The 135773-nt window shown below is 47.8% G+C and overlaps 2 protein-coding genes, 2 long non-coding RNA genes and 1 other non-coding gene across 6 annotated transcripts; 1 reads left to right on the forward strand and 4 right to left on the reverse strand.

The window, feature by feature from the left end:
• Positions 1 to 6019: 6019 nt before the first annotated feature.
• On the reverse strand, positions 6020 to 27321 carry LOC139235541 (zinc finger protein 271-like). The gene is made up of 2 exons (XM_070866601.1): positions 26498 to 27321; positions 6020 to 7251 (listed from the first exon to the last, which is right to left on the reverse strand). The coding sequence occupies exons 1-2, from the start codon at positions 27236 to 27238 to the stop codon at positions 6373 to 6375; spliced, it is 1620 nt and encodes a 539-aa protein (XP_070722702.1). The 5' UTR covers positions 27239 to 27321; the 3' UTR covers positions 6020 to 6372.
• Positions 27322 to 27377: 56 nt separating this feature from the next.
• On the reverse strand, positions 27378 to 70547 carry LOC139235663 (uncharacterized). Of its 2 annotated transcripts, XR_011588493.1 has the most exons (5): positions 70310 to 70547; positions 68158 to 68339; positions 65205 to 65287; positions 38435 to 38623; positions 27378 to 27699 (listed from the first exon to the last, which is right to left on the reverse strand). It is a non-coding gene; the product is annotated as an uncharacterized lncRNA (long non-coding RNA). The 2 variants fall into 2 exon arrangements; XR_011588492.1 differs by lacking the exon at positions 65205 to 65287.
• Positions 55437 to 55511, forward strand: trnad-guc (transfer RNA aspartic acid (anticodon GUC)). Its single transcript has one exon. It is a non-coding gene; the product is annotated as a tRNA-Asp (tRNA).
• A 1376-nt stretch (positions 70548 to 71923) lies between the features above and the next one.
• LOC139235664 (uncharacterized) lies at positions 71924 to 78830 on the reverse strand. The gene is made up of 2 exons (XR_011588494.1): positions 78653 to 78830; positions 71924 to 74114 (listed from the first exon to the last, which is right to left on the reverse strand). It is a non-coding gene; the product is annotated as an uncharacterized lncRNA (long non-coding RNA).
• A 12226-nt stretch (positions 78831 to 91056) lies between these two features.
• LOC139235375 (zinc finger protein 239-like) lies at positions 91057 to 98253 on the reverse strand. The gene is made up of 2 exons (XM_070866517.1): positions 98003 to 98253; positions 91057 to 91858 (listed from the first exon to the last, which is right to left on the reverse strand). The coding sequence occupies exon 2, from the start codon at positions 91747 to 91749 to the stop codon at positions 91216 to 91218; it is 534 nt and encodes a 177-aa protein (XP_070722618.1). The 5' UTR covers positions 91750 to 91858; positions 98003 to 98253; the 3' UTR covers positions 91057 to 91215.
• Between the last annotated feature and the right edge of the window lie 37520 nt (positions 98254 to 135773).

Raw genomic sequence — 135773 nt, forward strand, 5'->3', positions numbered from 1 at the left:
CTGGGTTCAGTTCTACACTCACTGGTTCCCCTCCCCTGAAGGTACTGACTCTGGCTGGGTTCAGTTCTACACTCACTGGTTCTCCTCCCCTGAAGGTGCTGACTCTGGCTGGGTTCAGTTCTACACTCACTGGTTCCCCTCCCCTGAAGGTGCTGACTCTGGCTGGGGTCAGTTCTACATTCACTGGTTCCCCTCCCCTGAAGGTACTGACTCTGGCTGGGTTCAGTTCTACACTCACTGGTTCCCCTCCCCTGAAGGTACTGACTCTGGCTGGGGTCAGTTCTACACTCACTGGTTCCCCTCCCCTGAAGGTACTGACTCTGGGTGTCTGTGCTCCCGTCACCTCTTTATACACTCTGACCCTCCCTATATATCTGTAATATCTCCCTGTTTTGGTGATGGGCTCTCCCTGACCACTCACTCCCTGACCACTCACTCCCTGACTCTCACCATTTCAGGGAATCATACGGCACAGAATGAGGCCATTCGGCCCATCGAGCCTGTCCGACTCACTGAAAGTCCCACTCCCTGCACCTGCCCCAAAACACCAGAAAATGTTCCCTTTGACCATTGCTGGTTTTGAAAGTTATTATTGATGTCCCAGAATTGAGGCCAACCCTCAATATCTGAGTGTAACTAGTGAGAGATAAAGGTTGACCAGAACTTGCTTGTTGTACTCTATACTGCTATTAATGCTGGAACAGATTGATCAGCGGACCCTGCCCCTCACAGCTTTGTGTTCACCTGCAAATTGCACCATTTGCTTTAGAATGTCTCCCATTTTTCCTCCTTCCCAAATCCCAGCTGGTGGCCGGTGACCCCGCTGACCCCGGGCCTGTCACCGCGGGTCAAGCCCGGGGTCAGCCTCTGGGCTGTGATTGGCCCTGGGCCCTACACCACGTGTTTATGACGCTCACCAGCCCCACGCGCGGCTCCAATTCCTGCCCCGCGCCGACAACCGACATCATCCGGGCTCCACCAACTGTCGCCGCCGCCGCCCGCACATGCTCAGTGCGGGAGATCCGGGCTCAGCCCCATCCCTCGCACACTCCGATTGGTTGGAGAACTCACCTCCAGCTCGGTCTTCCAGCTCCGCCCACTGTGGGGCCGCAAGCCCCGCCTCTCGCACACGCCGATTGGTTGGAGAACTCACCTCCAGCTCGGTCTTCCAGCTCCGCCCACTGTGGGGCCGCAAGCCCCGCCTCTCGCACACTCTGATTGGTTGGATGACCCACCGCCCGCTCGTCAATCACCCGGGCAGTGTGAACCGAGCATGCGCGGTGGGGCGGCTGTGTCTGAGAGATGGGCGGAGGGAGGGAGCGGGTTAATAAACCCCGGGGGACCCCGGGCTTCACACACACCGAGTGCGGGCCCAGGCCCCGCCCGCCCGAGAGACAACACTCCGCATTATCCGCTTCACACACACCCGCTGTGGGCCTCAGGCCCCGAACAACAACCTGCGGTTCCGGCCTTTCCCCGAGCGGGGCCCCCGGGGAGGTGGGCTCTGGGCCCGTGCGGGGCCCCCGGGGAGGTGGGCTCTGGGCCCGTGCGGGGACCCCGGGGAGGTGGGCTCTGGGCCCCCGGGGAGGTGGGCTCTGGGCTCGGGGCCCCCGGGGAGGTGGGCTCTGGGCCCGTGCGGGGCCCCCGGGGAGGTGGGCTCTGGGCTCTGGGCCCCCGGGGAGGTGGGCTCTGGGCCCGTGCGGGGCCCCCGGGGAGGTGGGTTCTGGGCCTGTGCGGGGCCCCCGGGGAGGTGGGTTCTGGGCTCTGGGCCCGTGCGGGGCCCCCGGGGAGGTGGGCTCTGGGCCCGTGCGGGGGCCCCGGGGAGGTGGGTTCTGGGCTCTGGGCCTGTGCGGGGCCCCCGGGGAGGTGGGCTCTGGGCCTGTGCGGGGCTCCTGGGGAGGTGGGTTCTGGGCTCTGGGCCTGTGCGGGGCCCCCGGGGAGGTGGGCTCTGGGCCTGTGCGGGGCTCCTGGGGAGGTGGGCTCTGGGCCCGTGCGGGGCCCCCGGGGAGGTGGGTTCTGGGCTCTGGGCCTGTGCGGGGCCCCCGGGGAGGTGGGCTCTGGGCCCGTGCGGGGACCCCGGGGAGGTGGGCTCTGGGCCCGTGCGGGGCCCCCGGGGAGGTGGGCTCTGGGCCTGTGCGGGGCCCCCGGGGAGGTGGGCTCTGGGCCCGTGCGGGGCCCCCGGGGAGGTGGGCTCTGGGCCCGTGCGGGGCTGTCCGGTGTTGTAATTTCCTCGACCCGGAGTTGGACTCAGACAATTAAGAACATAAGAATTAGGAACAGGAGGAGGCCATCGAGCCCCTCGAGCCTGCTCTGCCATTCAACAAGATCATGGCTGATCTGGCCGTGGACTCAGCTCCACTTACCCGCCCGCTCCCCATAACCCTCAATTCCCTTATTGGTTAAAAGTCTATCTATCTGTGATTTGAATACATTCAATGAGCTAGCCTCAACTGCTTCCTTGGGCAGAGAATTCCACAGATTCACAACCCTCTGGGAGAAGAAATTCCTTCTCAACTCGGTTTTAAATTGGCTCCCCCGTATTTTGATGCTGTGCCCCCTAGTTCTCGTCTCCCCGACCAGTGGAAACAACCTCTCTGCCTCTAGCTTGTCTATCCCTTTCATTATTTTAAATGTTTCTATAAGATCACCCCTCATCCTTCTGAACTCCAACGAGTAAAGACCCAGTCTACTCAATCTATCATCATAAGGTAACCCTCCCATCTCCGGAATTAGCCGAGTGAATCGTCTCTGTACCCCCTCCAAAGCTAGTATATCCTTCCTTAAGTAAGGTGACCAAAACTGCATGCAGTACTCCAAGTGCGGCCTCACCAATACCCGATACAGTTGCAGAAGGACCTCCCTGCTTTTGTACTCCATCCCTCTCGCAATGAAGGCCAACATTCCATTCGCCTTCCTCTCGCACTTTCTTCGCTTGTCGCACTCTCTTTATTTTTATTTTTTTTTTAATTCGTAGCCAATCTTTCCAATTCTTTGTCAAATCACAAACGCCAGAGGTCACCTTGCACACATCAAGGATCACTCTGCTCCAATGCTCTTAGCCAAAAGGCCGAGAGCCACTGCACCGTTCCTCGAAGTACTGCAATACCAGGTTCGTGCCATGGAGGTGGATGGGTCAGGCCCCCCACAAACCTCCGTGGAGGTGGATGGGTCAATCCTTCCCACCCACCTCCTATTTCCAAAAAGCATAGGAGAACCACCTTCCTGATCCAGGGAGAACCACTTTGGGGTCATGGTTACTCTCCTGTCAGGTCAGTTACGCATGATCTTAGCCAAAAGGCGAAAGGGGTAGCAGCTGCTCAATCACCGGATGAGCTGGTCACTCCCCCAACACAAGATATCGCACATATTTATACACACAAGTAAACAGGCTCCGTGTATTAAGTGTAATGAAATTAATGTCATGTTAGTTGCAGGAATAAGTCACATTGTTACAAAGTCTCACAGGATCTCAGGTTAGTTGATTAAGTTAAAAACAATAAATTCTTTACATATCGCAAGGCCATAGGTTTTAGATCTGCGCTTATCTCTGTCAGCCATAGTTGTCTGATTGCAGTTTCCCTTATTTTAGGTCATCCTGAGTCTGCCTTACAAACTGTCGTCCTTTATCTTCCCCTTTCTGACCTTTGTGCAACTATGTCACAGGATAACGATAAAACAGCATGTGGTTTCAACTGCTGATGCCTTGATTTAATTCTAGTTGCTGACAAAAGTTTTAGGTTTTTTTAAATTCTAAGTTGGCCAAGTCATATCCCAATCGAACCTTGTAACTATATTTTCACAAGGTGTAACTTTCCTGTTTTCCTCTTATATCCTCACTCATTTCCTCTCATTAAATTTTATACAGTGTTCACCATTTCATTCATGAGCCCGGAGGAACTTTACTGTCTAATACAATATTATCATTAAAGCAGGAATGGGGTACTGAAGTTGCATGTTCAGCCATGAACTAATTGAATGGCGGTGCAGGCTAGAAGGGCCGAATGGCCTACTCCTGCACCTATTTTCGAAGTTTATGTTTCTATGTATCATACTGTCTTTAAAACATCGATCAAACATTCCCACCAAGTTTTGACCCAGTTTCTTTGTTTAATTTTATTTAACCGAACCTCTTCTTGGACCTTTTATTCTCCAAAATATGCCAGAGAGCAATTCAGTCTACAAGAGGAAGGATGTTAGTTACCTTTAGCATAACAGTCACCCCCAAAATCTTATTTCTGAATACATCGTTTGGACAGAACCACAGAGACGGGACTTTTTCAAAAATAAAACTTAATTATCACAATTTTCAGCTAAATTTTCCTTCCCATGTGTTTGACCAGCGACGCTTAGCAATATATATATATATATATATTTAGAAAATGTTTTAATTTCACAAACTAATTATGCCCAGACTTTGTCATTTTACAAAGAAGACAAAAGTAACAATTGTGTTTGGATGCAAGTCATTTATCTTCCCCTTCGAGCAGTGTGACTTGGACAATAGGATTACATCGGATGTAGGACACAGAAACAGGCCATTCGGCCCAACCAGTCCATGCCGGCGTTTATGCTCCACTCGAGCCTCCTCCCTTCTTTCCTCATCTAACTATATCCATATAACCCTCGATTCCCTTCTCCCTCATATACTTGTCTAGCCTCCTCTTAAATGCATCGATACTATTCGCTTCAACCACTTCCTGTGGCAGTGAGTTCCACATTCTCACCACTCTCTGGGTAGAGGTTTCTTCTGAATTCCCTATTTGATTTCTTGGTGACTATCTTATGTTGATGACCTCGAATTATGCTGATCCCCACAAGTGGAAACACTGTATCTACTCTATCAAAACCTTTCATCATTTTAAAGACATAAGCTCACCCCTCAGCCTTCTTTTTTCAAGAGGAGAGAAACCCGGCCTGTCCATCCTTTCCCGATAGGTATACGCTCGCCTTTCTGGTATCATCCTTGTAAATCTTCTCTGCATCCTCTCCAGTGCCTCCATATCCTTTTTATAATATGGTGACCAGAATTGCACACACAAAGTCTTACCAAGGTTTGATACAAGTTTAGCCTAACTTCACCACTTTTCCATTCTATAACAATTCAATTCAATAACAATCAATCCCAATAATTTAACTCAATACTTTAAATACTTAAGTCCAACTTTGTCAGCATGCTGCGACATTCGATGTTTGCAGATAACTGGAGATAATTTTGTTTTAACTGCTGGATCTTTTGCTATGCCATCAACCTCTTATCCAACTGGAACTGGCATTGCCTGATATGGTCGTCTTTGGCTACGGTATAGTCCAGAGACACAAGTCTGCATTTTCTTCAACATACATCAACAATGTTAGAAGCACGTAAAATACTGGTCTTCCTGTGGCAAGCACAAACCACTAGTCTCTGAACTTTTCTTATTCTAACACAATATTTCTAATCTAAACATTCTATGATGAAAATATCCACGGCCAGTTGGTTGGAAACACCAACTGTTGCTCAGTGAAATTTCTCTCCAATGATAACAACCACATTTTCCCCGATATGGAATGAACTAAACATGAACACCTTTCAGAAGCTGAATTAACCGAGTTCCCGATGCCAACACCCCTCACATCTTCCATTCACTTCAACTGAAAGGAAAACTAGATTGCATCAGTTGGGATTTGAAAGATATTTACAACAGATGCTAGATATTTTTAGAGTTAGCATTGTTCTCTATTCTGTCTACTCGAGGAGTTTGATAACAGACTTTCTCCTGTGAATGTAGAGCTGGAATATTGGGCCGGGATGCATTTACTTGTTCATCTTGTTGACTCGAAAACATTGCCAATTATTTGATGTGATCTGTATTTTCTTAAATACATTTCCTGAGTGGATTCAAATTTAAATTGAACCCAGGTTTGCAGGCGTGATGCTCCATTCACACATCGAAGGTGAGAGAGATGCTGTGGGGCACACGCTAAGTCCAGTATCTGAAAGTGATTCACAGACTGGGTTTTGTGTTCAGGGCTCCCAGGCATGTTATCGACACCTTCCCACAATACCAAGGCTCGGAGAGGCACTCTGGAAGGTATGGGGAACTGGCACTTTTCCACGAGAGTAACCAAAGATATGAGAACTGAAATAATCCAGAGTTAGAAAGGAGGAAAGGCCCCAAAATGGTGCACACAATAACAGGACATCAATTAGTATCCTCTTATCTTGGAACATTAACTATCGACACACTCTTTTATTGAAACATCAAAATATTATATTCCAGCCCAGTTATAGGGGTTATTATCATCAGAAACAAACTTCAACTGTCGGAATGGACACGATTCAGTCGGGATGTGATTAACAGCAGCAATGATAGCAGAATCCAACCCCTGCAGTCACTTGTGAACTCGCTGGTGTTTCAGCAGGTTTGATGACCGAGCGAATCCCTTCCCACACTCAGAGCAGGTGAACGGCCTCTCCCCAGTGTGAACTCGCTGGTGACTCAGCAGGCTGGATGACACAGTGAATCCCTTCCCACACTCAGAACAGGTGAACGGCCTCTCCCCAGTGTGAACTCGCTGGTGTGCCAGCAGGTCGGATGACTGAGTGAATCCTTTCCCACAATCAGAGCAGGGGAACGGCCTCTCCCCAGTGTGAACTCGCTGGTGTTTCACCAGGCTGGATGGCTGAGTGAATCGCTTCCCACACTCTGAGCAGGTGAATGGCCTCTCCCTCGTGTGAACTCGGTCGTGTTGCAGCAGGTGAGATGACTGAGTGAATCCCTTCCCACACTTTGAGCAGGTGAATGGCCTCTCCCCAGTGTGAACTCGCTGGTGTTTGAGCAGGTTGGATGACCCAGTGAATCGCTTCCCACACACGGGGCAGGTGAACGACCTCTCCCCGGTGTGAACTCGCTGGTGTTTCCGCAGGTCGGATGACTGAATGAATCGCTTCCCACACACGGGGCAGGTGAACGGCCTCTCCCCTGTGTGAACTCGCTGGTGTTTCACCAGGCTGGATGGCTGAGTAAATCGCTTCCCACACTCTGAGCAGGTAAATGGCCTCTCCCCGGTGTGAACAAGCTGGTGTTTCAGCAGTTCGGATGACTGAATGAATGGCTTCCCACACACGGGGCAGGTGAACGGCCTCTCCCCAGTGTGAATGTGTTGATGAATTTCCAGTGCAGACTGGAAGCTGAATACCTTCCCACAGTCCCCACATTTCCACGGTTTCTCCGTGGTACGGGTGTGCTTCCGTCTCTCCAGGTTGGATGATCAGTTGAAGCCTCCTCCACACACAACACGTTTACAGTTTCTCCCCGCTGTGAATGATGCGTTGCTTTTTCAGGCTGTGAAACTGGTTAAAGCTCTTTCCACAATCAATGCACTGATACACTCTCACTCGGGTGTGTGGGTCTCTGCTTTTTCAGTCACATTGATGTTTGTAATCTTTCCCCACAGACAGAATAAACAAACATTTCTCCTTCCACATTCAAAGGCCGATGATATTCAAGTCCTGATGAATCGAGTGACTATCAGATCTTGACGTGAGGTTTAGTTTGAGTTTCCCTTCTTCAAATCCTCCCCTTCTAACACCCTGCAAAAGGAGTTTACAAAAGTCGTCACTGTAAGTACAGGATCGAAATACAGAAAAGACAATTCTAGTTTCTATGGAACATTCTTTCCTTCTGCTGTGTGGTTTTAAGTATTGACTTAATAAAAATAATAAAGAGGGAGAAGATAGATTGAGAGTAAACTGACAAGAAATATAAATACAGTCACAGCTTCTACAGATATATAAAAAGGAAGAGATAGCTAAAATAAACATCGGTCCCTTAGAGGATGAGACAGGGAATTAATAATGGGAAACAGGGAAATGGCAGAGACTTTAAACAAATATTTTGTGTGGTCTTCACGGTGGAAGACACTAAATGCATCCCAATAATAATAGATAATCAAGGGGTCACAGGGAGTGAGGAACTTAAAACAATCACTATCACTGGAGAAAAAGTACTGGACAAACTATTGGGACTAAAGGTGGACGTCCCCTGGACCTGATGGCCTGCATCCTGGGGTCTTAAAAGAAGTGGCTGCAGAGAAAGTGGATGGATTGGTTGTAATCTACTAAAATTCCCTGGATTATGGCAAGGTCCCAGTGGATTGGAAAACCTCAAATGTAACACCCCTATTCAACAAGGGAGGGAGGGAAAGAGAAAGCAGGAAACTATAGAGCAGTTAGCCGAACATTTATCATTTGGAAAATGCTGGAGTCCATTATTAAGGAAATAGCAGGACATTTAGAAAATCATAATCGTCAAGCAGAGACGGCATGGTTTTATGAAAAGGAAATCACGTTTGACAAATTTTCTCGAATTCTTTGAGGATGTAACGAGCAGGGTGGATGAAGAGGAACCAGTAGCAATTGTGTATTTACATTTCCAGAAGGTATTCGATAAGGTGCCAGATAAAAGGTTACTGCACAATATAAGAGCTCACAGGGTTGGGGGTAATATATTAGCATCGATGTAGGATTGGCTAACTAACAGAAAACAGAGAGTCAGGATAAATGGGTCATTTTCAGGTTGGCAAACTGTAACTAGTGGGGTGCCACAGGGATCAGTGCTGGGGCCTCAACTATTTACAATCTATATTAATGACTTGGATGAAGGGACGGAGTGCACTGCAGCCAAATATGCTGCTGATACAAAGATAGGTGGGAAAGCAAGTTGTGAGGAGGACACAAAGAATCAGCAAAGGGTTATGGACAGGCTCAGTGAGTGGGCCAAAATTTGGCAGATGGAGTATAATGTGGGAAAATGTGAGGTTATGCACTTTGGTAGGAAGAATAAAAAAGCAAACTATTATTAAATGGCGACTACAAAATGCTGCGGTACAGAGGGATCTGGGGGTCCTTGTGCATGAAACACAAAAAGTTAGCATGCAGGAACAGCAAGTAATCAGGAAGGCAAATGGAATGTTGGCCTTTATTGAAGGGGAATGGAGTATAAAAGTAGAGAAGTCCTGCTACAACTGTACAGGGTGTTTCTGAGACCACACCTGGAGTACTGCGTACAGTTTTGGTCTCCTTATTTAAGGAGGGATATACTTGCATTGGAAGCAGTTCAGAGAAGGCTCACGAGGTTGATTCCTGAGATGAAGGGGTTGTCTTGTGAAGTAAGCTTGAGCAGGTTGGGCCTGTACTCATTGGAGTTTCGAAGAAAGAGAGGTGATCTTATTGAAACGTGTAAGATTCTGAGGGGGCTTGACAGGGTAGAAGCAGAGAGGATGTTTCCCCTCGTGGGGGAATCTAGAACTAGGGTGCATAGTTTCAGAATAAGGGGTCGCCCATTTAAAATGGAGATGCGGAGGAATTTCTTCTCTGAGGGTGGTGAATCTTTGGAATTCTCTACCCCAGAGAGCTGTGGAGACTGAGTCAGTCAATATATTTAAAGGGGAGATAGACAGATTTTTGAAATATAGGGGAGTCAAGAGTTATGGGGAGCAGGCAGGAAAGTGGAGTTGAGGTCAAGATCAGATCAGCCATGATTTTATTGAATGTCAGAGCAGGCTCGAGGGATCCAATGGCCTACTCCTGCTCCTATTTCTTATTGTTAATCTGTGAACCTTGACCTGAACGTTCCAAAATGTTACTGATTTTGAGGAATAGACAAAATATCTAAGCATTGATTTGTAATGCATCATCTAACATCTCCAACTGAGCTAACCTGCTCTAACTATGTCAGTATTTGTGTCAGCTGTGACTCAGTGGGTAACACACTTGCCTCTGGATCACAAGGTTGTGGGTTGATGTCACACTCCAGAGACATGAACACAAAAATCTCGGCTGATGCTCCAGTGCAGTGCTGAGGGACTGCTGTACTGTCGGAGGTGCTGTCTTTTGGATAAGATGTTAAACCGAGGCCCCGTCTGCTCTCTCAGGTGGACGTAAAAGATCCCATTGCACTATTTCAAGCAGAACAGGGGAGTTATCCCCGATGTCCTGGCCAATATTTTCCCTTAACATCAGTAAAGCAGATTGTCTGGTCATTATAACATTGTAAATTGGTTGCTGCGTTTCCTACATTACGATAGTGACTACACTTCAAAAAGAACTTAATTGGCTGTAAAGGGCTTTGGGGCATCTGGTGGTGGTGAAAGGTGCGAAATAAATGCAAGTCTTTTTATTTTGTATATGTCTTTTATTACTCTCCCTTCTCCCATTGTGCCTCCTTTTGTCTGCTGTCAATTCCCCACCTCCTCTTCCCCACCCAACTTTACAGTTCATTTCTTGTGTACATGGTCTCTCTCTCTCTCTCCTTTCCCTCACTCTATCGCTCCCTATAAGCTGTCCATCTGCCACATCTCCCAGTTCTGATCAAATGCTCTCCCTGACCCATCACCATTTCTCCTTCCTTTCTAGACAACAACAACTTTCATTTATATAGCACCTTTAAGAACATAAGAGTTATGAGCAGGAGTAGGCCATACGGCCCCTCGAGCCTGCTCCACCATTCAATAACATCATGACTGATCATCAACCTCAACTCCACTTTCCCGCCCGATCTCCATATCCCTCGATTCCCCAAACACCAAAAATGTATCTATCTCAGCCTTGAAATAACTCTGTAAAATGGCCCCTGGTGCTTCACAGGAGCATTATCAGATAGAATTTGGCACCGATTGTCAAAGAGGCACATTTCAAAGAGTGTTAAAAAGGAAAAGAGTGGCTCAAGTAAATGTTGGTCCCCTGGAGGATGAGACTGGGGAATTAATAATGGAGCACAGGGAAATGGCAGAGACGTTGAACAAATATTTTGTAATGGTCTTCACGGTAGAAGACACTAAAAACATCCCAATAGTGGATAACCAAGGGGCTATAGGTAGGGAGGAACTTAATACAACCACTATCAGTAATGAAGTGGTATGAGGTAAAATAATGGGACTAAAGGCGGACAAGTCCCCTGGACCTGATGCCTTACATGCCAGGGTCTGAAGAGAAATGGCTGCAGAGATAGTTGAAGCATTGGTTGTAATCTACCAAAATTCCCTGGATTCTGGGGCGGTCCCAGCAGATTTGAAAACCACAAATGTAACGCCCCTATTTAAAAAAGGAGGCAGACCAAAAGCAGGAAACTATAGACCAGTTACCCTAACATCTGTCGTTGGGAAAATGTTGGAGTCCATTATTAAGGAAGCAGTAATGGGACATTTGGAAAATCATGATTCAATCAAGCAGAGTCAGCATGGTTTTATGAAAGGGAAATCAGGTTTGACAAATTTGCTGGAGTTCTTTGAGGATGTAATGAGCAGGATGGATGAGGGGGAACCAGTGGATGTGGTGTAATTGGATTTCCAGAAGGCATTCGATAAGGTGCCACATAAGAGGTTACTGCACAAGACAAAAGCTCACTGGGTTGGGGGTAATATATTAGCATGGATAGAGGATTGGCTAACTAACAGAAAACACAGAGTCAGGGTAAATGGGTCATTTTCCAGTTGACAAACAGTGATTAGTGGAGTGCCGCAGGGATCGGTGCTGGGTCCTCAACTATTTACAATCCATATTAATGACTTGGATGAAGGGACAGAGTGTAATGTAGCCAAGTTTGCTGATGATACAAAGATGGGTGGGAAAGCAAATTGTGAGGAGGACACAAAAAATTTGCAAAGGCTCAGTGAGTGGGCAAAAATTTGGCAGATGGAGTATAATGTGGGAAACTGTGAGGTTATCCACTTTTGGCTGAAATAATAGAAAAGCAAATTATAATTTAAATGAAGAAAAATTGCAAAGTGCTGCAGTACAGAGAGACCTGGGGGTCCTTGTGCATGGAACACAAAAAGTTAGTATGTTGGTACAGCAAGTAATCAGGAAGGCAAATGGAATGTTGGCCTTTATTGCAAGGGGGATAGAGTATAAAAGCAGAGAAGTCCTGCTACAACTGTACAGGGTATTGGTGAGGCCACACCTGGAGTATTGCGTACAGTTTTAGTCACCTTATTTAAGTAGGGATATACTTGCATTGGAGGCTGTCAGAGAAGGTTCGCTCGGTTGATTCCGGATATGAGGAGGTTGTCTTATGAAGATAGGTTGAATAGTTTGGGCCTATACTCATTGGAGTTCAGAAGAATGAGAGGTGATTTTATTGAAACATACAAGATAGTGAGGGGGCTCGATAAGGTGGATTCAGAGAGGATATTTGCACTCATAGGGGAAACTAAAAGTAAATGACATAGTCTTAGAATAAGGGGCCTTCCATTTAGCACTGAGATGAGGAGAAATTTCTTCTTTCAGAGGGTTGTAAATCTGTGAAATTCTCTGCCCCAGAGAGCTGTGGAGGCTGGGTCATTGAATATATTTAAGGTGGAGATAGACAGATTTTTGAACGATAAGGGAGTAAAGGGTTATGGGGAGCGGGCAGGGAAGTGGAGCTGAGTCCATGATCAGATCAGCCATAATCTTATGGAATGGCGGAGCAGGCTCGAGGGGCCAAATGGCCTACTCCCGCTCCTATTTCTTACGTTCTTAGGGTGTTAAAGGAGGAGGGAGGGAATTTTGGAGCTTAGGGCCTAGGCAGCTGAAGGCATGGCCAGCAATGGTGGTGTGATTAAAAGCAGGAATGTGCAGGAGGCCAGAGATCCTGGAGGGTTGTAGGGCTGGAGGAGGTTACAGAGATAGGGAGGGGCGAGGCCACAGAGGGATTTGAAAACAAGGATGAGAATTTTAAAATTGAAGCTTCGTGCCCAGTCACCATTTCTCCTTCCTTTACAGACGCTCCCTGACCACTCTCCATTTCTCCTTCCTTTACAGACGCTCCCTGACCAATCTCCATTTCTCCTTCCTTTACAGACGCTCCCTGAACACTCTCCATTTCTCCTTCCTTTACAGACGCTCCCTGACCACTCTCCATTTCTCCTTCCTTTACAGACGCTCCCTGACCACTCTCCATTTCTCCTTCCTTTACAGACGCACCCTGACCACTCTCCATTTCTGCTACATTTTTTGAAATATTGAAAGATTTTAAGAAATCTTTGAAGGTCACAGGACAGGTTAACAAAGCTGTTAATAAAACGTAAAGGATCCTGGCTTTATAAATCGAGGCACAGAGTAATAAAGTCGGGAAGTTATGCTAAAGCTATATAAAACACTCGCTCGAGCCCAGCTGGAGGATTGGGTCCAATTCTGCGCACACTTCAGGAAGGACACAAAGGCTTTGGAGAGGGGACAGAAGACATTTACTGGAATGGTGCCAGGGATGAGGAACTTCATTTATGTGGAGACTGGAGAAGCTGGGATTGTTCTCCTTGGGGCAGAGAAGGTTAAGACGAGAATTGATAGAGGTGTTAAAAATCATGAAGATGAGATAGAATAAATAGAGAAACTGTTTCTAACACTGATAACCAGAGGGCACAGATTTGAGGCGACTGGCAAAAACAGAGGTCACATGAGGAAAACCATTTTCCCACAAGGAGTGGTTAGGGTTTGGAATGCACTGCCTGACGGAGCGGTGGAGACAGAGTCAATAGTAGCCTTCAAAAGTGAATTGGACAAAGACTTGAAGCAGAATGATATTGCAGGGATTTAGGGAAAGAGCGGGGGAAGTGGGATAACCGGATTGCTCCCCGAAAGTATCGGCACAGACTCGATGGGCCGAATGGCCCCCTTCTGTGCTGCAATATTCTGTGATTCTAGAATTCTTTACAGACGCTCCCTGCTGAGTCACCATTGCTCCTTCATTTACAGACGCTCCCTGGTCCATTACTATTTCTCGTTGATTTACAGACGCTCCGAGAGTTTGAGGCAGACACAGCGCATGCACTGACCGCTCCTTCGGGCTGGAGCGGACCCAGGACCCGGCAGGCAGGGGGAGAATGTTCCCCGGTTTATATCACCCCTCCGGTGTGGGGAGAATGTTCCCCGGTTTATATCCCCCCCAGGTGTGGGGAGAATGTTCCCCGGTTTATATCCCCCCCCGGTGTGGGGAGAATGTTCCCCAGTTGAAATCCTCCCTCCCCCGCCCCCGCCGGTGTGGGAAGAATGTTCCCCGGTTTATATCCCCCCCCCCCCGGTGTGGGGAGAATGTTCCCCGGTTTATATCCCCCCTCCCGGTGTGGGGAGAATGTTCCCCGGTTTATATCACCACCTCCCCCCGGTGTGGGGAGAATGTTCCCCGGTTTATATCTTCCCCTCCGGTGTGGGGAGAATGTTCCCCGGTTTATATCTTCCCCTCCGGTGTGGGGAGAATGTTCCCCGGTTTATATCCCCCCCCTCCCCCCGGTGTGGGGAGAATGTTCCCCGGTTTATATCCCCCCCCGGTGTGGGGAGAATGTTCCCCGGTTTATATCCCCCCCCCGGTGTGGGGAGAATGTTCCCCGGTTTATATCACCCCCCGGTGTGGGGAGAATGTTCCCCGGTTTATATCCCCCCCCGGTGTGGGGAGAATGTTCCCCGGTTTATATCCCCACCCGGTGTGGGGAGAATGTTCCCCGGTTTATATCCCCCCCCCTCGGTGTGGGGAGAATGTTCCCCGGTTTATATCACCACCTCCCCCCGGTGTGGGGAGAATGTTCCCCGGTTTATATCTTCCCCTCCGGTGTGGGGAGAATGTTGCCCGGTTTATATCCCCCCCCCCGGTGTGGGGAGAATGTTCCCCGGTTTATATCCCCCCCCCCCGGTGTGGGGAGAATGTTCCCCGGTTTGTATCCCCCCCCTCCCCCCGGTGTGGGAAGAATGTTCCCCGGTTTGTATCCCGCCCCCCCCCGGTGTGGGGGGAATGTTCCCCGGTTTAAATCCCCCCCCCGGTGTGGGGAGAATGTTCCCCGGTTTATATCCCCCCCCCCGGTGTGGGGAGAATGTTCCCCGGTTTATATCCCCCCCCCGGTGTGGGGAGAATGTTCCCCGGTTTATATCCCCCCCCCCGGTGTGGGGAGAATGTTCCCCGGTTTATATCCCCCCCCCCGGTGTGGGGAGAATGTTCCCCGGTTTATATCCCCCCCCGGTGTGGGGAGAATGTTCCCCGGTTTATATCCCCCCCGGTGTGGGGAGAATGTTCCCCGGTTTATATCCGCCCCCCCCGGTGTGGGGAGAATGTTCCCCGGTTTATATCCCCCCCCCCGGTGTGGGGAGAATGTTCCCCGGTTTATATCCCCCCCCCATTGTGTGGGGAGAATGTTCCCCGGTTTATATCCCCCCCCCCGGTGTGGGGAGAATGTTCCCCGGTTGATATCCACTCCCCTCCCCCCGGTGTGGGGGAATGTTCCCCGGTTTAAATCCCCCCCCCGGTGTGGGGAGAATGTTCCCCGGTTTATATCCCCCCCCCATTGTGTGGGGAGAATGTTCCCCGGTTTATATCCCCCCCCCCGGTGTGGGGAGAATGTTCCCCGGTTTATATCCCCCCCCGGTGTGGGGAGAATGTTCCCCGGTTTATATCCCCCCCCGGTGTGGGGAGAATGTTCCCCGGTTTATATCCCCCCCCCCCGGTGTGGGGAGAATGTTCCCCGGTTTATATCCCCCCCCGGTGTGGGGAGAATGTTCCCCGGTTTATATCCCCCCCCCCCGGTGTGGGGAGAATGTTCCCCGGTTTATATCCCCCCCGGTGTGAGGAGAATGTTCCCCGGTTTATATCCCCCCCCCCCGGTGTGGGGAGAATGTTCCCCGGTTTATATCCCCCCCCGGTGTGGGGAGAATGTTCCCCGGTTTATATCCCCCCCCCGGTGTGGGGAGAATGTTCCCCGGTTTATATCTGGGCCCGGGGGCTGCACTCGGTGTTGTTGTCCCCAGTGTTTCTTTAACCCGCTCCCTGGATCTCGCTCACCTCCTGTGTCAGCGTCTGCCACCGCCGCCTGCACATGCTCAGCTCACACTGCCCGGGTGATTGACGGCAGCTCCCCACCAATAGGAAGAGTGGGGCGGGGCTGGAGGACCGAATGGGCGGTTGGTCCTCCAACCAATTGGAGTGTGTGAGGGGCGGGGCTTCCCGCAGGCTGTAACACGTGGGGTGCAGCAAGGATCAGTGCTGGGGCCTCAGCTATTTACAATCTATATTAATGACCTAGATAAAGGGACCCAGTGTAATATTTGCTGACGATACAAAGCTCGGTGAGACAGTAAGCTGTGAGCAGAACACAAGAGTGCAAAGATATATAGACAGACGATGTGAATGGGCAGTAAGGTGGCAGATTGAGTACAATGTCGGGAAATGTGAGGTTATTCACTTTGGTCGGAAGAATAGAAAAACAGAATATCTTTTAAATGGTGAGAAACTTTAAATGTTGGTGTCGAGAGAGATTTGGGTGTCCTTGTGCAAGAAACACAGAAAGCGAGCATGCAGGTACAGCAAGCAGTAAGGGGGTGGAGTATAAGAGTAAGGATCTATTGCTACAATTGTACAGGGCCTTGGTGAGACCACACCTGGAGTACTGGGCAGTTTCAGTCTCCTTATCGAAGGAAAGATATACTTGCCTTGGAGATGGTGCAACAGAGGTTCACAAGATTGATTCCTGGGATGAGAGAGCTGTCTTCTGATGAGAGTTTGTGTAGAAGGGCCTATACTCTCTGGAGTTTAGACGAATGAGAGGTGATCTCATTGAAACACACTGGCACTGACATTTAGCGCTGCCAAACTCCCTTATTGTCTATGTTCTAGCCTTTGTTTCCTCTGCCTTCCAAACACTAGCAAAACCCCAGTGAGGATATTGTCCGGTCCTGTTGAGGTGCAACCTGTCCGGCTTGTACTGGTCCCACCTCCCCCAGAAATACTCCCAATGCCTCAGGAATCTAAAGTCCTCCCTCCTGCACCAAACTCCAGCCATGCATTCATCTGCTCTATCCTCTTATTTCTGTACTCACCAGCACGTGGCACCGGGAGTATTCCGGACATTACTACCTTTGAGGTCCTGTTTTTTAATCTCTTTCCTAGCTCCCTAAAATCTGCCTGCAGGATCTCATCCCTCTTTCTACCGATGTCATTGGTCCCGATGTGGACCACAACCTCTGGATGTTCATCCTCCCCCCTCAACAATGTCCTGCAGCCGCTCAGTGACATCCTTGACCCTGGCACCAGGGAGGCAACATACCATCCTGGAATCATGTCTGTGCCTGCAGAAGCGCTTGTTTGTTCCCCTATCAAATCCACCACCACTATTGCTCTTCCACTCTTCTTCCTCCCCGCCCTGTGCAGCTGAGCCACCCACGGTGTCGTGGACATGGCTCTGGCTGTACTCCCCAGAGAAACCATCGCCCTCATCAGTATCCAGAACTGAAAACCGGTTAGCGAGCGAAATGCACTCAGGGGACTCCTGTCCTACTCTTGCCCCATAACGCTGAAAGTTTTTTAAACTCATGTTTATCTCTTTCGAAAGTTACAAGTGAATCTGCTTCCACCACCCTAACAGGCAGTGCGTTCCAGGCCAGAACATCTCACTGCTTCATTAGTCCCTCATGTAGCATCTGGTTCATTTACCAATCACATTCAATCTGTGCCTCTGGTCACTGAACTTTCTGACACTGAAAATTGTTTCTCCTTATTAAGAGGATTGGCGGGCTGGAGGAGGTTACAGAGATAGGGAGGGGCGAGGCCTTGGAGGGATTTGAACAAGAGGATGAGAATTTTAAAGCCTGAAGCCACCAGCCCTCTCCCCCAGTGCAGAATGTGACTCACTGCTAACAGAAAGGATTTTTGTTTACTTACAAAAGATGCATAATGAAGGGAAATCAATCTCTGTATCTTTAACTAACAGCGACATGAGGGAAATGAATGACCTTTAAACACCTGGTCCACTTGGCACTGAAGTGTCTGAAACTCATAATAGGAACTCCAGGGAAACAAAATACTGACAAGTATTAAACTGTTTTGCTGACAAAAGAAATCTCGATTTAACTTTAAAACATGAATAGTTGAACAGGGGTTCACACAGACTCACCTGACAGGCCAACTCAGGATCCACCCCTCAAGCACCGCGATTGGTTGCAGAACACGCTGCTCCCTGGGCCCTCCGGCCTCTGACCTCTCTTCCTGTTGGTTCCCAGGACAATCAATCACCACTCGCCAACATTACGCTGCCAGATTAAGTTGAGAGGCTCAGAGGAAGAAATAAAATGGGGCCGTGAATCTGAGTTAAGAATTAAAATTAGAGAAGCATGATTCAATTTATAAACAAAACTATTTAAAGTCAAATCAAATGAATTGTTGCATTTAATACATCCTTCTGGGACAAGTGGGAAACAAGTGATGTGTGGGCTGTGCAGAGTGTCTGTGCCCGGTTACACAGCGTATCCCTGGCTCCCCGCTCCAAGTGCACATGTTTCAGCTCACATCCAACTGACTGGATAAACCTCGTCCGTCTAAACCCCATCACACAAATAGCAGCATTTGATGTTTAGTTCTGCTCAACCTTTATAAACACTGGGCACCACACTTTCAGAATGGTATCTACACCTTAGAGAGGGACAGAAGAGATTTACTAGAATGGTACGAAGGAGGAGGGACTTCAGTTATGTGGAGATACTGGAGAAGCTGCGGTAATTCTCCTTGGAATAGAAAAGGTTAAGAGGAGGTTTTATAGAGTGTTCAAAATCATGAACGGTTTTAATAGAATAAATAAGGAGAAACACTTTCCAGTGGCAGAAGGGTCGGTAACCAGAGGACACAGAGTTCAGGTGATTGGCAAAAGAAGCAGAGGCGACATGAGGAACCATTGTATAAGCAGCGAGTTGTTGCAATCTGGAATGCACTGCCTGATCGGGCGGTGGAAGCAGATTCAATAGTGGCTTTCAAAAGTGAATTGGATAATTACTAAAGGGACAATATTTGCAGAGCTATGGGGAAAGAGCAGGGGAGTGGAACTAACTGGATAGCTCTACCATAGAGCCAGCACAGGCAAGATGGGCCGAATGGCCTCCTGCCCTTTCATTCTATGAAAATGGCGGATGATCTTATCCAGAATGTTGTGACCACATATCCCCAGAAAACCAAGACCGCCTATTTCCACCTGTGTAATATCGACCGTCTCCATCCCTGCCTCAGCTCACCCTCTGCTGAAACCCTCGTCCATTCCTCGGTTACCTCTAGACTTGACTATTCCAACACACTCCTTGCTGGCTTCCTACATTCTACCCCACGTAATCTTCACCTCATCTAAAGCTCGGCTTCCCGTGTCCTAACTCGCACCAAGTCTCGTTCACCCATCACCCGCTGTGCTCGCTGACCGACACTGGCTCACGGTTAAGCAACGCTTCGATTTCAAAATTCTCATCCTTGTTTACAAATCCCTTCTTGGCCTCGCCCTTCTCTATCTCTGTAATCTCCTCCAGCCCCACAACCACCAGAGATGTCTGTGCTCCTCTCATTCTGCCCTCCTGAGCATCCCTGATTATAATCGCTCAACCATTGGTGGCCTTGTCTTCTGTTGCCGAGACCCCAAGCTCTGGAACTCCCTCCCTGAACCTCTGTGCCTCATCCCTGAAGGTGCTGACTCTGGCTGGGTTCAGTTCTACACTCCCTGGTTCCCCTCCCCTGAAGGTACTGACTCTGGCTGGGTTCAGTTGTACACTCGCTGGTTCCCCTCCCCTGAAGGTACTGACTCTGGCTGGGTTCAGTTCTACACTCACTGGTTCCCCTCCCCTGAAGGTACTGACTCTGGCTGGGTTCAGTTCGACACTCACTGGTTCCCCTGCCCTGAAGGTACTGACTCTGGCTGGGTTCAGTTCTACACTCACTGGTTCCCCTCCCCGGAAGGTACTGACTCTGGGTGTCTGTGCTCCCGTCACCTCTTTATACACTCTGACCCTCCCTATATATCTGTAATATCTCCCTGTTTTGGTGATGGGCTCTCCCTGACCACTCACTCCCTGACTCTCTCCATTTCAGGGAATCATACGGCACAGAATGAGGCCATTCGGCCCATCGAGCCTGTCCGACTCACTGAAAGATCCACTCCCTGCACCTGCCCCAAAATATCAGAAAATGTTCCCTTTGAACATTGCTGGTTTTGAAAGTTATTATTGATGTCCCAGAATTGAGGCCAACCCTCAATATCTGAGCGTAACTAGTGAGAGATAAAGGTTGACCAGAACTTGCTTGTTGTACTCTATACTGCTATTAATGCTGGAACAGATTGATCAGCGGACCCTGCCCCTCACAGCTTTGTGTTCACCTGAAAATTGCACCATTTCCTTTAGAATGTCTCCCATTTTTCCTCCTTCCCAAATCCCAGCTGGCGGCCGGTGACCCCGCTGACCCCGGGCCTGTCACCGCGGGTCAAGCCCGGGGTCAGCCTCTGGGCTGTGATTGGCCCTGGGCCCTACACCACGTGTTTATGACGCTAACCAGCCCCACGCGCGGCTCCAATTCCTGCCCCGCGCCAACAACCGACATCATCCGGGCTCCACCAACTGTCGCCGGCGCCGCCCGCACATGCTCAGTGCAGGAGATCCGGGCTCAGCCCCGCCTCTCGCACACTCCGATTGGTTGGAGGACCCGCCTCCCACTCGGTCCTTCGGCCCCGCCCCCGCTCTTCCTATTGGCCCGAAGCCGCCGTCAATCACCCGGGCAGTGTGAGCTGAGCATGCGCGGTGGGGCGGCTGTGTCTGAGGCAGCGGCTGAGATGGGCGGAGGGAGGGAGCGGGTTAATAAACCCCGGGGGACCGCGGGCTTCACACACACCGAGTGTGGGCCCAGGCCCCGCCCGCCCGCCCGAGACACAACACTCCGCATTATCCGCTTCACACACACCCGCTGTGGGTCTCAGGCCCCGAACAACAACCTGCGGCTCCGGCCTTTCCCCGAGCGGGGCCCCCGGGGAGGTGGGCTCTGGGCCCGTGCGGGGCCCCCGGGGAGGTGGGCTCGGGGCCCCCGGGGAGGTGGGCTCGGGGCCCCCGGGGAGGTGGGCTCGGTGTCCCCGGGGAGGTGGGCTCGGGGCCCCCGGGGAGGTGGGCTCGGGGCCCCCGGGGAGGTGGGCTCGGGGCCCCCGGGGAGGTGGGCTCGGTGTCCCCGGGGAGGTGGGCTCTGGGCTCGGTGTCCCCGGGGAGGTGGGCTCTGGGCTCGGTGTCCCCGGGGAGGTGGGCTCTGGGCTCGGTGTCCCCGGGGAGGTGGGCTCGGTGTCCCCGGGGAGGTGGGCTCTGGGCTCGGTGTCCCCGGGGAGGTGGGCTCGGTGCCCCCGGGGAGGTGGGCTCTGGGCCCCCGGGGAGGTGGGCTCTGGGCTCGGTGTCCCCGGGGAGGTGGGCTCGGTGTCCCCGGGGAGGTGGGCTCGGTGTCCCCGGGGAGGTGGGCTCGGGGCCCCCGGGGAGGTGGGCTCTGGGCTCGGTGTCCCCGGGGAGGTGGGCTCGGGGCCCCCGGGGAGGTGGGCTCTGGGCTCGGTGTCCCCGGGGAGGTGGGCTCGGTGTCCCCGGGGAGGTGGGCTCGGGGCCCCCGGGGAGGTGGGCTCGGGGCCCCCGGGGAGGTGGGCTCGGTGTCCCCGGGGAGGTGGGCTCGGGGCCCCCGGGGAGGTGGGCTCGGGGCCCCCGGGGAGGTGGGCTCGGGGCCCCCGGGGAGGTGGGCTCTGGGCTCGGTGTCCCCGGGGAGGTGGGCTCGGGGCTCGGTGTCCCCGGGGAGGTGGGCTCGGGGCTCGGTGTCGCCGGGGAGGTGGGCTCGGGGTCCCCGGGGAGGTGGGCTCTGGGCTCGGTGTCCCCGGGGAGGTGGGCTCGGGGCCCCCGGGGAGGTGGGCTCGGGGCACGGTGTCCCCGGGGAGGTGGGCTCGGGGCCCCCGGGGAAGTGGGCTCGTGGCCCCCGGGGAGGTGGGCTCTGGGCCCCCGGGGAGGTGGGCTCGGGGCTCGGTGTCCCCGGGGAGGTGGGCTCTGGGCCCTGGGCCCGTGCGGGGCCCCCGGGGTGGTGGGCTCTGGGCCCGTGCGGGGCCCCCGGGGAGGTGGGCTCTGGGCCCTGGGCCCCCGGGGAGGTGGGCTCTGGGCCCCCGGGGAGGTGGGCTCTGGGCTCGGTGTCCCCGGGGAGGTGGGCTCGGGGCCCCCGGGGAGGTGGGCTCGGGGCTCGGTGTCCCCGGGGAGGTGGGCTCGGGGCCCCCGGGGAGGTGGGCTCGGGGCTCGGTGTCCCCGGGGAGGTGGGCTCTGGGCCCTGGGCCCGTGCGGGGCCCCCGGGGTGGTGGGCTCTGGGTCCGTGCGGGGCCCCCGGGGAGGTGGGCTCTGGGCCCTGGGCCCCCGGGGAGGTGGGCTCTGGGCCCTCTGCCCGTGCGGGGCCCCCGGGGAGGTGGGCTCTGGGCCCGTGCGGGGCCCCCGGGGAGGTGGGCTCTGGGCCCGTGCGGGGCCCCCGGGGAGGTGGGCTCTGGGCCCGTGCGGGGCCCCCAGGGAGGTGGGTTCTGGGCTCTGGGCCCGTGCGGGGCTGTAATTTCCTCGACCCCGAGTTGGACTCAGACAATTAAGAACATAAGAATTAGGAACAGGAGTAGGCCATCGAGCCCCTCGAGCCTGCTCCGCCATTCAATAAGATCATGGCTGATCTGGCCGTGGACTCAGCTCCACTTACCCGCCCGCTCCCCGTAACCCTTAATTCCCTTATTGGTTAAAAATCTATCTATCTGTGATTTGAATACATTCAATGAGCTAGCCTCAACTGCTTCCTTGGGCAGAGAATTCCACAGATTCACAACCCTCTGGGAGAAGAAATTCCTTCTCAACTCGGTTTTAAATTGGCTTCCCCGTATTTTGAGACTGTGCCCCCTAGTTGTAGTCTCCCCCATCAATGCCTCTAGCTTGTCTATCCATTTCATTATTTTAAATGTTTCTATAAGATCACCCCTCATCCTCTGAACTCCAACGAGTAAAGACCCAGTCTACTCAATCTATCATAAGGTAACCCCCTCGTCTCCGGAATCAGCCTAGTGAATCGTCTCTGTACCCCCTCCAAAGCTAGTATATCCTTCCTTAAGTAAGGTGACCAAAACTGCACGCAGTACTCCAGATGCGGCCTCACCAATACCCTGTACAGTTGCAGAAGGACCTCCCTGCTTTTGTACTCCATCCCTCTCGCAATGAAGGCCAACATTCCATTCGCCTTCCTCTCGCACTTTCTTCGCTTGTCGCACTCTCTTTATTATATATTTTTTTTAATTCGTAGCCAATCTTTCCAATTCTTTGTCAAATCACAAACGCCAGAGGTCACCTTGCACACATCAAGGATCACTCTGCTCCAATGCTCTTAGCCAAAAGGCCGAGAGCCACTGCACCGTTCCTGGAAGTACTGCAATACCAGGTTCGTGCCATGGAGGTGGATGGGTCAGGCCCCCCACACACCTCCGTGAAGGTGGATGGGTCAATCCATCCCACCCACCTCCTATTTCCAAAAAGCATAGGAGAACCACCTTCCTGATCCAGGGAGAACCACTTTGGGGTCATGGTTACTCTCCTGTCAGGTCAGTTACGCATGATCTTAGCCAAAAGGCGAAAGGGGTAGCAGCTGCTCAATCACCGGATGAGCTGGTCACTCCCCCAACACAAGATATCGCACATATTTATACACACAAGTAAACAGGCTCCGTGTATTAAGTGTAATGAAATTAATGTCATCAGTTAGTTGCAGGAATAAGTCACATTGTTACAAAGTCTCACAGGATCTCAGGTTAGTTGATTAAGTTAAAAACAATAAATTCTTTACACATCGCAAGGCCATAGGTTTTAGATCTGCGCTTATCTCTGTCAGCCTTAGTTGTCTGATTGCAGTTTCCCTTATTTTAGGTCATCCTGAGTCTGCCTTACAAACTGTCGTCCTTTATCTTCCCCTTTCTGACCTTTGTGTAACTATGTCACAGGATAACGATAAAACAGCATGTGGTTTCAACTGCTGATGCCTTGATTTAATTCTCGTTGCTGACAAAAGTTTTAGGTTTTTTTAAATTCTAAGTTGGCCAAGTCATATCCCAATCGAACCTTGTAACTATATTTTCACAAGGTGTAACTTTCCTGTTTTCCTCTTATATCCTCACTCATTTCCTCTCATTAAATTTTATACAGTGTTCACCATTTCATTCATGAGCCCAGAGGAACTTTACTGTCTAATACAATATTATCATTAAAGCAGGAATGGGGTAATGAAGTTGCATGTTCAGCCATGAACTAACTGAATGGCGGTGCAGGCTAGAAGGGCCGAATGGCCTACTCCTGCACCTATTTTCGATGTTTATGTTTCTATGTATCATACTGTCTTTAAAACATCGATCAAACATTCCCACCAAGTTTTGACCCAGTTTCTTTGTTTAATTTTATTTAACCGAACCTCTTCTTGGACCTTTTATTCTCCAAAATATGCCAGAGAGCAATTCAGTCTACAAGAGGAATGATGTTAGTTACCTTTAGCACAACAGTCACCCCCAAAATATTATTTCTGAATACATCGTTTGGACAGAACCACAGAGACGGGACTTTTTCAAAAATAAAACTTAATTATCACAATTTTCAGCTAAATTTTCCTTCCCATGTGTTTGACCAGCGACGCTTAGCAATATATATATATATATATATATATATTTATTTAGAAAATGTTTTAATTTCACAAACTAATTATGCCCAGACTTTGTCATTTTACAAAGAAGACAAAAGTAACAATTGCGTTTGGATGCAAGTCATTTATCTTCCCCTTCGAGCAGTGTGACTTGGACAATAGGATTACATTGGATATACGACACAGAAACAGGCCATTCGGCCCAACCAGTCCATGCCGGCGTTTATGCTCCACTCGAGCCTCCTCCCTTCTTTCCTCATCTAACTATATCCATATAACCCTCGATTCCCTTCTCCCTCATATACTTGTCTCGCCTCCCCTTAAATGCATCGATACTATTCGCTTCAACCACTCCCTGTGGCAGCGAGTTGCACATTCTCACCACTCTCTGGGTAGAGGTTTCTTCTGAATTCCCTATTTGATTTCTTGGTGACTATCTTATGTTGATGACCTCTAATTATGCTGGTCCCCACAAGTGGAAACACTGTGTCTACTCAATCAAAACCCTTCATCATTTTAAAGACATAAGCTCACCCCTCAGCCTTCTTTTTTCAAGAGGAGAGAAACCCGGCCTGTCCATCCTTTCCCAGATGGTATCCGCTCGCCTTTCTGGTATCATCCTTGTAAATCTTCTCTGCACCCTCTCCAGTGCCTCTATATCCTTTTTATAATATGGTGACCAGAATTGCACACACAACGTCTTACCAAGGTTCGATACAAGTTTAGCATAACTTCACTACTTTTCCATTCTATAACAATTCAATTCTATAACAATGGATCCCAATAATTTAACTCAATACTTTAAATTCTTAAGTCCAACTTTGTCAGCATGCTGCGACATTCGATGTTTGCAGATAACTGGAGATAATTTTGTTTTAACTGCTGAATCTTTTGCTATGCCATCAACCTCTGATCCAACTGGAACTGGCATTGCCTGATATGGTCGTCTTTGGCTACGGCATAGTCCAGAGACACAAGTCTGCATTTTCTTCTAACATTGTTGATGTATGTTGAAGCACGTAAAATACTGGTCTTTCTGTGGCAAGCACAAATCACTTGTGTCTGAACTTTTCTTATTCTAACACAATATTTCTAATCTAAACATTCTATGATGAAAATATCCACGGCCAGTTGGTTGCAAACACCAACTGTTGCTCAGTGAAATCTTTCTCTAATGATAACAACCACATTTTCCCCGATATGGAATGTACTAAACATGAACACCTTTCAGAAGCTGAATTAACCGAGTTCCCGATGCCAACACCCCTCACATCTTCCATTCACTTCAACTGAAAGGAAAACCAGATTGCATCAGTTGGGATTTGAAAGATATTTACAACAGATGATAGATATTCTTAGAGTTAGCATTGTTCTCAATTCTGTCTACTCGAGGAGTTTGATAACAGACTTTCTCCTGTGAAGGCAGAGCTGGAATATTGGGCCGGGATGTATTTACTTGTTCATCTTGTTGACTTGAAAACGTTGCCAATTATTTCATGTGATCTGTATTTTCTTAAATACATTTTCTGAGTGGATTCAAATTTAAATTGAACCCAGGTTTGCAGGCGTGATGCTCCATTCACACATCGAAGGTGAGAGAGATGCTGTGGGACACACGCTAAGTCCAGTATCTGAAAGTGATTTACAGACTGGGTTTTGTGTTCAGTGATCCAAGGCATCTTATCGACACGTTCCCTCAATACCAAGTCTCGGAGACGCACTCTGGAAGGTATGGGGAACTGGCACTTTTCCACGAGAGTAACCAAAGGTATGAGAACTGAAATAATCCAGAGTTAGAAAGGAGGAAAGGCCCCAAAATGGTGCACTCAATAACAGGACATCAATTAGTCTCCTCTTATCTTGGAACATTAACTATCGACACACTCTGTTATTGAAACATCAAAATATTATATTCCAGCCCAGTTATAGGGGTTATTATCATCAGAAACAAACTTCAACTGTCGGAATGGACACGATTCAGTCGGGATGTGATTAACAGCAGCAATGATAGCAGAATCCAACCCCTGCAGTCACTTGTGAACTCGCTGGTGTTTCAGCAGGTTTGATGACCGAGCGAATCCCTTCCCACACTCAGAGCAAGTGAACGGCCTCTCCCCAGTGTGAACTCGCTGGTGACTCAGCAGACTGGATGACACAGTGAATCCCTTCCCGCACTCAGAACAGGTGAACGGCCTCTCCCCAGTGTGAACTCGCTGGTGTGCCAGCAGGTCGGATGACTGAGTGAATCCTTTCCCACATTCAGAACAGGTGAACGGCCTCTCCCCAGTGTGAACTCGCTGGTGTTTCACCAGGCTGGATGGCTGAGTGAATCGCTTCCCACACTCTGAGCAGGTGAATGGCCTCTCCCTCGTGTGAACTCGGTCGTGTTGCAGCAGGTGAGATGACTGAGTGAATCCCTTCCCACACTTTGAGCAGGTGAATGGCCTCTCCCCGGTGTGAACTCGCTGGTGTTTGAGCAGGTTGGATGACCCAGTGAATTGCTTCCCACACACGGGGCAGGTGAACGACCTTTCCCCGGTGTGAACTCGCTGGTGTTTCAGCAGTTCGGATGAATGAATGAATCGCTTCCCACACACGGGGCAGGTGAACGGCCTCTCCCCTGTGTGAACTCGCTGGTGTTTCACCAGGCTGGATGGCTGAGTAAATCGCTTCCCACACTCTGAGCAGGTAAATGGCCTCTCCCCAGTGTGAACAAGCTGGTGTTTCAGCAGTTCGGATGAATGAATGAATGGCTTCCCACACACGGAGCAGGTGAACGGCATCTCCCCGGTGTGAATGTGTTGATGAATTTCCAGTGCAGACGGGCAGCTGAATTCCTTCCCACAGTCCCCACATTTCCGCGGTTTCTCCGTGGTGCGGGTGTGCTTCCGTCTCCAGGTTGGATGATCAGTTGAAGCCTCCTCCACACACAACACGTTTACAGTTTCTCCCCGCTGTGAATGGTGCGATGGTTTTTCAGGCTGTGTAACGGGTTAAAGCTCTTTCCACAATCAGTGCACTGAAACACTCTCACTCGGGTGTGTGTGTCTCAGTGCTTTTTCAGTCACACTGATGTTTGTAATCTTTCCCCACAGACAGAATAAACAAACATTTCTCCTTCCACATTCAAAGGCCGATGATATTCAAGTCCTGATGAATCGAGTGACTCTATCAGATCTTGACGTGAGGTTTAGTTTGAGTTTCCCTCCTTCAAATCCTCCCCTTCTCACACCCTGCAAAAGGACTTTACAAAAGTCATCACTGTAAGTACAGGATCGAAATTCAGAAAAGACAATTCTAGTTTCTATGGAACATTCTTTCCTTCTGCTGTGTGATTTTAAGTATTGACTTAATAAAAATAATAAAGAGGGAGAAGATAGATTGAGAGTAAACTGATAAGAAATATAAATACAGTCACAGCTTCTACAGATATATAAAAAGGAAGAGATAGCTAAAATAAACATCGGTCCCTTAGAGGATGAGACGGGGAATTAATAATGGGAAACAGGGAAATGGCAGAGACTTTAAACAAATATTTTGTGTGGTCTTCACGGTGGAAGACACTAAAAACATCCCAATAATAATAGATAATCAAGGAGTCACAGGGAGCGAGGAACTTAAAACAATCACTATCACGAGAGAAAAAGTACTAGACAAACTATTGGGACTAAAGGTGGACGTCCCCTGGACCTGATGGCCTGCATCCTGGGGTCTTAAAAGAAGTGGCTGCAGAGAAAGTGGATGGATTGGTTGTAATCTACCAAAATTCCCTGGATTCTGGCAAGGTCCCAGTGGATTGGAAAACCTCAAATGTAACACCCCTATTCAACAAGGGAGGGAGGGAGAGAGAAAGCAGGAAACTATAGAGCAGTTAGCCTAACATCTATCATTGGGAAAATGCTGGAGTCCATTATTAAGGAAATAGTAGCAGGACATTTAGAAAATCATAATAGTCAAGCAGAGACGGCATGGTTTTATGAAAGGGAAATCAGGTTTGACAAATTTGCTCGAATTCTTTGAGGATGTAACGAGCAGGGTGGATGAAAAGGAACCAGTAGCAGTTGTGTATTTGCATTTCCAGAAGGTATTCGATAAGGTGCCAGATAAAAGGTTACTGCACAATATAAGAGCTCACAGGGTTGGGGGTAATATATTAGCATAGATGTAGGATTGGCGAACTAACAGAAAACACAGATAAATGGGTCATTTTCAGGTTGGCAAACTGTAACTAGTGGGGTGCCACAGGGATCAGTGCTGGGGCCTCAACTATTTACAATCTATCTTAATGACTTGGATGAAGGGACGGAGTGCACTGCGGCCAAATACGCTGCTGATACAAAGATAGGTGGGAAAGCAAGTTGTGAGGAGGACACAAAGAATCTGCAAAGGGTTATAGACAGGCTCAGTGAGTGGGCAAAAATTTGGCAGATGGAGTATGATGTGGGAAAATGTGAGGTTATGCACTTTGGTAGGAAGAATAATAAAGCAAAATATTATTTAAATGGAGACTACAAAATGCTGCGGTACAGAGGGATCTGGGGGTCCTTGTGCATGAAACACAAAAAGTTAGCATGCAGGTACAGCAAGTAATCAGGAAGGTAAATGGAATGTTGGCCTTTATTGAAGGGGAATGGAGTATAAAAGTAGAGAAGTCTTGCTACAATTGTACAGGGTGTTCGTGAGACCACACCTGGAGTACTGCGTACAGTTTTGATCTCCTTATTTAAGGAGGGCTATACTTGCATTGGAAGCAGTTCAGAGAAGCTCACGAGGTTGATTCCTGAGATGAAGGGGTTGTCTTAAGTAAGATTGAGCAGGTTGGGCCTGTACTCATTGCAGTTTTGAAGAATGAAAGGTGATCTTATTGAAACGTGTAAGATTCTGAGGGGGGCTTGACAGGGTAGATGCAGAGAGGATATTTCCCCTCGTGGGGGAATCTAGAACGAGGGTGCATAGTTTCAGAATAAGGGGTCGCCCATTTAAAACGGAAATTCGGAGGAATTTCTTCTCTGAGGGTCGTGAATCTTTGGAATTCTCTACCCCAGAGAGCTGTGGAGGCTGAGTCAGTCAATATATTTAAAAGGGAGATAGACAGATTTTTGAAATATAGGGGCGTCAAGAGTTATGGGGAGCAGGCAGGAAAGAGGACTTGAGGTCAAGATCAGATCAGCCATGATTTTATTGAATGACAGAGCAGGCTCGAGGGATCCAATGGCCTATTCCTGCTCCTATTTCTTATTGTTAATCTGTGAACCTTGACCTGAACGTTCCAAAATGTTACTGATTTTGAGGAATAGACAAAATATCTAAGCATTGATAAATGCATCATCTAACATCTCAAACTGAGCTCACCTGCTCTAACTATCACAGTATTTGTGTCAGCTGTGACTCAGTGGGTAACACACTTGCCTCTGGGTCACAAGGTTGTGGGTTGATGTCGCACTCCAGAGACATGAACTTAAAAATCTCGGCTGATGCTCCAGTGCAGTGCTGAGGGACTGCTGTACTGGCAGAGGTGCTGTCTTTTGGATAAGATGTTAAACCGAGGCCCCGTCTGCTCCCTCAGGTGGACGTAAAAGGTCCCATTGCACTATTTCAAGCAGAACAGGGGAGTTACCCCCGATGTCCTGGCCAATATTTTCCCTTAACATCAGTAAAGCAGATTATCTGGTCATTATCACATTGTAAATTGGTTGCTGCATTTCCTACATTGCGATAGTGACTACACTTCAAAAAGAACTTAATTGACTATAAAGTGCTTTGGGGCATCTGGTGGTGGTGAAAGGTGCGAAATAAATGCAAGCGTTTTTATTTTCTATGTGTCTTTTATTACTCTCCCTTCTCCCATTGTTCCTCCTTTTGTCTGCTGTCACTTCCCCACTTCCTCTTCCCCACCCAACTTTACAGTTCATTTCTTGTGTACATGGTCTCTCTCTCTCCTTTCCCTCACTCTATCGCTCCCTATAAGCTGTCCATCTGCCATATCTCCCAGTTCTGATCAAATGCTCTCCCTGACCCATCACCATTTCTCCTTCCTTTATCAACAACAACAACTTTCATTTATATAGCACCTTTAAGAACATAAGAGTTATGATCAGGAGTAGGCCATACGGCCGCTCGAGCCTGCTCCACCATTCAATAACATCATGACTGATCATCAACCTCAACTCCACTTTCCCGCCCGATCTCCATATCCCTCGATTCCCCAAACACCAAAAATGTATCTATCTCAGCCGTGAAATAACTCTGTAAAATGGCCCCTGGTGCTTCACAGGAGCATTATCAGATAGAATTTGACACCGATGGTCAAAGAGGCACATTTTAAAGAGGGTTAAAAAGGAAAAGAGTGGCTCAAGTAAATGTTGGTCCCCTGGAGGATGAGACTGGGGAATTAATAATGGAGAACAGGGAAATGGCAGAGACGTTGAACAAATATTTTGTATCGGTCTTCACGGTAGAAGACACTAAAAACATCCCAATAGTGGATAATCAAGGGGCGATATGTAGGGAGGAACTTAATACAATCACTATCAGTAATGAAGTGGTACTAGGTAAAATAATGGGACTAAAGGTGGACAAATCCCCTGGACCTGATGCCTTACATCCCAGGGTCTTAAGAGAAATGGCTGCAGAGTGGATGCATTGGTTTTAATCTACAAAAATTCCCTGGATTCTGGGGCGGTCCCAACAGATTTGAAAACCACAAATGTAACGCCCCTATTTAAAAAAGGAGGCAGACAAAAAGCAGGAAACTACAGACCAGTTTGCCTAACATCTGTCGTTGGGAAAATGCTGGAGTCCATTATTAAGGAAGCAGTAATGGGACATTTGGAAAAGCATGATTCAATCAAGCAGAGTCAGCACGGTTTTATGAAAGGGAAATCATGTTTGACAAATTTGCTGGAGTTCTTTGAGGATGTAACGAGCAGGATGGATAAGGGGGAACCAGTGGATGTGGTGTATTTGGATTTCCAGAAGGCATTCGCTAAGGTGCCACATAAGAGGTTACTGCACAAGATAAAAGTTCACTGGGTTGGGGGTAATATATTAGCATGGATGGAGGATTGGCGAACTAACAGAAAACACAGAGTCAGGGTAAATGGGTAATTTTCCAGTTGGCAAACAGTGACTAGTGGGGTGCCGCAGGGATCGGTGCTGGGTCCTCAACTATTTACAATTTATATTAATGCCTTGGATGAAGGGACAGAGTGTAATGTAGCCAAGTTTGCTGATGATACAAAGATGGGTGGGAAAGCAAATTGTGAGGAGGACACAAAAAATCTGCAAAGGCTCAGTGAATGGGCAAAAATTTGGCAGATGGAGTATAATGTGGGAAACTGTGAGATTATCCACTTTTGGCTGAAATAATAGAAAAGCAAATTATAATTTAAATGAAGAAAAATTGCAAAGTGCTGCAGTACAGAGAGACCTGGTGGTCCTTGTGCATGAAACACAAAAAGTTAGTATGTTGGTACAGCAAGTAATCAGGAAGGCCAATGGAATGTTGGCCTTTATTGCAAGGGGAATAGAGTATAAAAGCAGAGAAGTCCTGCTACAACTGTACAGGATATTGGTGAGGCCACACCTGGAGTACTGCATATAGTTTTAGTCTCCTTATTTAAGGAGGGATATACTTGCATTGGAGGCTGTCAGAGAAGGTTCACTAGGTTGATTCCGGATGTGAGGAGGTTGTCTTCTGAAGATAGGTTGAATAGGTTGGGCCTATACTCATTGGAGTTCAGAAGAATAAGAGGTGATCTTATTGAAACATACAAGATAATGAGGGGGCTCGATAAGATGGATTCAGAGAGGATATTTGCACTCATAGGGGAAACTAAAAGTAAAGGACATAGTCTTAGAATAAGGGACCGCCCATTTAGCACTGAGATGAGGAAAAATTTATTCTCTCAGAGGGTTGTAAATCTGTGAAATTCTCTGCCCCAGAGAGCTGTGGAGGCTGGGTCATTGAATATATTTAAGGTGGAGATAGACAGATTTTTGAACAATAAGGGAGTAAAGGGTTATGGGGAGCGGGCAGGGAAGTGGAGCTGAGTCCATGATCAGATCAGCCATAATCTTATGGAATGGCGGAGCAGGCTCGAGGGGCCAAATGGCCTACTCCTGCTCCTATTTCTTACGTTCTTCGGGTGTTAAAGGAGGAGGGAGGGAATTTTGGAGCTTAGGGCCTAGGCAGCTGAAGGCATGGCCAGCAATGGTGGTGTGATTAAAACCAGGAATGTGCAGGAGGCCAGAGATCCTGGAGGGTTGTAGGGCTGGAGGAGGTTACAGAGATAGGGAGGGGCGAGGCCACAGAGGGATTTGAAAACAAGGATGAGAATTTTAAAATTGAAGCTTCGTGCCCAGTCATCATTTCTCCTTCCTTTACAGACGCTCCCTGACCACTCTCCATTTCTCCTTCCTTTACAGACGCTCCCTGACCACTCTCCATTTCTCCTTCCTTTACAGACGCTCCCTGACCACTCCCCATTTCTCCTTCCTTTACAGACGCTCCCTGACCACTCTCCATTTCTCCTTCCTTTACGGACGCTCCCTGACCAATCTCCATTTCTCCTTCCTTTACTGTCGCTCCCTGACCACTCTCCATTTCTCCTTCCTTTACAGACGCTCCCTGACCACTCTCCATTTCTCCTTCCTTTACGGACGCTCCCTGACCACTCTCCATTTCACCTTCCTTTACAGACGCTCCCTGACCACTCTCCATTTCTCCTTCCTTTACAGACGCTCCCTGACCACTCCCCATTTCTCCTTCCTTTACAGACGCTCCCTGACCACTCTCCATTTCTCCTTCCTTTACGGACGCTCCCTGACCAATCTCCATTTCTCCTTCCTTTACTGTCGCTCCCTGACCACTCTCCATTTCTCCTTCCTTTACAGACGCTCCCTGACCACTCTCCATTTCTCCTTCCTTTACGGACGCTCCCTGACCACTCTCCATTTCACCTTCCTTTACAGACGCTCCCTGACCACTCTCCATTTCTCCTTCCTTTACAGACGCTCCCTGACCACTCTCCATTTCTGCTACATTTTTTGAAATATTGAAAGATTTTAATAAATCTTTGAAGGTCGCAGGACAGGTTAACAAAGCTGTTAATAAAGCTTAAAGGATCCTGGGCTTTATAAATCGAGGCACAGAGTACTAAAGCCGGGAAGTTATGCTAAAGCTATATTAAACACTAGCTCGAGCCCAGCTGGAGGATTGGGTCCAATTCTGGGCACACTTCAGGAAGGACACAAAGGCTTTGGAGAGGGGACAGAAGAGATTTACTGGAATGGTGCCAGGGATGAGGAACTTCATTTATGTGGAGACTGGAGAAGCTGGGATTGTTCTCCTTGGAGCAGAGAAGGCGAAGACGAGATTTGATAGAGGTGCTAAAAATCATGAAGATGAGATAGAATAAATAGAGAAACTGTTTCTAACACTGATAACCAGAGGGCACAGATTTGAGGCGATTGGCAAAAACAGAGGTCACATGAGGAAAACCATTTTCACAGAAGGAGTGGTTAGGGTTTGGAATGCACTGCCTGACGGAGCAGTGGAGACAGAGTCAATAGTAGCCTTTAAAAGTGAACTGGACAAAGACTTGAAGCAGAATGATATTGCAGGGATTTGGGAAAAGAGCGGGGGAAGTGGGATAACCGGATTGCTCCCCGAAAGTATCGGCGCAACTCGATGGGCCGAATGGCCCCCTTCTGTGCTGCAATATTCTGTGATTCTAGAATTCTTTACAGACGCTCCCTGCTCAGTCACCATCGCTCCTTCATTTACAGACGCTCCCTGGTCCATTACTATTTCTCGTTGATTTACAGACGCTCCCTGAGAGTTTGAGGCAGACACAGCGCATGCACTGACCGCTCCTTCGGGCTGGAGCGGACCCAGGACCCGGCAGGCAGGGGGAGAATGTTCCCCGGTTTATATCCCCCCACCCCCGGTGTGGGGAGAATGTTCCCCGGTTTATATCCCCCCCCGGTGTGGGGAGAATGTTCCCCGGTTTATATCCCCCCCCCCGGTGTGGGGAGAATGTTCCCCGGTTTATATCCCCCCCCCGGTGTGGGGAGAATGTTCCCCGGTTTATATCCCCACCCCCGGTGTGGGGAGAATGTTCCCCGGTTTATATCCCCCCCCGGTGTGGGGAGAATGTTCCCCGGTTTATATCCCCCCCCCCCGGTGTGGGGAGAATGTTCCCCGGTTTCTATCCCCCCCCCGGTGTGGGGAGAATGTTCCCCGGTTTATATCACCCCTCCCGGTGTGGGGAGAATGTTCCCCGGTTTATATCCCCCCCCCCACACCGGTTTGGGGAGAATGTTCCCCGGTTTATATCCCCCCCGGTGTGGGGAGAATGTTCCCCGGTTTATATCCCCCCCGGTGTGGGGAGAATGTTCCCCGGTTTATATCCCCCCCCCCCGGTGTGGGGAGAATGTTCCACGGTTTATATCCCCCCCCCGGTGTGGGGAGAATGTTCCCCGGTTTATATCTGGGCCCGGGGGCTGCACTCGGTGTTGTTGTCCCCAGCGTTTCTTTAACCCGCTCCCTGGATCTCGCTCACCTCCTGCGTCAGCGTCTGCCACCGCCGCCTGCACATGCTCAGCTCACACTGCCCGGGTGATTGACGGCAGCTCCCCACCAATAGGAAGAGTGGGGCGGGGCTGGAGGACCGAATGGGCGGTTGGTCCTCCAACCAATTGGAGTGTGTGAGGGGCGGGGCTTCCGGCAGGCTGTAACCAGTGGGGTGCAGCAAGGATCAGTGCTGGGGCCTCAGCTATTTACAATCTATATTAATGACCGAGATAAAGGGACCGAGTGTAATATTTGCTGACGATACAAAGCTCGGTGAGACAGTAAGCTGTGAGCAGAACACAAGAGTGCAAAGATATATAGACAGACGATGTGAATGGGCAGTAAGGTGGCAGATTGAGTATAATGTCGGGAAAAACAGAATATCTTTTAAATGGTGAGAAACTTTAAATGTTGGTGTTGAGAGAGATTTGGGTGTCCTTGTGCAAGTAACATAGAAAGCGAGCATGCAGGTACAGCAAGCAGTAAGTGGGTGGAGTATAAGAGTAAGGATCTATTGCTACAATTGTACAGGGCCTTGGTGAGACCACACCTGGAGTACTGGGCAGTTTCGGTCTCCTTATCTAAGGAAAGATATACTTGCCTTGGAGATGGTGCAACGGAGGTTCACAAGATTGATTCCTGGGATGAGAGAGCTGTCTTACGATGAGAGATTGTGTAGAATGGACCTATACTCTCTGGAGTTTAGAAGAATGAGAGGGGATCCCATTGAAACATACCAGATTCTGAAGGGTATTGACAGGGTAGATGCTGAGAGCTCGATTCCCCCGGGCTGGAGTGACTAGAACTCGGGGGCTCAAGATAAGGGGGAGGCCATTTAAGACAGAGATGAGAAATTTCTTCACTCAGAGGGTTGTGTATCTTTGGAATTCTCTGCCCCAGAGGGCTGTGGATGCTCAGTCTATTCAACGCTGAGATAGATAGATTTTTGGACTCTCGGGGAATCAAGGGATATGGAGATCAGGTGGGAAAGTGGAGTTGAGGGCGATGATCTTATTGAATGGCGGAGCAGGCTCGAGGGGCCGCATGACCTACTCCTGCTCCTATCTCTGATATTCTAATATTGACATCTAAGGGGCTCTAGATTTATTAGTCCCACCATTTATCTTAAGGGAACATACTTGCTCTGAACCCTCACTATCTCCTCCTTGAATGCCTCCCACTGCTCTGACATTAATTTACCTTCAAGTAGCTGTTTCCAGTCCACTTTGGTTAAATCACATCTCAGCTTAGTAAAATTAGCTTTACCCCAATTGAGAACTTTTATTCCTGGTCCATCTTTGTCCTTTTCCATCACTACCCTAAATCTAACTGAATTATGATCACCAGCACCAAAATACTCTCCCACTGATACCCCTTCCACCTGCCCAAGCTTCATTCATTAAACCTAAGTCCAGAACCACCCCCTCGCTTGTTGGGCTTGCTACGTAATGGCTAAAAAAGTTCTCCTGAATGCATTTTAAGAATTCTGCTCCTTCTATGTCTTTCACACTAATTCTATCCCAGTTAATATTTGGGTAGTTGAAATCCCCGACTATTACTGCCCTATTATTTTTGCACGTATCAGAAATGTGCAGATATATTTGCTCTTCTGTCTCCCTCTGACTGTTTGGGGGTCTATAGTACATCCCCAGCAGTGTGATTGCCCCTTTTTGTGTTCTTCACTTGTCCCATGTGGCCTCATTTGATGATCCTTCGAACATATCATCCCTCCCCACAGCTGGAATTGTTTCTTTAATCAACACTGCGACGCGCTCTCCTTTTTTTATCCCCGTCTCTATCTCGTCTTAAAACCCTGTAACCAGAAATGTTGAGCTGCCATTCCTGCAGTTCTTTTAGCCGTGTTTCACTAATAGTTACAATATCATACCCCCACATGTCTGTCTGTGCACTCAGCTTATCTGCCTTAATCCCTCGACTCCTTGCACTGGCATTGAAGTATTTCTAGATTGATTCCTGTGATGAGAGGACTGTCTTATGATGAGAGTTTGTGTAGAATGGGCCTATACTCTCTGGAGTTTAGACGAATGAGAGGTGATCTCATTGAAACACACTGGCACTGGCATTTAGCGCTGCCAAACTCCCTTATTGTCTATTTTCTAGCCTTTGTTTCCTCTGCCTTCCAAACACTAGCAAAACCCCCAGTGAGGATATTGTCTGGTCCTCTTGAGGTGCAACCTGTCCGGCTTGTACTGGTCCCACCTCCCCCAGAAACACTCCCAATGCCTCAGGAATCTAAAGTCCTCCCTCCTGCACCAAACTCCACCCATGCATTCATCTGCTCTATCCTCTTATTTCTGTACTCACCAGCACGTGGCACCGGGAGTATTCCGGACATTACTACTTTTGAGGTCCTGTTTTTTAATCTCTTTCCTCGCTCCCTAAAATCAGCCTGCAGGATCTCATCCCTCTTTCTACCTATGTCATTGGTCCCGATATGGACCACAACCTCTGGATGTTCATCCTCCCCCCTCAACAATGTCCTGCAGCCGCTCAGTGACATCCTTGACCCAGGCACCAGGGAGGCAACATACCATCCTGGCATCATGTCTGTGCCTGCAGAAGCGCTTGTTTGTTCCCCTAACCATCAAATCCACCACCACTTTTGCTCTTCCACTCTTCTTCCTCCCCGCCCTGTGCAGCTGAGCCACCCACGGTGTCGTGGACATGGCTCTGGCTGTACTCCCCAGAGAAACCATCGCCCTCATCAGTATCCAGAACTGAAAACCGGTTAGTGAGTGAGATGCACTCAGGGGACTCCTGTCCTACTCTTGCCCCATAACGCTGAAAATTTTTTCAACTCATGTTTATCTCTTTCGAAAGTTCCAAGTGAATCTGCTTCCAGCACCCTAACAGGCAGTGTGTTCCAGGCCAGAACATCTCGCTGCTTCATTAGTCCCCTCATGTAGCATCTGGTTCATTTGCCAATCACATTCAATCTGTGCCTCTGGTTACTGAACTTTCTGACACTGAAAATTGTTTCTCCTTATTAAGAGGATTGGCGGGCTGGAGGAGGTTACAGAGATAGGGAGGGGCGAGGCCTTGGAGGGATTTGAACAAGAGGATGAGAATTTTAAAGCCTGAAGCCACCAGCCGTCTCCCCCAGTGCAGAATGTGACTCACTGCTAACAGAAAGGATTTTTGTTTACTTACAAAAGATGCATAATGAAGGGAAATCAATCTCTGTATCTTTAAATAACAGCGACATGGGGGAAATGAATGACCTTTAAACACCTGGTCCACTTGGCACTGAAGTGTCTGAAACTCATAATAGGAACTCCAGGGAAACAAAATACTGACAAATGTTAAACTGTTTTGCTGACAAAAGAAATCTCGATTTAACTTTAAAAGATGAATTGTTTAACAGGGATTCACACAGACTCACCTGACAGGCCGACTCAGGATCCACCCCTCAAGCACCGCGATTGGTTGCAGAACACGCTGCTCCCTGGGCCCTCCGGCCTCTGACCTCTCTTCCTGTTGGTTCCCAGGGCAATCAATCACCACTCGCCAACATTACACTGCCACATGAAGTTGAGAGGCTCGGAGGAAGAAATAAAATGAGGTCGTGAATCTGAGTTAAGAAATAAAATTAGAGAAGCATGATTAAATTTATAAACAAAACTATTTAAAGTCAAATCAAATGAATTGTTGCATTTAATACATCCTTCTGGGCCAAGTGGGAAACAAGTGATGTGTGGGCTGTGCAGAGTGTCTGTGCCCGGTTACACAGCGTGTCCCCGGCTCCCCGCTCCAAGTGCACATGTTTCAGCTCACATCCAACTGACTGGATAAACCTCGCCCATCTAAACCCCATCACACAAATAGCAGCATTTGATGTTTAGTTATGACCAAACTTTATAAACACCGGTTAGGCCTCAGCTGACACATTGTGCTCAATTCTGGGCACCACACTTTCAGAAGGGTATCTGCACCTTAGAGAGGGACAGAAGAGATTTAATAGAATGGTACGAAGGAGGAGGGACTTCAGTTATGTGGAGATACTGGAGAAGCTGCGGTAATTCTCCTTGGAATAGAAAAGGTTAAGAGGAGATTTTAAAGAGTGTTCAAAATCATGAACAGTGTTGATAGACTAAATAAGGAGAAACACTTTCCAGTGGCAGAAGGGTCGGTAACCAGAGGACACAGAGTTCAGGTGATTGGCAAAAGAAGCAGAGGCGACATGAGGAACCATTGTATAAGCAGCGAGTTGTTGCAATCTGGAATGCACTGCCTGATAGGGCGGTGGAAGCAGATTCAAAAGTGGCTTTCAAAAGTGAATTGGATAAATACTAAAGGGACAATATTTGCAGAGCTATGGGGAAAGAGCAGGGGAGTGGAACTAACTGGATAGCTCGACCATAGAGCCAGCACAGGCACGATGGGCCGAATGGCCTCCTGCACTTTCATTCTATGAAAATGGCGGATGATCTTATCCAGAATGCTGTGACCACATATCCCCAGAAAACCAAGACCGCCTATTTCCACCTGTGTAATATCGGCCATCTCCACCCCTGCCTCAGCTCACCCTCTGCTGAAACCCTCGTCCATTCCTCGGTTACCTCTAGACTTGACTATTCCAACACACTCCTGGCTGGCTTCCTACATTCTACCCCACGTAATCTTCACCTCATCCAAAACTCGGCTTCCCGTGTCCTAACTCGCACCAAGTCTCGTTCACCCATCACCCCCTGTGCTCGCTGACCTACATTGGCTCCCGGTTAAGCAACGCTTCGATTTCAAAATTCTCATCCTGGTTTACAAATCCCTTCTTGGCCTCGCCCCTCCCTATCTCTGTAATCTCCTCCAGCCCCACAATCGCCAGAGATGTCTGTGCTCCTCTCATTCTGCCCTCATGAGCATCCCTGATTATAATCGCCCAACCATTGGTGGCCTTGTCTTCTGTTGCCGAGACCCCAAGCTCTGGAACTTCCTCCCGAAACCTCTGTGCCTCCTCCCTGAAAGCACTGACTCTGGCTGGGTTCAGTTCTACACTCACTGGTTCCCCTCCCCTGAAGGTGCTGACTCTGGCTGGGTTCAGTTCTCCACTCACTGGTTACCCTCCCCTGAAGGTACTGACTCTGGCTGGGTTCAGTTCGATACTCACTGGTTCCCCTCCCCTGAAGGTACTGAATCTGGCTGGGTTCAGTTCTACACTCACTGGTTCCCCTCCCCTGAAAGCACTGACTCTGGCTGGGTTCAGTTCTACACTCACTGGTTCCCCTCCCCTGAAGGTGCTGACTCTGGCTGGGTTCAGTTCTACACTCACTGGTTCCCCTCCCCTGAAGGTGCTGACTCTGGCTGGGTTCAGTTCTACACTCACTGGTTCCCCTCCCCTGAAAGCACTGACTCTGGCTGGGTTCAGTTCTACACTCACTGGTTCCCCTCCCCTGAAGGTGCTGACTCTGGCTGGGTTCAGTTCTACACTCACTGGTTCCCCTCCCCTGAAGGTACTGACTCTGGCTGGGTTCAGTTCTACACTCACTGGTTCCCCTCCCCTGAAGGTGCTGACTCTGGCTGGGTTCAGTTCTACACTCACTCGTTCCCCTCCCCTGAAGGTACTGATTCTGGCTGGGTTCAGTTCTACACTCACTGGTTCCCCTCCCCTGAAGGTGCTGACTCTGGCTGGGTTCAGTTCTACACTCACTGGTTCCCCTCCCCTGAAGGTACTGACTCTGGCTGGGTTCAGTTCTACACTCACTGGTTCCCCTCCCCTGAAGGTGCTGACTCTGGCTGGGTTCAGTTCTACACTCACTGGTTCCCCTCCCCTGAAGGTACTGATTCTGGCTGGGTTCAGTTCTACACTCACTGGTTCCCCTCCCCTGAAGGTGCTGACTCTGGCTGGGTTCAGTTCTACACTCACTGGTTCCCCTCCCCTGAAGGTACTGATTCTGGCTGGGTTCAGTTCTGCACTCACTGGTTCCCCTCCCCTGAAGGTACTGACTCTGGCTGGGTTCAGTTCTACACTCACTGGTTCCCCTCCCCTGAAGGTACTGACTCTGGCTGGGTTCAGTTCTACACTCACTGGTTCCCCTCCCCTGAAGTACTGACTCTGGGTGTCTGTGCTCCCGTCACCTCTTTATACACTCTGACCCTCCCGATATATCTGTAATATCTCCCTGTTTTGGTGATGGGCTCTCCCTGACCACTCACTCCCTGACTCTCACCATTTCAGGGAATCATACGGCACAGAATGAGGCCATTCGGCCCATTGAGCCTGTCCGACTCACTGAAAGTCCCACTCCCTGCACCTGCCCCAAAACACCAGAAAATGTTCCCTTTGACCATTGCTGGTTTTGAAAGTTATTATTGATGTCCCAGAATTGAGGCCAACCCTCAATATCTGAGTGTAACTAGTGAGTGATAAAGGTTGACCAGAACTTGCTTGTTGTACTCTATACTGCTATTAATGCTGGAACAGATTGATCAGCGGACCCTGCCCCTCACAGCTTTATGTTCACCTGCAAATTGCACCATTTGCTTTAGAATGTCTCCCATTTTTCCTCCTTCCCAAATCCCAGCTGGCGGCCGGTGACCCCGCTGACCCCGGGCCTGTCACCGCGGGTCAAGCCCGGGGTCAGCCCCTGGGCTGTGATTGGCCCTGGGCCCTACACCACGTGTTTATGACGCTCACCAGCCCCACGCGCGGCTCCAATTCCTGCCCCGCGCCGACAACCGACATCATCCGGGCTCCACCAACTGTCGCCGCCGCCGCCCGCACATGCTGAGTGCGGGAGATCCGGGGTCAGCCCCATCCCTCGCACACTCCGATTGGTTGGAGGACCCGCCTCCCACTCGGGCCACCAGCCCCGCCCCTGCTCTTCCTATTGGCCCGAGCCACCATCAATCACCCGGGCAGTGTGAGCTGAGCATGCGCGGTGGGGCGGCTGTGTCTGAGGCAGCGGCTGAGAGATGGGCGGAGGGAGGGAGCGGGTTAATAAACCCCGGGGGGCCGCAGGCTTCACACACACCGAGTGCGGGCCCAGGCCCCGCCCGCCCGAGAGACAACACTCCGCATTATCCGCTTCACACACACCCGCTGTGGGCCTCAGGCCCCGAACAACAACCTGCGGCTCCGGCCTTTCACTGAGCGGAGCCCCCGGGGAGGTGGGCCCTGGGCCCGTGCGGGGCCCCCGGGGAGGTGGGCTCTGGGCCCGTGCGGGGACCCCGGGGAGGTGGGCTCTGGGCCCGTGCGGGGCCCCCGGGGAGGTGGGCTCTGGGCCCGTGCGGGGACCCCGGGGAGGTGGGCTCTGGGCCTGTGCGGGGCCCCCGGGGAGGTGGGCTCTGGGCCCGTGCGGGGCCCCCGGGGAGGTGGGCTCTGGGCCCGTGCGGGGCCCCCGGGGAGGTGGGCTCTGGGCCCGTGCGGGGCCCCCGTGGAGGTGGGCTCTGGGCCTGTGCGGGGCCCCCGGGGAGGTGGGCTCTGGGGGAGATTAGATTATTAAACACACCCTGTCCACACAATGGGAAAGTGTTTGAGGAACAAGTATTTCTGGAGAGACTTTTAACCCATTGAACATTTACAGATTTTTAAATGTGTTCCGGGCTGTGGCCGTTGCTGCCAAGGCCGGCATTTATTGGCCATTCCGAATTACACTGGAGAAGGTGGTGGGGAGTCACCTACTTGAACCGCTGCAGTCCGTGTGGTGAAGGTACTCCCACAGTGCTGTTAGGGAGCCAGTTCCAGGATTTTGACCCAGTGACGATGAAGGAACGGCGATATATGACCAAGTCCGGATGGTGTGTGACTTGGAGAAGAACTTGCAGATGATGGTGTTCCCATTCACCTGCTGCCCTTTTCCTTCTGGGTGGTAAAAGCTGTGGGACAGGTTGGGTGGCAGGTTCCCTTCCATCAGAACATCAGGATTGGGAGCAGGAGTCAGCCATATGGTCCTTCGAGCCTTCTCCACCGGTCAATACGACCATGGCTGATCTTCGACCTCAACTTGACTCTCTCGCCCGATCCCCATATCGCTGAAGAACATTAGTGCGCCAGTTGGGATTTTAGTGACAATCCGGCAGCTTTCATGGTGACTGTTTTTCTAGAACCTGCCCCACAAATTCCCCGATTTATTGAACTCAATTTTACAACAAGCCTGTGTGTTTTTCTGGGTTCTCTCTCACTCCCTTTTATCTGTTTTACATTCATTGTACAGGTTATTAGAAGGGGAGGATTTGTAGACGGACAATTTAACTCCCAACATCACATCAAGGTCGGTCAGTCTATTCATCGGGACCTGAATATCAAACATAACATGGAAGCAAAAAGCAGAGTTGACAGCGGGGAGAAACCGTACACGTGTTGTGTGTAGACGAGGATTCAGCCGATCCTGTGGCCTGGCCAAACACAAACGCAGTCACACTGGGGAGAAACCGTGAAAATGCGGGGACTGTGGGAAAGGATTCAATTACCCAACTGAGCTGGAAACTCATCAACACAATCACACTGGGGGACGGGGGCTGTTCAGCTGCTCCGTGTGTGGGAAGAGATTCACTCGGTCATGTGAGCTGCTAACACACCAGCGAGTTCACACTGGGGAGAGACCTTCGCCTGCTCCGTGTGTGGGTCAGGATTCATTTCTTCAACCCACCGACTGACACATCAACTTGTTCACACCAATGTGAGACCTTTTAAATGTTCTGCCTGTGAGAAGAGCTTTAAAAGCAAAAAGGAACTGCGGACACACCAGCGCACTCACACTGGGGAGTGGCCGTTCACCTGCTCCATGTGTGGAAACACATTCAACAGTAATTACTGTCGGGTTTGCCAGCACTCTAGTCATGGCTCCACGAGGTAAGGTATTGCACTTGCACTGTTGTGACCTTCGTCCTTTTATTGCAGCTCCTGAATGAGGTTACAGTAAGGTGGGATCCCTTTTATAACTGCAGTGTGCAGGTGACCTCTAGGTCTCCACCTGTTGCACCCTCTGGTGGTACAGGCATATTGTATACAGTGTAAAGATACATTCATAGGTCTTATGTAACTAACTGTACATTGAGTGTACAGGGTGTATACACGCACAACAATCACCACCTTCTGAGACACCAGCGAGATCAGACCGGGGAGAGGCCGTTCACTTGCTCCATGTGTGGGAAGGGATTCACTCGATCATTCAGCCTGCTGAGACACCAGCGAGTTCACAAGTGACTGCAGGGTTTGGATTCTGCTGTTATTGCTGCTGTTAATCACATCCAGGACTGAACCATGTTCATTCCACCGCTGGAAGAGACACTGTGCAGCAGATTTAAAGGGACCGCTCACCAACTCCCACCGCTGGAAGAGACACCGTGCAGCAGATTTAAAGGGACCGCTCACCAGCTCCCACCGCTGGAAGAGACACCGTGCAGCAGATTTAAAGGGACCGCTCACCAACTCCCGCCGCTGGAAGAGACACCGTGCAGCAGATTTAAAGGGACCGCTCACCAGCTCCCACCGCTGGAAGAGACACCGTGCAGCAGATTTAAAGGGACTGCGCACATTGGCGAGAACAAAGTGATAAATTGGTAAATTTGAAACAGTCCCACTCTTGGGGCCCAAATTTGACCAGTATAGATTTCTGGCGAACTCACCAGAGGTCGCCGCTTTTCTACACCGATTAGGGCACCAAAAATCTTCAGGCCGAGTTTGGCCGCTCCCCAGCCTCGCCTCGATGGAGGTGCAGCCAGGTCCCGGAGCTGAAAACTGTGCCAGGACCTCGGCACATGCACGCTAGAGTGTGCACGCATGTGCAGTAGCTCCTCGCCCCCAGAATCTCTGCGTGTGCTCTGCAGGCTGTGTGGGAGGGGCCCGAAGCACACCGCCCCTATCCCTGGCCCAATGGGCTCCCTCATCGGCGGCCCGCTGAAGGTAGGACTTCTATTTTTGTGTGTTTATTTATTTATTGATTGATTGTGGTCCATTTTTCATTTTGCTTTCTGGGTTGCAAGAGATCTCGAGACCCCAGTTTAAGTTGACTGAAGAGATTGTGAGCTTTCTCTGAGTTTTGACTGCACATACATGCAAGTTGAGTTGCAGTCAGTGGGAGGTTGAGGGTATATCACCAGGAGCAGATCTACACAGTGAGAAAGAACCGATACGCCGATCTTTTATTTGTTATTGATTGATTGCTTATTATATAGAAACATAGAAAATAGATGCAGGAGTAGGCCATTCGGCCGTTCGAGTCTGCACCACCATTCAATAAGATCATGGCTGATCATTCACCTCAGTACCCCTTTCCTGCTTTCTCTCCATACCCCTTGATCCCTTTAGCCGTAAGGGCCATATCTAACTCCCTCTTGAATATATCCAATGAACTGGCATTAACAACTCTCTGAGGCAGGGAATTCCACAGCTTAACAACTCTCTTGAGTGAAGAAGTTTCTCCTCATCTCAGTCCTAACTGGCTTAACCCTTATCCCTAGACTATGTTCCCTAGTTCTGGACTTCTCCAACATCGGGAAAATTCTTCCTGCATCTAACCTGTCCAGTCCCGTCAGAATTTTATATATGTTTCTATGAGATCCCCTCTCATCCTTCTAAACGGGCCCAGTCGATCCAGTCTCTCCTCATATGTCAGTCCTGCCATCCCGGGAATCAGTCTGGTGAACCTTCGCTGCACTCCCTCAATAGCAAGAATGTCCTTCCTCAGATTCGGAGACCAAAACTGAACACAATATTCCAGGTGAGGCCTCACTAAGGCCCTGTACAACTTCAGTAAGACCTCCCTGCTCCTATACTCAAATCCCCTTGCTGTGAAGGCCAACATACCATTTTCCTTCTTCACCGCTTGCTGTACCTGCATGCTAACCTTCAATGACTGATGTACCATGACACCCAGATCTCGTTGCACCTCCCCTTTTTCTTATCTGCTGCCATTCAGATAATATTCTGCCTTTGTGTTTTTGCCACTAAAGTGGATAACCTCACATGTATCCACATTGTGCTGCATCTGCCATGCGTTTGCCCACTCACCTAACCTGTCCAAGTCACCCTTCAGCCTGTCAGCGTCCTCCTCACAGCTCACCCAGCTTAGTTTCATCTGCAGACTTGGAGATATTACACTCAATTCCTCCATCCCAATCATTAATGTATAATGTAAATAGCTGGGGTCCCAGCACTGAGTCCTGCGGCACCCCACTAGTCACTGCTTGCCATTCTGAAAAGGACTCGTTTATCCCGACTCTTTGCTTTCTGTCTGCCAACCAGTTCTCTATCCGCCAACCAGTTCTCTATCCACGTCAGTTCATTACCCCCAGTACCATGTGCTTTAATTTTGCACACGAATCTCTTGTGTGGGACCTTGTCAAAAGCCTATTGAAAGACCAAATACACCACATCCACTGGTTCTCCCTTGTCCACTCTACTAGTTACATCCTCAAAAAATTCTCGAAGATTTGTCAAGCATGATTTCCCTTTCATAAATCCATGCTGACTTGGTCCGATCCTGCCACTGCTCTCTCATCCTTAATGATTGATTCCAACATTTTCCCCACTACTGATGTCAGGCTAACTGGTCTATTAGTACCCGTTTCTCTCTCCTTTTTTAAAAAGTGGTGGTACATTAGCTACCCTCCAGGCCATAGGAACTGATCCAGAGTTGATAGACTGTTGGAAAATGATCATCAATCATCCACTCTTTCGAGGGCCACTTCCTTCAGTACTCTGGGATGCAGACTATCAGGCCCCGGGGATTTAATGGCCTTCAATCCCATCAATTACTTTGGTCTTGGTGCTTTAGATGCAGGGTTCCTTTTATTTTTTTTATTTGTTAATTAATTGCTTATTACTTTTTGTGCTTTGTTTCGTGCTTTGTAAATCTTGGTGCAAGGTGCAGGTTCTCTCAGCCTCCTTGTATTTTTTATTTGTTATTGAATGTTTATTTTTGTGCTTTGTTTCGTGCTTGGTGCTTTCTTATCTCTCCACAAGGTTTTTCTGTGTGGCCAGATATGCTGGCCTAAGTTAGTTTGGAGTAACTATTAGCTATTCAAACTAGCTTAATGATATCACTGCAGTGCCTAGCAACCAACCTCCCTGAGCCCTGCTCATTATGGGCAAGGTTTAGCGTTTGATGGGACAGTGGAGAGGGAGCTTTACTCTGTATCAAACCCTTGCTGTACCTGCCCTGGAAGTGTCTGCTGAGAGAGTGTTCAACATAAGAACAAATGAACATAAGGAATAGGAGCAGGAGCAGGCCATACTCGAGCCTGCTTCACAACCCAACACGATCATGGCTGATCCGATCATGGACTCTGGACCACTTCGCTGCCCTCTCCCCATCATCCCTTATTGGTTAAAAAACTGTCTATCTCTGTCTTAAATTTATTCAATGACCCAGCTTCCACAGCTCTCTGAGGCAGCAAATTTCACAGATTGACAACCCTCCAAGACAAGAAACTGCCACCAAAGCAAGTATATCCTTTCGTAAATATGGAAACCAAAACTGTACGCAGTATTCCAGATGTGCCCTCACCAATACCTGTATAACTGTAGCAAGAATTCCCTGCTTTTATACTCCATCCCCTTTGCAATAAAGACCAAGATTTCATTGGCCTTCCTGATCACTTGCAGAACCTGCATACTAAACTTTGCAATTTTTCTCCATTTAATTAATAACTTGCTCTTTGAATTTTTCTGCCAAAGCACATGACCTCACACTTTCCAACATTATAGTCCATCTACCAAATTTTTGCACACTCATTTAGCCTGTCTCTGTCCTTTTGCAGATTTTGTGTGTCCTCCTCACACATTGCTTTTCCTCCTATCTTTGTATCGTCAGCAAATGTGGCTACGTTACCCTCGGCCCTTTCTTCCACATTGTTAATGTAGATTGTAAATAGTAGGGGTCCCAGCACTGATCCCTGCGACACCCCACTAGTTACTGATTGCGAACCCGAGAATGAACCATTTATCCTGACTCTGTTTTCTGTTAGTTAGCCAATCCTTTATCCATGCTAATATATTACCCCCAACCCCATGATATTTTATCTTGTGCGTAACCTTTTATGTGGCACCTTGTCAAATGCCTTCTGGAAGTCCAAATATACCACATCCGATGGTTCCCCTTTATCCACCCTGTTTGTTACATCCTCAAAGAACTCCAACAAATTTGTCAAACATTCCTTCCCCTTCATAAATCCATGGTGACTCTGCCTGACTGAATTGTGCTTTTCCAAATATCCTGCTACTGCTTCTTTAATAATGGACTCCAACATTTTCCCAACCACAGATGTTATGCTAATTGGTCTGTAGTTTCCTGCTTTGTGTCTGCCTTCTTTTTTAAATAGAGGTGTTACATTTACAGTTTTCCAATCTGAATCGAGGGAATTATGTTAAATTTACAACCAATGCATTCACTATCCCTGCCGTTACTTCTCTGAAGACCCGAGGATGCAAGCCATCAGGTCCAGGGGATTTATCCGCCTTTAGTCCCATTATCTTACTGAGTACCACCTTCTTAGTGATTGTGTTAAGTTCCTCCCCCCTGTAGCCCCTTGACTGTCCACTGTTGGGATATTGTTAGTGTCCTCTACCGTAAAGACTGATAGAAAATATCTGTTCAGTGTTTCTGCCATCTCCATGTTCCCCATTACTAATTCCCTGATCTCATCCTCTAAGGGACCAACATTTACTTTAGCCACTCTTTTCCTATTTAGATACCTATAGAAACTCTTGCTATCTGTTTTTATATTTTGTGTTAGTTTACTTTCATAGTCTATCTTCCCTTTCTTAATCATTTTTTTAGTCTTTCTTTGCTGGCTTTTAAAATATTCCCAATCTTCTGTCCTCCCACTAGTTTTGGCCACTTTGTATGCCCTTGTTTTTAATTGGACACCGTCCTTTATTTCTTTAGTAAGCCACGGATGGCTATCTTTTCTTTTACACCCTTTTCTCCTCACTGGAATATGTTTTTCTTGAGAGTTGTGCAATATCTCCTTAAATGTACACCACTGTTCATCAACCGTCCTACACTTTAATCGATTTTCCCAGTCCACTTGAGCCAACTCTGCCCTCATACCTACATAGTCTCCTTCATTTAAGCTTAGTACGCTGGTTAGAGATCTAACTTTCTCCCCCTCCATCGGAATTTGAAATTCACCCATGCTATGATCACTCATTCGAAGGGGATCCTTTACTGGGAGATTGTTTATTAATCCTGTCTCATTACACAGGACCAGATCTAAGATAGCCTGCCCCCTGGTTGGTTCCGTTACATAATGCTCAAGGAACTCATCCCTTATGCACTCTGTGAACTCCTCCTCAAGGCTACCCTGACCAATTTGATTTGTCCAATCAATATGGAGGTTAAAATCACCCATGATTATTGCTGTTAACTTTTTACAAGCCCCCACTATTTCCTGGTTTATGCTCCGACCAACACAGTTGCTACTGTTAGGGGGCATATAGACTACACCCACCTGTGACTTTTTCCCTTTATTATTCCTTATCTCCACCCAAACTGGTTCAACATCCTGATCATTTGAGCCAATATTGTTTCTCATTATTCCATCCTTTATCAATAGAGCTGCCCACTTCCTTTTCCTTTCTGTCTGTCCTTCTGGATTTTCAAATACCCCTGAATATTTAATTCCCAGACCTGGTCACCTTGCAACCACGTCTCTGTAATGCCCATCAGATCATACCCATTTGTATCTATTTGTGCCGTCAACTCATCTATTTTGTTACAAATGCTACGTGCATTTAGACAAAGTGCCTTTAAATTTTGTTTTTTTAAACCTTTTTTCCTGTTTGTTTCCTCTCTCCTTCAAACTCACTTTCTTTAATTTTGCTTTCTAATTCCAGCTAAATTCCTACTGAATCTATTGTCAGGTTCCCATCCCCCTGCCAAGCTTGTTTAAACTCTCCCCAACAGCACTAGCAACCCCCGCCCCCGTGAGGATATTGGTCCCGGCTCTGTTGAGGTGCAACCCGCCCGCCTTGTACCGGTCCCACCTCCCCCAGAAGCGGTCCCAATGCCTCAGGAAACTAAAGCCCTCCCGCCTGCACCATCTCTCCAGCCACGTATTCATCTGCTCTATCCTCCTATTTCTGTACTCACTGGCTCGTGGCATCGGGAGTAATCCGGGGATTACTAGCTTCGAGGTCCTGCTTTTTAATCTCTCTCCTAGCTCCCTAAACTCTGCCTGCAGGACCTCACCCCTCTTTCTACCTGTGTCATGGTCCCGATGTGGACCACAACCTCCAGCTGTTCACCCTCTCCCCCCAGAATGCTCTGCAGCCGCTCAGTGACATCCTTGACTCTGGCACCAGGGAGGCAACATACCATCCCAGAGTCACGTCTGCGGCCGCAGAAACGCCTGTCTGCTCCCCTGACTATTGAATCCCCCACCACTATAGCTCTTCCATTCTTCTTTCCTCCCCCCTCTCCCCTCCGTGCAGCTGAGACACCCGTGGTGCCATGGTTTTGACTCTGGCTGCACTCCCCAGAGCCACCATCGCCCTTACCAGTACTCAGAACAGAGAACCAGTTGGAGAACGAGATGGACTCAGGGGAACTCCTGCACTACCTGCCTGGTCCTCCTCTTCTGTCCAGGAGTCACCCAATCCCTATCTGCCTGCACATTCTTAAGCTGCAGAGTGACCACCTCTAGAAACGTGAGATCCCCGTAGCTCTCAGTCTCATGGATGCACCGCAGTAACTCCAGCCGCCGCTCAAGCTCCAAAACGCAGAGCTGGAGTTGGTGCAGCTGGAGACACCTCCTGCACATGTGGTCGTCCCGGCTGTGCGAAGCTTCCAGGATTTCCCACATGCCACAGGATGTGTAATTCACGGGACTGAGCTGTCCTGTCATCCCTCTAGTTACACTCACAACTATCAAGTAGAACTAAACTCTAAACCTTAGAGAAATACACCCAGCAACTACTCAGCAATCCGCTGATTTAACTAACCTTTATTTACAGACTAAATACGAACTTAACAGAAAAAAAACCTTCAGGGGAGGGGAACCAGTGAATATCGAACTGAACCCAGCCAGAATTGGTGTTGAAAACTGGGAGTGGAGGAGAAACAGTTCAGAATTGTGTGTTGATTTGGATTTCAGCACAGCAGGAGGGACAATGTGTGGGACAGGGATTTACAACTTTGGAAGAACAAGAGAGGAAAGAATGTTCCATGGACCCTAGATGTGTCTATCCTGAATTTGTGTCTTGTACTGACAGTGATGAGTTTTGTTATCTCCTTTTACAGCGTATTAGAAGGGGAGATTTTCAGACAGGAAACACAAACCAAACATCGTGTCAAGATCTGATGAAGTCAATCGATTCATCAGGACCTGAATATCATCGGCCTTTGAAAGTGGAAGGAGAAATGTTTGTCTGTCCTGCCTGTGGGAAAAGATTTCAAATATCAGTGTGACTGGAAAGGCACCAAGACACAGACACCCGAGTGAGTGTTCCAGTGCACTGCCTGTGGAAAGAGCTTCAACCAGTTACACAGCCTGAAGAAACATCGCACCATTCACAGCGGGGAGAAACTGTAAACGTGTTGTGTGTGTGGGTGCAGCTTCAACTGATCGTCCAATCTGGAGAGTCACAAGGATACCTGCACCATGGAGAAACCGTGGAAATGTGGGGACTGTGGGAAGGGATTCAGATCACCATCTGTCCTGGAAATTCATCAACACAGTCACACTGGGGAGAGATCGTTCACCTGCCCCGTGTGTGGGAAGGGATTCACTGGGTCATCCCACCGGCTGAAACACCAGCGAGTTCATACTGGGGAGAGGCCGTTCATCTGGCCCATGTGTGGGAAGGGATTCACTGGTTCATCCGACCTTGTAACTCACCAGCGAGTTCACACTGGGGAGAGGCCGTTCACCTGCCCCATGTGTGGGAAGGGATTAACTGGGTCATCCAACCTGCTGACACACCAGCGAGTTCACAAGTGACTGCAGGGGTTGGAATCTGCTGTTAATGCTGCTGTTAATCACATCCCGACTAAATCATGTTCCTTCTGACAGTTGGGGTTTGTTTCTGCTGATGTTAATAACCCTATAACTGGGCTGGACTTTACTATTCTGGATATATTGCTGATTGTGTTCTCGGGGCTGCTGTGTCCATTTAAGAAATGCTGTGTGTTATCTTTCCCCTTAATTCAGCGACTCTCAACAGAAATTTAGTTTGCAATAAAATTATGCATTTTTACTCTAATCCTACCTTGATCTTTGGTACAAAATCTACAATAGTGTCAAACTTTCCACTGAATATAATCTCCAATTAGAAAGAGCTTGCTGACAATGCTTACTGACTTGCACATTACACACAGTGGCCCCTCCATTATCCACCAGAAAGAAGGGGAATGGGAATTGATGGGGAATCAGTGTCCCCAAATGTTGCCCCTCCCAACTGGTGTAGCAATCCCCTCGGAACGGGAATGGAGACAAGTCCAGACCAAAACTGTGTGCAGTACTCCAGCTGTGGTCTTACCAATGCCCTGTGCAGTTGTAGCAGGACTTCCCTACTTTTATATTCCATCCCCCTTGCAATAAAGGCCAGCATTCCATTTGCCTTCCTGATTATTTGCTGTACCTGCATGCTAACCTTTTGAGTTTCATGTACAACAATCCCCAGATCCCTCTGTACTACAGCATTTTGTAATCGACTCCATTTAAGTAATAATTTGTGTTTTTATTTTTCTTACCAAAGGGGATAACCTGACATTTACCACATTATAATCCAGCTGCCAGATTTTTCCCCACTCACTGAGCCTGTCTATATTCCTTTGTAGATTCTTTGCGTCCTCCTCACAACTTGCTTTCCCACCTATCTTTGTATCAGCAGCAAATTTGGCTGCAGTGCACTCCGTCCCTTCATCCAAGTCATTAATATAAATTGTAAATAGTTGAGGCCCCAGCACTGATCCCTGTGTCACCCAACTAGTTGCAGTTTGGCAACCTAAAAATGATCCATTTATTCTGAGTCTCTGTTTTATGTTAGTTAGCCAATCCTCTATCCATGCTAATATATTACCCCCACCTCCGTGAGATCTTAGCTTCTGCAGTAACCTTTTGTGTGGCAACTTATCAAATGCTTTCTGGAAATCCACATATATGACATCAACTGGTTCTACTTCAACTCTGCTCATTACATTCTCAAACAACTCCAGCAAATTTGTCAAACATGATTTCCCTTTCAAAAAACCATGCTGACTCTGCTTGACTGCAATATCATTTTCTAAATGTCCTGCTACTACTTCCTTAATGATGGACTCCAGTATTTTCCCATTGACAGATGGTAGGCTAACTGGTCTATAGTTTCCTGCTTTCTGTCTCCCTCCTTTCTTAAATAGGGATGTTACATTTGCAGTTTCCAGTCCACTGGGACCTCTCCAGAATTCAGGGAATTTTGGTAGATTACAACCAGTGCATCCACTATCTCTGCAGCCACTTCTCTGAAGACCCTGGGATGTATGTCATCAGGTCCAGGGACTTGTCCACTTTTAGTCCCATTAGCTTGCTGAGTACTTTATCTCTAGTGATAGTGATTCTTTTACGTTCCCACCCACCCACCCCCCACAATAGCTCCTTGAATAACTGTTGGGATGTTTTTAGTGTCCTCTACCATGAAGACAGATACAAAATATTTGTTCAAAATCTCTGCCAGTTCCATGTTTCCCATTATTAATTCTCCAGTCCCATCCTCTAAGGGACCAGCATTTACTTTAGATACTCGTTTCCTTTTTACATACCTGTAGAAGCTCTTGCTGTCTGTTTTTATATTTCTTGCAGTTTGCTCTGATCTGCTATCTTCTCCGTCTTTATCATTTTTTTAGGCGTCCTTTGCTGGTTTCTAAAAATTTCCCAATCCTCTGGCCTTCCACGGTCCTTCACAACATTGTCTGCCTTTTTTTTCAATTTGATACCATCCTTTACTTCCTGGGTTAGCCAGGGATGGTTCATCCTTCTCTTAGCATCTTTATTTCTCACTTGAATAAATCTTTGCTGAGATTATGAAATGGCTCCTTAAATGTTTGGCACTGCGTTTCTACAGTCTTACCCTTGAACATATTTTCCCAGTCCACTTGGTGTCAGTGACAAGGGTTGGTTTATATCACATGGGAGGAGATTGGTGTCAGTGACTGTGGGGTTGAGTCAACCTTCTTTGACACTGTCAACCGTGAGGGATTATGGGGTGTACTTTTCAAATTCGGCTGTCCTCTAAAATGTGTCACCATCCTCCACTTGCTTGGTGATAACATGCAAGCTGTGATCCTGGCCAATGGATCCACCACAGACCCAATTCATGTACGGACCGGGGTGAAGCAAGGCTGTGTCACTGCACCCACGCTCTTCTCCATCTTCCTTGCTGCATTGCTACATCTCACCGTCAGTAAGCTTCCCGCTGGAGTGGAGATAATCTACAGAATAAATGGTAAACTGCTCAACCTCCATCGCCTTCAGACCAGATCCAAGGTCGTGCCATCCTCTGTCATCGAATTACAATATGCAGATGATGCTTGTGTCTGCGCTCACTCAGAGGACGAGCTCTAAACCTTCGTCAACACGCTCACCATAGTGTCTGAGAGCATAGGCCTTACACTAAACATCTCCGTAACAGAAAGGTGCTCTATCAACCTATCCCCACCACACAGCACTGCCCTTCATCCCCACCCCACCCCGGATGATCAAAATCCACGATGAGGCCTTTGGCAAAATGGTCCATTTTTCATACCTCGGGAGCCGACTGTCAACAAGGGCACATATCAATGACTAGGTCCAACACCACCTTCTGTGTGTCAGCACAGCCTTTGGTCGCCTAAGTCATAGTGTTTGAAGACCAGAACCGTAAAACCGGCACAAAGCTCATGGTCTACCGAGCAGTAGTGATACCTGCCCTCAGACACGCTTCTCAGGCATGGACTATGTACAGCAGGCACATCAAAACACTGGAGAAATAACATCAACACTGCCTCCGGAAGATCCTGCTAATCCATTGGCAGGATAGACGCACCAACGTCTGTTCTCGCACAGACCAACATCCTCAGCATTGAAGCATTGACCTCACTCGATCAGCTACGATGGATGGGACACATCGTCCACATGCCCGATACGAGACTCCCAAAGCAAGCACTCTACTTGGAGCTTCAACATGGCAAGCGAGCCCCGGGGGGCAGAGGAAACGCTTCAAGGACATCCTCAAGGCCTCCTTGAAGTTCAACATCCCCACCGACACCTGGGAATCCCTGGCACAAGATCGCTCAGAGTGGAAGAGAATAATCCGTGAGGGCGTCGAACACTTCGAGTCTCTCCACCTGGAGCAAGTGGAGACCAAGTGTTGACGGCGGAAGGAGCACACGACAACCCAAGCACTTCAACAAACCGGCACTTCAACCAACGTACTTTCAACCACCGTCTGTCCAACCTGCGACAGAGACTGTAGCTCCCGCATTGGAGCCTCGTTAGTATAGTGGTGAGTATCCCCGCCTGTCACGCGGGAGACCGGGGTTCAATTCCCCGACGGGGAGGCAGTTGTTTCAAGATGTCGAATTTTACTTCTTCTATCAGTCTGAGGATAAGGGGTAAGCCATTTCGGACCGAGATGAGGAGAAACTTCTTCACCCAGAGAGTGGTGAACCTGTGGAATTCTCTACCACAGAAAGTAGTTGAGGCCAATTCACTAAATATATTCAAAAGGGAGTTAGATGAAGTCCTTACTACTCGGGGGATCAAGGGTTATGGCGAGAAAGCAGGAAGGGGGTACTGAAGTTTCATGTTCAGCCATGAACTCATTGAATGGCGGTGCAGGCTAGAAGGGCTGAATGGCCTGCTCCTGCACCTATTTTCTATGTTTCTATGTTTCTATGTTTCTATGTTTCTATGGACCGAACAGACATCTGAGACCTCATTTGTAATGTGGAAGCAAGTCATCCTCGACTCCAAGGGACTGCCTATGATGATGGTTGGTTTATATCAGACAGGAGGGGATTGGTGTCAGTGACTGTGGGGTTGGTTTATATCAGACAGGAGGGCATTGGTGTCAGTGACTGTGGGGTGGGTTTATATCAGACAGGAGGAGATTGGTGTCAGTGACTGTGGGGTGGGTTTATATCTGACAGGAGGGGATTGGTGTCAGTGACTGTGGGGTGGGTTTATATCAGACAGGAGGGGATTGGTGTCAGTGACTGTGGGGTGGGTTTATATCAGACAGGAGGGGATTGGTGTCAGTGACTGTGGGGTGGGTTTATATCAGACAGGAGGGGATTGGTGTCAGTGACTGTGGGGTGGGTTTATATCAGACAGGAGGGGATTGGTGTCAGTGACTGTGGGGTGGGTTTATATCAGACAGGAGGGGATTGGTGTCAGTGACTGTGGGATTGGTTTATATCAGACAGGAGGGGATTGGTGTCGGTGACTGTGCAGGAGGAGTCTCCAGCTTCAACTACTCGAGCTCCATGTTTCGGAGCTTGAGCGGCGGCTGGAGTCAATACAGTGCATCCGCGAGGCTGAGAGCTCCGTGGATAGCACCTTTCAGGAGGTGGTCACCCCACAGATTAAAAGCGTGCAGGCAGAGGGGAAGTGGGTAACCACCAGACAGAGTAAGAACGCTAGGCAGGTCGTGCAGGAGTCCCCCCGTGAGTCCATCTCACTTTCAAACCGATATTCACTTCTGAGCATCGGTGAGGGCGATGGTGCCTCTGGGGAGTGCAGCTCGAGCCAGTTCCAAGGCACCACGGGTGGCTCAGCTGCACAGGGGAGAAGGACGAAGAATAAAAGAGCTGTAGTGATTGGGGATTCTATAGTTAGGGGAGCAGAGAGGCGTTTCTGCGGCCGCAGACGTGACTCCAGAATGGTATGGTGCCTCCGTGGTGCCAGGGTCAGGGATGTGACAGAGCAGACGCAGGGAATTCTGGGGGAGGGAAAGAGGGTAAACAGCTAGAGGTCATGGTCCACATCAGGACCAGCACCATAGGTAGAAACAGGGATGAGGTCCTACAGGCAGAATTTAGGGAGCTAGGAAGAACATTAAAGAGTAGGACCTCAAAAAGTAGTAATCTGCGGATTACTATCAGTGCCACGTGCTAATGAGTACAAGAATAGAAGGACAGAGAGAATGAACGCGTGGCTGGAGAGTTGGTGTAGGAAGGAGGGTTTTAAATTCTTGAGGGATTGGGACCACTTCTCGCGGAGATGGGACCTGTACAAACCGGACGGGTTGCACCTCAACAGTGCCGGGACCAATATCCTCGCGCGGAGCTTTGCTGCTGCTGTTGGGGAGAGTTTAAACTAGCTTGGCAGGGGGATGGGAACCTGAGAACACATTCAATAGGGAAGGAAGTAAAGCAGAAATTGGATAGCAAGAATTTAGAAAGCGAATCTGTTAAACAGAGGAAACAAGGGTTAGTAAGTAGTAGTCAAGGAGGGCTTCCTGTGCTAAATGGTATATACTTTAACGCAAGGAGTACAGCGAGTAAGGCAGATGAGCTAAGAGCACCGGTAGACACTTGGGAGTATTACATTATAGCCATTACAGAGACATGGCTGAAAGAGGGGCAGGTTTGGCAGATCAATATTCCTGGTTACAGGATTTTTAGACAAGACAGAGAGGGGGTAAAAAGGGTGTCACGGTATTCATTAAAGAAACTATTACAGCGGTGAGGAGTGATATTTCAGAGAGATCATCAAATGAGGCTATATGGGTCAAATTTAAAAATAAAAAAGGGGCGATCGTACTGCTGGCTGTGTATTATAGACCCCCAAACAGTGGGAGATAGAGGAGCAAATATGTTGGCCGATTGCTGTGAAGTATAAAAACCATAGGGCAGTAATAGTAGGAAATTTTAACTATCCTAATATTGATTGAGACAAATATACTGTGAAGGGTATAGAGGGTACGGAATTCTTAAACTGCATTCAAGAGAACTTTTTTAGTCAGTATGTAAAAAGCTCAACACGAGAGGGGGCGGTTTTGGATTTAGTTTTGGGGAATGAAGCTGGGCAGGTTGAAGGGGTATTAGTGGGAGAGCACTTGGGTGCCAGTGACCATAATTCAGTCAGATTCAAGTTAGTTATTGATAAGGACAAGGATAGGCCTCGAATAAAAGTCCCAAATTGGGGAAAAGCTAACTTTGCTAAGTTGAGGAGTGATTTGGCCACAGTGGACTGGAAACTGCTACTTGTAGGTAAATCAGTGTCGGAACAGTGGGAGGCATTCAAGGAGGAGGTCTGGAAGGCTCAGGCCAAACATGTGACTTTAAAGAAAAAGGGTGGAATAACAATTCTAGAACCCGCTGGTCGTCTAAGGACTTACAGGGGAGGATAAAGAAAAAACGTGAGGCTCATGTCATACACCAACGGCTAAATACTGTAGAATCTTTTGAGGAATATAGAAAGTTAAGAGGTAAAATTAAAAAGGATATTAGGAATGTTAAGAGAGAGCATGAAAAATACTTGGTTAGTAAAATTAAGGAAATCCCAAATATGTTCTATAAATATATTAAGAGCAAGAGGATAACTAAAGAAAGGGTATCGCCTATTAGAGACCATCTTTGTGTGGAGGCAGAAGATGTTATGATTCTTAATGAATATTTTGCGTCTGTTTTCACAAAGGAAAAGGGCAATGCAGATACTGTTATCGAGGAGGAGTGTGAAATTCTGGATGAAATAAACAGTGAGAGAAGTATTAAGGGGTTTAGCAGCTTCGGAAGTAGCTAAGTCCCCAGGCCCAGATGAAATGCATCCCAGGCTGTTGAGCGAAGTAAAAGAGGAAATAGCAGATCCCTTGACCATCATTTTCCAGTCCTATTTGGATTTGGCCATTGTGCCAGAGGACTGCTAACATGTTACCATCGTTTAAGAAGGGAGAAAGGGATAGGCCAAGTAATTACAGGCCTGTCAGCCGAACCTCAGTGGTGGGAAATTATTGGAAAAAATCCTGTGAGAGAGGATAAATCTACATTTGGAAAGGCAAGGATTAATGCGGGACAGTCAGCAGAGATTTGTTAAGGGAAGATTGTGTTTGACTAACCTGATTACCTCCTCAAAAAATTCAACCAAGAGGGTCGATGAGGGTAGTGCACACAATGCAGTGAATAGGGCCTTTAGAAAAGCTTTTGATAAGGTCCCACATGGTAGACCGGTCACGAAGGATAAAGCCCATGGGATCCAGAGCAAAGTGGCAAGTTGGATCCAAAATTGTCTTTGAGGTAGGAAGCAAAAGGTAATGATTGATGGATGTTTTTGTGACTGGAAGGATGTTTCCAGTGGGGTTCTGCAGGGCTCAGTCATGGGTCCCTTGCTTTTTGTGGTATATATCAATGATCTTGATTTGAATCCAGGGAGTAAGATTAAGACATTTATAGATGACACTAAAATTGGCTGTGTGGTTGATAATGAAGAGGAAAGTCATGGACTGCAGGAAGATATCAATCTACTGGTCAGGTGGGCAGAGCAGTGGCAAATGGAATTTAATTCGGAGAAGTGTGAGGTAATGCACTTTGGGAGGGCTAATAAGGAAAGGGTATACACATTAATGTTTGAAGATCAGTCCCTCAAAACTGTCACCAAGCTCATGGTCTATAGGGCTGTAGTGATACCCGCCCTCCTGTATGGCTGAGAGACGTGGACCATGTACAGTGGACACCTCAAATCGCTGGAGAAATACCACCAGCAATGTCTCCACAAGATCCTGCAAATCCGCTGGGAGGACAGACGCACAAACATTAGCTTCCTCATCCAGGCCAACATCCCCAGCATTGAAGCACTGACCACACTTGATCAGCTCCGCTGGGCAGGCCACACAGTTCGCATGCCAGACACGAGACTCCCAAAGCAAGCGCTCCACTCGGAACTCGTCCACGGCAAACAAGCCAAAGGCGGGCAGAGGAAACGTTACAAGGACACCCTCTAAGCCTCCCTGATAAAGTGCGACATGCCCACTGCCACCTGGGAGTCCTTGGCCATAGACCGCCCTCAGTGGAGGAAGTGCATTCGGGAGGGGCCTGAGCTCCTCGAGTATCATCGCAGAGAGTATGCAAAAATCAAGCGCAGGCAGCAGAAGGAGCGTGCGGCAAACCAGGCTCCCTGCCCACCCTTTCCCTCAATGACTATCTGTCCCACCTGTGACAGAAACTGTGGGTCTCATATTGGACTGTACAGCCACCAAAGAACTCAGGTTAAGAGTGGAAGCAAGTCTTCCTCGAACCCGAGGGACTGCCTATGATGATGATGATGATGATGATACACATTAAGCGGTAGATGATCAAAGGGACCTTGGAGCGCTTGTCCACAGATCCCTGAAAGTAGCAGGCCAGGTGGATAAGGTGGTTATGAAGGCAGACAGAATGCTTGCCTTTATTGGCTGAAGTACAGAATACAAGAGCACGGGGGTTATGCTTCAATTGTATAATACCCTGGTTAGGCCACAGCTGGAGTTCTGGTTGCTGTATTATCGGAAGGATGTGATTGCACGAGAGAGTGTGCAGAGGAGATTTACGAAGGATGCTGCCTGGAATGCAGCATCTTAGCTGTGAGGGCAGATTGAATAGGCTGGGTTTGCTCTCATTGGAACAGTGGAGGCTGAGAGGAGACCTCATTGAGGTGACAACATTTTGAGAGGCCTGGATATAGTGGATAGTAAGGGTCTACTTCCCTTGGTGGAGGGGTCAATTACGAGGGGGCATAGTTTTAAGGTGGTTGGTGGAAGGCTCAGAGGGGTTTTGAGGGGAGGCTTCTTCATGCAGAGGGTTCTGTGGGTCTGGAACTTACTGCCTGGAAGGGTGGTGGATGCAGAAACGCTCACCACATTTAAAAGGTGCTTGGATGGGCACTTGAAGTGCCGTAATCTGCAGGGTTACGGACCTAGAGCTGGTAATTGGGATTAGACTGGATAACCTCCTGTTGGCTGGCGCAGATACGATGGTAAGTACTGCAGCAAATCGAATATGGCCAGGGTGACCTCCTGGACTCGTTTCGATCGCCTGGATGGATCAGAGAGGAATTTTCTCAAATTTCTTTTCCCCAATTGGCCTGGGTTTTTAATCTGGTTTTTGCCTCTCCCAGGAGATCACATGGCTCCGGTCGGGGTGGAGTGTAGAATGTTTCAGTGTAAGGGGTGTCGCAGTTGTGTGAGGCGGACTGGTTGGCCCGGGTGCTCTTTACCTTTCCGCCATTGTTCATTGCTCACAGGTTTATATGTAACCTTCAGGGCTGCTGACCGAGGGCCGTGCGGCTCTTTATCGGTCGCCGTGGACACGATGGGCCAAAATGGCCTCCTGCGCTGTTCATTTCTACGTTTCTACCAATTACTTTAAATCTATGCCCTGAGTTATTGACCCCTCTGCTAAGGGGAATAGGTCCCTCCTAACCACTCCATCTAGGCCCCTCATAATTTTATAAACCTCAATAAGGTCTCCCCTCAGCCTCCTCTGTTCCAAAGAAAATAACCTCAGCCGATCCAATCTTTCCTCATACCTAAAATTCTCTAGTCCCGGCATCACCCTGGTAAATCCCTTCTGTACCCTCTCTTTTCTGTAATGTGATGACCAGAATTGCACGCAGTATTCTAGCTGTAGCCTAACTAGTGTTTTGTACAGTTCAAGCTCTTGTATTCTATGCCTCGGCTAATAAAGTCTAGTATCCCGTATGCCTTCTTAACCACCTTATCGACCTGTCCTGCTACCTTCAGGGATCTGTGGACAAGCACGCCAAGGTCCCCCTGTTCCTCTACACTTCTCAGTGACCTACCATCTATTGTGTATTCCCTTTCCTTGTTAGCCCTCACCAAATGCATTACCTCACACTTCTGCAGATTGAATTCCATTTGCCCCTGCTCTGCCCACCTGACAGGTCCATTGATACCTTCCTGCAGTCTACAGCTTTCTTCTTCATTATCAACCACACGGCCAATTTTCGTATCATCTGCAAACGTCGTAGTCATACCCTTTACATTCAAGTTTAAATCATTGATGTATACCAGAAACATCCTTCCAGTCGCAAAAACACCCATTGACCATTAACCTTTGCTTCCTAGCTCAGCCAATTTTGGATCCAAGTTGCCACTTTGCCTTGTATCCCATGGGCTATTACTTTCATGACCAGTCTGCCATGTGGGATCTTATCAAAAGCCTTGTTAAAATCCATATACACAACGTCAAACACAGCACCTTCATCGACCCTCCGTGTGACCTCCTCAAAAAATGCAATCAGGTTAGTCAGACACCACCTTCCATTAACAAATCCGTACTGAATGTCCCTGATTAATCCCGGTCTTCCTGAATGAAGATTTATCCTGTCCCTCAGAATTTGTTCCAATAATTGAAAGTCCAAACTGGGGGAACTGAATTTTATTTTGTTATGCTATCGAGATTGGGGCCAGAGGGACAATAAATAATAATAAATAAATTATTTTAAAAATCGGTGATCAGACCTGCAGTATGATCAAAATCTCCAGCTGACGCCAAAAATGGGGAGCGTGGGGCTCTGTGAAGCGAACTGTAAGTGAGCTCAGTCTGAATGCACAGGTTTGTAAATGGGCTGGATGAATGGCAGATGAAATTTAGTGCAGAGAAATCTGATGCAAAACATTTTGGAAGAAAAATGGAGGAAATGTACATTAAATGGGAACATTTTAAAAGGAGTGGCGAGAGAGATTTGGGGATGTAAAAGTCCCTTTTCTTATTAATGAGCAAGTTCCAGAGTCCAGTGTCAGCAACTTTAATGCCTTAATAAGAAATATAAGATGAGCAGTTTCTCCGTCACCCACCGTATCTTATACTGATCCACCAATCAGAGTAAAGATGCAAGTCCCGCGTGTCCACAGTAACTGACACCAGGTCAGCCCGCTGGATGGAACCTCGGGCGCCCTGAGCTTGATCTCCGGTGTCTCCAGTCCCCACTGCCCCTTACATCAGTCTCCCCTCACTTTTATACCCGGCACTGATCCACCTCTGGCACCGGACTCTTCTTTGTCTTCTCTGCTGGGTTTGGGCAGGAAGTGAGGAAAAGACAGCTGGAACTTCTCTAATCTGTGATTTACAAGTACACTTTCCCTGGTTCCCAGCACTTACTTTTCTTCAGTAATTTTCTCATTATCCCTAAACTACCTTGCCTGCTGTTAGTTCTTATAGTTTCACCATTATAGGTATAAACATCTCACATTATAATGTAATCTATTCTATTACTCACACTGGTTTAAGCTTGGAAGAAGCACTGAGGGTAGCAAGGGCACAGAATGTACTCTGGGAGGGGAACTTCAATGTCCATCACCAAGAGTGACTCGGTAGTACCACTACTGACTGAGCTGGTCGAGTCCTGAAGGACATATCTGCCAGACTGGGCCTACAGCAGATGGTGACAGAACCAACACGAGGAAAAAACCTACTTGACCTGATCCTCACCAATCTACCTGTCACAGATACGAACAATGACGGACAGGTAAAGACCATCAGGTACATCCAGCCTGTCCCACATGGAGCTGCCTCTGTCTATGACAGCATTGGTAGCAGTGACCACCGCACACAGTCATTGTGGAGACACAGTCACACCGAACACACTCTCAAATGTGTTGTGTGGCACCATCACCGTGCTAAACGGGATAGATGCAGAACAGATCTAGCAGCTGAAAACGGGGCATCCTCAGGGTACTGTGGGCCATCAGCAGCAGCAGCATTGTATTCCACCACAATCTGTAACATCATGGTCCGGCATATCCCTCACTCTAACATTACCATCAAGTCTGGTTCAATTAGGAGTGTAGAAGAGCATGCCAGGAGCAGCACCAGGCGTACCGAGAAATGAGGTACCAGCCTGGGGAAGCTGCAACACAGGGCTACATGTATACTAAGCAGCGAGAGCAGCATGGTATAAACAGGGCCAAGCAATCCCACAATCAATGAATCAGATCAAAGCTCTGCAGTCCTCCCACATCCAGTCGTGAATGAACACAAGAACATACATAACAACTAGGAACAGGAGTAGGTCATACGGCCCCTCGAGCCTGCTGCACCATTCAATAAGATCCAGGATGATCTTGTACTTCAGCTCCACTTTCCCGCACTATCCCCATATCCCTCGATTCCTTTAGTGTCCAAACAGCTTTCTATCTCAGCTCTGAATATACTCAATGACTCAGCATCCACAGTCCTCTGGGGTAGAGAATTCTAAAGATTCACGACCCTCTGAGTGCAGAATTTCTCATCAGCTCAGTCCTAAATGGCTGAGCCCGTATCCTGAGACAATAACCCTTAGTTCTCGACTCTCGAGCCAAGAGAAACAGATTCTCACCATTTGTGTGAGGAAGTGCTTCCTGACATCACTCCGGAACCTCAGTGGTGGGAAAATTACTGGAAACAAATCCGGAGGGACAGGATAAATCTTCATTTGGAAAGACATGGATTAATTAAAGACAGTCAGCATGGATTTGTTAAGAGAAGATCGTGTCTGACTAACTTGATTGAATTTTGAGAGGAGGTAACCGTGAGGGTCGATGAGGGTAGTGTGTGTGATGTAGTGTATATGGATTTCAGCAATGCTTTAGATAAAGTCCCACATGGCAGACTGGTCACAAAAGTAAAAGCCCAAGGGATCCAGGGCTAAGTGGCAAATTGGATCCAAAATTGGCTCAGGCTGGAAGCAAAAGGTAATGGTAGATGGGTGTTTTTGTGACTGAAAGGCTGTTTCCATTGGGGTCCTGCAGGGCTCAGTGCTGGGTCCCTTGTTTTTTGTGATATATATCAATGACTTGGACTTGAATGTTGGGAGTATGATTAAGAAGTTTAAAGGTGACACTAAAATAGGCTGTGTGGTTGAGAATTAAGAAGAAAGCTGCGGACTGCAGGAAGATATCAATGTACTGGTCAGGGGGGCAGTAAAGTGGTAAATGGAATTCAATCCGGAGTAGTGTGAGGTAATGCATTTGGGGAGGTCTAACAAGGCAAGGGATTACACATTAAATGGTACGACACTGAAAATTGTAGAGGAACAAAGGGACCTTGGAGTGTAGGTCCACAGATCCCTGAAGGTGGCAGGCCAGGTAGATAAGGTGGTTAAGAAGGCATATGGAATACTTACCTTTATTCGTCAAGGCATGGAATACAAGACCTAGGAGGTTATGCTTGAACTGGTTAGGCCGCAGCTGGAATACTGTGTGCAGTTCTGGTCACCACATTACAGGAAAGATGTGATTGTACTGGAAAGGGTGCAGAGGAGATTTACAAAAATGTTACCTGGACTGGAGAATTTTGCCGATGAGGAAAGATTGGAGATGCTGGATCTGTTTTTTTTGGAACAGAAGACACTGAGGGGAGACCTGTTGGAAGTCGATAAAATTATGAGGGGCCTGGATAGAGTGGATAGGAAAGGCCTGTTTCCCTTGGCAGAGGGGTCAACAACCAGGGGCATAGATTTAAAGTAATTGGTTTAGAGGAGATACAAAGGGAAATTTCTTCACCCAGAGGTTTGTGAGAGTCTGAAACTCACTGCCTGAAAGAGTGATAGAGGCAGAAACACTCAGCACATTTGAAAAATACTTGGATGTGCACTTAAAGTGCCATCAACTACAGGGCTACGGACCGAGAGCTGGAGAGTGGGATTAGGCTGGATAGCTGTTTGTCGGCCGGCACGGACGCGGTGGGCTGAAATGGTCTCCTGCCATGCTGTAAATTTCGATGATTTTATGATTAATGACCTACATGAAGGGACCGAGTGTAATGTATCCAAATTTGCTGATGATACAAAACTAGGTGGGACAGTAAGCTGTGAGAACACAAGAGTCTGCAAGATATACATAGATAGACTATGTGAGTGGGCAGTAAGGTGGCAGATGGAGTATAATGTCAGGAAATGTGAGGTTATTCACTTTGGTAGGAACAACAGAAAAACAGAATATCTTTTAAATGATGAGAAACTTTTAAACGTTGGTGTTCAGAGAGATTTGGGGTGTCCTCGTGCAAGACACACAGAAAGTGAGCATGCAGGTACGCAAGCAATAAGGAAGGCAAATGGTTTGTCCGTTATTGCAAGGGGTTGGAGTATAAGAGTAAGGAGGTCTTGCTACGATCCTACAGGGCCTTGGTGAGACCACACCTGGAGTACTGGGCACAGTTTGGTCTCCTTATCTAAGGACAGAAACACTTGCCTTGGAGACGGTGCAACAAAGGTTCACAAGATTGATTCCTGGGAAGAGAGGGCTGTCTGATGATGAGATAGTGTGTAGAATGGGCCGATACACTCTCGAGTTTAGAATAATGAGAGGTGATCTCATTGAAACATACACGTTTCTGAAGGGGACTGACAGGTTAGATGCTGAGAGGTTGATTGCCCTGGCTGGACTGTCTAGAACTCGGGGGCACAGTCTCAGGATAATGTGTAGGCCATTTAAGACAGAGATGAGGAGTAATTTCTTCACTCAGAGGGTTGTGAATCTTTGTCATTCTCTCCCCCAGAGGGCTGTGGATGCTCAGTCTATTCAAGGTTGAGATAGATAGATTTTTGGACTCTCGGTGAATCAAGGGATGTGGAGATCAGGCAGGAAAGTGGAGTTGAGGTCGATGATCAGCCATGATCTCATTGAATGGCGGAGCAGGTTCGAGGGACATTATGGCCTACTCCTGCTCCTATTTCTTTAAGGTAACATACTCCCTCTGAACCCTCATTATCTCTTCATTGAATGCCTCCCACTGCTGAGACTGATTTAACTTCAACATAAGAACATAAGATTTCAGAGCAGGAGTATGCCATTCGGCCCCTCGAGCCTGCTCTGCCATTCAATGAGATCATGGCTGATCTTCTACCTCAACTCCACTTTCCTGCACTATTCCATATCCCTTGATTCCCTCAATATACAAAAATCTATTGATCTCTGTCTGAAATATACTCAAAGACAGAGCCTCCACAGCCCTCTGGGGTAGAGAATTACAAAGATTAATGAGTGAATAAGTTTCTGCTCATCTCGGTCCTAAATGGCGAACCCCTTATTTTGAGACTGTGACCCCTGGTTCTAGACTCCTCAGCCAGAGGAAACATCCTCCCTGCATCTATCCTGTCAAGCCCTTTTAAGCATTTTGTATGTTTCAATGAGATCACCTCTCATTCTTCTAAACGCTAGAGAATACATGCCTAGTCTACTCAATCTCTCCTCATAGGACAATCCTCCCATCCCATGAATTCAGTTTGGTGAACCTTCGTTGCCATCCTCAATGGCAAGTACATCCTTCCTTAGGTAAGCAGCCAAAACTGCACACAATACTCCAGGTGTAGTCTCACCAGGACCCTATATAATTGCAGTAAGACGTCTTTACTCTTGTACTCAAATCCTCTTGTAATAAAGGCCAACATACCATTTGCTTTCTTCATTGCTTGCTGTACCTGCATATTAACTTTCAGTGATTTGTGTACAAGGACACCAAGGTCCCTCTGAACACCAACATTTCCCAATTTCTCACCATTTCCAGAAGCTGTTTCCAGTCCACTTTGGATAAACCACATCTCAGCTTAGTAAAACTGACTTTTCTCCAATTGAGAACTTTTATTCCTTTGTCCTTTTCCATATCTACCAGAAATCTAACTGGATTACGATCACTAGCAATACTAAGTCCAGAACTTCCCCCTCTCGTGTTGGGCTTGCTACGTACTGGCTAAAAAGTTCTGCTGGTTGCTGACACCTCTGCGAAGGGAAATAGGTCCTTCCTATCCACTCTATCTTGGCCAGTCATAATTTTATACACCTCATTAAGGTCACCCCTCAGCTCCTCTGTTCCAAAGAAAACAAACTATTAAGAGGGTTGGTGGGCTGGAGGAGGTTACAGAGATAGGGAAGGGTGAGACCCTGGAGAGATTTGAACAAGAGGATGTGTATTTTAAAGGCTGATGCCAACAGCCATCTCATCACACACAGAATGTAACTCACTACCAACAGGAAGGATGTTATTTTAACTGCTACAAATGCATAATGCGGGGAAATCAATCTCTGTCCCTTTAAGTAACGGCGATATGGAAAGAGGGAAATGAATGACCTTTAAACACCTGGTCCACTTGGCACTGAAATGTCTGAAACTCATAATAGGAACTCATAAATGGAAATAAAATACTGACAAATGTTAAACTGCTTTGTTGACAAAAAGAAATTTCGATTTAACTTTTAAAAGGTGAATTATTTAAGAGGGGTTCACACAGACTCACCTGACAGATCGACTCAGGATCCACCCCTCAAGCACCGTGATTGGTTGCAGAACACGCTGCTCTCTGGGCCCTCCGAGCTCTCTTCCTGTTGGTTCCCAGGGCAATCAATCACCAGTCGCCAATATTACGCTGCCAGATTAAGTTGAGGGGCTCGGAGGAAGAAATAAAATGAGGCCGTGAATCTGAGTGAAGAAATAAAATTAGAAAAGCATGATTAAATGAATGAGAGATAATATAAACTAAAGGGTACAATCCTAAAGGGTTGCATGAACAGTGAGACCTGCGGGTATATGTGCACAAAGCACTGAAGGTGCAGGACAGGTTGAGAAAGCAGTTAAAAAAGCTTACAGATTGCTGGGCATCACAGAGTACAAAAGCAAGGAGGTTATGATGAACCTTTGTAAAACACTGGTTCGGTCTCAACTGGACCATTGTGTCCAATTCTGGGCATCGCACATTAGGATGTGAAGGCCTTAGAGAGGGTGCAGAAAAGATTGACAAGAATGATTCATGAGATGAGGGACTTCAGTTACGTTGATTGACTGGAGATGCTGGGGTTGTTCTCCTTGGAGCAGAGAAGGTGGAGAGGAGAATTGATAGAGATGTTCAAATTCATGAGGGGTCCGGACAGAGGCGATAGAGAGATACTGTTCCCATTGGTGGAGGGGTCGAGAACCAGAGGAGACGGATTTCAGGTGATTGGTAGAAGAACCAAAGGCAACATAAGAAAAATCTATTGGATCCGGAATGCACGGCCTGAAAGGATGGTGGAGACAGATTCAATCACAGCTTTCAAAAGGAAGTTGGATAAGTATCTGAAAGAAAACATTTGCAGGGGGAAATGGCGGGGCAGTGGGACTAGCTGGGAGCCAGCAAGTGCTCGACGGGCCGAATGGCCTTCCGTGCTGTAACCATTCTTTGATTGTGTGAGCAGAACCACTCTGTTCCCTGACTCAATCTAAAGCCTTCCTGATTGTGAGCACCTCTGTTAAACCTGTCTATCTCTGCCTTAAATATATTCAATGACCCAGCCTCCACAGCTCTCCAGGGCAGAGAATTCTGCAGATTTACAGCACTCAAGAGAGAAGAAATTCCTCCTCATCTCAGTTTTAAATGGGCGGCCCCTTCTTTTAAGACAATGTCCCCTAGTAATAGTTTCCTCCATGTGGAAACATCCTCTCTGTATCCACCTTGTCGAGCCCCCTCCTTATCTTATAAATTTCAATAAGATCGCCCCTCATTCTTCTGAACTCCAATGTGTACAGGCCCAACCTACTTAACCTATCCTCATAAGTCAACCCCTTCATCTTCAAAATCAACCTGCATTCACTGGTTCCACTCTGTCCCTTCCCCTGAAGGTGCTGACTCTGGCTGGGTTCAGTTCTACACTCACTGGTTCCCCTCCCCTGAAGGCACTGACTCTGGCTGGGTTCAGTTCTACACTCACTGGTTCCCCTCCCCTGAAGGTACTGACTCTGGCTGGGTTCAGTTCTACACTCACTGGTTCCCCTCCCCTGAAGGTACTGACTCTGGCTGGGTTCAGTTCTACACTCACTGGTTCCCCTCCCCTGAAGGTACTGACTCTGGCTGGTTTCAGTTCTACACTCACTGGTTCCCCCTCCCCTGAAGGTACTGACTCTGGCTGGGTTCAGTTCTACACTCACTGGTTCCCCTCCCCTGAAGGTTCTGACTCTGGCTGGGTTCAGTTCTACACTCATTGGTTCCCCTCCCCTGAAGGTACTGACTCTGGCTGGGTTCAGTTCTACACTCACTTGTTCCCCTCCCCTGAAGGTGCTGACTCTGGCTGGGTTCAGTTCTACACTCACTGGTTCCCCTCCCCTGAAGGTACTGACTCTGGCTGGGTTCAGTTCTACACTCACTGGTTCCCCTCCCCTGAAGGTACTGACTCTGGCTGGGTTCAGTTCTACACTCACTGGTTCCCCTCCCCTGAAGGTACTGACTCTGGCTGGGTTCAGTTCTACACTCACTGGTTCCCCTCCCCTGAAGGTACTGACTCTGGCTGGGTTCAGTTCTACACTCACTGGTTCCCCTCCCCTGAAGGTACTGACTCTGGCTGGGTTCAGTTCCAGACACTGACATCATTCACTTTGTTCCTGCACCAAGATGGCCACGCATGCGCTATGCTACTCACTGAATGAAGAAGGCGGAGCGCTGAACCAGCCTTCCTGCAGGAAGATGGCCGCCGTTAGCCTGGGCCTGTGACCGGGAGAAAGCCCCGAAGATGCAACCGCCGATATTCCGGTTATTATTCCGGGCTTGCGGCGAGCACGGGTTGTTTATGAAGCCTCCCCAGCTCCCCGCTAGTCCATTATTCCCGTCCGTCCCGCTGAAAAGGACAATTGTGAGGAGCGTGTCTAAAACACGTCTTCTCCGCCATTGCACGCGTCGCGCATGCTCCAAACAAAGCCAGGGCCCGCGCCTGCGCACTGACCTCCTTTAGTCTGGGTGCGGCACATTCTCCCCCGCGGGGCATGCTGGATACATAAGACCATGAGAAATAGGAGCACGAGTGGGCCACCCGGACCCCTGAGCCTGTTCCCCATTCAATAACATTTGACTGCACAGTCGAGGGGGAGCGTCACTCTATATCTCACCCGTGCTGTACCTGCCCTGAGAGTCTTTGATGGGACATTGTACAGGGAGATTAACTCTATCTAACCAATGCAGTACCTAACCTGGGAGAGTTTGGGACAGGCTAGAGGGAGATTTAATCTTTATGTAACCAGTGCTGTACCTGCCTTTGAATGTCTGGTGAGACCATGTAGAGGGACCTTTACTCTGCATCTAACCTGTGTTGAAAGTGCCCTGGGAATAGTTGATGGGACAGTGTATATTTAATTGTGTATTTAACCTGTGCTGTCCTGCCATGGGAGTGTTTGATAGGTCAGCTTACAGGGTGCTTCAAATTGTGACTAACCCTTGCTGTACCTGACCTGGGATTCTTTAGGATAGTGCAGGAGGAGCTTTACTCTGTATGTAACCCGTGCTGTATCTGCCGTTGGACTGTGTAGAGAGAGATTTACTCTGTGTTTAAACCGTGCTGTACTTCACCTCAGAGTGTTTGATGGGACAGTGTAGAAGGAGCTTTACTCTGGATCTAACCCGTGATGTACCTGCCCTAGTTGTGTTTGATGGGGCAATGTAGACGAAGCTTTACTTTGAATCTGAGTCGGGATAAATGGGCCATTTACCAGTTAGCAAACAGTGACTAGTGGGGTGCTACAGTGATCGGTCCTCAACTATTTACAATCTGTATTAATGACTTGGATGAAGGGACCGAGTGTAATGTAACAAAGATTGCTGATGATCCAAAGATGGATTGGAAAACAGATAAGATAATGAGAGGGCTCGACAAGGTGAATGCAGAGAAGATATTTGCACTCATAGGGGAAACTAAAACTTGGGGACCCAGTCTCAGAATAAGAGGTCGCTCATTTAAAACTGAGATGAGGAGAAATTTCTTCTCTCAAGGGTTGTAAATCTATGGAATTTCTGCCCCAGAGAGCTATAGAGGCTGGGTCATTGAATATATTAAAGGTGGAGATAGACAGATTTTTGAGCGACAAGAGAATAAGGTGTATGGGGAGCGGGCAGGAAAGTGGAGCTGAGCTCAAGATCAATCAGCCATAATCTTATTAAATGGCGGAGCAGTGTCGAGGGGCAAGTGGCCTACTCCTGCTCCTATTTCTTATATTATTGTCGAGGAAATTTCTAAGTTAAAGTAACTCAAGCGGAGATTTCAGAGTCTTGCTTCAAGAGATTCTTTAATATGTACAGGCGAGATATCTCGGAGAGCTGCTTGGTCCTTACCAAGGCAATACTCCGAAATTCTATAGAAACTTGTTCCATCTTTATACAGAAAAAAAGGAATTTTATCTCTACAATTGACACCTACATTATTCAGGAACATTACCAATTCTAAACAGGGCACAAAGGTCAGTTTACACAGCCCAACAGTATCTTGTCACGTCATTATTCAATCTTTTCGAGGGTCAGCAAGATCATCACTAAAAGCCCCTCTTATCAGAGAAATCAGTTTGTCCAGGCAATGGGGGTATCTTAACATATACAAATACCAGATGTACAGCTTTCATGTTATCTGTTCTTTTCTAACAAAGAAGAGACATCAAGTATTTTCTGGCCTTGCAGGATTCTGCAGTCTCAGCACAGAATTAAACTTACTAAAAGGAAGAGAGAAATTTAACCCCTTCCTATATCGTGAACTAAAGTTCTTCCACAACTCCCTCCTTGTTGATCTTTTATCTTTAATGATCAACATGCTTTCCTTCTTAGAAAGAAAAGGGAGGCTCATACCCCTCGGGGTAAGATCTCATCTCTAAACATTCTTTTTCATTATAGTCATCTAACTGTCCCTCTATTCTGTTTAACCTTCCTTTCACGATCACATTTTTCTGCTCTATTTTTTCTACTAGGTTCATTACTTGTCCTAACAGGGATCTTACTTTCAGCCCCATTCCACAGACAATTAGCAGCAGAATCAGCAAAATTACACCAAGTACTACTATCGGGTGTATTGCCAGTTTTAATACCGCTGTTGCCCTGGGGGACCAGCCTAGGAATATATCCCACCAGTGATGCGCTGTTATAGAGGTAACTGTGTTTGCTATTCGTACTAATTGTCCCTTTTTAAAACTCATTTCTATCTCAAATTGGTGAATATCTCTGCCCCGCTTGGACAATGCCTTTTCTATTTCTTTGTCATTTTGTCTGTTATGTAGCCAGATACCTGTAGTTGCTGTAGCCCTTCATCCCACGCGTTTCTCAACTCTATACTTTCTCCTATTAGTCCTCCTACAACCTGGATTTTGTTTTGCAGGGTCTCTATATCTATTGTGTTCAAGGCTCCCATTCCTACTCCTACCCCACCTAATACAGTTCCCAGCACGTCTCGCTTTTTTCTCAAGGATCGGTCCAGTGTGACTCCAACACTGGTCGTGTTGCAACCATCCCTCTCCCTTAGCGGATATAGGATTTGTATGGTTAAATTTACTATACCTGGGGATCTTACTACCGATATGCAGGTGGTCAATATCCGTTTTAAATGGCCCGGATCTCTGGGGGAATGCCTATTTTTATTATGTGTCCACTGTTTAATATAGGTTCCCCCATGTAGTATTTTTGTACGGTTCATGCACTTTACCCATCCTCTGTTTTCTATTTTAAAATGACAATCTTCTTCGGGGTCACAAAACGTGCCATTAGTTTCTTGGCTCTCAGCTATTTCCTTGCTGGTCAGGCATGTCATATGTACCTTCCATTTCAAGGTTATGTTAAATCCTTCCTCACTGGTTATTTTCACTTCCCCTGATCTTGGGTCCACCCCTATTCCGCAGGCCTCACACCTTACTGTGAAGTTCCCCACTTTGCAATCCTCTTTTTCCGAACATACATAAGTGTCCTGCTGTCCTGCTTTGTCAATCGTGCCCCAGGCCATTTCTCCTTTCCATATTTTACCTTCTTTTATAAACCTTTCTTCTGTTTTAACTCTTCCCACTGCCAGAAGGATTAACATACCCAGTGTCCCCTGATAGTTTTGCCAGGAGTCCTTCCTCATCTTCCTCCCTTTGTTTTCTTCTATAATGCTCCTGAACCAATTCGTTAAAATAATAGCTTACTAGTACAATAGTAACAGTGATCCACAAGATAAAGACCCAAATTGGTATACAGGCAAGTTCTGACATCTAGCTTGATACTTCGGGGTATTATGCTCTTAGTCCAGCCTGGCTCGGTAGAAACAAAAGGGGATGAGTACAGTTCTTTTCGGGGTGTGTCCGCCCTAGCTCGGTATTTCTTCTTCTTGCTGTGTTTCGTCTGGAAGGTAGTATTTACATCGGGTGGCGTGTATCCAATTTGGATGTTTTTCCAGTTTCAGGGCGGTTCTTGTTGTGAGGATTATCTGATATGGTCCCTTCCACCTAGGAGAAAAAGATTCCTTGTTTAGAGTTTTCACTAATACTTGCTCTCCCGGCCTGAAAGGGTGCATGTTTCCCTCTGACGGAGGTACTTGGGTCTGTTTTATTCGCTCATGCAGGCTTCTCGCTATTTCACACATGGCCTGAGCATATTTTAGCGACTTTTCGTCATTCCAAATTAATGCTACCTTTTCTGCTCCTAGTGGCGGTTTCACACCAGTAGGCATTGGCCTTCCTAATAAGGCTTCATGGGGTGTCAAACCAGTATTTCGGTTCTTTTGGTTTCTTATGGTATATAGTACCAATGGAAGGGCATCTGGCCATTTTAGTCCTGTTTCTTGACATACTTTAGTAAGGGTGGACTTTATCACTCCATTGACTCTTTCCACCATTCCTGAGGACTGAGGTTGATACGGTATGTGCAATTTCCACTGGAAACCTAGCGCTTCGGCTAGATTCTGCACTATTTTTCCTGTAAAATGTGTTCCTCTGTCACTATTGATTCCCATAGGTATCCCATATCTTGGCACTATTTCTTTAAATAGGATCTTCACTACTGTTCGGGCATCATCCTTCCTTGTTGCATATGCCTCTACCCACCTTGTAAACATATCTACTATTACTAATAGATACTTAAAGCCTAATACTGGAGGCATGTGGACAAAATCAATTTGCAAATTTTCAAAGGGCATGCTTGGTTGGGGTAGATGGTCATATTCTGCAGGCGTCTTTCCTCTATTGTTTTGTTGGCAAATTTGGCAGGTTTTAGCAATTTTCTCAATTATTACTGTTATTCCTGGTGCATACCATTGCGCATTGATAGCATGTATCATCCCTCCTTTGCCCATGTGAGCCTGACCATGAGCTAGGCAAGACAAGGGCAAAAACAAAGACCTGGGACATACAGTTCGTCCGTCAGGATGGGTCCAGATATTATTTTTAAAAAAAAACATCCTTGTTTCTCCCATGTTTTTCTTTCCTGCACTGTAACTTGTTGCTGTGCTATTTCAAGTTGTTGGGCGCTCAGTGTTGGCAGAGGGGAGACTGAGGCTGCCTGTAGGCAGCACGTCTGTTCCAAAGCGGCTCGTCGGGCCGCCTCATCGGCCCTCCTATTTCCTATTGATACTTCATCTTCACCAGTTGTGTGGGCTGCGCATTTAATAACAGCAACCCTTTTTGGCAATTGAATGGCATCTATCAGGTTAAGCACTAATTGTGAGTGCTTAATATGCTTCCCGCCAGAGGTGATGAAGCCTCTGTTTTTCCATAGTTGTCCAAAATCATGGACTACACCAAATGCATATCTTGAATCGGTATATATATTAGCAGATTGATTTTTAGCTAATATACATGCTCTAGTTAGGGCGAACAATTCAGCTGCCTGTGCCGAGGTTCCGGGGGGCAAGGCAAATGCCTCAACAATTTCATATGGGTTCACAATAGCATAGCCTGCCAGGAGCAAATTGTCTGATGGTCTGTGAGACGACCCATCTGTATAAAGAATGAGATCGGGATTGTCCATTGGTTCCGTAAGCAAATCTGGTCTAGGCATGGTAGCCATCTCCACTGTTGACAGACAGTCGTGCTGGTCTGGGTCCTCTATTTCTCTAGTGGAGCTGGTAGGAACAAAAACAGCAGGGTTTACTGCAGGCGCACGGCGAAAAGTGTAGTTAGGGTGTGACAACAGCAGCACCTCGTAGCCTGTCCTTCGGGATGCTGTGAAATGCTGAGTTGATGCGGAATTCAACAATAACAGCACCGCATGCGCGGTGATAACAGTGCACGGATAGTCCAATACAATTGGTACTGATTTTTCCACCATGACCGCAGTAGCGGCTACAGCACGCAGACAAGCAGGCATTCCTCATACTACTGGGGGGAGCATTACCGAATAATAAGCAACTGGTCTATTTCCCCCACCATGTTCTTGGGTTAACACTGCTGTTGCGAATCCTTCTTTTTCATTCACATACATTTGAAAAGGTTTCGAATAGTTTGGAATCTTCGGGATAGGCAGTATCGGCGTATTACACGGGCTCTGTGTCTTTTTCAGGACGCCTTGCTCTAACAGTGCTAAGATGACTGGCTCTATCCCTTCTTCCGCCTCCGGTGGCAGTCTGTACTGCCTTATACTTGGCAATACAGCATTATGGGGCACCGCAGAATAGACTTGTCCAACATGGTTTTTATGTTTAGCCCAGAGTTCGGGGGACACTTGACTCAGTGCCATTGGTATGTTAGGGCTAGTTTGTCCGGGGGGTTGCTGTTTTTCAAACGTAGCATCGTGCCCTTTTCTCTCCCAGTGGAGAATTCCTCTGTCACGGGTGATAAATTCTAGCCGTATATCCTGCAGTTCTATCATCGCCCATGGTTGATAACCTGGTCGCTGTCTTTTCTCTTCTATGTCTAAGATCATCCCGCCCATGTCTTTAGGTTTTGCTGGGGGCTTTACAGCCAATGTCAAATGGGGTGTCGTATTTTCTTCTTTAAATCGTTTTTGTTGTAACGGTGTTAGCTCCACGGCCACCCCCAACCCTTCAGATCCGAAATAAATGTGGGGAGTAGCTTCTATTACTTTGTTTTTATTTAAGAACGGTTGCACAAAGCGCTGATAGTCTTCAGCCCTGTGTCGAGTATACCAGGCTGTACAGTGAAGCTGAACTGCCTCAAAGCTTGTTAAGATGATATACAATAACTCTTTAATATTAGGGTCAATTTTAATCTTTAAGTTTTCCACTGCCTCTTTTATCAGGGGGGAGTAGAAGTTGCCACTCAGTTGCCAACTATAAAGGGCAGCACTTTCTTCATTCTTTTCCTCTTTCTCTCTTTCTATCCCATTAAAGAACTGATGAATGTTATTTGGAGGGATCTCCATAAACATCCCTTCCTTTGTGCAATATATTGTGGCTCCTAGTTTGCACAAAGTCTGTCTTCCTAATAGAGGGAGAGGCGTTGTCTTAGAGACTATCAGGGTTTCGTCATTAACTTGTTGTCCTTCAATTGTCAATTTAGTAGGTTCGGATAAAAAATCTTTCAAGGGGACGCCGGCCACACCCATGCTTAAAACAGTGGTGTTGCTTACGGGTAATCCCACAGAGGGCGGTACAGAGGACATAGTGGCGCCGGTATCCACCAGGAACTTTACATAAGTGTTTCCTACTTTTAGTATTGCTAAGGGATTTTCTTCTATGTCCGTTGATAAGCGAAGAGTCGCTGCCTGTACCGTTATGCCTCTGGGGCATCCCTATGCTGATTGATACGGATTGGGGTTAGAAAAGGAAAATTGAGGGGCTGGTGGAGGTGGAGGTTCGGAAAAGTTCCCTTGCGACCCTCTATTCTGTTTGGGCGGGCATCTACAGTCGCGAGCCCAATGCCCTATTCTTCCACAATTTCTACACTCATCTTGAGAGCGATCTCGCTGTGACCACTGTCCTCTTCCTCTTCCTCCACCCCTAAATCCCCCTCGATTCTGCGCCTGCCCTCCGCCTCTCTGCTGGTAATATTGACCTGTTGCTTTGGTTTTACTTACGTAATTGAACAATCCCTCCCTGTCCATGTTTGCCAAGACAGTGACTGTCTCTTTCCAGGTTTTTCCTTGCCAATCTAAAACTTTAATTTTGTAGGTCTTTGCATGCTGTGGTAACATGCAGTTCAGCAGTGTTTGTACTGCTAAAGGTTCATTCGTATCTAAGGGTATTCCTGCATACTCCTCCCAGCTATTTTTCCACCTGGCTGCGAAATCTATCATTGATTCTTCCGCTTTCTGCAAACAGCGAGTAACCTCCCCTATATCCCCATGTTGTCTAGCCCCTTGTAGAATTGCATTCCGTCCTCTATTCTGTAGCCAGTGTGTTAAAGATTCGTTTCCTTCATTTAGCAAATCATTATTAGCTCTCCAATCCCCTTCTTCTCCGGGCGGGATATGGAACATATCTTTTACTCCCTGCCAGGAAGATCCGTACGCTGCTTGTAATAATAGTTTAACATTCCCTGGTAGCGGATTATAAATTGTACAGGTCTGCTCAAGCCAGTTATGAAATGCAACAGGTTTCTTTACTGGGTTTGGGGCTGCAGAGATCATATCTCTGGCCTCTCCCGGAGACCAGGGTTTTAAAACCGCTGTGGTTCCTATCATTACTCGGGGATTTTGGAGGAGGAGGGTAGAGTCGGCTTCTGCCTGAGCTGGGGTTGTTTGTGACCTTAGGACCATACCAGCTCTCAGATTGGCTCCCCCTTTCTTTCTCTCCTGATTTATTCTCTGATATTTTTACTTTCGGAGGCTGATGTCTTTTTGCAACCTCTAGCCATTTAATAAAACATTTATCCATATAATCTTTGTCCCAAGTAGGGTCTCCTCCCCCTTCCTTAGTTATTTTCCTCCATTCTTCGATTAAAGACAATTTAAAACTTCCTCCATATGGCCAGTCCCCATCAGACCAACCATATAAATCGCTACTAAACGTTACCGCGTATCGGTCATCTCCTGTTTCTTTAATTACAGTGTCCGCCGGCGAGCCGGGTGGCACAATTGGATCTCCTACCTTCTCTCGTTGCTTTACTACCTTACGAATCCTTTTTTCAGTTTTGCGCTGCATACTCATTCTTTTAGTTGGAGGGTCGGTTTTCTTCCCTTTTCTAGGAACTGGACGCAAGCATCCTGCTCGACTAGAGCTGTTTCCCATTCTCTCCGGATGCAGTTTCTCGCGGTGTTTCCTGAAACGAGAGGTTAAGACACGCCCACAAAAAATATATACACACACAGTATTTACAAAGCGCTCACCGGTGTCTCTTTTCGGCTCGGCTCGGGTCTCCTTTAGCTTTCTTGTTACTTTAGCTTCTTACGGTAGCTACCCTATGCCTCACCCTTCCGGGATCTAGGCGGCTTGCCCCCTTTTCTAGGACAGCCTAGGCACTTTCCCCCTTAAGCTAGGAAAATCCTTTTAAAATTCCTCTTTTGCTTTTAAGCCAATTTTTACTTTTAAACTGTTCGTTTGGGATCTCGTTATCAGAGGTCCTGCAGACTACGCCAGAAACTGTCGAGGAAATTTCTAAGTTAAAGTAACTCAAGCGGAGATTTCAGAGTCTTGCTTCAAGAGATTCTTTAATATGTACAGGCGAGATATCTCGGAGAGCTGCTTGGTCCTTACCAAGGCAATACTCCGAAATTCTATAGAAACTTGTTCCATCTTTATACAGAAAAAAAGGAATTTTATCTCTACAATTGACACCTACATTATTCAGGAACATTACCAATTCTAAACAGGGCACAAAGGTCAGTTTACACAGCCCAACAGTATCTTGTCACGTCATTATTCAATCTTTTCGAGGGTCAGCAAGATCGTCACTAAAAGCCCCTCTTATCAGAGAAATCAGTTTGTCCAGGCAATGGGGGTATCTTAACATATACAAATACCAGATGTACAGCTTTCATGTTATCTGTTCTTTTCTAACAAAGAAGAGACATCAAGTATTTTCTGGCCTTGCAGGATTCTGCAGTCTCAGCACAGAATTAAACTTACTAAAAGGAAGAGAGAAATTTAACCCCTTCCTATATCATGAACTAAAGTTCTTCCACAATTATTATCGACCCTGTTCTATCCTTCCCTGGGAGTGTGTGATGGGACAATGTAGACTGAGCTTTACTCTATCTAACCCGTGCTGCACCTGCCTCGGAATTTTTGTTGGGGTATTGTAGAGGGAGAGTGTTGTAGGAGGGAGTAAAAAAAAAAACAATTAAGTATAAAGGGTGCGGAAGGTGGAAGCTGGTTGATCGACATGAGGAGACGGTCTAATATCTCAAACGCCTAGCCTGAGCCTGAATTAAGAGGACTTTTGTCCCACGTGACGGCCAGGAACCAAGTAGGCGTAGGGAACACATTTAGACCGTGGGATCGTGATACCGAGAGACATCTTCCGGACCCAGTAGTGTAATTTGAAATACCCCGGTGTAGAACCAAGCGGTGTACAGCGGCTAACGGAATCCAAACCTGTGAACAGGGTCGGACCAACGGGCTGAGCGGTGGTAGGTAGTCGTTAAGGATACGTAGAGCACTGCGGGAATTGCTTAAACGCGTTTTTGAGAATTGTATAAGTTTGTGTAACAGCAGAACTTGTGACCTGACAGTAGCCAAGAGACAGTTTACTACAAGTCGCGCTAGAAAGAAAGCGGACCTCAGAGTAGATTCCTAACGGTACTAGTCCTACCCAGGAATGGCCATAAAAACAAGTAAACTCGAGTGGGGACTAGAAGGGTCGCTTACCCGCCACCTGGCGGAAAAACAAAAGAAGCTAATTCAAAAAAATGATTAAAGCAGGGTGGAATCCTCAGGAACTGGTTATGTGAGGAATTATTTAGATAAAACTACGAATTCCCTGAAAGGTCATGGATCCAAAAATAGAGCCGGCCAAAACAAGAAGAGAGATTGTTGTAAATGTCTGATCGTTGAGTGAGAAGTGTGTGTGTGATTTTTGACTGCAGAATGATTTTTTTTATGTTTTCATGTTCCGAAAGCCTGGTTGGAAGAGGAATGCAAGTGTCTGTTTATTTTAGAAACAGAGTGAAAGTCTTTTTTTTAACCCTTTGTAATGTTGTCCTGTATGTGGGAAGTTTTAAGACATTTAAGTTAGAAACGCAGGTGTGGATTTATTCGGATGATAAGTTACGGAGCTAGGAAAATAAACAAATAAAGAATAGGTTTGTTGAGCAAAATATTTATTTGACATGCTCACTTACTTGCCGAAAGAAAACATGCAATGATTGATTGGGTTGAAAGACATAAATTTAGTCTCGGAATGAGAAAAAGAATGCTTTTTAAAAAAAAAGAGCTTCTTAAAAAAACATTTTTAAATAAAGATTGAAATTACAAAGTTTGAATTGGGATTTTGAGATATTCAGAGAAGGCACAGGAAAAACTGAGGTGGATTTAAAAAAAAAAAGAAAAAGATTAAATTAAATCTGATCAGGTCAAACTCCTGGGCAAGTGGCGATCTATCTGCGAAGGTGTAAAAGGAACTTTTGGAAAATGTTAAAAAAACAGCAAGCTTTAGTAACGACTTTGAAACTGGAGCATTTTGAGATAACGAAAGGCAGCACTCAAACTCTCAAAGCTGGACTCCATTCCAGTTATGGAGAAAAAGAAAAAGATAAAGACGCCACTTTGAAAGTAAACAAATGATTTTAAATTAACAACCTTATGGAGTTACGAACCCTCCGTGTAAAATACAAAACCTAATTTGAAGAAAGAAAAATAAAAGATGTAACGGACTAAATGGAAAAAAACATAACTTACTAAATACTAGTTGATGTTTGCTGTGAAAAAGATATTGGTTTAATTAGAAGAAAAAAAAAATTGGAATAAGTAAAAAACACTACATGGATTCGAATTTTAAATTATGAAAAAGTTTCAATGCAGTTTGAAAAGATTTCCAAAATGGACAGTGTTTATCAAAAAAAGTCCCGAACAGTCTAAACAAGCAGGAGGGTTTTGAAGATAACGAGGAGAAAGAGAGAAATAAAAAAAAACAGAATTGAATTTCAGTAAACAAAATTGCTATTGTATGTGTGGTTTTGTTTTAAAACAATTTTAAAAAAATAAAAAATTATTTGGCAAGTACTTGAATTAGAAGTTAAGAAAACATTGGAGTTTACTCTAATGATTTATGCTGTTTTTAACGGATTCCTAATTTCGAAGCCAGTTACTTTTTTTTCAGATGATTACGTGAAGTCACGTAATGACATCAGGTCTTCTTACAAACCTGGAAAGGAGTTAACCCTTTCCATTGACAGCCGTTTTATACTGAACATTATTAATTTGGATTTCTTAATAGGAAAAAAAAGACTCACCTAACAGAGGAAACAAAAATAAAAACAGAACTAGCTTATGTAATAATACTTGCCTGATACAATAAAGAAATAGATATTCAATAAAACAAATTGAAGAGTTAAAAGCTAAGATAAACAGGCTGGAAGAGATAACAGGACTAGACGGATAGTGCAGTGCGCAGCCATAGCACCATCACCTCTGGCAATAGAGCCAATGTACCCCACGGTGGGTAGGTGTAGTCCACAAACCCAACCTAACGGTAAAGCAGACAGCGATGTTTGGAGGAATATCTTTGGCCTTGGTCATAGGAGTTTGGGTAATATTTAAGTGGGTAAAGACACGGGCGCACACCCTACAGATTCAGCTCGAAATGGTTCGATTATAACCTTGTGCTTCTGATTTTTCAGGGTGACAGGGACACTCGTAGAGCAAAAAACTTAACCCCTGGTGACGACCAGGCCGTCTGTTTAAAATTACAGATAATACTTACCAGAATGGGAATACGAAAGGCGCTACTCGTAATATGGATAGCCCTGCGACATGCACGTATCCTGGGCAACACCGACGGACAGCAGAGCACGCTGGAAATAAACAACTACCTGAACTATGGAGTCTTGTTTAATTTAACGGACGGAATGTGCATCCCAGCAGCCAAGGACTGGAGCAAGGACAGGACTTATTTTAATGCATGGTTACAAGTGAATCCTAATAAGAATCCTAATGAGAATAAGAGTATGTGTACAGTGCTCCACGGGTATAAGGAGCAGATGCATTAAACGGAGGGATGTCAAAGGGCCTGATGAATGTACTTTCGGCATAATTTGTGCGCCTCCGGGACAATCCCAGCAATCAGTCTTCCGCAAGAAGGGAATGGGGCTGTGTGGGTATTACGAGGAGGCGGGGGCGGCTACAATATCATTGTATGTATGTTTCTCACCCCCTCCGACACCGCGCCCCATAAGAATCACTACATTGCCCGAGGAACTGCCTTGCCCCATAACTACGAAGGGACCAGAGAATGGGATTGTAATGTACAGCGAGGGGGAACTGTTGTATGATAATGTTAGACATGAAATTGTGCCTGTTCTGATCAATATTTCAGGCATCCAGATGCCGGAATACTGTACAGAACAGTCAAGGAAGATGTACAATGTATTAAGTAAAGTTGTAATGCAGCAGGCTGCCGATGCAATGGGTGCCAGTAGGTTCCGGGGACAGGGGTTAGCCCCCAGGATGAAGAGGGAAATAGTTAATGATGTTGCTACCGTTTTCAATACAGGGACCTCCGTAGTGAACTCGATAGACATACAAGGATTAAATGAGAGGGTGGAACAGCTTAGAGGGGTGATGAAGGGATTATTGGAGAGGGTGGAGCAAAACCAGGAACACCAAGCCAACCTAGGAAAGGAGGGTGCCAAAAATCCAGCTGGATGGCATCTCAGTCCTGGAAGCTCACGCCAGAACCATCAATCACCTCATTGATAGAGAACAGGAAGATTTAGCTCAGTTGGCTAACCAAAGGGGGACACTGGATAATTGTACTCTGAAGGGACTGACCAGAGTATACCCAGCAATTCCAGATTGCCAGATGGGTAGGACTACCGGAATAGGGATAGTCCTGATGATCCCTATAGCCACGCCGGACTCAGGGCCGTTCCCCCTATACCAACGAGAGAATATCGGAATAATACGGGAAAATGTCTCCATACGCTACTACCTGACCACCACCTCTGCCGTTCGTCGAAACAACATACTTACCGGGATTTCCCTAGCAGATTGCAAGCAAAAGGGGGAAATCACAGTATGCCCTCACCCGGTGGGCAGAGGGGAGCGAGACGAGTGCGGGTTTAACCGAACCGACGGGTGTGTACTAGAAATAGTGCCCGCACACATGCACTTCGCGAGGGCAGGCTACGGAGGGAAGGGAAGATACTGCGTCTCTACTACTGAGCGTTCATTCCAGTATAATGACCTGCAGTGCCCTATACCACAGCCAAACTTTTGCTTTACACCACTACGACCTGTCGCGATCGGGTAAGCGCATATCACCCAGGTTAGGCGCCGGAAGTCCGAAGTTATTGAGGTAACCGATCAGCTCCATGATCATTTACAGGCTTATGATGAACCAGATCAGGTCCTTATCCCACATCTAACCGAAGTATTACGAGAGTTGAGGCTCAGAGTGGGTCAATCTGTAAAACTATATCACCAACTGCAAACTAAAATCAAAGTACTGGAAGAAGATACCGAGGTAGACTTACAAAGTCAGAGTTGGTGGAGAAAGGTCTGGGACTGGGGAATAAATGTGAACATCCACCCATGGATTCGAATAATTTCACATATGCTGGTCGGGATACAATTGATCTTAGCAATAACATGGGGCGTAATGGCCTGCCAGGCATGCAGACACCACGCACAACGAAGACGGACAAATCACCGTTCCCCGGATACTAAACAAGCCTGTTTTATAAGGGGGCAGGAGGATTTGGCCTTTGTCAATTCGATTTAAGCAACCGGGACTCCTGAAACCGCGTGACTGGCCAGCACGTTGAGGCAGGGAGTACCGGGCCGTGCACAAAATCTAATAAATGTCGAATGGTCGGTTAAAAGGGGACTAGGATTAGTCCCTTTACCGAAAGGGGGAGTTGTTGTAGGAGGTAGGCACCTTTAGAACATACCAGAATACTAGGCATTAGGCACCTGCTAGATATATCTAAACGCATATAAGTTTAAAGTGGACACACACATAAAATGGCTGCCCAGGCATGATGGGAAATCAGGTAGTCAAGCTGTGAACTGTTGAACGTTCAATGACCAAGCAATAACCCTGTGAGGCCCACTGTAGGAATGCCTGGGATGCGGGAAGACAGAGATAAGAAGGAAACCATCTCCTGTGAACAAGGTCATAAACCAATTAATTCCCCAGGAAGAAAGATAAGAGGGAAACCATCTCCTGTAAACAAGGTTATAAACCAATTATTTCTCCCAGATGAAAGAACTAGGGAGAGAACCTATAAAGTCATCGATCAGCCCAAGCTGACAATAACCGAACATATGGTTCCCGGGATAATAGGGGAATTCTATTGGGTTAAAAGAACCTATATGTAATCTATAATCGTTGTGATTGGCTTGTGTCCAGCCGTGATGGGCTGTGTAGCTGTAGTAAACTGTTTTGTAACTGTTGTGAAACATATAAAGGTGCATGTAACCCTTTGTTCTGTGGAGAGAAACCTGGATACGGTCCTGAGTTTTTCCTCGCCGCTGAGCGTAATAAAAGCTGCATCAGCATTGGAACCGACTCTGAGTGTTGAGTGATTCTTCTAAGAAAACACTAACGCTAACAGAGAGATTACTCTGTATTTATCCCGTGCTGTACCTGCCCTGGGAGTGTGTGATGGGACAATGTAGACGGAGCTTTATTCTGTATCTAACCCCGTGTTGTACCTGCCCTTGTAATGTCTGGTGGGACAGTGTCGAGGGATATTTACTCAGTATCTAAGCAAGGCAAGTCTCTCATTCCTTAGATAAGGAGACCAAAACTGTGCACAGTGCTCCAAGTGTGGTCTCATCAAGGCCCTGTTCAATTGTAGAGCGAGATTAGATAGAGAATTACACTGTATCTAAATTATGATGTACCTGCCCTTGGAATGTTTATTTGGACAGTGCAGAGGGAGCTTTACTTAGTATCGAACCAATGCAGTACCTGCCCTGGGAATGTCCGGCGGAACAGTATAGAGGGAGATTTAGTCAATATCTAATCCATGCTGTACTTGCCCTGGGATGGTTGGGACAGGGTAGTGGGAGATGCACTCCATGTCTAACCCACGCTGTACCTGCCTTGCGAGTGTTTGATGGAACAGTGTAGAGGGAGGTTTACCCTGTATCTTAACCCCGTGCTGTAACTGCCCTGGTGCTGATTGATGGAACAGTGTAGAGGAAGGTTTACCCTGTATCTAACCCCGTGCTGTAACTGCCCTTGGAGTGTTTGATGGGACAGTGTAGAGGGAGGTTTACCCTGTATCTAACCCATGTTGTACCTGCCCTGGGAGTGTTTGGGATATTGTAGACTGAGATTTAATCTGTATCAACCCTTGTAGTGTTTGGGACAAGATGGAGTGAGATTTACTCTGTATCTAACCCCTGTATTACTGGTCGTCCTGACATCAGTCGCAGCAAAAATGCTAAAATCTACTATTAAGCACATTGTAAGTACTAACAGGATTGGGCAGAATCAGCACGGATTTATTTAGGGAAATTGTACTTGACAAATTTGTTAGCATTTTTTGAGGTTGTAACTAGCAGGATAGATAAGGGCGAACCACTGGGTGTGGCGTATTTAGATTTACAGAAGGCATTCGATGAGGTTCCACACAAGAGGTTATAAAACAAAATTAGGTCTCATGGGATTGAAGGTAAAATACGAGCAAGGATTAAGGATTGGTTAACAGAGAGGAGGAATAAACGAGTGATTTTCGGGTTGGCAGGCTGTAACTGGTGGGGTGCTGCAAGGATCGGTGCTTGGGCCCCAGCTATTCACAATCTATATCAATAATTTGGACCAAATGTAATATATCGAAGTTTGCTGAGAATACAAAGCTAGTTGGGATTGTAAGTTGTGAGGAGGATGAAAAGAGGTTTCAATGGGATATATACAGGCTCAGTGAGTGGGCCAGAACATGGTAAATGGAATATAATGTGAAGAAATGTTAAGTTAGACACTGACAGTAAAAATAGAAAGGCAGAGTTTTTTTTTTAAATGGTGAGAGATTGGGAAACATTGTGTTCAGAGGACCTAAAAAATCGCTAAAAGTTAATATGAAGGTCCAGCAAACAATTAAGAAAGCAAATGCTATAATGGCCTTTGTACAAAAAGATTGGAGTATTTACGTCTTACTGCAATTATACAGGGCCCTGCTCACACCACACCAGGAGTACTGCGTACTATTTTGGTCTCCTTACCTCAGGAAAGATAAACTTGCTGCAGAGGGATTGCAATGAAGGTTCATCAGACTGATTCCTGGGATGGGGGAATTGTCCTGAGAGAATGAGTAGACCTGGCCTATATTCCCCAGCATTCAGAAGGAGAGATGAGGTGACACGCACATCCCATAAAAATTTTTTAAAGAGAGATCCGAGGTGTTTCAATTTGATCAAGGACACCAGCCAAATAATTAGAAACACTTCCTGTCGTTCAGGACCTGTGTCCAGGGACAAGGTGATGGGTTATCTGATCATCTTTGGGTAAAATGTTGTGCTTTTCGTGCCAGCATCAAACACTCTCCAGTCGGGCACAGCACAGGTTAGATACAGAGTGAACCCATCGGTCACTCCCCGACACAGATACTGAGGGACAGGGAGTGTCTGGGACACTGACATTTCTCACTCAATAAGGTATAAATTGATCCTGTACCTCTCCCCATTAATGCTGGGCTCCACACGGGTCGAATCCTGCTCCTGTTTCCCTTCCTGTAACAGCACTGAGCTCAACCCAGCCCATAATGAGCAGGGCTCAGGGAGTTTGGTTGCTAGGCACTGCAGTGATGTCATAAAGCAGAGCCATTCAGCCCAGCTGGTCCTCTCCTTGTCCCTTTAAAGGTGGAGAGCTGGGGCATCCTGTCTCAACACACATCCCCCTGTTCATACCGAGAATCCCCGGGGAAGGCCCAAGACCCAGAGTGTGGAACACAACCAAAGGGGAAAGAGGAGGAGAGCTGGGACATCCTGTCTCAACACACAGCCCCATGTTCATACCGAGAATCCCCGGGGAAGGCCCAAGACCCAGAGTGTGGAACACAACCAAGGGGGAAAGAAGAGGAGAGAAGTGGAGGTAAATCAAGGAGTGGGGACTGAGGGCCATCAAGCTTCAGTTTTAGAGCTTGTAGGCTTCAGGAGGGGAAGAGTGAGTAAGAAACATAGAAAATAGGTGCAGGAGTAGGCCATTCGGCCCTTCGAGCCTGCACCACCATTCAATAAGATCATGGCTGATCATTCACCTCAGTACCCCTTTCCTGCTTTCTCTCCATACGCCTTGACCCCTTTAGCCATAAGGGCCATATCTAACCCACTCTTGAATATATCTAACGAACTGGCATGAACAACTCTCTGCAGTAGAGAATTCCACAGGTTGACAAGTCTCTGAGTGAAGAAGTTTCTCCTCAACTCGGTCCTAAATGGCTTACCCCTTATCGTTAGACTGTGACCCCTGGTTCTGGACTTCCCCAACATTGGGAACATTCTTCCCGCATCTAACTTGTCCAGTCCTGTGAGAATTTTATATGTTTCTATGAGATCCTCTCTCATTCTTCGAAACTGCAGTGAATACAGGCCCAGTCTCTCAACATAGGTCAGTCCTGCCATCCCGAGAATCAATCTGTTGAACCTTTACTGCACTCCCTCAATAGCAAGAACGTCCTTCCTCAGATTAGGGGACCAAAACCGAACACAATATTCCACGTAGGCCTCAGCAAAAGTCTATACAACTGCAGTAAGACCTCCCTGCTCCTACACTCAAATCCCCTAGCTATGAAGGCCAGCATGCCATTTGCCTTCTTCACCAACTGCTGGACCTGCATGCTAACTTTCAATGACTGATGTACCATGACACCCTTGTCTCATTGCACCTCCCCTTTTCTTAATCTGTTACCATTCAGATAATATTTTGTCTTCATGTTTTAGCCACCAAAGTGGATAACCTCACATTTATCCACATTATACTGCATCTGCCATGCATTTGCCCACTCACCTAACCTGTCCAAGTCACCCTGCGGCCTTTTAGCATCCTCCTCACAGCTCACACCACAATCCAGCTTAGTGTCATCTGCAAACTTGGAGATATTACACTCAATTCCTTCATCTAAATCATTGATGTATATTGTAAATAGCTGGGGTCCCAGCACTGAGCCCTGCGGCTCCCCAATAGTCACTGCTTGCCATTCTGAAAATGACTTGTTTATCCAAATTCTCTGCTTCCTGTCTGCCAACCAGTTCTCTATCCACGTCAATACATTACCCCCAATACACTGTGCTTTAATTTTGCACACCAATCTCTTGTGTGGGACCTTGTCAAAAACCTTTTGAAAGTCCAAATACACCACATCCACTGGTTCTCCCTTGTCCACTCTACTAGTTACTTCCTCAAAAAATTCTAGAAGACTTGTCATAAATCCATGCTGACTTGGACCGATCCGGTCACTCCTTTCCAATTGTGCTGCTATTTCATCTTTAACAATTGATTCCAACATTTTCCCCACTACTGATGTCAGGCTAACCGGTCTATAATTCCCCATTTTCGCTCTCTCGACTTTTTAAAAAAGTAGTGTTATATTAGCTACCCTCCAGTCCACAGGAACTGATCCAGAGTCGATAGACTGTTGGAAAATGATCACCAATGCATTCAGTATTTCGAGGGCCACTTCCTTAAGTACAGTGGGATGCAGACTGTAGTTTCAGGATCCAGGGAGAGAAAAAGGAGCAGATGGGGAGACTGGTATGGATTCCAGCACAGTGATGATGTAGGGGGAGGGAGATTGTGTCGGGCCGTGTATTAGGGGTGCAGGAGGGACAAGAGAGGAAAGGTCAGAGGAGCAATTACTGCAGCAGTGTCCATCAATAGTGAGAGAGAGAAGGTGGGGGTCAGAGTGTGCCCTGGACAGGCCGGTAAACTGTTTGTTTGCTGTGACCAGCTTTCCTTCTGTCACAAATAGCCTCCTGTAGCCCAGTGACACAAACAGCCCATTAAACACCACCAATGTCCTTTGGTCTGGTGAGGTCTCCCTTTGTGAAACATTGGCTGTTGTTAAAGCTTCTCATTCTGACTCGCTCAAAGTGAGACAGTTTCCACTGTCCCTTTTATTCCATGGGCTTCATCTTTGCTGGTATTGGTAACACACCCGGGATCACTAAACACAAAACCCAGTCTGTAAATCACTTTCAGCTACAGGACTTAGTGTGTGCCCCACAGCATCTCTCTCACCTTCAATGTGTGAATAGAGCAACACGCCTGCAAAGCTGGTTTAAGTTTATATCCAGGCAGAAAATCTATTTAAGAAAAGCCTGAAGGCCGATGAGACACTGTTCAGGTGCCAATGTGCTGCTGGTTTGTCCGGTATTTGCCTGTAATGGAAGATAACTGAACATGTCTCCCAGTGTAACCTTTGCTGTAATGAAATGTGTCTTTTAATAAGCCTCATGTCCTTGCTCATGTCTGCTGCAATTGTGTAGAAAGAGGATGTGTGAAGTGATGATGTTTGCATGGAGATGTGAAACAAGGAAACGGTATCTGTGTGTGGCAGTGACACAGCCTTGTGGTCAGAGGCAGAACCATGCACCGATATCCTTGTGGTTATGGTTTGAGCAGGGTTCGTTCATGAATGCTCAAGCTAAGAGGTGCCAGGGATCGGGAGCAGCGGCAGTAAATAAAATCTAAATGTCAATTCCGATGTAGTTTATCTTCATTTATTCCTATTATAATAGCTTTTGCTGAATATGGCCCATACCAAGTGCCAGGATATTGGATCAGGCCCACCGTAGAAAATGAGTTTGACACCTTGAGGTAGACAATGTCAACCAGATTCCCCCATCCACCAACCTAACAACTTCTTACAAACTCAAGCTAGTTTGTAAGGCGTGACCATGTTTCCCGGAATCCATGTTCAGTATCTGAAATGGCCCCTTCCCTTTCCCCATGATCAAAAACAGCATCTCTCAGGATCCCTTCAAGCACCTTCCCAGTGATCGAGGTCACGTTGATGGGCCTTCAGTTCCCAACTTGTGGCCAATTTGCAAAATTTGAACTATGTGTGCTACCTTCCAATCTCGGGGAACAACCCATGACTCTACTGAGCTGATGGAGATATGGGCAAGGGGCTGACAGAGCACCAGTCCCATCTCTTTAAACACCCATGTGTGGATATCATCCGTACCTTACAATGTCAAGGTGAACCAGCATGGCGACTTTGCTGTCAATGAAGAGTGATTAGAAAGACCAAAGTGCCATTTGCCCCTCTCAGTGTGACCCTGAAGTTCTCCCCCCTTACGATCCTCCGCCCAGATTGTCCTCACTGAACTCCAGCCAGGTGATGCTAAACTCTTGGGTGGGAAAGAAAGAAATCCACACCAATGTGTTGAAAGCAACAAGAATTTATTTGTCTTTCTCCCAAATATTGAACTCCAGTCCAGTTACAGGAGTTATCAGCGGAAACAAACCCCAACTGTCAGAATGAACATGGTTCAGTCCGGATGTGATTAACAGCAGCAATAATAGCAGAATCCCACCCCTGCAGTCACTTGTGAACTCTCTGGTGTTTCAGCAGGGTGGATGACTGAGTGAATCCCTTCCCACACTCTGAGCAGGTGAATGGCCTCTCCCCAGTGTGAACTCGCTGGTGTGCCAGCAGGTGGGATGACTGAGTGAATCCCTTCCCACACTCAGAGCAGGTGAACGGCCTCTCCCCAGTGTGAACTGGCTGGTGTACCAGCAGGTGGGATGATGTAGTAAATCGCTTCCCACAATCGGAGCAGGTGAACGGCCGCTCCCCGGTGTGAACTCGCTGGTGTGCCAGCAGGTGGGAGAACCGAGGGAATCCCTTCCCACACTCGGAGCAGCTGAACGGCCTCTCCCCACTGTGAACTCGCCGATGTGTTTCCAGCTGGGATGGGTAGTTGAAACATTTCCCACAGTCCGCACATTTACACAGTTTCTCCCCAGTGTGACTGCACTTGTGTCTCTCCAGGTTGGATGATCGGCTGAAGCCTTGTCCACACACAGAGCACGTGTACTGTTTCTCCCCGTTGTGAACAGTGCTTTTCCCTTCCATGGTCAAAGGCCGATGATATTCCGTTCCCGATGAATCGAGTGACTCCGTCAGATCTTAATGCGATGTTTGGTTTGGGCCTCTGGTTGACAAATCCTCCACTTTTAATACCCTGTAAAGTGAGTTTCAAACAGGAAAAAGGGTGGGTGAGAGAGAACCCACAAAAACACAAAGGCAGGTTGTGAAATTGAGCTGAATGAACCTGGCTATTTGTGCGGCCATCAGCAGAAAAAAAGTGACCATGAAAGCTGCTGGATTGTTGTAATAACCCAACTGGTCACTAATGTCCTGCAGGGAAGGGAACCCACCAACCGGTCTGGGCCGACACAAGACTCTGGCCTCTATGGGAGGAGGGAGAGGTGGGCGGGGTGAAGGGGAGGGAATTTAAACATCTGCAACTCGACCAGAACTTTGACAGAACCTCCCAAACCTGCAACCTATCCCACCTAGATGGACCAGAGCAGCAGGTGCATGGAAATCCATCACCTCCAAGTTCCCCTCCAAGTCTCACACCATCCTGACTTGGGCATATATCACCGTTCCTACATCGTCACTGGGTGAAAATCCTGGAACTCCTCACCTAACAGCATTGTAGGAGGGCCTTCACCACATCGACTGCAGCGGTTCGAGAAGGCCCACCATCACCTTGTCAAGGGGCAAATGGAAATTGGAAATATATTCTGGCCCTACGAGCGACACCCACATCCTAAGAATGGATTAAAACAAATCTGTATATTGAAAGCCTCTGCAGAAATACTTGTTCCTAAAACAATACGCTTCTACATTGTGCAGGCAGTGTCTGTTTCACAACCTAATCTCCCCTAGAATCCACCGCCGTTGACGGTCTCTCATCGGAAATTGTTTGTCCCGACCGGGCCCAGAGGTACTGGGGGTTAAACCCAGCAGCTTCTCCCCCTCTCCACTCCAGGTCAAACTGATGCAACAAACAGACGCACACAGGAGGCCAGGGAGCGAATTCCGTATCCAGCACCCACCCTGATACAGAGCGGCTCTGGATTGGTCGCTCTGTGTTTCCAGTATCGATGCACTGAAGATCAGCATATGAGGGAGAAGGGAATAGAGGCTTATGCTGAGAGAGTTAGAACCATAGAATCAGAGAATGGTTACAGCACGGAACAAGACCATTCGGCCCGTCGAGCCCGTGCCAGCTCTCTGCAAGAGCACCTCAGCTAGTCCCACTCCCCCACCCTTACCCCACAGCCCTGCAAATGTTTTTCTTTCAGATACTTAACCAACTCCCTTTTTAAAGCCGTGATTGAGTCTACCTCCACCACCCTTTCAGGCCGTGCAATCCGGATATTAAACACTCGCTACGCAAAAAGGTTTTTTCTTGTGTCGCCACTGGTTCTTTTGCCAATCACCTTAAATCTGTGTCCTCTGGTTCTCGACCCTTCTGCCAATGGGACCAGTATCTCTCGATCTACTCTGGCAAGACCACTCATGATTTTGAACACCTCTATCAAATCTCCTCTCAATCTTCCCTGCTCTAAGGGGAACATAAGAAATAAGAGCGGGAGTAGGCCATTTGGCCCCTCGAGCCTGCTCCATCATTCAATAAAATCATGGCTGATCTGATCATGGACTCAACTCCACTTCCCGGTTGCTCCCATAAACCTTTACTCCCATATCGCTCAAAAAATCTGTCCATCTCCGCCTTAAATATATTCAATGATCCAGCCTCCACAGCTTTCTGGGGCAGAGAATTCCACAGAATTAGAACCCTCTGAGAGAAGAAGTTCCCCCTCATCTCAGTTTTAAATGGGCAACCCCTTATTCTGAAACTATGCCCCCTAGTTCTCGATTCTCCTATGAGTGGAAATATCCTCTCTGCATCCACCTTGTCAAGCCCTCCAGTATGTTTTATGTTTCAATAAGATCACTTCTCATTCTTCTGAACTTCAATGAGTATAGGTCCAAACTACTCAACCTTTCTTCATAAGTCAATCCCCTCATCTCAGGAATCAACCTAGTGAACCTTCTCTGAACTGCCTACAATGAAAGTATATCCTTCCTTAAATACAGAGACCAAAACTGTATGCAGTACTCCAGGTGTGGCCTCACCAATACCCTGTAGAGTTGTAGCAGGACTTCTCTGCTTTTATACTCTATCCCCCTTGCAACCCCAGCTGCTCCAGTTGTCCAGGTAACTGAAGTCTCTCATCCCTGGAATCATTCTCGTAAATCGTTTCTGCACCCTCTCCAAGGCCTTCACATTATTCCTAAAGTGCGTTGCCCACAATTGGGCATAATACTCCAGTTGAGGCCGAACCAGTGTTTTGTACAGGTTCATCATAATATCCATGCGTTTGTACTCTATACTTCTATTTATAAACAGGGATACTGTCAAGTGTAGTATAAACAGGGACAGGGTCTAGTGTAATATAAACAGAGGCAGGGTCGAATGTAATATAAACCGAGACTGGGTCATGTGTAATTATAAACAGTGACATGGTCTAGGGTAATATTTAGAATGGCTCCTGGTGCCATGAACTAGTGAGTACAGAAATAGGAGGATAGAGCAGATGAATGCCTGGCTGGAGAGATGGTACAGGAGTGAGGGCTTTAGATTCCTGATGCATTGGGACCACTTCTGGAGGGAGGTGGGACCTGTACAAACCGGACGGGTTGCACCTCAACAGAGCCGGGACCAATATCCTCGCGGGGGGGGGGGGGGGGTTAGTCAGTCTGTTGGGGAGGGTTTAAACTAGCTTGGCAGGGGAATGGGAACCTGAGAATACATTCAGTTGGGAGGGAAGTAAAGCTGGAATTAGAAAGCAAAAATGTAGAAAGTGAGTTGGAAGGACAGAGGAAAAAAAACAGGAAAAACAGGTAAAAAAAACAAATTTAAAAGCTCTTTGTCGAAACGCACATAACATTTGTAACAAAATAGATGAGTTGACGGCACAAATATATACAAATGGGTATGATCTGATACCCATTACAGAGACGTGGTTGCAAGGTGACCAGGACTGGGAACTAAATATTCAGGGATATTTGACAATTCGGAAGGACAGACAGAAAGGAAAAGGAGGTGGGGTAGCTCTGTTAATAAAGGATGGGATCAGTGCGTTAGTGAGAAACGATATTTGCTCAGAGGATCAAGATATTGAATCAGTTTGGGTGGAGATGGGGAATAATAAAGGGAAAGTCACTGGTGGGCAGAGTCTATAGGCCCCTAACAGTAGCTACACTGTTGGACGGAGTATAAATCAAGAAATAATGGAGGCTTGTAATAAAGGAACGGCAATAATTATGGGTGATTTTAAACTTCATATTGATTGGACAAAGCAAATTGGCCAGGGTAGCCTTGAGGAGGAGTGCATAGAGTGTATCTGGGATAGTTTCCTTGAACAGTATGTTGTGGAACCAACCAGGGAGCAGGCTATCTTCGATCTAGTACTGAGTAATGAGGCAGGATTAATAAATGATCTCGTACTAAAAGATCCTCTCGGAATGAGTGACCATAATCTGGTTGAAGTTCAAATTCAACCATATTATGGTTGGTGAGAAAGTTGGTTCTCAAACCAGAATCCTAAGCTTAACCAAAGGGGATTACAAAGGTATGAGGGCAGAGTTGGCTAAAGTGGACTGGGGAAATAGATTAAAGAATGGGATGGTTGATGAGCAGTGGCAGACATTTAAGGAGATATTTCATAACCTGCAACAAAAATATATCCCAATGAGAAGGAAAGACTGTAAGAGACGGGATAACCATCCGTGGCTAACTAAGGAAATAAGGGAGGTGTCAAATTGAAAACAAAGGCATACAGTGTGGCCAAGTCGAGTGGGAGGCCAGAGGTGTATGACATTTTTAAAAGCCAGCAGAGAACGGCTAAAAAAATGATTGAGAGGGAAGATAGATTATGAAAGAAAACTAGCACAAAATATAAAAACAGATAGTAAAAGTCCTTCATGGTAAAAGACACTAAAAACATCCCAGCAGTGGATAAGCGAGGGGCTATAGATAGGGAGGAACGCAATACAATCACTATCACTAATGACGTAGTACTCGGTAAAATAATAGGACTAAAGGCAGACAAGTTCCCTGGACCTGATGGCTTGCATCCTAGGGTCTTAAGAGAAGTGGCTGCAGAGATAGTGGATGCATTGGTTGTAATCTACCAAAATTCCCTGGATTCTAGGGCGGTCCCAACAGATTGGAAAACCGCAAATGTAACGTGCCTATTTGAAAAAGGAAGCAGACAAAAAGCAGGACAATTTAGACCAGTTAGTCTAACATCTGTCATTGGGAAAATGCTGGAGTCCATTATTAAGGAAGCAGTAGCAGGACATTTGGAAAAGCATGATTCAATCAAGCAGATTCAACATGGTTTTATGAAAGGGAAATCATGTTTGACAAATTCGCTGGAGTACTTTGAGGATGTAATGAGCAGGGTGGATAAGGGGGAAGCAGTGGATGTGGTGTATTTGGATTTCCAGAAGGCATTCGATAAGGTGCCACTTAAGAGGTTACTGCACAAGATAAAAGCTCACAGGGTTGGAGGTAATGTATTAACGTGGATAGAGGATTGGCAAACCAACAGAAAACAGAGGGTCGGGATAAATGGTAATTTTCCAGTTGTCAAACATGACTAGTGGGGTGCCGCAGGGATCGGTGCTGGGTCTTCAACTAATTACAATCCATATTAATGACTTGGATGAAGGGACCGAGTTTGCTGTTGTTACAAAAATTGTGCGGAGGACACAAAACATCTGCAAAGGGATATAGACAGGTTAAGTGAGAGGGTAAACATTTGGCAGATGGAGTATAATGTGGGAAAATGTGAAGTTATCCACTTTGGCAGAAATAATAGAAAAGCAAATTATAATTTAAATGGAGAAAAATTGCAAAGAGCTGCACTACAGAGAGACTTGGGGGTCTTGTGCATGAAACACAAAAAGTTAGTATGCAGGTACGGCAAGTAATCAGGAAGGCAAATGGAATGTTGGCCTGTATTGCAAGGGGGATAGATTATAAAAGCAGAGAAGTCCTGCTACAACTGTAAAGAGTATTGGTGAGGCCACACCTGGAGTACTGCGTACAGTTTTGGTCTCCGTATTGAAGGAAGGACATACTTGCATTGAAGGCTGTTCAGAGAAGGTTCACTAGGTTGATTCCGGAGATGGGGGGGTTGACTTCTGAGGATACGTTGAGTCGGTTGGGCCTATACACATTGGAGTTTCGAAGAAGGAGAGGTGATCTTACTGAAACTTAATGATAATGAGGGGGCTCGCTAAGATGGATGCAGAGAGGATATTTCCACTCATAGGGGAAACTAAAACTAGGGGGACATAGTCTCAGAATAAGGAGCTGCCCATTTAAAAAAGTGAGATGAGGAGGAATTTCCTCTCTGAGGGTGGCAAATCCATGGAATTCTCTGCCCCAAAGAGCTGTGCAAGCTGAGTCATTGAATAATTTAAGGTGGAGATAGACACATTTTTGAACGATAAGAGAGTAAAGGGTTATGGGGAGCGGGCAGGGAAGTGGAGCCAAGTCCATGATCAGATTAGCCATGATCTTATTGAATGGGGAGCAGGCTCGAAGGGTCAAATGGCCTACTCCTGCTCCTATTTCTTATGTTCTTATGTTATAGACTGTTTTCCCTCCACTCCCAATTTTCACCACCAATTCTGGCTGCGTTCAGTTCGAAACTCACTGGCTCCCCTCCATCTCCTTCCCTGAAGGTGCTGGCTCTGGCTGGGTTCAGTTCTACACTCACTGGTTCTCCTCACTTCCCTCAAGATGCTGACTGTGGCTGGGAACAGTTCCACACTCACTGGTTCCCCTCTCCTCCGCTGAAGACGCTGGTTCTGTCTGGGTTCAGTTCCACACTCACTGGTTAACCTAGCTCACCTCCGCTGATGGTGTTGACCCTGGCTGGGTTCAGTTCCGCACTCACTTGTTCCCCTCCCTCTCATTACCAGAGGGTGCTGACTCTGGCTGGGTTGAGTTCTACACTCACTGGTTCCCCTCCCCTGAAGGTACTGACTCTGGCTGGGTTCAGTTCTACACTCACTGGTTCCCCTCCCCTGAAGGTACTGACTCTGGCTGGGTTCAGTTCCACACTCACTGGTTCCCCTCCCCTGAAGGTACTGACTCTGGCTGGGTTCAGTTCCACACTCACTGGTTCCCCTCCCCTGAAGGTACTGACTCTGCCTGGGCTCAGTTCCAGACACGAACATCATTCACTTGGTTCCTGCACCAAGATAGCAGCGCATGCGCTGTGCTACTCACTGAACAAAGATGGCGGAGCGATGACCCTGCCTTCCATTACGAAGATGGCCGCCGTTCGTCTGGGCCTGTGACCGGGCGAACGACCTGAAGCTGCAACCGCCGATATTCCGGTTGTTATTGCGGACTTGCGGCGGGCACCGGATGTTTATGAAGCCTCCCCGGCTCTCCGCTAGTCCATTATTCCCATCAGTCCCGCTGACAAGGCCACTTCTGAGGAGCCTGTCCAAACCGTATCTCCTCCGCCATTACACACACCGCGCATGCTCCAAACACATCCAAGAGCCGCGCCTGCGCATTGAGCTCCTGTAGTCTGGATGCGGCACATTCTTCCGCGCGGGGCATGTTGGGTACATATGACCATGAGAAATAGGAGCAGGAGTGGTCCACCCGGACCCCCGAGCCTGCTCCCCATTCAATAAGATCATGGCTGGTCTGATCATCGACTCAGCTCCACTTCCCTGCCCGCTCCCCAGAACCCTATACTCCATTATCGCTCAAAAATCTGGCTATCTCCACCTTAAATATATTCAATGACCCAGCCTCCACTGCTCTCTGGGGCAGAGAATTCCAAAGATTTACAACCCTCTGAGAGAAGACATTTCTCCTTATCTCAGTTTTGAATGGGCTGAAGAGAAAGGCTGCATTTGTAAATAGAACAGGATTTACTGTGATTGCATTGGGCACTGAAACATGTTCACTCTGGCAGCTCTACTTTGTTTCTGATGATCTTAATAACCCCGATACCTGAGCTGGAGAATAATATTGTGTATAAATGTTGAATAAATTATCTTTGTTTCAAACACAGTGTGTCGAATATTTGATTCCTCCATGATCAGAGGAGACTAATTGATGTTCTGTAACTGACTGTTCCATTTTAGTGCTTTTTCTTACTCTAACTTATGTCATTTCTCACCTAGTTCACCTTCTATCAAACCCCAAACTTGTTCCATTTGAGTACGAGTTGTAGTTGTAGTAGACTTAACTGCAGTGTGTCAGTTTAAACTCAACTGAAATCCTTTGAACCATCTTGCATAAGGTTCGAAATCCGTTACTTTCTTTAACCCGATTTTTTAACCGATTGAACTTTACAAACTCATCCACACATTTTGCACGTGATAGCCTGTCAAATATTTTGATATTTGTAATTGTCATTGCCACAAACTCCGTTCCCTAGCCACAGACTCTGTCCCTCTCCCCAACTTCTGTCTGAGCCTGAACCAGAATGTTTGCAACCTTGGTGTCATACTTAACCCTGAAATAGGTTTTTAAACCAGACATCCACGGCATAATTAAGACTGCCTATTTCCATTTCTGTAACATCATCCGTCTCCGCTCTTGCCTCAGCTCATCCACTGCTGAAGCCCTCATACATGCTTTTGTTACTTCTGGACTTGACTATTCCAACGCACTCCTCCCACATTCGACTCTGCATAAACTACAGTTAATCAAAAATTCGGCTGCCCATGCCCCAACTCGCACCAAGTCCAGCTCACCCATCACCCCTGTCCTAACTGACCTACATTGGCTTCTAGTTAAGCAACGTCTTGATTTCAAAATTCTAATATTTTTAAACCACTCCATGGCCTCGTCCCTCCCGAGCTCTGTAAATTCCTCCAGCCCCACAACCACCATCCTGCCCCCCACCCATGAGATATCTGTCTTCCTGAGCATCCCTGATTATAATTGGTGACTGTGTCTTCTGTTGCCCAGGTCCCAAGTTCTGGAAAACCCAGCCGAAACCTTTCTGTCGAACCCATGCTGTACCTGCTCTGGCAGTTTTTGATGGGATAGTGTAGAGCAAGCTTTTCTCTCTTATCTAATCCGTGCTGTATTTTCCCTCGTTGTGTTTGATGGGACAGTGTAGAGTGAGCTTTACTCTGTATCTAACCTGTGTTGTTCCTGCCCTGGGTCTGTTTGATGGGACAGTGGAGAGTGAGCTTTACTCAGTATCTAACTCGTGCTGTACCTGCAATGGGAGTATTTGATGGATCAGTCTATGGAGAGCTTTACTCTCTGACTAACCCGTGCTGTGTCTGTTGTGCGAGTGTTTGATCGGACGGCGTAGAGGGAGATTAACTCTGTATCTAACCTATGCTGTACCTACCCTGGAAGTGTTTGGGACAGGCTAGAGTGAGATTTAACCTTTAATAACCCACGCTGTACCGACCTGTGAATGTCTGGTGAGACAGTGTGGAGGGTGCTTTACTCTGCATCTAACCTGTGTTGTCATCATCATCATCATCATCATCATAGGCAGTCCCTCGGAATCGAGGAAAAATAGAAGGAAGACTTGCTTCCACTCCTGAAGTGAGTTATTTGGTGGCTGACCAGTCCAATATGAGAGCCACAGACTCTGTCACAGGTGGGACAGATAGTCATTGAGAGAAGGGGTGGGTGGGATTGCTTTGCCGTATGCTCCTTCCACTGCCTGCGCTTGATTTCTGCATGCACTCGGCATTGAGACTCGAAGTGCTCAGCGCCCTCCCGGATTCACTGTCTCCACTTAGGGCAGTCATTGGTCAGGAACTCCCAGGTTTCAGTGGGGATGTCGCACTTTATCAGGGAGGCTTTGAAGGTGTCCTTGTAATGTTTCCACTGCCCGCCTTTGGCTCATTTGCTGTGAAGGCGCTCGACATAGAGCACTTGCTTTGGGAGTCTCGTGTCTGGCATACGAACTGTGTGGCCTGCCCAGCGGAGCTGATCAAGTGTGGTCAGTGCTTCAATGCTGGGGATATTAGCCTGGACAAGGACGCTGATGTTGCTGTGCCAGTCCTCCCAGGGGATTTGTAGGATCTAGCGGATATATCTCCAGCGACTTGAGGTGTCTACTGTACACGGTCCATTCCTCTGAGCCATACAGGAGGGCGGGTATTACTACAGCCCTGTAGACCATGAGCTTGGTGGTACCTGCCCTGGGAATGGTTGATGGGACAGTGTAAGGGAACTTTACCCTGTATCTAACCCGTGCTGTACCTGCCCTGGGAATGTCCAGCAGAACCGTATAGAGGGAGATTTTCTCTATATCGAACTGAAGCTGTATCTGCCCCGGAATGGCCGGACAAGTCAGAGGGAGATGTAGTCTGTGTCTAACCTGTGCTGTACTTGCCCTGGGAACGTCTGATGGAACAGTATAGAGGGAGCTTTACTCTCTATTTAACCCATGTTGTACTTGCCCTGGGAATATTTGATGGGTCAGTGTGGAGGGAGCTTTACTCTGTATCTAACCCATGCTGTACCTTCCCTGCAAGTGTCTGGTGGGAGAGTGTATTGAGATCCTTACTGTGTACCTACTCATTTCCGTTATACTCCGCAGAGGATGAAAACCACACTGTGACTCCGGGAGGAGCTCCTCAGCCACAGGGAGAAGATGGTTGAGGAGGATTCAAGCGATGGCTTTCCCAGTGGCTGATAACAAGGCGATTCATCTGTAATTGCTGCAGTCGGACTTGTCCCCTTTGTTAAAGATGGTCACAATTACTACATCTCTGAGATCTCCAGGCATGCCCTCCTTCTTCCAGATGAGAGAGATGAGGTCATGCATTTGTGCCAATAGTGCCTCTCCACCATACTTTAGTGCCTCAGTGGGGATTTCATCCACTCCCATTGCCTTGTTGGTTTTGAGCTGGCGGATGGCCTTTTCCACCTCGTACAGGGCTGGGATTTTGCTGAGATGGTGGTGGATAGCATGCTGTGGGTTGGAGTCGAGGACACTCGAGTCAAAGGCAGAGTGTCGGTTAAGGAGATCTTCGAAGTGCTCCTTCCAGCGGGTCCTGGCTGCCTCGGTGTCCTTGATGAGTGTTTCCCCATTCTTGGCCAACAGTGGGGTGTGCCTTGGGTGGCTGGGCTGTAGGTGGCGTTGACTGCTGTGAAGGATCCTCACATATCATGGCTGTCAGCCAGCTGCTGAACCTCCTGTGATTTCTCCACCCACCATCTATGCTTTAGGTCACAGGTTTTTTCTTGGACCTCGGCCTGAAGCCATTGTAATGCTGCTTTGCTGGTCCCGAGTTGGGTTGTTGTTTTAGGTTCAGAAATGCCCTGTGCTTGCGATTTATTAGCTCTTGGATCTCCTGGTCATTCACATCAAACCATTCCCGGTGTTTCCTCGATCAGGCCAACATCCTCAGCATCAAAGCACTGACCACACTCGACCAGCTGCGTTGGGTGGGCCACATTGTTCACAACTATTTTAAGTAGAACAATAATCAAGTGCCCCCTGATTAAAGCGGTGGGGGGGGGGCGGGTCACACTCCAGAAACTTTCATTAAAGTGCCCCTTGTTTTTTTATTGAGGGCACCAAAAACACAACGTAATAAATCAACGTAAAGGGAACCTTTGTCAAATCAAATCAAATTAATTAAAATAAAAATTCTGTTCTCTCTTGAAATGATGCACTCCAGTCTCTGCAGTGTCCATCTCTTGTGGACACGGCGTGCTCCAACTCCAGAGATACCCTGGCTCGCCACATTGTTCACATGGCTGACACAAGACTCCCAAAGCAAGCGTTCTGCTCAGAACTCCGACATAGCAAGCGAGCCCAAGGTGATCAGAGGAAACATTTCAAGGACACCTTCAAAGCCTCCTTGATAAAAATGCAGCATCCCCACTGATACCTGGGAGTCCCTGGCTAAATTCTGCCCTAAGTGGAGGAAGTGCATCCGGGAGGGTGCTGAGCACCTCGAGTCTCATCGCTGAGAGCAAGCAAAAACCAAGCGTAGGAGCATGTGGCAAACCCGTCCCACCCACCCTTTCCTTTAATGACTGGCTGTCTCACCTGTGACAGAGACTGTAATTCCCGTATTGGAATGTTTAGTCACCGAAGAACTCACCTTTGATTTCGAGGGATTGCCTATGATGATGATAATGTGTACCTAACCTGTGTTGTGCTTGTCCTGTGAATTTTTTGGAGTGTTTGATGGGACAGTGTAGAGGGAGCTTCACTCTGTCACTAACCCCTGCTGTACCTGCTACCGGTATGCTTGCGGCCTTCTGTAAGAGGTTGGCACTGGAGGGACTGGAGTGCATCATCACCTCGAGCAACCAAATTTTAATTTGATTTAAGTTTACCATCCAAAGTTTAATTAGTTTATTTTGTTGGTTATTGTGCTCCCCTCCCTTTAATCAGGGGCATTTGATTTACAGATTAACAAAATAGTTGCGCTGTACCTGCCCTGGAATTGTTTCTTGGGACTGTGCAGAGGGAGCTTTATTCTGTATCTAACCCGTGCTGTACATGCCCTGGGAATACCTGGTGGGACAGTGTGCAGGGTCCCTTACTGTGTATTTAACATGTGCTGTAGCTGCCCTGGGAGTGTTTGATGAAAGTCAGCGTACAGCAAGCTTTAAAGTGTAACTAACCCGTGCTGTACCTGTCCTGGGATTGTTTTGGACAGTACAGAGGGAGCTTCACTCTGTATATAACCCTTGCAGTATCTGGCCCACTCCTGCTCCTGTTTGTCATGTTCTTATCTACCCAGCATGCCCCGCGTGGAAAAATGTACCGCACCCAGAATGCAGGTGCTCGGTGCGCAGGCGCGGTCCGTTGCTTTGTTTGGAGCATGCGCCGTGCGTGTAATGGCGGAGAAGAAATTTTTTTGACAGGCTCCTCAGGATTCTCTTTTTCAGCGGGATGGAGCGGAGTAAGGGACCAGCGGGGAGCGGGGGAGGCTTCATAAACAACCCGTGCCCGCCGCAAACCCGGAATAATAACCGGATTATCGGCGGTTGCATCTCCAGGGCTTTCTCCAGGTCACAGGCCCGGGCTAACGGCGGTCATCTTCGAGCAGGTTCAGCGTTCCGCCATCTTGATTCAGTGAGTAGCACAGCGCATGCGCGGCCATCTTGGTGCAGGTGCAAAGTGAATGATATCAGTGTCTGGAGCTGAACCCAGCCAGAGTCAGTACCTTCAGGGGAGGGGAACCAGTGAGTGTAGAACTGAACACAGCCAGAGTCAGTACCTTCAGGGGAGGGGAACCAGTGAGTGTAGAACTGAACCCAGCCAGAGTCAGTACCTTCAGGGGAGGGGAACCAGTGAGTGTAGAACTGAACCCAGCCAGAGTCAGTACCTTCAGGGGAGGGGAACCAGTGAGTGTAGAACTGAACCCAGCCAGAGTCAGTACCTTCAGGGGAGGGGAACCAGTGAGTGTAGAACTGAACCCAGCCAGAGTCAGTACCTTCAGGGGAGGGGAACCAGTGAGTGTAGAACTGAACCCAGCCACAGTCAGTACCTTCAGGGGAGGGGAACCAGTGAGTGTAGAACTGAACCCAGCCAGAGTCAGTACCTTCAGGGAAGGGGAACCAGTGAGTGTAGAACTGAACCCAGCCAGAGTCAGTACCTTCAGGGACCAGTGATTGATTGGTGCCCCGGCCCCGCCCCCGCCCCCCGCCACTGATTGGCGCAGAGCAGCGTGATGGGTGGGCTGATGCCCCGTGCCGCCTCGCCATTGGCTGCGGGCTGAGTGTTGCGGTTGGGGGGTTTGTTGGTGGGCTCCGCTCGCAGCCTTTGAGCTCGGGGCCCAGGTGAGGCGGGGCGGAGTTGTGCGCTGGGGCCAGCCTCTTGTGGGAGATTAGCTGCGGACGGGCGAGGTTTTGCCTCCCCCTGCGGAGGACGGATGAGCAGCCCGGGCAGCGCGCTCAGCCTCCCTGAGGACTCACAGACACGCGCGGGCGGTGAGATTTGGGTGGCGGCTGCGAGGCCTTGGTTATTATCGGGGTTTGCCGGGAGTTTAGCCGCCATCTTTGGGCAGCACGGGTCCGCCCGCCGCAGGGAGCAACAGGGGCGGGGCTTCCTCGACGTCGCAATGCTTTCCATTGTCCCGCTGCAGGACAGGGAGCATGCGCGGCGGCCATCTTACTGCAGGGAGCAGGTGCAGGATGGGGACCAGTGACATGAATACATGAGAACATCAGAAATAGGAGATGAGTCGGCCCCTTGGCCTCTCGAGCCTGCCGCCATTCAATAAGATGATGGCTGCAGCATCTGGGGTGGTTCTCCTTGGAGCAGTGAAGGTGCAGGGCAGGTTTAACAGAGGTGCTCACAATCAGGAAGGCTTTAGATTGAGTCAGGGAACTGTGTGAGCAGAACCACTCTATCAGAATGGTTACAGCATGGAAGGCCATTTGGTCCATCGTACCCTTGCCTACTCCCCTCCCTTTCCCCAGGCCCTGCAAATGTTTTTTTTCCAGATACTTATCCAACTTCCTTTTTTTTTAGAAAGCTGTGATTGAGTCTGCCTCCACCACCCTTTCAGGCCGTGCATTCCGGATCCTAACCACTCTGCGTAAAATAGATTTTTCCGATGTGACCTTTGGTTCTTTTGCCATTCACCTTAAATCCGTCTCCGCTGGTTCTCTACCCTTCCGCCAGTGGGAACAGTATCTCTCTATATACTTTATCCTGACCCTTCATGATTTTGAACTCCTCGATCAATTCTCCTCTCAACCTTCTCTGCTCCAAGGAGAACAACCCCAGCTTCTCCAGTCAATCCACGTAACTGAAGTCCCTCATCTCGTGAATCATTCTTGTCAATCTTTTCTGCACCCTCTCTCAGGCTATCACATCCTAATCTGCCGTGCCCAGAATTGGACACAATGCTCCAGTTGAGACCGAACCAACGTTTGAAAACGTTCATCATAACCTCCTTGCTTTTGTACTCTGTGATGCCCAGGATCCTGTAAGTTTTTTTTAACTGCTTTCTCAACCTGTCCTGCCACCTTCAGCGATTTGTGCACATATACCCGCAGGTCTCACTGTTCATGCAGCCCCTTTAGGATTGTACCCTTTAGTTTATATTGCCTCCTTGTTTATTTAATCACGCTTTTCGTATTTTATTTATTTTCTTAGATTCACGGCCTCATTTTATTCCTTTCTCCGAGCACCTCAACTTAATGTGGCAGCGTAATGTTGGTGAGTGGTGATTGATTGCCCTGGGAACCAACAGGAAGAGAGGTCAGAGGCCGGAGGGCCCAGGGAGCAGCGTGTTCTGCAACCAATCGCGGTGCTTGAGGGGTGGATCCTGAGTCGGCCTATCAGGTGAGTCTGTGTGAACCCCTATTAAACAATTCATCTTTTAAAGTTAAATCGAGATTTCTTTTGTCAACAAAACAGTTTAACATTTGTCAGTATTTTATTTCTATTTATGAGTTCCTATTATGAGTTTCAGACACTTCAGTGCCAAGTGGACCAGGTGTTTAAAGGTCATTCATTTCCCCTTTTCCATGTTGCTGTTAGTTAAAGGGACAGAGATTGATTCTCTCTCATTATGCATTTGTATTTAAAGTAACATCCTTCCTGTTGGTAGTGAATTACATTCTGTGCTGGGTGAGATGGCTGGTGGCATCAGCCTTTAAAATACACATCCTCTTGTTCAAATCTCTCCGGGGTCTCGCCCTTCCCTATCTCTGTAACCTCCTCCAGCCCACCAACCCTCTTAATAGTTTGTTTTCTTTGGAACAGAGGAGGCTGAGGGGAGAGCTTAATGAGGTGTATAAAATTATGTGGGGCCTAGATAGAGTGGATAGGAAGGACCTATTTCCCTTCGCAGAGGGGTCAGCAACCAGCAAAACTTTTTAGCCAGTACATAGCAAGCCCAACAAGAGAGGGGGAAGTTCTGGACTTAGTATTAGGGACTGAAGCTGGGCAGGTGGGAGGGCTATCAGTGGGACAGCATTTTGGTGTTAGTGATCGTAATTCAGTTAGATTTAGGGTAGTTATAGAAAAGGACAAAGGCAGACCAGGAATAAAAGTTCTCAATTGGGGAAATGCCAATTTTACTAAGCTGATATGTGATTTAGCCAAAGTGGACTGGAAACAATGATTTGAAATGGTGAGAGATTGGGAAATGTTGGTGTTTAGAGGGACCTTTGTATCCTTGTACATGAATCACTGAAAGTTAATATGCAGGCACAGCAAGCAATGAAGAAACCAAATGGTATGTCGGCCTTTATTACAAGAGGATTTGAGGATAAGAGTAAACATAAGAACATAAGAAATAGGAACAGGAGTGGGCCATACGGCCTCTCGAGCCTGCTCCGCCATTCAATAAGATCATGGCTGATCTGATCATGTACTCAGCTCCACTTACCTGCCCACTCCCCATAACCCCTTATCTCCTTATCGTTTAAGAAACTGTCTATTTCGGTCTTAAATTTATTTCATGTCCCAGCTTCCACAGCTCTGAGGCAGCGAGTTCCACAGATTTACAACCCTCAGAGAAGAAATTCCTCCTCATTTCTGCTTTAAATGGGTGGCCCCTTATTCTAAGATCATGCCCCCTAGTTAGAGTCTCTCCCATCAGTGGAAACATCCTCTCTGCATCCACCTTGTCAAGCACCCTCATAATCTTATACATTTCGATAAGATCACCTCTCATTTTTCTGAATTCCAATAAGTAGAGGCCCAAACTACTCAACCTTTCCTCATAAGTCAAGCCCCTCATCCGCAGAATCAACCTAGTGAACCTTCTCTGAACGGGCTCCGAAGCAAGTAAATCCTTTCGTAAATATAGAAACCAAAACTGCATGCAGTATTCCAGGTGTGGCCTTACCAATACCTTTATATATCTGTAGCAAGACTTCCCTGCTTTTATACTCCATCCCCTTTGCAATAAAGGCCAAGATACCATTGGCCTTCCTGATCACTTCCTGTACCTGCATACTATCCTTTTGTGTTTCATTCACAAGTGACCCCAGGTCCCACTGTGCTGCAGCATTTTGTAATCTTTCTCCATTTAAATAATAACTTGCTCCTAGACATCCTACTGCAATTATATCGGGCCCTGGATAGACTACACCTGGAGTATTGTGGACAGTTTGGCTGCTTACCCAAGGAAGGATGTACAGACCATTGAGGATGGTAACGAAGGTTCACCAGACTGATTCCTGGGATGGGGGGATTGTCCTGTGAGGAGAGATTGAGTAGACCAGGCTGATATTCTCTACAGTTTCGAAGAATGAGAGGTGATCTCATTGAAACATCGAAAATTCTTACAGGGCTTGACAGTGTAGCTCAGGAGTGTCAAACATACGGCCTGTGGGCAGGACACGGCCCCCCCAAGCCCCTTCCTCCGGCCCGCCACGTGTTTTAATTTATACACCCCACTCCCGATCTTTCGCTTGCAGACTGGAACACAACCTGAATTTGTCGGCCGTCACGGAACAGGAGGAGGGTGGTGGAGGCACAGGGAAGGTCAGTCGGTGTCCATGGGGAGCAATTCTGGGACAACAAGGGCCCTCACACGGACTGTCAATGGGAGATAAGCTTTGAGTGAGGCAGTGAGTAGATAAATACCAAGAGAGAAGGGGAGGAGTGTCGCTGGAACTCCAGGTGATGTAACAGATGATGGGGGTTAGTGCAGGGTAGGTAGTGAGGGGGTTGTGTTCCTGCACTTCTCCCCCCTCCTCGGCCCCAGCGAGGCGCTGATTTAAAATTCTCAGCCTCGTATTCAAATCCCTCTGGCCCCTCCCCTCCCCTCCCCTCCCCTCCCCTCCCCTCCCCTCCCCTCCCCTCCCCTCCCCTCCCCTCCCCTCCCCTCCCCTCCCCTCCCCTCCCCTCCCCTCCCCTCCCCTCCCCTCCCCTCCCCTCCCCTCCCCTCCCCTCCCCTCCCCTCCCCTCCCCTCCCCTCCCCTCCCCTCCCCTCCCCTCCCTATCCCTATAACCTCCTCCAGCCCCTATACACCTCCCTATCTCTGTAACCTCCTTAGCCCTACAACCCTCCCTATCTCTCTAAACTCCTCCAGCACCGACACCTCTCATATCTCTCTAAACCTCCTCCAGCCCCTACACACCTCCCTATCTCTGTAACCTCCTCCAGCCCTACACCCCTCCCTATCTCTTTACCTTCCTCCAGACCCTACACCCCTCCCTATCTCTGTAACCTCCTCCAGCCCCTACACTCCTCCCTATATCTGTAACCTCCTCCAGACCCTACACCCCTCCCTATCTCTTTACCTTCCTCCAGACCCTACACCCCTCCCTATCTCTGTAACCTCCTTAGCCCTACAACCCTCCCTATCTCTGTAACCTCCTTAGCCCTACAACCCTCCCTATCTCTCTAAACCTCCTCCAGCACCGACACACCTCCCTATCTCTGTAACCTCCTCCAGACCCTGCACCCCTCCCTATCTCTTTAACTTCCTCCAGACCCTACACCCCTCGCTATCTCTGCAATCTCTTCCAGCCCTACACCCCTCCAGCCCTACACCCCTCCCCATCTGTAACCTCCTCCAGTGCAACACACCTCCACATCTCTCTAACCTCCTCCAGCCCCGACACCCGTCCCTATCGCTGTAACCTTCAGCACCTGCACAGCTCCCTATCTCTGTAACCTCCTCCAGCACTTGACCTCTCCCTATCTCTGTAAGCAACTCCAGCCCCTAAACCCCTCCCTATGTCTATAACCTCCTCCAGCCCTAAATCCCTCCCGACCTCTAATCTCCTCCAGGCCCAACACCCCTCCCTATCTCCGTAAACACCTCCTGTTCCTACAACCCTCCCTATCTCTGTAACCTCCAGCCCCGACACCCCTACTTATCTCTGTAACCTTCTCTAGCCCTACAGCCCTCCGTATCTATGGAACCTCCTTCAGCCTCTACAACCCTCCCTATCTCTGTTGTCTCCTCCAGGCCCTACACCCCTCCCTATCTCTATCACCTCCTTCAGCACTGCACCTCTTCCTATCCGTGTAACCTCCTCCAGCCCCTACACTCCTCCATATCACTCTAACCTCCTCCAGCCCTACATTCCTCCATATCTCTCTAACCTCCTTCCGCCCTACACTCCTCCATATCTCTCTAACCTCCTCCAGCCCCTACACCCCTCCCTATGTCTATAACCTCCTCCAGCCCCTAAACCCATCCCTATCTCTGTAACCTCCTCCAGCCCCTACACCCCTCCATATCTCTGCAACCTTCTCCAGCACCTGCTTATTTCTGTAACCTCCTCCAACCCTACACCCCTCCTTATCTCGAACCTCCTCCAGCCCTGACCCCTTCCCTATCTCTAATTTCCTCCAGCCCCTACACCCCTCCCTTTCTCTGTAACCTGCTCCTGCCCCTACACCCCTCCCTTTCTCTGTAACCTGCTCCTGCCCCTACACCCCTCCCTATCTCTGTAACCTCCTCTAGACCCGATACCCGTCCCGATCTCTAACCTCCTCCAGCCCCTACACCCCTCCCTATCTCCGTAACCACCTCCAGCCCGATAACCCAATTTTCTCTGTAACCTCCTCGAGCCGCTACACCCCTCCCAATCTCTGCAATCTCCTCCAGCCCCTACACACCTCCCTATCTCTGTAACCTCCTCCAGCCCTACACTTCTCCTTATCTCTAAGCTCCTCCATCCCCTTCATTCCTCCCTATCTCTGTAACTTCGCTCAGCTCCTACACCCCTTCTTCTCTCTGTAACCTACAGCCCCTACACCCTTCCCTATCTCTGTAACCTACAGCCCCTACACCTTTCCCTATCTCTGTAATCTCCTCCAGCCCTCCCTATCTCCATAACCACCTCCAATACCAGAACCTTCCCTATCTCTGCAATCTCCTCCAGCCCCTTCTTATCTCTGTAACCTCATCCAGCACTGCACACCTCCCTATCTGCGTAACCAGCTGCAGCCCTAAAACCCTCCCTATCTCTGTAACCTCCTCCAGACCCTACAAACATCTCTATCTCTAACCTCCTCCAGCCCTTAAACTCATCCTGATCTCTAAAAGCTTCTCCAGCCCTAAACCCCTCCCTATCTCTGTAACCTCCAGCCCCTACATCCCTCCCTATCTCTGTAATCTCCTCCAGCCCTAAACCCCGCCCTATCTCTAACCTCCTGCAGGTCTTACACCTCGCCCTATCTTCTAGCACTACAATCCTCCCCTCTGTAACCTCCTACAGCACTAGACCCCTCCCTCTCTGTAACCTCCTCCAGCTGTTACACCCTCCCTATCCCTCTAACCTCCTCCAGCACCTACACACCTCTCTATCTCTCTAACCTCCTCCAGCCCGACACCCCTCTGTATCTCTGACCTTCCTCTTCCCACTGCCCCCCCCTTTACAGTTGAGCCACCCATGATGCCTTGGACTTGGCTCTGGCTGTACTCCCTGAGGAACCACCAGTACAGAGAGTGAGATGCACTGAGAGGTGTCCTGCACTACCTGCCTGGTCCTCGATGTCTGTCTGGGCAGTCACCCATTCCCTCTCTGCCTGCACACTCTTATACTGCGAGGTGACGACCCCCTGAAAGGTACTATCCACGTAGCTCTCAGCCTCGCGGATGCACTGACACTCGCTGCTGCTCAAGCTCTGAAACCCCATGCTCAAACATGCCTCCCCCAGCCGAAGTGCCTTACCCCAATCCCAGTGCATGACTCCCCCAGCCAAAGTGCCTTACCCCAGTCCCAGTATATGCCTCCCCCAGCTGAAGTACCTTACCCCAGTCCCAGTATATGCCTCCCCCAGCCGAAGTGCCTAACCCCAGTCCTGTTTCTCGGCACCACCTGCATGGAATGATTCGGTCTTAGAGGGGGTGGGGCTTGTCGCCTGTCCATCAGAAAAGTGCAGAACAAATAGTTCCCTGCGTTAATAAACCCCGGGGGGGGTCACGCAGCTCGAGCGTGGGCCCAGGCTCGAGAAACAACACTCCGCACCATCCGTTACACACACACCGGGGCTCGGTCCCAGGCCCCGAATCACAGCCCGCAGGCCCAGTGTTTGCACCCCGGTTCCAGCCTGGGCTCACGCTATTGGGCAGCACAAAAGACCCAGAGTCCGGCGTAACACAAACGGAGACAGGGTCCGGCGTAGCACAAACGGAGACAGGGTCCGGCGTAACACAAACGGAGACAAGGCCTAGTTTTACACTATAAACAAGTATTTAATAATTGAAACAGCGTTTTTGCAATAATAACTGAAAGTGTGACACTATCCCTTCTAACAGAAGCCTTTAACACTTTAACAATACCAGAAACATACTCTATAGAATACAACAGAGACACGATCTACAGTTATAATAATAGAGGTGTGCACTAGAACTGGAACTGCAGGGGCAGGTTATTTTCAGGTCTAGTGTAACAATTCCAGAGACAGGGTCCGGAGTAATAACAGCAAATGCATGGCCCACTGTGAGAGTAACAAAGACAGTGTTTGATCCAATAATAACAGAGGCAGACTCGAGTGTAATACTGAACACAATGCTGGATCGAGTGTGATGGTCACACAGGCAGTTCCAGTGCAACAAAACAAAGATTGGGTCTCCTCTAATAGTGTGTGCAAGTCAGGGCCTATTGCTATAACCTCATTCACCCATCCCCCTGTGCTCACTGACCTACATTGGCTCCTGGTTAAGCAACGCCTCGATTTTAAAATTCTAATCTTTGGTTTCAAACTCTCCATGGCCTCGCCCCCCCCTATCTCTAACCTTTTATGTGGCACATTGTCAAATGCCTTCTGGAAATTCAAATACACCACATCCACTGGTTCCCCTTTATCCACCCTGTTCGTTACATCCCCATATAACTCCAGCAAATTTGTCAAACATGACTTCCCCTTCATAAATCCATGCTGACTCTGCCTGACTGAATTTTGCTTTTCCAAATGTCCTGCAACTGCTATTTTAATAATGGACTCCAACATTTTCCCAACCACAGATGGTTATGCTAACTGGTCGATAGTTTCCTGCTTTTTGTCTGCCTTCTGTTTTAAAAAGGGGGCGTTACATACGCAATTTTCCAATTTGCTGGGACCTCCGCAGAATCCAGGGAATTTTGATAAATTACAACCAATGCATCCGCAATCCCTGCCGCTACTTCTCAAGACCCTAGGATGTAATCCATCAGGTCCAGGGGATTTATCTGTCTTCAGTCCCATTATCTTACTGAGTACCACCACCTTAGTGATTGTAATTGTGTTACGTTCCTTCCCCACCCTACAGCCTCTTGACTATCCACTATCGGAATATTGTTAGTTTCCTCTACCCAAGTCATTGGTCCCGATGTGGACCACAACCTCCGGCTGTTCACCCTCTCCCCCCCAGAATGCCCTGCAGCTGCTCAGTGACATCCTTGACTCTGGCACCAGGGAGGCAACATACCATCTTGGAGTCACGTCTGTGGCCGCAGAAACACCTGTCTGCTCCACTGACTATTGAATCCCCTATCACTTTCGATCTTCCATTCTTCTTCCTCCCCCCCCCCCCCCCCCCGTGCAGCTGAGACACCCGTGGGGCCATGGATTTGTCTCTGGCTCACTCCCCAGAGCCACCATCGCCCTCACCGGTACTCAGAACAGACAACCAGTTGGAGAGTGAGATGGACTCAGGGGACTCCTGCACTACCTGCCTAGTCCTCCTCTTCTGTCTAGGGGTCACCCAATCCCTATCTGCCTGCACATTCTTAAGCTGCGGAGTGACCACCTCTAGAAACGTGAGATCCCGTAGCTCTCAGTCTCATGGATGCACCGCAGTGACTCCAGCCGCCGCTCAAGCTCCAAAACGCGGAGCTGGAGTTGGTGTAGCTGGAGACACCTCCTGAACATGTGGTCGTCCCGGCTGTGCGAAGCTTCCAGGATTTCCCACATGCCACAGGATGTGTAATCCACGGGACTGAGCTGTCCTGTCATCCCTCTAGTTACACTCACAACTATCAAGTAGAACTAAACTCTAAACCTTAGAGAAATACACCCAGCAACGACTCAGCAATCCGCTGATTTAATTAACTGGCTCTCCTTAGATAATAAAGTTCACATATATTTACTGGCAGATCCGACTTATAACAATGCCAAAGGTTTCCTACTGAAAAGCAAAAGAAAAAGATTTACCAATCCACCAGCCAATCACTGACCCGCTGGGCTGTGACCCTGCACCAGCTCGATCCTCCAAAACCCCTCCCCAACCTCTCCCTCCCCCTCCTCCTGGACCGCCCCTCCCCCTCCTCCTGGACCGCCCCTCCCCCTCCTCCTGGACCGCCCCTCCCCCTCCCCCTCCTCCTGGACCGCCCCTCCCCCTCCCCCTCCTCCTGGACCGCCCCTCCCCCTCCCCCTCCTCCTGGACCGCCCCTCCCCCTCCCCCTCCTCCTGGACCGCCCCTCCCCCTCCCCCTCCTCCTGGACCGCCCCTCCCCCTCCTCCTGGACCGCCCCTCCCCCTCCTCCTGGACCGCCCCTCCCCCTCCTCCTGGACCGCCCCTCCCCCTCCTCCTGGACCGCCCCTCCCCCTCCTCCTGGACCGCCCCTCCCCCTCCCCCTCCTCCTGGACCGCCCCTCCCCCTCCCCCTCCTCCTGGACCGCCCCTCCCCCTCCCCCTCCTCCCGGACCGCCACTCCCCCTCCTCCCGGACCGCCCCGCCCCTCCCTCTCCTCCTCCTCCCGGACCGCCCCTCCCCCTCCTCCCGGACTGCCCCGCCCCATCCCCTCCCCGACTGCCCCGCCCCATCCCCTCCCCCTCCCCCCGGACCAACCCTCATGCCCCCCCCCCCCTCCCGGACCGACCCTCACACGCCCCCCTCCCGAATCTCACCCCCCCCCACCCCCAGACCCTCACGCACCCCCCCACCCCCAGACCGTCTCGCCCCCCCCCACCTCACGCTCCCCCGACCTCCAGACCCTCAAGCCCTCCCCAGCCCCAGACGCTCATGCATCCCCCTACCTCACGTCCCCCCACCCCCAGACCCTCACGCACCCCCCTACCTCACGTCCCCCCACCCCCAAACCCTCACGCATCCCCCTACCTCACGTCCCCCCACCCCCAGACCCTCACGCATCCCCCGACCTCACGTCCCCCCACCCCCAGACCCTCACGCATCCCCCTACCTCACGTCCCCCCACCCCCAAACCCTCACGCACCCCCCTACCTCACGTCCCCCCACCCCCAGACCCTCACGCACCCCCCTACCTCACGTCCCCCCACCCCCAGACCCTCACGCACCCCCCACCTCACGTCCCCCCACCCCCAGACCCTCGCGCACACCCCTACCTCACGTCCCCCCACCCCCAAACCCTCACGCACCCCCCTACCTCACGTCCCCCCACCCCCAAACCCTCACGCCCGCCCCCACCCACAGACCCTCACCCCTCCATCTCACGCCACTCCCAGACCCTCATGCCCCCCCACCCCCAGATCCTCACGCCCCCCAGACCCTCACGCCCCCACACTCCCCCACCCCCCAATGGTCCCTACCCCCCACCCTCCCACTGACGGCCCCGACTTAATGAAAGCCTGTCGGCCGATGAGACGCTGTTAAGGTGCTGGTGAGCTGCTGGATTGTTCTGCATTTTGCCTGAACAGAAAATAACTGAACATTTATCCCAGTTTAACCTTTGCTATTATGAAATGTTTGTCTTTTTTAATGTGGCTCATGTCCTTGCTCATGTCGGCTGTAATTGTGTAGAAAGGGGATGTTTGAAGTGATGGTGTTTGTATGGAGATGTGAAACAAGGAAACGGTATCTGTGTGTGACAGTGACACAGCCCTGTGGTCACAGGCAGAACCATGCACCGATATCCTTGTGGTTATGGTTTGAGCAGCGTCCGATCAGGAATGTAGCAAACCAGTTCAGTATAAATATCGCCAGTGTAACCGCAGCTTGTCAGACACACCTGGGGAGAGGAGCCCTGGGAACCCACTCCATTATCCCTGTTCTCCGGATCCGGTAACTATACTGTCTGTATGTTTGCAGTGCTGTTAATAACGTCAATAAAAGTCAGTCTGGTTTTCTGAGCTTGATTATCTGGTGTCTGAAACCACAAGACTCAATATTTAGAGTCAACAGGATGACTAGTGAATACATCACGACCCAATACTCCAGCTCTATATTCACAGGATAAAGGTGGTCATCCAACTCCTCGAGTGGACAGAATAGAGAAAGATACTGACTCTCAGAACATCTCGAATCTGTTGTAAATATCTTTCAAATCCTGACCGGTTCCAATTGTCAGTTTCCATTACAGTGAAGGCAATTCAAGACACAAGAGGGGCCGGGAGTAGGGGTGAAGGAGGGGTTGGGGTGAGGGGGGTTGGAGAATAGGGGTTGAGGGGGGGTTGGAGAGTTGGGGTGAGGGGGGGTTGGAGAGTAGGGGTGAAGGAGGGGTTGGGGTGAGGGGTTGGAGAGTAGGGGTGAAGGAGTGGATGGGGTGAGGGCGGTTGGAGAGTAGGGGTGGGGTGAGGGGGGTTGGAGAGTCGGGGTGAAGGAGGTGAGGGGGGTTGGAGAGTAGGGTTGAAGGAGGGGTTGGGGTGAAGGAGGGGTTGGGGTGAGGGGGGTTGGAGAGTAGGGGTGAAGGAGGGGTTGGGGTGAGGGGGGTTGGAGAGTAGGGGTGAAGGAGGGGTTGGGGTGAGGGAGGTTTGACAGTCGGGGTGAAGGAGGGGTTGGGGTGAGGGGGTTTTGGGGAGGAGATGTAATGTAGGAAATGCAGCAGCCAATTTGTGCACAGCAGGATCCCACAAACAGCCATGTAATGATGACAAGACAATCCATTCTCAGTGATGTAAGTTCAGGGATACACATTACCCAGGTCACCGGGATGAACTCCGCCTGTTATTCCTCTGAATCGTGGCCGTGGGATCTTTTACACCCAACTTAACATCTAGACAGGGCATCGGTTTAATGTCTCACCTGAAAGACGGCACCTCTGACAGTGCAGCACTCCCTCTGTACTGACACCTGGAGTCTGGGCCTAGATGATGTGCTCGGGCTCTGGATTGGGAATTGAACCCTCACTCGGCCGAGAGTGCTACCACTGAGCCAAGGCTGACAGGGTCTGTTCCCTGTTCCCGTGACACTAGACCGTGCCGGTGTTATTACACTGACCCACACATTCATACTGCAGTGGGCCTTGACTCTGTGCTCAGACATTCGGCAAAGCATTTGTTACAACAAGAAAACAACCAGAACTTACATTAATATAGCGCCTTTAATGCAATGAAACATCTCACGGCGCTTAACACGATCGATATCAATAAGAAAACATTTTTGACACAGAGCCACAGAGAAAGATATCAGGACAGATTCCCAAAAGGTTGATCGAAGAGGTAGTTTTTAAAAAGAACCTTGAAAGAGGAGGTGGAGGTTTAGGGGGGAATTCCAGAGCTTAGAGCTTCGGCAGCTGAAGACACGGCCACCAATGGTGGGGCGATTAAAATCAGGGATGGGCAAGGACAGATTTGGAGGAGTGCAGAAACTCGGAGGGTGGTGGGGCTGTAAGAGTTTACAGAGATAGGGAGGGGCGAGGCCCGGGAGAGTTTTGAAACCAAAGATTAGAATTTTAAAATCGAGACATTGTTTAACCGGGAGCCAATGTAGGTCAGTGAGCACAGGGGGATGGGTGAATGAGGTTATAGCAATAGGCCCCGACTTGCACACACTATTAGAGGAGACCCAATCTTTGTTTTGTTGCACTGGACACTGCCTGTGTGACCATCACACTCGATCCAGCATTGTGTTCAGTATTACACTCGAGTCTGCCTCTGTTATTATTGGATCAAACACTGTCTTTTTTACTCTCATGCATTTGCTGTTATTACGCCGGACCCTGTCTCTGGAATTGTTACACCAGACCTGAAAATAACCTGCCCCTGTAGTTCCAGTTCGAGTGCACACCTCTATTATTATAACCGTAGATTGTATCTCTTGTATTCTATAGAGAATGTTTCTTGTATTGTTAAAGTGTTAAAGGCTTCTGTTAGTGTGACACTATCACCTCTCAATTATTATTGCCGAAAAATTATTTCAATATTAAAGACTTGTTTCGAATGTAAAACTAGGCCTTGTGTCAGTTATTAGTGCACCAGACCCTGTCTCTCTTTATATTACACTGGGCCCTGTCTCTGTTTATATTACACTGGGCCCTGTCTCTGTTTATATTACACTACACCCTGTCTCTGTTTATATTACACTAGACCCTGTCTCTGTTTTTATTACACTGCACTCTGTCTCTGTTTATATTGCACTGGGCCCTGTCTCTGTTTATATTGCACTGGGCCCTGTCTCTGTTTATATTGCACTGGGCCATGTCTCTGTTTATATTACACGGGGCCCTGTCTCTGTTTATATTACACTGGGCCCTGTCTCTGTTTATATTACACTGGGCCCTGTCTCTGTTTATATTACACTGGACCCTGTCTCTGTTTATATTACACTGGACCATGTCTCTCTTTATATTACACTAGACCCTGTCTCTGTTCATATTACATTCGACCCTGTCTCTGTTCATATTACACTGGACCCTGGCTCGGTTTATATTACACTAGACCCTGTCCCTGTTTATATTACACTAGACCCTGTCTCGGTTTATATTACACTAGACCCTCTCTCTGTTTATATTACCCTGGACCCTGGCTCGGTTTATATTACACTAGACCCTGGCTCGGTTTATATTACACTGGGCCCTGTCTCTGTTTATATTGCACTGGGCCATGTCTCTGTTTATATTACACTGGGCCCTGTCTCTGTTTATATTACACTGGGCCCTGTCTCTGTTTATATTACACTGGGCCCTGTCTCTGTTTATATTACACTGGACCCTGTCTCTGTTTATATTACACTGGACCATGTCTCTCTTTATATTACACTAGACCCTGTCTCTGTTCATATTACATTCGACCCTGTCTCTGTTCATATTACACTGGACCCTGGCTCGGTTTATATTACACTAGACCCTGTCCCTGTTTATATTACACTAGACCCTGTCTCGGTTTATATTACACTAGACCCTCTCTCTGTTTATATTACCCTGGACCCTGGCTCGGTTTATATTACACTAGACCCTGGCTCGGTTTATATTACACTGGGCCCTGTCTCTGTTTATATTACACTCAACCCTGTCTCTGTTTATATTACACTAGACCCTGTCTCTGTTTATATTACACTAGACCCTGTCTCGGTTTATACTGGGTCTTTTGTGCTGGCCCAATAGGGTGTGCTGGGCCTGGAACTGGGGGTGAACACGGGGCCTGCGGGCTGTGATTCGTGGCCTGGGCCCGAGCCTGGGTGTGTGTGAAGCGGATGGTGCGGAGTGTTGTCACTCGGGACTGGATCTGCACTCTGGCTGTGTAACCCTCCCCCCGCCTCCCGGGGTTTATTAACCCAAAGGAACTATTGGTTCTGCACTTTGTGACCGACAGGCGACAAGCCCCTCCCACTGTCTAGCCCCCGCTCCCCCCGAATCATTCCATGCAGGTGGTGCTGAGAAAGAGGACTGGGGGAGGAATGTACTGGGACTGGGGTAAGACACTTCAGCTGGGGGAGGCATATATTGGGACTGGGGTAAGGCACTTCAGCTGGGGGAGGCATATATTGGGACTGGGGCAAGGCACTTTGGCTGGGGGAGGCACTTCAGCTGGGGGAGGCATATATTGGGACTGGGTAAGGCACTTTGGCTGGGGGAGGCAGTTTGGCTGGGGGAGTGCATTTAAAGAGATGGAAGCCTGTGAGGTGGAGCAAACATTGCAGCGTTTGGGAATGACATGGATTCATTCAGGCCGGGCAGCGGGGATTATTTCAGGGAATAACAGTGGAGTTGTTTTTGTTTAAACAGATGAAACCCTGTCATTGTGGAACAACCACGCTTCTCGTGCCCTGGTCAAGTACATGTGCAATAAGTGTCGTCATCTGGAGGAGCTCGATCTCCGGGTTTCGGAGCTTGAGCAGCAGCGAGTGTCACTGCATCCGCGAGGCTGAGAGTACGTGGATAGCACCTTTCAGGGGGTCGTCACCTCGCAGCATAAGAGTGTGCAGGCAGAGAGGGAATGGGTGTCTGCCCAGACAGACATGGAGGACCAGGCAGATAGTGCAGGACCCCTCTCAGTGCATCTCACTCTCTGTACTGGTGGTTCCTCAGGGAGTACAGCCAGAGCCAAGTCCAAGGCATCATGGGTGGCTCAACTATATGGAACGGGGGGAAGGGCAAGGTCAGGTAGGCAATAGTGAAAGGGCTTTCAATAGTTACAGTAACAGACAGGCCTTTCTGCGGCCACCGACATAACTCCAGGATGGTCGGTTGTCTTCCTGGTGCCAGGGTCAAGGATGTCATTGAGAGGCTGCAGGACATTCTGAGGGGCAAGCGTGAACAGACAGATTCCTGAGGGGCTGGGGACTGTACAAGCCGGATAAGATCACACCTCAACAGGGCTCCTACCATTATCCTCCCGGGGGTTTGCTAATGCTGTGGGGGAGGGTTTAAACTTTCTTGGCAGGGGGATGGGAACCTGAGCGCAGATTCAGGAGGGAGAGAAGTAAAGCTTGGAAATGGGAGCAGAAAATTCGTAAATGAGTTTGGAAGACAGTGGAAACAAAGGCTAGAAAATCGACAACAAAGGAGTTTGGCCGCGCTTAATGGTATATACTTCAATGCAAGAAGTCTAGGGGATAAGGCAGATATGCTGAGGTGTTGTTACAGCAGTGAGGAGGGATGAGATGTTTGAAGGATCATCAAATGAGGCCATATGTGTTGAACTGATGAACAAAAGCGGGCCAATCACAATGTTGGGAGTGTACTATAAACAGTCAGAGGGAGATAGAAAAGCAAATATGGAGGAATGTTTCTGAGAAGTCCAAAACCAATAGGGCAGCAATAGTCGGGGATTTCAACTACCACAGAATCATAGACATTTACAGCACAGAAGGAGGCCATTCGGCCCACTGTGTCTGTACCGGTCAAAAAAGAGCTATCCAGCCTAATCCCACTTTCCAGCTCTTGCTCCACAGCTTTGTGGGTTATGACACTTCCAGTGCATATCCAAGTATGTTTCAAATGTGGTGAGGGTTTCTGCCTCTACCACCCTTTCAGGCAGTGAGTTCCAGACCCCCACCACCCTCTGGGTGAAAAGTTTCTGCTCAACTCCCCTCTAATCCTTCTACCAATTACTTTAAATCTGTGCTCCCTGGTTATTGACCTCTCTGCGAAGGGAAATAGGTCAGTTCAGAGAAGGTTCATGAGGTTGATTCCTGAGGTGAAGGGGTTGTCATATGAAGATAGGTTGAGCAGGTTGGGCCTATACTCATTGGAGTTTAGAAGACTGAGAGGTGATATTGAAATGTATAAGATGCTGAGAGGGCTTGACAGGGTAGATGCAGAGAGGATGTTTCCCCTCGTGAGGGAAACTAGAACTAGGGTGCATAGTTTCAGAATAAGGGGTTGTCCATTTAAAATGGAAATGAGGAAGTATTTCATCTCCCAGAGGGTCGTGAATCTTTGGAATTCTCTACCCGAGAGAGCTGTGGAGGCTGGGTCATTGAACATAATTAAGGTGGAGATAGACAGATTTTTGATCAATAAGGGAGTCAACAGTTTATGCGAGAGTGCAGGGAAGTGGAGTTGGGACCAAGATCAGATCAGCCATGATCTTATTGAATGGCGGAGCGGGCTCGAGGGGTCCCAAGTCCTTATGTTCTTATTTGTCCTTTATTTGTCCTTATGTTCTTATGTTCTTCCTATCCACTCCATCTGGGACCCTCATAATTTTGTACGCAATTCTATCCTCAGCCTCCTCCATTCCAAAGAAAACAACACCAGCCCATCTTAACATTCTTCAGCTAAAATTCTTCAGTCCAGTCCAGGTAAATCTCATCTGTACCCTCTCCAGTGCATCACATATTTCCTGCACTGTGGTGACCAGACTGTGCGAATACTCTAGCTGTGGTCTAACTAGTGTTTTACACGGTCCTAGCATAACCTCCAGAGTCTGGAACTTACTGCCTGAAAGAACAGTAGAGGCAGGAACCCTCATCGCATTTGCTAAAGTACTTGGATATGCACTGCAAGTGCCGTAACCGACAGGGCTCTGAACCAAGAGCTGGAAAGTGGGATTAGGCTCGATCGCTGTTTTTCTGCCACACAGACACAGTGGTCCAAATGGCTTCCTTCTGTGTTGTAAACTGCTATGATTCAATGTCACCAATCCCCTCCTGTCTGATATAAACCCACCCACAGTCACTGACACCAATCTCCTCCTCTCTGATATAAACCCACCCCACAGTCACTGACACCAATCTCCTCCTGTCTGATATAAACCCACCCACAGTCACTGACACCAATCTCCTCCTGTCTGATATAAACCCACCCCACAGTCGCTGACAGCAATCCCCTCCTGTCTGATATAAACCCACCCCACAGTCACTGACACCAATCTCCTCCTGTCTGATATAAACCCACCCCACAGTCACTGACACCAATCCCCTCCTGTTTGATATAAACCAACCATCATCATAGGCAGTCCCTTGGAGTCGAGGATGACTTGCTTCCACATTACAAATGAGGTCTCAGATGTCTGTTAGGTCCAATGCGGGAGCTACAGTCTCTGTCGCAGGTTGGACAGACGGTGGTTGAAAGTACGTTGGTTGAAGTGCCGGTTTGTTGAAGTGCTTGGGTTGTCGTGTGCTCCTCCCGCCGTCAGCACTTGGTCTCCGCTTGCTCCAGGTGGAGAGACTCGAAGTGTTCGACGCCCTCACGGATTATTCTCTTCCACTTTGAGCAATCTTGTGCCAGGGATTCCCAGGTGTTGGTGGGGATGTTGAACTTCAAGGAGGCCTTGAGGGTGCCCTTGAAGCGTTTACTCTGCCCCCAGGGGCTCGTTTGCCATGTTGAAGCTCCAAGTCGAGCGCTTGCTTTGGGAGTCTCGTATCGGGCATGTGGACGATGTGTCCCATCCATCGTAGCTGATCGAGCGAGGTCAATGCTTCAATGCTGAGAATGTTGGTCTGTGCGAGAACAGACGTTGGTGCGTCTATCCTGCCAATGGATTTGCAGGATCTTCCGTAGGCAGCGTTGATGTTATTTCTCCAGTGCTTTGATGTGCCTGCTGTACATAGTCCATGTCTGAGAAGCGTGTCTGAGGGCAGGTATCACTACTGCTCGGTAGACCATGAGCTTTGTGCCGGTTTTACGGTTCTGGTCTTCAAACACTCTATGCCTTAGGCGACCGAAGGCTGTGCTGACACACACAAGGTGGTGTTGGACCTAGTCATTGATATGTGCCCTTGTTGACAGGAGGCTCTCGAGGTATGAAAAATGGACCATTTTGCCAAAGGCCTCATCGTGGATTTTGATCACTGGGGTGGGGTGGGGGTGAAGGGCAGTGCTGTGTGGTGGGGATAGGTTGATAGAGCACCTTTCTTTTACGGAGATGTTTAGTGTAAGGCCTATACTCTCAGACACTACGGTGAACGTGTTGACGATGGTTTGGAGCTCGTCCTCTGAGCGAGCGCAGACACAAGCATCATCTGCATATTGTAATTCGATGACAGAGGATGGCACGACCTTGGATCTGGTCTGAAGGTGATGGAGGTTGAACAGTTTCCCATTTATTCTGTAGATTATCTCCACTCCAGCGGGAAACTTACTGACGGTGAGATGTAGCAATGCAGCAAGGAAGATGGAGAAGGGCGTGGGTGCAGTGACACAGCCTTGCTTCACCCCGGTCCGTACATGAATTGGGTCTGTGGTGGATCCATTGCTCAGGATCACAGCTTGCATGTTATCACCAAGCAAGTGGAGGATGGTGACAAATTTTTGAGGACAGCCGAATTTGAAAAGTACACTCCATAATCCCTCACGGTTGACAGTGTCAAAGGCCTTGGTCAGGTCAAAGAAGGTTGATCCAAATCCACAGTCACTGACACCAATCTCCTCCCATGTGATATAAACCAATCCTTGTCACTGACACCAAGTGGACTGGGAAAATATGTTCCAGGGTAAGACTGTAGAAATGCAGTGGCAAACATTTAAGGAGATATTTCATAATCTCAGCAGAGAAATAAAGATGTTAAGAGAAGGATGAACCATCCCTGGCTAACGAAGGAAGTAAAGGATGGTATCAAATTGGAAAAAAAGCATACAATGTTGCAAAGGACAGTGGAAGGCCAGAGGATTGAGAAATGTTTAGAAACCAGCGAACGAGGACTAATAATAATGATAAAGACAGAGATGATAGCATACGAGATCAAACGAGTAAGAAATATAAAAAGACAGTAAGAGCTTCTACAGGTATGTAAAAAAGAAACGAGTAGCTAAAGTCCCTTAGAAGATGAGACTGGAGAATTAATCATGGGAAACACGGAAATGGCAGAGACTTTGAACAGATATTTTCTGTCGGTCTTCACGGTAGAGGACACTAAAAACATCCCAATAGTAGTTAAAGGAGTTATTGTGGGGGGTGGGGGCCTTAAAAGAATCACTATCACTAGAGATAAAGTAGGAAGCAAACTAATGGGATTAAAGGTGGACAAGTCTCCTGGACCTGATGACATGCATCCCAGGGTCTTAAAAGAAGTGGCTGCAGAGATAGTGGATGCACTGGTTGTAATCTACCAATATTCCCTGAATTCTGGAGAGGTCCCAGTGGACTGGAATACTGCAAATCTAACATCCCTATTTAAGAAAGGAGGGAGACAGAAAGCAGGAAACTATAGACCAGTTAGCCTACCATCTGTCAATGGGAAAATACTGGAGTCCATCATTTAGGAAGTAGTAGCAGGACATTTAGAAAATCATATTGCAGTCAAGCAGAGTCAGCATGGTTTTATGAAAGGGAAATCATGTTTGACAAATTTGCTGGAGTTGTTTCAAGATGTAACGAGCAGAGTGGATAAAGGACAACCAGTTGATGTATATTTGGATTTCCAGAAAGTATTCGATAAGGTTACTGCACAAGCTAAGAGCTCACGGGGTTGTCGATAATATATCAGCATGGATCGAGGATTGGGTAACACACAAAACAGAGTCGGGATAAATGGGTCATTTTCAGTTTGGCAAACTGTAACTAGTGGGGTGCCGCAGGGATCAGTGCTGGGACCTCAACTATTTATAATTGATATTAATGACTTGGATGAAGGGACCGAGTGTAACGCAACCAAATTATTGATGATACAAAGATAGGTGGGAAAGCAAGTTGTGAGGAGGACGCAAAGAATCTACAAAGGGATATAGACAGGCTCAGTGAGTGGGCAAAAATCTGGCAGATGGATGACAATGTGGTAAAATGTCAGGTTATCTCCTTTTGGTAGGAAAATAACAAAGCAAATTATTATTTAAATGGATGATTACAAAATACTGTTATACAGAGGGATCTGGGGGTTCTTGTACATGAAACTCAAAAAGTTAGTATACAGGTACAGCAAGTAATCAGGAAGGCAAATGGAATTCTGGCCTTTATTGCAAGGGGACGGAGTATAAAAGTCGAAGTCCTGCTACAACTGTACAGGTTATTGGTAAGACCACAGCTGGAGTACTGCGCACAGTTTTGGTCTGGACTTGTCTCCATTCCCGTGCTGAGGGGATTTCTACACCAGACAGGAGAGGAACCAGGGAGTGAACCTGAAGGTACATTCTGTGGATGTGTTCAGTTCTATACTCCATGCTTCCCCTCCCTCCCATTTCTCCCCTCCCCTGAAGGTACTGACTCTGGCTGGGTTCAGTTCTACACTCACTGGTTCCCCTCCCCTGAAGGGTGCTGATTCTGGCTGGGTTCAGTCTATACCCATTGGTTCCCCTCCCCTGAAAATACTGACTCTGGCTGGGTTCAGTTTTACAGCGACATTGACCTATTTTGCCAAAAAGCCTGCCACTTGTTTTTTTGTTGATAAAAGGGGAACTAGTCCTCTTGGATGTATATAATTCCTGTCACAATGCGAGGCTGGTTTATATCAAGAGCTCATCCTTGGACAGTAATTGTATGAAAAGCTTTGTAAACTTTGTAATGCGACTTAAGGACTAGTGCTAAAGCACGTGATGTAAAGTGACGTAATTTGTAAGATAAAAGAACCTCACTGGAGATATCAAATTGAGAAGCTGGTTCAGAGACAGGGGTATCTAACACTTCTCCCAAAGCTTTGTCTCCGACTTAATAAACCTCTCTTTATATATTTTACAATCTCGGAAATATTTTTCCACAACACCCCACAGCATCTCTCTCTAAACCAATCACATCAAATAATTGGCAAAGGTTTAGAATCAACTAGATGAATAAGTAAACACATCACAGCCGAATAACCTAGCTCTATATTCACAGGAGAAAGTCTGTTATCTAACGCATCGAATGTCAATTGGTGAGATGAGCAACTGAATCACTGTCCACGTGCAACAGCATCCATTCCCACTGTCCCTACATTTACAGTGTTGAGTCAGGTGGGCGCACGAGTCTCACAGGCTGAACGATTGGTTGAAGGTACATTCACACACACAACATGTGTCCTGTTTCTCCCCGCTGTGATTGGTGTTTTTACAAAGGCTGATGATAAGGTGATTCTAATCAATCCAGGGAATCTCTCAAATCTTGACGTGATGTCCGGTTTGAGTTTCCCAGCTGCAGATCCTCCTCTTCTAATACCCTGCAAATGGTGGTTACAAACGTTGTTACTTTAAGTAAAGGATTGAAATTCAGAACACACTATTCCAGATTCTACACAACATCCTGTCCTCTCCTGTCTCCCCTAAGCTGTAAATTCCTTATTCAAGACTCTACCCTCCATCCTCACTCTCTAAAATCAACATTCCTTTCATCGCCTGAGCTGTATTATCTCCAGAAAGTGCTGAATCTGGCTGGGTGCAATTCCAGAGACATTAGAAAACCTCTCGTGCTTCACTGTCAGTCGACACAGTGAGTGCCAGCAGGATTCCCACTTTGGTAGGCATCACAGCCTCAAATCCTGTCCTCAAATGACATCCACACACTTCCCAGTTGACGTCACTTGATCGGTCTGAAGAGCAGGGGCAGTGTCTGATTTTTACTCTTATTTAGCCCAATGGTATTGAGGACAATTATAACCCGTGAACTGCTGCCTTGGCTGAGGTCAACCAACAGCCCAGATCAAGGATTGAACTTGGGACCTTCCCAGTCAGTATTGTAGTGTTTTAAAATTTGGGGGGTTGGGGAAGGATTAGAACAGAATATTTTGAAACAAATTTTACTCCACCTTTAAATGAAATCTTCCTCACACTGCACAATTCTGGACTCTTTCCAAATTATACAATTGAATCATCAAAATCAGTGAGACATTTTAGAAATGTTCAAGTAACTGAAATGGACAGCTTTACAATCACTGTACAGTACAGAAGGGAGCGACTGTCAATGGGAGCTCTGTTAGTGAAGTCCTCCGACACCCCAAGATGAACTGGACTGTCCCTTTAACTATAAAGAAGCAGAGAAAGAGGAGTCCCTGTCCCTTTAAATACCTGCCCCATTCCCCCAGGCAGTGGGAGGAGGAACAGCGCACGGTCTCTTTATATCCTGACCCGGCAAGCACCGCCGGATGGGCTGCCGCAGGGTCCTAAATTCCACACAGTAAAAACGGTCAGGTTGAGCAGAACAACTGAAAAGGGCAAACACAGAGTCTTTGCTATATATATAAATATTTATGTGTGTTTGTAAACAAAACACGACACTCTTAATGTTTGCTAGTCAATTCCACAGAGATAAATAATTATCTTCACCAATTATTTTCCAACAATTTATTTCCATTCTGTTTACAATGCAATTGCGGGGTGTTTAATAACTTTACCATTTATTGATAACACATTGTCTTATGTGCTCTTGTTTAAAAAGTGACGTCACATTGACCATTCTGTTACAAGGTGACCATGTCTGTCTGCAGTAATCAGTGGGAAAGCGGATTAAATCAAATCGAGGATAATGAGCAGCCCCCACCCCCCCTCCCCGCCGTCTCTGCGCTTTATTGTCCAGTGATCATCGCACCGTCACAGAGAAGCTCCTGAGATTTACCTCCAGTGGGAAAGAGGAGCTGGGGTGAGGAGTTGTATGTAGAGAGGGAGTTGAAGAGTCGGGGGGAAGGAGGTGTATGAGTGAAAGGGATTTACTGAAATTAATCACCTCTGTTGTGCTATGATGCGGTTCATTTTTATTTTAAAATGTTTATAATTCACTGAAGTTAAATGCGGGGCAGCAGTTACTTGTGGGCACTGGGTTGTTTCTGTTGTATTAATGTGGACCGTGTTAATTGGGAATAGACTGAGTGGGATCATTCTGTGCTGAATGCGATGCTGGGCTGCGGGTTTGCACTCAGTCCCAGTGACTAGGTGCTTTCGACAACAAATCCAAAAACTACTCGCATTGTGACACCACATCCAGGGACCACTTACACTGAGACACCAAATCCAGGGACCACTTACACTGCGACACGAGATCCTTGGACCAGTTACACTGAGGCACCAAATCCAGGGACCACTTACACTGAGACTACAAAATTACATAGGATTTACGACACACAAATGGGCCATTCGGAATAATCAGTCCATGCTGGCCTTTGTGCACCATTCGGGAATTAGAGAGTCTTAGTGTGGGCAATGGTCATGATGATCAAACTAGCTCTACTGAGGGCAAAAGCTGAGTAATGGATGAAGATATGACGGTGGAATCACATGGTGACTGGTGGGGCCTGGTACAGGAACATAAGAAGTAGGAACAGGAGTCGGTCACCTGGCCCCTCATGGCTGATCTGATCATGGACTCAGCTCCACTTTCCTGCCAGTTCCCCATAACCCTTTATTCCCTTATTGCTGAAAAATCTATGTATCTCCGCCTTAAATATATTCAATGACCTAGCCTCCACAGCTCTCGGGGGCAGAGAATTCCACAGATTTACAACCATCTGAGAGAAGAAATTCCTCCTCATCTCAGTTTTAAATGGGTGGTCCCTTATTCTGAGACTTTGCCCCCTAGTTTTAGTTTCCCCTGTGCGTGGAAATATCCTCTCTGCAAGCATATTGTCGAGCTTCCCCATGATCCTATATTTTTCAATAAGATCACCTCTCATTCTTCTGAACTTCAATGAGTATAGGCCCAACCTACTCAACCTATCTTCATAAGTCAATCACCTCATCACTGCAATCAACCCAGTGAACTTTCTCTGAACCACCTCCAATGCAAGTATATTCCTCCTTAAATACGGAGATGAAAACTGTATGCAGTACTCTTGGTTTGGATTCACCAATACCTTGTGCAGTTGCAGTAGGAATTCTCAGCTTTTCTAATCCATCCCCCTTTCAATAAAAGTCATCATTCCATTTGCCTTCCTGATTACTTGCTGTACCTGCATACTAACGTTTTGTGTTTCATACACAAGGACCCCCAACTCCCTCTGTATTGCAGCACTTTGCAATTTTTCTCCATTTAAATTATAATTTGCTTTTCTATTTTTTTCAATTTTGTAATAGGTTATTGTCAGAAGCACTTTTCAGACAGGCTGATAATTTGATGTAACCAGCACAGCAAACGTATCCGTCTGTTCTTGTTCCAAAATACCAAAATCTAATGTCCCTAATTAAATGTTCGGTGAGATTTGTAGAGAAGGGAGGAAATGAGGCTTGCAGGAAAGAAGGTTCTTTGAATGAACAGTTTGTGAGGCAGGTTTGTGACTCGTCTGCATGAGGTTAAAGGCATGAAATAGAAAAGGACACGTCCAGTGATTTATATTGTCAATAATGGTTTCTGTGTTAATTACTCATCATCATAGGCTGTTCCTCGGAATCAAGGAAGACTTGCTTCCACTCCTGTAGTAAGTTCTTTGGTGGCTGAACAGTCCAATACGAGAGCCACTGACTTGTCACAGATGGGGCAGATAGTCGTTGAAGGAACGGGTAGGTGGGACTGGTTTGTGCACGCTCTTTCTGCTGCCTGCACTTGATATCTGCATGCTCTCGGCGATGAGACTCGAGGTGTTCAGTGCCCTCCTGGAAACTCTTCCTTCGCTTATGGTGGACTTTGGCCAGGGATTCCAAGGTGCCTAATATCCGACTGACTATCCCAACCACTAACCCCAATCCTAACAAATAACCACAACCACTAAACCCGAAACCCGCTCCCAAACCCAGTCCCGAATCAAAGGTTGTTCACAGGGATCAATGGAGGAGCTAAAGACCCGATAATGGAAGTATTTAAACAATTATCTTGATACAAGAAATTCTGCAAGCTATGTTAGTAACAAGAAATTATATCAACAAAACTATTACATCAGGAAAGACAGTTAATAAGATCACACATTTCAAAGACGATTACATATAGTAACCACATTCAAAAAGCGTTAAACAATGTACAAAATAATAGATTTCCAGTCTTAAGCAACATAGTACTTTCAATGGTTGCTTGAAAGGAATGTCATATGAGTGTAATGCGAAACATTCCGGTTCAGTTAATGACACCCACAAGCCGTATACTCATAGAGAACAACCTCGGTATTTGATATCATAAAAGATCAACTGGGGTAGAAGTGAAATAATCTACAGTAAGAAAAGGCCCAAAATGGAACAGTCGGTAACAGAACATTAATTAGTTATTATTATGGAGAAATCAAACATTCGACACACTGTGTTTGAACCAAGCTGATTTATTCAATATTTATAGAAACATAGAAAATAGGTGCAGGAGTCGGCCATTCGGACCTTCGAGCCTGCACCACCATTCAATGAGTACATGGCTGAACATGCAACTTCAGTACCCCATTCCTGCTTTCTCACCATACCCCTTGATCCCCGAGTAGTAAGGACTACATCTAATTCCTCTTTGAATATATTTGGTGAATTGGCCTCAACAACTTTCTGTGGTAGAGAATTCCACAGATTCACCACTCTCTGGGTGAAGAAGTTTCTCCTCATCTCGGTCCTAAATGGCTTACCCCTTATCCTTAGACTGTGACCACTGGTTCTGGACTTCCCCAACATTAATAAGAACATAAGAACAGAAGAACATAAGAATTAGGAACAGGAGTTGGCCATCTAGCCCCTCGAGCCTGCTCCGCCACCCAACAAGATCACGGCTGATCGAGCCGTGGACTCAGCTCCACTTATGCGCCCGCTCCCCATAACCCTTAATTCCCTGATTGGTTAAAAATCTATCTATCTGTGATTTGAATATATTCAATGAGCTAGCCTTAACTGCTTCCTTGGGCAGAGAATTTCACAGATTCACAACCCTCTGGGAGAACAAATTCCTTCTCAACTCGGTTTTAAATTGGCTCCCCCGTATTTTGAGGCTGTGCCCCCTAGTTCTAGTCTCCCCGACCAGTGGAACAACCTCTCTGCCTCTATCCTGTCTATCCCCTTCATTATTTTAAATGTTTCTATAAGATCACCCCTCATCCTTCTGAACTCCGAACGAGTAAAGACCCAGTCTACTCAATCTATCATCATAACGTAACCCCCTTTTCTCCGGAATCAGCCTTGTGAATAGTCTCTGTACCCCTTCCAAAGCGAATATATCCTTCCTTAAGAAAGGTGACCAAAACTGCACGCAGTACTCCAGGTGCGGCCTCAACAATACCCTGTACAGTTGCAGCAGGACCTCCCTGCTTTTTACTCCATCCCTCTCGCAGTGAAGGCCAACATTCCATTCGCCTTCCTGATTACCTGCTGCACCTGCAAACTAACTTTTTGGGATTCATGGACGAGGACCCCCAGGTCCCTTTGCACTGCAGCATGTTGTCATTTCTCCCCTTTCAAATAATATTCCCTTTTACTGTTTTTTGTCCCAAGGTGGATGAACTCACATTTTCCGACATTGTATTCCATCTGCCAAATCTTAGCCCATTCGCTTAACCTATCTAAATCTCTTTGCAGCCTCTCTGTGTCCTCACACAACCCGCTTTCCCACTAATCTTTGTGTCATCTGCAAATTTTGTTACACTACACTCAGTCCCTTCTTCCAGGTCATCTATGTATATTGTAAACAGTTGTGGTCCCAGCACCGATCCCTGTGGCACACCACTAACCACCGATTTCCAACCCGAAAAGGACCCATTTATCCCGACTCTCTGCTTTCTGTTAGCCAGCCAATTCTCGATCCATGCTAATACATTTCCTCTGACTCCGCGTACATTTATCTTCTGCAGTAAACTTTTGTGTGGCACCTTATCGAATGCCTTTTGGAAATCTAAATACACCACATCCATCGGTACAACTCTATCCATCATGCTCTTTATATCCTCAAAGAATTCCAATAAATTAGTTACACATAATTTCCCCTTCATGAATCCATCTTGCGTCTGCTTGATTGCAGTATTCCTATCTAAATGTTCCGCTATTTCTTCCTTCATGATAGCTTCAAGCATTTTCCCACTACAGATGTTAAACTAACCGGCCTATAGTTACCTGCTTTTTGTCTGCCCCCTTTTTTAAACAGAGGCGTTACATTAGCTGCTTTCCAATCCGACGGCACCTCCCCAGAGTCCAGAGTATTTTGGTAGATTATAACGAAAGCATTTGCTATAACTTCCGCCATCTCTTTTAATACCGTGGGATGCATTTCATCAGGACCAGGGGACTTGTCTACCTTGAGTCCCATTAGCCTGTCCAGCACTACCCCCCTAGTGAAAGTGATTAGCTCAAGGTCCTCCCTTCCCACATTCCCATGACCAGCAATTTTTGGCATGGTTTTTGTGTCTTCCACTGTGAAGACCGAAGCCAAATAATTGCATAAGGTCTCAGCCATTTCCACATTTCCCATTATTAAATTCCCTTTCTCATCTTCTAAGGGACAAACATTTACTTTAGTCACTCTTTTCCATTTTATATATCTGTAAAAGCTTTTACTATCTGTTTTTATGTTTTGTGCAAGTTTACATTCATAATCTATCTTCCCCTTCTTTATTGCTTTCTTAGTCATTCTTTGATGTCGTTTAAAATTTTCCCAATCTTCTAGTTTCCCACTAACCTTGGCCACCTTATACGCATTGGTTTTTAATTTGATACTCTCCTTTATTTCCTTGGTTATCCACGGCTGGTTATCCCTTCTCTTACCACCCTTCTTTTTCACTGGGATATATTTTTGTTGAGCACTATGAAAGAGCTCCTTAAAAGTCCTTCACTGTAACTCAATTGTGCCACCGTTTAGTCTGTGTTCCCAGTCTACTTTAGCTAACTCTGCCCTCATCCCACTGTAGTCCCCTTTTTAAGCATAGTACGCTCGTTTGAGACACGACTTCCTCACTCTCAATCTGTATTACAAATTCAACCATACTGTGATCAATCATTCCGAGAGGATCTTTTACTAGGAGAACGTTTATTATTCCAGTCTCAGTACACAGGACCAGATCTAAGATAGCTTGCTCCCTTGTAGGTTCTGTAACATACTGTTCTAAGAAACTATCCCGTATGCATTCTATGAATTCCTCCTCAAGGCAAAGAACAAAAAGGGCCACTGTACAGCAAAATTCTAAAAGGACAACGGGTGTTAAAAAAAAAGCCTGAAGGCTTTGTGTCTTAATGCAAGGAGTATCCGCAATAAGGTGGATGAATTAACTCTGCAAATATATGTTAACAAATATGATGTGATTGGGATTACGGAGACGTGGCTCCAGGATGATCAGGGCTGGGAACTCAACATCCAGGAACGATAGAATAAAAGGAAAAGAAGGTGGGGTAGCATTGCTGGTTAAAGAGGAGATTAATGTAATAGGAAACACATTAGCTTAGATGATGTGGAATCTATATGGGTAGAGCTGCAGAACACTAAAGGGCAAAAAACGTTCGTGGAAGTTGTGTACAGACCTCCAAACAGTAGTAGTGATGTTGGGGAGGGCATCAAACAGGAAATTAGGGCTGCATGCAATAAAGGTGCAGCAGTTATAATGGGTGACTTTAATATGCACATAGATTGGGCTAGCCAAGCTGGAAGCAATACGGTGGAGGAGGATTTCCTGGAGTGCATAAGGGATGGTTTTCTAAACCAATTTGTCGAGGAACCAACTAGGGGGGAGGCCATCTTAGACTGGGTGTTGTGTAATGAGAGAGGATTAATTAGCAATCTCATTGTGCGAGGCCCCTTGGGGAAGAGTGAGCATAATATGGTGGAATTCTGCATTAGGATGGAGAATGAAACAGTTAATTCAGAGACCATGGTCCAGAATTTAAAGAAGGGTAATTTTGAAGGTATGAGGCGTGAATTGGCTAGGATAGATTGACGAATGATACTTAAGGGGTTGCCTGTGGATGGGCACTGGCAGACATTTAGAGACCGCATGGATGAACTACAAAAATTGTACATTCCTGTCTGGCGTAAAAATAAAAAAGGGAAGGTGGCTCAACCGTGGCTATCTAGGGAAATCAGGGATAGTATGAAAGCCAAGGAAGTGGCAAACAAATTGGCCAGAAATTGCAGCGAACCTGGGGACTGGGAGAAATTTAGAACTCAGCAGAGGAGGACAAAGGGTTTGATTAGGGCAGGGAAAATGGAGTACGAGAAGTAGCTTGCAGGGAACATTAAGGCGGTTTGCAAAAGTATTTATAGGTATGTAAAGAGAAAAAGGTTAGTAAAGACAAACGTAGGTCCCCTGCAGTCAGAATCAGGGGAAGTCATAACGGGGAACAAAGAAATGGCAGACCAATTGAACAAGTACTTTGGTTCGGTATTCACTAAGGAGGACACAAACAACCTTCTGGATATAAAAGGGGCCAGAGGGTCTAGTAAGGAGGAGGAACTGAGGGAAATCTTTATTAGTCGGAAAATTGTGTTGGGGAAATTGATGGGATTGAAGGCCGATAAATCCCCAGGGCCTGATGGACTGCATCCCAGAGTACTTAAGGAGGTGGCCTTGAAAATAGCGGATTCATTGACAGCCATTTTGGTCCCTGGCTCGGACGATGACATAGTCGAGCAGGTGCCAGCATTTGGAGCAAGGGTGTTGCCACGATGCCTTGTATTTTTCCTTCTGGTGGAACAAAGTGTTGGTGATGAGAAGTTCATGTTCTAGATATTTTGTCAGGAGTAGGATACTGCTGGAGTTGGCTTTCCCTACCCCCTCACTGCCAATCACGCATCCCCAGAGGGCTGTATCTTTGCCGACCCTGGCATTGAAGTCACTGAGGAGGATCAGTTTGTCACCTGCGGGGACACAGGACAGGGATGTTTCGAGGTTGGAATAAAAACCCTCTTTGGTCTCATCCATTGCCTCCAGTGTTGGGGCATACGCACCGATGACTGTGGCGCATTGGTTCTGGGATAGGGTGAGTTGAAGCATCAAGAGGCGTTCGTTAACCATACAGGGGTGTCTTTGCGGCTGTCGACCAGCTCATTTTGATGACGAAGCCGACTTTATGAAGGTGGCGTTCTTCCTCTGGTTTTCTTTTCCAGAAAAAGGTGTAACCTCCATCTTGTTCCTTGAGCTAGCCTTCCCCTGCCTGCCGGATCTCGCTTAGGGTGGCGATGTCGATGTCAAAGCTTCTAAGTTCCTGGGCAACTATGGTGGTGCGGCATTCTGGCCTGTCCAATGGGAGTCCTGTCGTTTCAGGTCCCGAACTTCATATTAACGGAGTGGAAGATGTGTGAGTTCTTTTAACGTGGGGCGGCATAGCTGAGCAAGGTCTTGGTCCAGTGGCAAGGGATCCAAGACGACTGGAGACCAGGCACTTCTGTATGAGCCGAATTGCTAAGGCGAATTGTTGGCTGCAAGCTCGGCGCTGAGTAGCACCCTTGTTGGTAAGTGGTCCGAGGCTTAGTTGGGGGCAGGCATTAGGAAGTCTGTTGTCTGCTGGAGTTCCAAGTGGGAGGCCAGCAAGGAGTAGGAGGGTGAAAGAATCATAGCCAGGCCACCAGTGGGGAAGGGGAGGTCCAGCCATCGACGAGGAGAGACATATAGGCCCGCTGCTGGAGGGATGAAAACCCGCCGCTCGAGGGATGTAGGCCCGCCGCAGGAGGGGCCGGGTGATGTCGCGGTCGCCGGGTCGGAGGCACACCTGCTTGCTGGGCGTCGTCATGAGTAACCTGCTTTCAAACGGCTGAAAATGATGCTAATAAAACACACCAAACTATTTTCTATTTAGATTGGGGTACAGTATTCAATTGCTTAATAAAGCATTTT

Source organism: Pristiophorus japonicus, chromosome 23 (assembly GCF_044704955.1).
Source record: "Pristiophorus japonicus isolate sPriJap1 chromosome 23, sPriJap1.hap1, whole genome shotgun sequence".
NCBI classification, from domain to species: domain Eukaryota; kingdom Metazoa; phylum Chordata; class Chondrichthyes; family Pristiophoridae; genus Pristiophorus; species Pristiophorus japonicus.

Excerpts from the sequence above, each read along its gene's own strand:
- LOC139235541 (XM_070866601.1), bottom strand. The coding sequence starts at position 27,238 with ATGCCGTTCACCTGCTCCGTGTGTGGGAAGCCATTCATTCATTCATCC. Across the intron at positions 7,252-26,497 it reads ACCTGCTGAAACACCAGCGA|TCATCCAACCTGGAGAGACG; the intron begins GTTCACAAGTGA and ends GGCTTCAACTGA.
- LOC139235375 (XM_070866517.1), bottom strand. The coding sequence starts at position 91,749 with ATGGAAGGGAAAAGCACTGTTCACAACGGGGAGAAACAGTACACGTGC.